At 38.5% G+C, this 140,456-nt stretch overlaps 12 protein-coding genes across 18 annotated transcripts in view; 7 read left to right on the forward strand and 5 right to left on the reverse strand.

Moving 5' to 3' along the window:
• The window catches only part of LOC110042475 (UTP--glucose-1-phosphate uridylyltransferase-like), an 11,429-nt gene extending 4,595 nt beyond the window's left edge, over positions 1-6,834 (forward strand). The window contains exons 5-14 of the mRNA XM_020747855.2: positions 223-431; positions 718-851; positions 1,236-1,324; positions 1,570-1,638; positions 2,112-2,143; positions 2,538-2,634; positions 3,138-3,216; positions 3,375-3,541; positions 4,872-4,976; positions 5,574-6,834. Of these exons, the coding sequence (XP_020603514.2) occupies positions 223-431; positions 718-851; positions 1,236-1,324; positions 1,570-1,638; positions 2,112-2,143; positions 2,538-2,634; positions 3,138-3,216; positions 3,375-3,541; positions 4,872-4,976; positions 5,574-5,681 (1,089 nt within the window). The 3' untranslated portion in view covers positions 5,682-6,834. The remainder of the gene's footprint in view (positions 1-222; positions 432-717; positions 852-1,235; positions 1,325-1,569; positions 1,639-2,111; positions 2,144-2,537; positions 2,635-3,137; positions 3,217-3,374; positions 3,542-4,871; positions 4,977-5,573) is intronic.
• Positions 6,835-9,980: 3,146 nt separating this feature from the next.
• On the forward strand, positions 9,981-22,014 carry LOC110042499 (BTB/POZ domain-containing protein KCTD3-like). 2 transcript variants are annotated; one of them, XM_089292656.1, is made up of 18 exons: positions 9,981-10,137; positions 10,822-10,875; positions 12,052-12,097; positions 12,604-12,677; positions 13,141-13,199; positions 14,038-14,118; positions 14,564-14,728; positions 15,264-15,348; positions 15,714-15,844; positions 16,022-16,090; positions 16,359-16,474; positions 16,897-16,984; positions 17,521-17,637; positions 18,526-18,852; positions 19,371-19,467; positions 19,798-19,930; positions 20,039-20,096; positions 20,536-22,014. In XM_089292656.1, exons 1-18 carry the CDS (start codon positions 10,094-10,096, stop codon positions 20,778-20,780), a joined length of 1,989 nt encoding a protein of 662 aa, XP_089148782.1. In that variant the 5' UTR covers positions 9,981-10,093; the 3' UTR covers positions 20,781-22,014. The 2 variants fall into 2 exon arrangements, with proteins under 2 accessions (XP_089148782.1, XP_089148783.1); XM_089292657.1 differs by having other exon boundaries at positions 16,022-16,069.
• Positions 22,015-23,382: 1,368 nt separating this feature from the next.
• Positions 23,383-49,377, reverse strand: LOC110042442 (tubulin polyglutamylase TTLL5-like). 2 transcript variants are annotated; one of them, XM_089292654.1, is made up of 34 exons: positions 49,314-49,377; positions 47,855-47,955; positions 46,729-46,811; positions 46,300-46,406; positions 45,418-45,481; positions 45,249-45,315; positions 45,083-45,165; positions 44,764-44,833; positions 44,308-44,392; positions 43,938-44,039; positions 43,442-43,533; positions 42,768-42,875; positions 42,152-42,233; positions 41,381-41,442; positions 35,386-35,465; positions 34,191-34,384; positions 33,642-33,704; positions 33,394-33,453; positions 33,222-33,282; positions 31,186-31,254; positions 30,868-30,922; positions 30,378-30,503; positions 29,958-30,168; positions 29,643-29,714; positions 29,314-29,368; positions 28,650-28,744; positions 28,160-28,211; positions 27,524-27,642; positions 27,266-27,430; positions 26,940-27,115; positions 26,165-26,272; positions 25,945-26,022; positions 24,047-24,728; positions 23,383-23,714 (listed from the first exon to the last, which is right to left on the reverse strand). In XM_089292654.1, exons 3-34 carry the CDS (start codon positions 46,783-46,785, stop codon positions 23,636-23,638), a joined length of 3,579 nt encoding a protein of 1,192 aa, XP_089148780.1. In that variant the 5' UTR covers positions 46,786-46,811; positions 47,855-47,955; positions 49,314-49,377; the 3' UTR covers positions 23,383-23,635. The 2 variants fall into 2 exon arrangements, with proteins under 2 accessions (XP_089148780.1, XP_020603473.2); XM_020747814.2 differs by lacking the exon at positions 49,314-49,377 and adding an exon at positions 48,126-48,846.
• On the forward strand, positions 48,840-50,360 carry LOC110042444 (uncharacterized). Its single transcript, XM_020747817.2, has one exon. The coding sequence runs from the start codon at positions 48,947-48,949 to the stop codon at positions 50,180-50,182; it is 1,236 nt and encodes a 411-aa protein (XP_020603476.1). The 5' UTR covers positions 48,840-48,946; the 3' UTR covers positions 50,183-50,360.
• A 1,541-nt stretch (positions 50,361-51,901) lies between these two features.
• LOC110042443 (uncharacterized) lies at positions 51,902-60,201 on the reverse strand. Of its 3 annotated transcripts, XM_020747815.2 has the most exons (8): positions 60,015-60,201; positions 58,968-59,637; positions 56,768-56,831; positions 56,365-56,504; positions 55,567-55,626; positions 54,179-54,257; positions 52,732-53,828; positions 51,902-52,240 (listed from the first exon to the last, which is right to left on the reverse strand). In XM_020747815.2, exons 2-8 carry the CDS (start codon positions 59,592-59,594, stop codon positions 52,112-52,114), a joined length of 2,196 nt encoding a protein of 731 aa, XP_020603474.1. In that variant the 5' UTR covers positions 59,595-59,637; positions 60,015-60,201; the 3' UTR covers positions 51,902-52,111. The 3 variants fall into 3 exon arrangements, with proteins under 3 accessions (XP_020603474.1, XP_020603475.1, XP_089148781.1); XM_020747816.2 differs by lacking the exon at positions 60,015-60,201 and having other exon boundaries at positions 52,732-53,825; positions 58,968-59,759; XM_089292655.1 differs by lacking the exon at positions 60,015-60,201 and having other exon boundaries at positions 58,968-59,759.
• Positions 60,202-62,126: 1,925 nt separating this feature from the next.
• LOC110042462 (uncharacterized) lies at positions 62,127-68,786 on the forward strand. Its single transcript, XM_020747840.2, has 5 exons — positions 62,127-62,809; positions 65,115-65,265; positions 65,597-65,762; positions 66,278-66,435; positions 67,012-68,786. Exons 1-5 carry the CDS (start codon positions 62,499-62,501, stop codon positions 67,573-67,575), a joined length of 1,350 nt encoding a protein of 449 aa, XP_020603499.1. The 5' UTR covers positions 62,127-62,498; the 3' UTR covers positions 67,576-68,786.
• A 1,834-nt stretch (positions 68,787-70,620) lies between these two features.
• Positions 70,621-72,335, forward strand: LOC110042464 (potassium voltage-gated channel subfamily A member 1-like). Its single transcript, XM_020747841.2, has one exon. The coding sequence runs from the start codon at positions 70,803-70,805 to the stop codon at positions 72,132-72,134; it is 1,332 nt and encodes a 443-aa protein (XP_020603500.1). The 5' UTR covers positions 70,621-70,802; the 3' UTR covers positions 72,135-72,335.
• A 2,934-nt stretch (positions 72,336-75,269) lies between these two features.
• On the forward strand, positions 75,270-80,421 carry LOC149109981 (uncharacterized). 2 transcript variants are annotated; one of them, XM_089291010.1, is made up of 5 exons: positions 75,270-75,440; positions 76,532-76,941; positions 77,571-77,669; position 78,274; positions 78,868-80,421. In XM_089291010.1, the coding sequence occupies exons 1-5, from the start codon at positions 75,362-75,364 to the stop codon at positions 79,053-79,055; spliced, it is 777 nt and encodes a 258-aa protein (XP_089147136.1). In that variant the 5' UTR covers positions 75,270-75,361; the 3' UTR covers positions 79,056-80,421. The 2 variants fall into 2 exon arrangements, with proteins under 2 accessions (XP_089147136.1, XP_089147135.1); XM_089291009.1 differs by lacking the exon at position 78,274 and having other exon boundaries at positions 75,271-75,440; positions 78,700-79,014.
• Positions 80,422-81,080: 659 nt separating this feature from the next.
• On the reverse strand, positions 81,081-87,172 carry LOC110042439 (N-acetylglucosamine-1-phosphotransferase subunits alpha/beta-like). Its single transcript, XM_020747810.2, has 3 exons — positions 84,607-87,172; positions 83,386-84,112; positions 81,081-82,715 (listed from the first exon to the last, which is right to left on the reverse strand). The coding sequence occupies exons 1-3, from the start codon at positions 87,079-87,081 to the stop codon at positions 82,015-82,017; spliced, it is 3,903 nt and encodes a 1,300-aa protein (XP_020603469.2). The 5' UTR covers positions 87,082-87,172; the 3' UTR covers positions 81,081-82,014.
• Positions 87,173-87,214: 42 nt separating this feature from the next.
• Positions 87,215-100,441, forward strand: LOC110042501 (protein sel-1 homolog 1-like). Of its 2 annotated transcripts, none has more exons than XM_089291007.1 (23): positions 87,215-87,485; positions 87,600-87,667; positions 88,236-89,091; positions 89,644-89,685; positions 90,566-90,635; positions 90,955-91,033; positions 91,295-91,381; positions 91,586-91,699; positions 92,141-92,222; positions 92,911-92,981; positions 93,501-93,581; positions 93,980-94,036; positions 94,163-94,231; positions 94,535-94,612; positions 94,684-94,746; positions 94,882-94,969; positions 95,877-95,942; positions 96,270-96,352; positions 97,262-97,427; positions 98,194-98,268; positions 98,774-98,946; positions 99,365-99,487; positions 100,034-100,441. In XM_089291007.1, the coding sequence occupies exons 1-23, from the start codon at positions 87,404-87,406 to the stop codon at positions 100,154-100,156; spliced, it is 2,796 nt and encodes a 931-aa protein (XP_089147133.1). In that variant the 5' UTR covers positions 87,215-87,403; the 3' UTR covers positions 100,157-100,441. The 2 variants fall into 2 exon arrangements, with proteins under 2 accessions (XP_089147133.1, XP_089147134.1); XM_089291008.1 differs by having other exon boundaries at positions 90,569-90,635.
• Positions 100,442-131,683: 31,242 nt separating this feature from the next.
• LOC110042504 (cation channel sperm-associated auxiliary subunit epsilon-like) lies at positions 131,684-139,180 on the reverse strand. Its single transcript, XM_089292128.1, has 14 exons — positions 138,582-139,180; positions 138,372-138,434; positions 138,158-138,205; positions 137,687-137,782; positions 137,456-137,514; positions 136,876-136,936; positions 135,583-135,635; positions 135,421-135,471; positions 134,861-134,909; positions 134,521-134,600; positions 133,919-134,018; positions 133,172-133,261; positions 132,533-132,690; positions 131,684-132,041 (listed from the first exon to the last, which is right to left on the reverse strand). The coding sequence occupies exons 1-14, from the start codon at positions 138,666-138,668 to the stop codon at positions 131,885-131,887; spliced, it is 1,152 nt and encodes a 383-aa protein (XP_089148254.1). The 5' UTR covers positions 138,669-139,180; the 3' UTR covers positions 131,684-131,884.
• A 112-nt stretch (positions 139,181-139,292) lies between these two features.
• LOC110042473 (uncharacterized) overlaps positions 139,293-140,456 on the reverse strand; it is a 5,332-nt gene continuing 4,168 nt past the window's right edge. The window contains exon 4 of the mRNA XM_020747853.2: positions 139,293-140,456. This exon is cut by the window's right edge and continues 797 nt beyond it. The gene's annotated coding sequence lies outside the window, so the exon portion shown is untranslated.

Below are 140,456 nucleotides of genomic sequence, written 5' to 3' on the forward strand. Positions count from 1 at the left end.
TGCTGATGAGATTAAAAAAAATTATTGGTTAGTGAAATGAGACATTGTGTCCTTTGCAACCCTTATTAGAGCTGTCGCTCAACACTTCACCCCAGTATCTTGTCTTAATGAAGACTTGCAAACATTAAATACCATTAAATTATAGACCGAGGAAATTACCTAACAGTTATTTCTTTTAAGTATCCTCCAACACTCTTATTTTTTTTACATTTTACCCCACAGCAACTGAATAAGAAGTATGGCTGTAAAGTTCCCCTCGTCCTGATGAACTCCTTCAATACACATGAGGAAACTATGAAGACACTGCGGAAATACAGTGCATATAATGTCGAGATAAAATGTTTCAATCAGAGTTGTCATCCACGTATTGTGAAAGAATCTTTGCTTCCTTTGCCCAGGGTTATGGGCATGAAGGAATTCAACGTTGAATGGTGAGTGATCAGTGAGACACTGAAGGGATGAAGGTAGAGAGGTTTCCTTCCTTCCTTCCTTCCTTCCTTCCTTCTTTTCTTCCTTCCTTCCTTCCTTCCTGCCTGCCTGCCAACCTTCTTTCCTAGCTTCCCTGCCTCCTTCTTTGCTTCATTTCTTCCTGCTTGTCTGTCAGACTGTCCACCTACTTTGAATCTCTTCATTCCTTAATTTGTGGTGATAGTATTAAATCTAGTGGGCTTTAAGTTATAGCTTTCAGTCGTAATATCCTTTTATTTTCTTGTTTAGTTTCAACCCACCAGGTCATGGTGATATTTATCGCTCATTCTACAGTTCTGGTCTTCTTCAAAAGTTCATTGATGAAGGCAAAGAGTATATGTTTGTCTCCAACATCGACAACCTGGGAGCCACTGTAGATGTAAATATCCTTTCAAAGCTGTCATTGGCAAAACAGTTATCTGTGCTGGGAATGTTAGGTCAATACCGGCAGGTTCGCTGCAGTGATGTAATACAACTGTGCTTTCATATAGCTTACTTGTTTTATATGTAGGTGCAGCAGTTTCTAATCTATGATGTTTACCACCATCCCCAGAAATGGATACAGTAAAAGTTACGTCATGCTTAAGTTTACAAAAGTTAAATTAACCTGGTGATCAGAAGTAGTTTAAGTTGAATTGTCTTTTATATGGAGCTTAAAATCCCTTGGTGTTAACAGTATGCTCAAAAAACAGAAAATTGATGGAAATAATTTACAAGTTGTGTAAAAACACATAATAACTCGCGATAGATTCCTTAACTAATTTCAGATATTCTGAATTACATGGAAAATCCTGCAAGATCCCCAGCACCAGAATTCCTGATGGAAGTCACTGATAAAACAAGGGCTGATGTCAAGGTACTACTGTGACACATTTATTTACATTGATGATTACTAGGGGATATGTAATGCCTCAGCCAATGGATCAAAAATGCAACAACTGCTTGCAAATGCCATTGTTGTGTCCCTGTTTGACTGGTCAGGCCTGCCTTCAAAAATTACATGTTGAGAGATATGATGCTACTTTATCTCATTGCAAACGTAAACTGAAATTCATTAGGCGAGAATAATAGTAAATGATTTAAATAATGAAACTCTTGCAGGGAGGAACACTTATAGAATATGAAGGAAAACAAAGACTGCTAGAAATTGCGCAAGTTCCTAAAGAACATGTAAGTACTGAAATGTGAAGAATTCAGGGCTTGAAAAAAACTTGAATTCCAGCTTGCCTTTGAGACAAGTAGCTCTCAAATTTTGCTTGCCCTGGACAAGTATTAGTTTGCTCTTTTAATGATTTAGTCTACAGATGATTTCCTTCATCCCTTGCCCACCTGGCAAGTGGGAATGAAAGGTTGCCTTCCCAGAAGGAAAATCTACTTGTCCGAGACAATGGGACAGCACTTTTTTTTCCGAGCCCTAAAGAAAACTTGATGTTAGCCATTTTCCTACTTTTCTGTGCTGCATCACATAATAAGCGTTTAGAAGAGCTTCTTTGTGATGACAGGTTGCACTCTTATGATTTTTTACTTATAATCACTTTATATTCTTATGGTAACTTATTTCATGTATTTCCACTGATGGACACACACAAAAAATGAAAATGTGGAAATCTGAACCCTTTGTAAACAATTCAACTATTTTGCAGGTTGATGAATTCAAGTCAGTTAGCAAGTTTAGGTAAGTTAAGACTGCAAGGTACTACTTTGGAATGGTTTTTTGGTACAGCTGTACTCATTAACTGCTATCTTGCATTCTTGTGCAAGACACTTCACCGTGACAGTTGTACTTCTCTCATATAATTTCAATCAAGGAGTTCGTTTGGGTGTGACAAGCTGTTTGGGGGTATGTGAGCAGGGCTTGGGGGTGGGGGGCTCAACAGAAAACGTGGAGGTAACTTTCAGTGGACTAACATTCTGTCTAAGCTACAGAGGCTGCCAGTACCATTAGTGGTGGCCTTGTGGACTCTGTTGCAGGTTCAGTGTAGTCTTGTCCTTTCACTCAATATGCACTTTGTGTAATATCTGTTATGATTATTCTGTACCATTTTATGTTAATCAATTTATGTTTATAGGATCTTCAACACAAATAACTTGTGGATGAAGTTGACTGCTATAAAAAGGCTACTGGAAGAGAAGAAAATGCACATGGAAGTTATTGTTAACAACAAGGTGAGGGACGATGTTTCAATTAGCAGCACATACGGTCCAAACTTATTTGTTCAACAGAAAGCTTGATTAAGTAATGTTATTTTGTGATTATTGACTTTGAAAACGTAGATTAATTTTGTTGCCTTTGAGAGGAAGAAAAATTTGTACAAGATACACCCTCTTCAGTGAAGATGCAGTGTTTCCCATTCTGATGTTACAATTTCCATTACAAGAGGATTTCCTATAGACTTGATAATAAATAACCTATATGAGTAATAACGAAGAGGCAAGATTTGCTGTTACTCCGAGTTTCGTGCTTACGCACTCATCAGACAGTATTTAAATACTGTCTGATGAGTGCGTAAGCACGAAACTCGGAGTAACAGCAAATCTTGCCTCTTCGTTATTACTCATATACTCAGCTCTACACTATATGTGTATTGAGCACTATTTTAATGGGATCTGCTACTTCCTCATATGGGTAATAAATAACCTAAAATATCTTATTTCTCTTTTTTTATTAGACCCTTGATAGTGGAATGCGCATCATTCAACTGGAGACAGCTGTAGGTGCTGCCATGAAGAACTTTGAAGGAGCGCATGGTAAGATCAAAATTAGAATTCTCCCTGCTGTTTTTCATACATTTCTTTTGTTTTCAGTGATAAAAATTTCTTGATACATCAAGAGTCACTATTTGCATTGTCACGCATGATCGCTAACAATTTCACAATCACGTTTCCTTTCCTCTTCACTCATGCAGGTATAAATGTGCCTCGGAGACGTTTCCTTCCGGTCAAAACTTGTTCAGATTTACTATTGGTCATGTCAAACCTGTATGACATGAATGATGGCCGACTTGATCTGAGTCCGCTGAGACAGTTTCCGTCTGTGCCCATAGTACAGCTCAGTGGTCCATTTTTTAAAAAGGTGCGTGTGTTTAACTCATAGTGTTTCTACATTAAAACTTTCAATTTATGTTTTTCGAAGTATTGTAATCCAGATATAACACATGTTGGTTGCTAATAAACTAAATTTATCCTTTCATTTTTGTAAGAATGTTACTCTAACACCCGGGGTCTAACGTTAGGACACCATATTTCAGATTGAAGACCCAAGGTAGCTAATCCATAGAGCAGTTTTCAGTTGAGTGTTGAAAGTAATCAGGCAATTACTTTGGTTTTGGTTTTGGTTTTGATTTCACTACGGTTTTAGATTGGCTGAGTAGTCTGAAGGATATTTTAATCAGTCTTCTAACACCAGAAGTTCCCTTACTTAAATATCTGTTACTTATAGGAAAAATTTATTTATGGGCGTGTAGAAGGAATAAAGAACTTCCAAGTATATGACGTTTTCAATCAAAAGTCAAATTAAAGTATGAGACTGAAAAATACATCTGTACAAAAAATAATAATTTAGATATGTTTAGGAAGAAGTGGGCAATATAAATACTAGAATTAGTTGAATAACTTAGAATATGTTAGGCTCAAATAGGTGTGACTTTGCTATGTAAACTTGTTCGTAGTGTGTGTACGTGAGTGAGTGTGAATTAGTGATGTTATACCGTAAGTCCTGTTTATTATGTATAGTAAAGTAGTAAAGTATTGTAATGAAAGTTGTGTAAATAGTTGTGTGCATTGCAATAATAATAATAAAAAAATAAAAATAATAAAAAAAAAGATTGGCTGAGTAGTCTAATTGGTAAGTTATTGGTTTGGTTTTGGTTTTACGACACTCAACTGAAAACCACTCTATAACTAGCTTAAAACCTGACAAACTTTTCACCTCCTGGTAAGGATTAGTTTTGTCAATAAGTCAGAATATCTCACGGTGTGGAAGGAACGGTGGTGGTAGTAGTAGATGTCAAGCTTAGTAGAGATATGAGAAAGTTTATTTTTTATCTAATATATGATTGCTTCTAGCCTGCTTGGCAGGCCGCAGAAGGGGAAGGAAAAGGTCAAAATGAGCGCGGGACTTCCCCTACCATCACGCGCTTTGCATGCTCGTTTTTTCCCCTTTCCCTCCCCTTCGGTCGCCTGCCACACAGGCTAGATTGCTTCAAGTACCCTGTGCAGCATTGTGTGATCAAGAAGAATAGAGACATGTTGTCAGATGAAAAATCAAAATCACTCAACTTCTCAGTGTTAATATTAACCACTGGTGTTACTGACTCTGGTTAACTTTAGTTATCTGTAAGACTACTGTGAGAAAATTGCTGTAAGCTTTATTTGACCATCTCTGTCATTTCATTGGTCAATAGGTGAAGGATTTCTTGAACCGTTTTGAGACCATCCCAGATGTGTTAGAACTGGACCATTTGACTGTGTCTGGTGACGTCACATTCGGCAAGGGTGTGTGTTTGAAGGTAGGTCTTATTTGTCTAGTTGGAGAACCGCTGACCAAGTTGTCTGTCGTGAGAAAATTGCAGGGCAACTGGCAATCGGAAGTACTTTTGCTTTACCGGAAGAAACTATTGTACACATAGGTAGTTGATAAGTTATTTTACATACTCAAGGTTTAATTTTATGGAAATGCGACTCCATCGATACTCAAACCCAGTACGATAGATTAGTCAGCAAGTACCATACCCAGTGGACCACAAAAAAGTATATAAAAAATAAATAAAATAACCTTTATTTATCCTCGGCAGTGTTTATAGCTCAAAGGCTAGTGGGGTCAACAAACAAGCATAAACAAACAATTCAAATTGAACATAACATTATTATGCATTGACTGGCCGGAGGCAAACCAGTTGACTATTTCCAAGCATGGCCGAGGGTTTGATCTCGGAGGTGTGGTCAGAGTGGAACTCGGACCCGGGACCGCTGGATTTCGAGTGCGACACGCTGACCACTCAGCCTCGCTGCCTCCACAAACTAAGAGAAAGGGCTTGTTAGCCGGTAAAAGGAAACAAAAGCGTACAGTTATTTATTTCTTTGATTTTATTTATCTTTCCTTACAGGGCACTGTCATTATAATTGCCAATCACGGTGATAGGATCGACATTCCTTCAGGAGCCGTTCTTGAAAACAAGATCGTGTCTGGAAATCTTAGAATCTTACAACATTAAAAGAAAGCCCCTGTTACCTCCAACATGAACAACTGTCTCTCTTTCACTCTTCCTCGTCTCTACAGCAACTGCATGACAGGGGGTTGTGCGTAACCAACTGTAGTGTTAGTAGGCTTGTGAAATGTAATCATTGTTTAGTTGTAGGTATTCCTTGTCTAATGTTAAATGGTACTGGCTATGTACCCTGCGAGCGGAGCACCCTTTGCATTGTAATCATCTCTGCTCCGAGTGAGGGGAAACGGCTTTACTTGCAGGTTATTAAAATAGTGAGTTTAGGTTTTAATAGGTGATGTGATTGCCATTAATCATATTCTTTGGATAGTCGGATTTTTCAATGTTGTTGCTTCTCTGATTAATTCGTAATTTCTTTACTTTTTTTTGCAAAATAGGTCAAAAAGTGAGTTATTGAGAATCAAGGTGTTGGTAATGTGAAGTGTAGAAAATTTGCCAGAATAACATCAGTAACATCTCTTTTTTCTTCGTCCTATTAAGAAATACTCAAGTTTGCTAGTCTCGAGAATTAACGAACTGATCAACAACGTGAAATTGTCTTGATATTTAACACATTTTCACAACTAATACAGTGAAAATGGATGGCGGTCAGTAGCGAGAATTGGGGCTTTTAAAAAGGGTTAACGAACTGGGGGCACATTTTATACTATGTCTCAGTTCTCATTCAATTATAGTTTCGTATAATTTTACAGATAATTAAAAGGTTGTTTCAAAAAGGAGCAATAGTCGACAAGGAAACAAGCTGAGAGAACTAAAAGAGACCATAATCTGCTTGTCAAACAAGCGAAACTCTCATTGATCGTTGTGAAAATTTTAGCAAGATCAAAACCGTGGAGAGTAGGTAACAAAGGACGAGAGTTTGATGTGTCCATGCTTCTTCTTGTTTCATGTGCCTTCACGTCTGTGCCTGATAGGGCTTGTATTGCACCCTGCAATATCGTTCATACCATAGTTGAAAAAACTTATAACCGAGGTTATACGTAGAAAGGAATCGTAACATAAAAGATGTCGATGAACTTATATATATCATGTCATTATTTATAGTGTAGTAGTGAGCCTGATGTTTTATTGTTAGAGAAAAAAATGAACATGCATTTTAGCTCGTGATTGCAAAATCACATAAAGTTCATATGGTTTTGTATTTATGTGCACAGTTTATTTTGTGTTTACAATTCTTAATTTCGCTAGTTTACATTCTAAAATGTTTATCTAAATTTCCTCTTATTACGATTCTTACACATGAGTTCTCCGCAAAGTCGCCAGAAGGAAGCCCATATCACTAGGGTGTTTTTCCGCGGACAACGGAGAAAGCGTTCAGCCTACATAAAAACACGCACCAATGTAAAATCTTCCATTGTACCTGAAGAAGGCTGGTTTGGCCAGCCGAAATATAGTACACCTTCAAAAAATCATTCTACGTTGTGTCGGTTTTTGCTTTTGTATTCTTCGTTCAGCCCAGGGCGTTTTGGCGGCACCAAAATAGTGACGAGAAGTGAAATATTGCAGGATTTTGTCATTGCGGGTCACTCTTCGATAGAGAATAAATGATAATCCGAGAATGCTCATTGCGTCGAAATTCCGACAATAATTGGCAAAACTAGAAGTTATATTTCGGTAAGAACTAATGAACTATAACATCATCAGACTGGAATATTTCGATACCCTTGCTACACAGGCCAGGGCTATTGCAACCTTGTTGATTGAATAACTCCGACGACATGTTCAATAATAGGGGCTGCCGTTACAAACAAAACATAAATTCAAATCTAGGTTAATAACGGTAGGGCAAAGAGGGGTATGCAGAATCGGACAGCACAGAACGCGCGCTTACAAGTGTGTGGGGCCCGATTGAGTAAAATAGAGACTGGGATTTAAATACTCTTTTTCTTTGGCCATCGTAGCTCAGTAAGAAATAGCATGGAAACTGCGGTGACAAACATGACAATGAAACGCATTTTGGAAAACAAAATTCATTAACTTGACTTTTAGTATGTTTCGACATACATCTTCAGAAGTGACCGTTTGGAATAGAAGTAACAACTAAATTTAAATTAAAGATAAGTAACTAATTAACAATAACAATGACAGAAGCTGAGAAAAATTTGCATATTAAAAGATGCAAACTAATAAAGATAAAGCTTTTCGCTGCTAACATTATCGTTTAGGGTAGGTTTCAATTCCCTAATTAGTAGAGTCTCCTTCAGTCTTGCAACGAGTATCTGACCGACCTTTTGCCAATATATCACAGTGGTACCATTTTAAGTTGTGGCCAGTTGACGTGACGTGGTCTGCGATAGCAGACGCATGACAGCTACTTGTGATCGCTTTAAAATGTTCAGTTTTTCTGTCATGCAATCTACGTTTTGTTTTTCCAATGTAGAAATCCTGGCAGTCCCAACAACTAGCCTTATACACAACTTTTGACATTTGGGAACGGTTGACCCTATCTTTATATCTTTATCATTTTGTTTTCCAAAATGCGTTTTATTGTCATGTTTGTCACCGCTGTTTGTATGTTATTTCTTATTAGGCTGGGATTTGCCCATTTTTCGCTGGGAAAGTGAGATTTGGGTCACTGGGTAAGAGAATCACAATTCACAAAGAAAAAACGGCAATTGAATGGGACTGGAATATGGGGGAAAATAGGTTGGAATATGGGATTTTGGTTGGGAATTGAGACTTATTCCGCCCCCACTTTCAAGACCCTCTTGTGTGGTTCCCTGTTGTTCCATCTTTAAAATGCCACGTGAACCAACATTTGAACGATTTGGATTTAATCATAACTCCATGAAAGAAATGCCAGTTTACAATTTCGCCATGGTAGCGTTGTCCTTCATATGTTGTCAAAATTTTAGAAAATCTCAGACTCGCCTGCTGTCTACACATGCACATAAAACAAGTCCCAAATGAAAAAAAATAATAACAATAATAATGATGATGATGATAATAATAATAATAATAATAATATACATGAGCAGTGTAGTTAAAGTGTAACATCAGTGCAAGATGTGTAACACCATTGCAAAAACTCGCCTGCTGTCTACACATGCACATAAAACAAGTCCCAAATGAAAAAAAAAATAATAATAACAATAATAATGATGATGATGATAAGCAGCAGTCCTGTCGGGAGACTCAGAATTTTTCTTTGTTCCACGCTCGTGTCATGTTGATTAATTCACCTTCACATTTCATTACCGAGCTTAAAATTCACCATCTTTATTAACTTATCACTACTCACGATGACTTCGATAGCGTTGATCCTAGCAGTATGCAGGACACCTGTCATACATGAACTCAGTTAAATGACCTTGCTCTCCATGAGTTCGCGTAGCTCAGTGGATAGAGCGCCCGCCCGGTGTTCGGGAGGTCATAGGTTCGATTCCTGTTGGGGACTCAGAATTTTTCTTTGTCCCACGCTCGTGTCATGTTGATTAATTCACCTTCACACCATTGCAAAAAGTGTAACACCAGTTCAAATTACACATCGTAATTCTGGATTGTGATTGGCTGAAAGACAATAGGAAATTTTCTAAGCAAATGATATCACGTAAAATGATGACGAATATTTTGTGGAAACTTTGAAAAACGTTTTCTCGAATGAGAAAAAAATGCCTTTAAGAAAGATCTTCCGTCACTTCCTCCACGCGAATTTTTTCATGTTTATATTATTAATGAGTAATCATACGGTTTTTCTCGTTCAGTTTGGAATTAATTTGCACTTGTTAGTTTTTCACAAAGCTGAAATTGCACTCGCCGAAGCGGCTCGTGCAATTTCAACTTTTTGAAAAACTCACTCGTGCAAATTAATTCCAAATTGAACTCAAAACCGTATGATTACCTATACTACTACTAATAATAAATAAAATGAAATAAAATAAAATAAAACAAAACAAAAAGTGCGCTTGGCTTGTCATCGGCAATTCACATGGGTGGAGCGGAAATGGTCTCGGGTCTTGCATCACGCAAGAATCGTGACAAAGCACGATTAAGCGCTCAGATCAGTAAATTCTTCCGACATAGTACATCATTAGAAATGTGCTATTTTTAACAATTGACTAGGGCCTGAGGTCAAAAACAACATACATTATCAAGAAAAAGGACCATATTGTCTGAACTGAAGAGAAATACCAGAACTAATGAACGAATCAGTGAACGAACCACTGAAAGACTTGGAAAGACTGGAAGAAAGGAGTGGGAATCTTGCCTTTATACGGACTGCCAGGAAAAAGACATTACGTCATTTTGTGGTCATGATAGCGAGGGCCACAAACTGACCAATGAAAATGCTCGTTCTATTACATGTAGCAAGACGCCATCTTGAAAATAATGTAGACAGGTGAAATCATGGCGAAATTTTGACAATTGCTGCAGATCCTCAAAAAAACATTAGATGGGAAATGAGCTTCGGAGAAATCATAACTCTGAATGTTGGTGGACGAAAGTAAGTGCCGTTCGCATAATCGTCTTTTGGGGGCCTTTTCTGTGGAGGAATTAGTAATTTTAAAAGTCCGTAAGGCGGTAAAATCTGGTAGAAAGTGTCTTTTGCTTGGTGCTGCTACACAGTCAAAGTAAAATTAAATTTAACTTTTGTTTACACTGAGATAGTAACGCTGCTCTTGTTCACATGAAAAGAAATCGTGACTTGCTTTCAGAGAAGTTCAAGATTAATTCCTTTCAATCGAAAACTGTTTCTGTAGTAGCTTTCCAAGATGCATTGAAATTGGAATAAACTACATGCATGCATGTGTAAGCTTGATTTACGTTTGATAACTTTAAAGTTTAACTGGGAACGAATAATTTATTGTTAGGATAAAATTTTGAGTCCTACCTCTATTATCTTAGATTTCTGGTACACACTTTGGACTTACTATTAATACGGCTGCAGCATACTGCTGACAGCTTCTACAGTACAAATTGTTAATTCCAAAACAAAGTGGATGTAGTGATCTAGCTGTTACAAGCACTTGGTGCTACGCAGTCTTTCAGCTCAAAATTTACCATATTTTTAAAAGGTTGATCAGTTGTACAGTTTTCAGTGTAAATTGTCAGAATGGTGGACATATCTAAAATTTGTAATAATTTTTCGTGGCCTTCATTTTTATTTTGGTTTGTTGAACATCTGCAGGTTTTCAACTTCCAAGCAGACTTTAACATGGATTCCAGACTCATTTTTTTCAAGGTACAGTAGGCATGGTTGTGATTTTTTTTTGCAGTGAGGGAAATATAGAATAATGCCATGACTGCAAATCTTGTGTTCTTAAATGTTCAACAGCAACATGGTGTTTTCAAAGATAGGATGTAATAATTATATTGTGAGATACCATCGAAGTTAAAGCAATTTCTCAACGCAAATTAAGAATATATATTGGACAACCATACTTTGAAAAGTCAAAAGGTCTTCCACAATGATTTGGGTCTAAGACCTGGTCAAAGGTCATACTGTTACTATGTTGTGTTCTTGGGTCAAATGCTTTACTCTTGCAGTACTAACCTCTCTTGAACCCAAGAGGACAACCTGTAATGTAAGAAATACAGGGGATAACCTATAATGGACTGAATCCCATCCAGAGGGAGTAGTGATAATTAGAGGGAATTAACAACTCCAAGAGTCTGGGCTCTCAGATCCTTTGGCATGGCACAGACATTACCTCTGTTGAAACAAGAACTATACATGTATCTGGGGCACATCCAGGGAGGTTCAGGTGGTTTGGTCAAACCCCCTAAATTAAAAAAAAAAAAGACATTATAACATGCCAACCTGGCCTCAGAATGTCCAAGGACCTCAATTTTAAAATTTTCCAGGGGAGGATACTCTGCAGACCCCTCTAAAGGGGACCACCTTTGCTGGCCTGTATCTCAAACCCCCTTCTCTAAAATTCTGCAACTGCCCCAGTACATGTATATGGGTTGAAACACTATTACAACTTGTTATCAACTAACCTAGATACAGAATTTATTTGAGGTCTTTGGCTATACTTGGATCTTTTACTTAAAATCATTTATTCCTTGGACCACATCAGATGAACGAAAGTAAACTATGGTTTTGTTTAAATGCTGTTTAATAACAGACTTTACTCACTTGGCTAAGTGCTGTACGAATATCATACTAGGATACATAATGAACTTAATTTGACCAAGAAAAGTATGTGCAGCTCCTTGAACATTCAGCTGGTGCTTTATATTTTGTGACTGTTTATATTTTGAGTACTTTAAAAAATGATAGGGCATTGGCATTGATAAACATGTATCGTTATACGTAATCATGTAGTTGAGAATACATTGTAGTCTTGTTTACAAGCTGTCTGTCATTAGTTCCATATGACTATACAATTATTGTTTAAATTCTTTCTCCCAGTTTACTAAGTGGAAGAATTTCGTCTCTAAGAGATGAGACAGGAGCGGTAAGAAAACCATGACACTGTAATATTATTGAAGTAGGTTGTTATCAAGGATAAAAAATAATAATATTATATGTTTTTTCATAAAGTGATATCAGAAATCTGTGGGTCTTATAGAATATGTTTCTTTAGTCTTGATCAATGATAGATTTGGATTTGTTTCTCTATCCATCAATCTCTTTATGTCATTTTGGAAGAGGCTTGATATTTAAGCTGAGCTTGTCTTCAAAGGCTACATTGAGACAGAATAAACTGGCTGTTTTAAAAATGTGGCTGTTGTAGAAGGGCTTGATAAGAGTCAAGTCTGTGGTTTGGTGCATGGTCAGTGCCCCCCCCCCCCCCCCCCAAAAAAATACATGTATGTGTAAAGTGTTAGCAGTTAGGGCTTCCACTGTAATTTAATTTGCTGGTTTCACTTTTTCACGTAATTTTTGTTAACGTAGTTTATTAGTTGAGTATTATAGACATTCACAATCACTTGATATTTTTATTGTTTTGTTTTGAAATAGATATTTATTGACAGAGATCCTGAAGCTTTTGTTCCCATATTGAATTTTCTTAGAACCAAAGAACTTGATGCAAGGTAGGGCTCCATGTGTGAAATTGTTATTTAATAGTTAAAATGCATTTATGCATATTATTTAAATAAAATTGCTTGGTCAGGTGTATAAGTCAGAAGCTTGCTATTTATGAATGATTGAACAAAAAAAAAACAGTAACAAAGTTAGTGTTAATTTGTATGTGTGTTTCTTGGTAATAAAAACTAATAAATGATTTTGAAGAGTTGCAAGTCACTCTTTCTAGATGACAACATCAGTGTGCTTTCCTCCTACACCAGCATGATATGTAAACATTTATCTAATATATAAGACTGTGAAAGAACTGAAACTGCAGCTGTTTGTTGTACATGTGTACCATATCATGCATCCATTTTATAATTGCGGTATGACTGATTGATAACTATAATTTACATATAAAATTTTGTGTGTTCCCATTAAAAGAAAGTTAGAATGTCATCTCTTATAAAAATGTATTTTATGTTGTAGAGGGTTGGACTTAAGGATTATCAAGCATGAAGCTGAGTATTATGGAATCACCCCTCTTGGTATGAAACTAAATGTAAAATTTTGGTGGTGCACTTGTTTAGTTGATAACGTAATCACTATTAATAAATTTTTGGGATAACAATATGGTTTTCAATAAAACCTGCTAGCAGATACATGTACATAAATGTGTACGCCAAGTTCCATGAAATGAGGTAGCTGGATATTATTAACCAGGGCTAGAGAAAAACTTGAAATCCATCTTGCCCTTTGGACAAGTTACTCTCAAATTTTGCTTGCCCTGGGCAAGTCTTAGTTGACAGATGAGGTTTCTGGGCCCTTGGCCATTGGGCAAGTGTGAATGAAAACTGACTTGCCCTGCAGGAAAATCTACTTGTCCTGGATGACTGGAGGGCACTTTTTTTGAGCCTTGAACCAAGAAATCTTTAGATGCTTATGGACTGAGATGCACTCAGGGTTCATAAACACAAAAATAGATGAAGGCCAATATCCAGTCATCTTGACCAAACACGCCTGGCTAACAAAGGTTTATTAAATGGCATTGATGCAATTGTACTGTATTACATTTTTCTTCCTGGATACATCAGGCAGCCCCGGGAAACATAGCCTCTCCAAGAGTAGCCAGTCACACCTGCAATTATTATTACAGTGGAATTCTTATTCGTCAAACCCACAGTTTTTCGAACCTCCTGATAACTCGAATCAAAAGTCTTTTTCCCTCCTCAGTCAAACGTTGTAATTTTATCCCCAATTTCTTGAACTATGCTTTTTTTTCAAACCAATTTTCGTTTCCCTTGGAGGTTAAAAGAAATCAGGATTCCACTGTATTGACAGAAGTACATAATTATTTACATGTGTTGATTTGCTTTGTCTTTGTAGCTAAGCGGCTAGCTTTGTGTGAAGAAGTCTCTCATTCCAAATGTGGTGATGTGCTGTTCCATGGATATCTTAACCCTCCAGGTAATGAATGTTGAAGAAACCCATGAGAAACTACTCTGATAATTTCCTAGGGTCTTTGTGAGGACCTTAATGAAGAAGTAGCTGGTGATTTATTAAATAGTGTAGACTGAACAAAACAGATTTCAGAGGGAAATGTATCACATTCTCAAAACGTTTTCTAAAATTTTAAGGTTATATATACTGAAAAAATACTCATTTGAGATAAGGCCAATAAAAACCTTATTAACAACCTTGGAAATCTTGATTTCTGGAGGGGTGTAACTGATAAGCAACAGTTGGTTATATGTGTTTGGTGGGGAGAGGGTGTTTGACAGGGGGGGGGGGGGACTTAAGAGGGAGAGGACAATATAACAGGTCAGCTCCACAATGAGTTAGAAGGGGAGATATAAAGGGTTTATGATGAGTTGAAGTAATTTTTTTATCCAAATGACTGATTTTCTTTCAGAGTTTCCACTTCCTTCCATGTCAAGACACTCTTCGTCATCTGCTCTCATGAGAAGAAGCTCTGCATCAACTGTAATAAGTGCATCACGGTATGAAACTAATGCCCCTTCTTACCGAGATTTTGGCATCAGAGAAGTGCCTGATGATGATGAGGTTGTAGCTGTGGGTGAGTACTTAAATGAAGCCAGACAAAAATAGAGTAAATTAATTTTTCATGTGTGTTGAACCAGGAGTGTCCAGTGCATTTTTATTATGTAATTCTTGTCACCTTTCTGTTCGTCTTATTATATTCTGGTTGCATGGGGTACGTATTAAGTTTTCTATTTATGCCTCATGACTTTGTATATATAGCATATACTTATCTCAAGTTTGGAGCATGAAGTGGCTACGAATCATTCTGTTTGGTCATGAGGCAATGTTCAGACAACCTGGCATATGTGCCAGTACACAACTAGCTTGAGTCTAATAAAACTGTCTTTCCCAAGTAAACAATGCATTTAACCTCAGGCTACTCTCATAGCCTGTGTGGATCTTGAGTCATGGTTTGCATCCATTATTAGTTTGTTTTCATGCTATGCTTCCATTAACATGCTCCTACTCACTTTGTCTGGATTAATCTACTGGAATCCATTGTGCTTATCATTAGCACCCACTAGGGTACTGTGATGTCAATTATCTGCAAATTTTGTTTTCTTCCACAGATGTAGATCCCAGAAGAGTGTTAATGGTGATCGGTCATCACAGCTTTGTAGCAGTGGCTTTTGCACATTGTGTGTTCTGCTACAGGTGAGAGTGAAGAATTCCTGCTGCAAATGTTCTGCATCTTAGCACTGATTTCTGCTGATGTTGCTACTGTTTGTTGGATAGCAGAGCTGGGGCAGTGGTGAGAGTGCTTGCCTCCCACCAATGTAGCCCGGGTTTGATTCTGGCCTGGTGCCACACTGTATGCGTGTTGAATTTGTTGTTGGTTCTCGCCTTGTTCCAGGGTTTTTTCCCGGGTACTCCAGTTTTCCTCCCTCCTGAAATACCAACATTTCCAAATTCCAACTCAATCAGGATGGAGGACCTGCATGAAAACTAGCTGAAGCTGCTGTGGCTTCCTCTCTAAATATTAATCAATTTATTATTTATTTATAACTCTTTGTCTGCAGATCTAAGGATTCTGTTGGTTGGGAGCTGATTTTTTCCACTCCTTATCTGGTGCACTGTGTAGAAAAAATGGCACTCAATGCCAAAGTGACGTCCAGTTCTCTTGGGGATAAAATGCTGGCAGTTTCATCTGGTGAGTTAAACCTAGTTCACACTAGCAACGTAATGACGTAATGACATAAACATAACAACATACTTGCAGTACTCGCAGTTAAAATTAAAATAAGTCCTGCTAAGATGTACTGTAGATGTAAATCTAAGTCACTCTGTAATTCAGGTGTTAATAGGAAATCATTCTTTTCTCTTTCAGTGGGTAAAATTCGTCTATGGAGCTTCACTACAACAGACCATATTCAAGGTGTTGTGAAATTTGAAATTGGTATGTTTTAGCTGATCACATGATGTTGCCTTGTAATTCCTTGTTTTTTAGAAATCAAGTGTTCTTTATTCAGGGCCCATAGCAAGTGCAGCTTGATTGCTTGAAAGGGTCCAACAAAATAATGTTTCAACTACAAAATGAAGGACACCTCTGCCAAAGTTAATTCCTTGGCTCACTGCCATCACCTCATCACTTTTCACTTATTATTTGAGAATTTGTTTTTCAATACTGAATTATGATTTTGTTGTTTCCTTTGATCTGGCTGCAGGAACATTTGATTTAACTGTTCCTGTAGATGCTCTGTTTTTCATTGGAAGCCAGCTTGTGGCTACAAGCCACACAGGCAAAATTGGTGTGTGGAATTCCATGACTCAGCATTGGCAGGTACAGTGTGTGTAGAGTGGCAGCTTGTCAGTATCAGCCCACTGAACTTCTGGCAGTCTGCTCCCAACTGTTGTTATTGTTTTGGGTTTTTTGGCACCAAGGGAAGGCATGCTTGTCTCCAGGGCCTGCAGTTGTTTTAGTCAACACTATGAGTATTGACCTCTGGGCAGGTATTTTGGCATTTGTCAGCCAATCAGGTTTGAAGGAAAGTCAGTGAATCATGAACTTTCCTGTCAGACCTGGCCTGAGGCCATTGGTCTTGGTTCTGACCATTTAGAATGGTGGACTCCTGGACACTTCCAGGTATCCACCTGGCTCAACAAGGCTGGAAGGCAAGTACTTGCCCAGCTGTGCCCTGCCTACTTGCTATAGGTGTTTCAAGGAGTAAATTGTAGATTATTAATTTTTCTCTCTTTGTCCAGATCCAGGATGTAATGCCTATCTCCAGCTATGACACTGCAGGTTCTTTCCTTCTTCTTGGATGTACAAATGGTTCTATTTATTACATTGGTATGTACGCAAGATTGTTGGGCTTTATAGGATATTTATTGAGGTAGTGTACTTTTGATAACTACCCAGCTCATCAGCATTTCACCACTTTATTGTCGTGATACTTCTAGTGTGCTCCCCTTTGCTTTTTAATTTCTCTTCCATCTTTAAAACTGAAGAGATCTGTACTCAATTTCCGAGCTCTCATCTCTGTAGCATGACACAAGTTGTAAGTATTGTTTCCCCCCCCCCCCCACCCCCGCTCCGACCAGGGGGGAATGCTAGTCCATCCCATGTCATCCCCTTTCCCTATGCCTTCCTCCCCCAGCATCCCCACTACCAATTTATACACCTTTGTGAATTGAAGCACTTTATAAGTTAGGTGTTTTGAACGGTTGATTCAATCTTTCTTACGTCCATACTCCCATTACGCCTCTAAAAGCCGCTGAAAATCAAAAGTGGACATCTACAACTTTATTCCGCCTGGATATGCTTGTCAGAAATCGAAATTTACTTGGTTCTTTGTGGCATCACACAGATAATTTCTTGTTTCGTAGATATGCAGAAGTTTCCACTGAGAATGAAGGATAATGATCTTCTGGTGACTGAACTTTATAAAGATCCCAATGAGGACATGGTGACGGCACTCAGCGTGTACTTGACACCTAAGACGTGTACGTGAATAATCTTTTTGCCAGGGGGGGGGGGACTACCATATAAAAAGGGCAGGGGTGCTTGTCGGAAATTTTGAAACGAACCCCTACATTGTAAGAGGTACCAAGATCCTGCTTTGTGGGCGTGGTTTGAAATTTTTTCGCTCCCGAGAGGTACCAATTCTAAAACAACACATTATCTCTTGTCGTATTTTTTTCGGCTCAATACCCTAAAAGGCACCAAAGCCGATTTCTTAACCCCTAAAAGGTAGGACGAGCACCCCCGTCCTTCTAATATGGGATTTCACCCTGGGTCTTTCCCAAGCTAAGTACACTGTAACGACGTTATATCCGCAATCGAGCTTAGTTTGGAGGGTAGCCATTTTCAAATGTGATACAAGGAACATAATACTTACACTTAAGAGCATAATTCGTCAACCTCTACCAAATGGTGTAGCCGAAGAAAGCGCGGGAAACTTGTTGCCGTTAGCGAACGCGGAAAACATTTAGTAACCACTGGTAAGCACGGGAAAGAATACAGCATCGTTGCTCAGATTGGTCTATACTGCACGCTGAATGTCGAGTTTTTAGAACCAGTCATTGAGAGTTTAAAAGCCTGCATGCTGTTTCTGCTATTTCCTTTGTTTCCAGAGGAAGTAGTGTAAGAGTTAAATAAAATCTGCAAAGGAATTTCCCCATCACCGCAGAACTAGAAGAGAAAATTAAAAAGAGAAAATTAACTTCAAACAAAGTAAACACAAATACAGTTCCAGGGGTAATTTGAGAACAACTCCAACACAGAAAACTTCTGATGCCTTTACGTTTCCATTTAGGATTCTGATTCTTAGTGAACGCATTTTTTTTACTGACATAATAAGCTTATTTGCACTGTTTTGTTTTTCTTGTCAGGTTTAAGTGGCAATTGGATTGAGATAGCATATGGTACAAGCTCAGGAACAGTGCGAGTGATTGTTCAACATCCAGAGACAGTAGGTCATGGACCTCAACTCTTCCAAACATTCATGGTTCATCGAAATCCCGTCGTGAAGGTCATGCTTAGCGAAAAGAATCTCGTCTCCATTTGCTCAGAATACAATCACGTGCGCTCGTGGAACGTGACACGCTTTCGCGGCATGATCTCCACGCAGCCCGGTTCCACGCCCCTGGCGTCTTTCAATGTTGTTTCTCTTGAGGCACAGGACGCACATCCTAGCTCATCAGCTGGCAGCGTCATCGGTGAGTAACATGTAAGCGTGAGGTCAAGATGGCTGGATATTGGCCAAGTTCTTTTTCTGATTGTGATGGAGTCGAGAACGAGGCCGGTATCCAGCCATCTTGACCGAACAAGCTTTGTCAATAAAGGTTTATTATACGGTTTTCGGGGAAATTTTTCTTGCGGGACACAGAGGGTAGATCCGAGAGGGCAAGATAGCGCCATCTTGGCCGCTCGGGTGACCAATCACAGCGCAAGATTTGGTTCATCTTGCCCGCTCACGGAGCTAGCCATTTAATAAGAGCCATTTATGTGTATTGTTCCTTATCGTTACTTAAATTAACTTAAATAAGCTGCTGATGTGGCGAGCGAATAAATTTTCTTGTGCCGAAAAGAAGCATTTTTGCCTGTCTCGAACATTCAATCAGAAAGCTGTTATATCAGCTGATGCAATCAGAGTACGTCGTGTTACTGGAAACCGCTGCTCCATTCTGTTGTGTTGACACGCCCAACTGACATACTTATCTATTGTCGGTCCCAGGTCCATTCGGCGAGCGTGACGATCAACAAGTGTTCATTCAGAAGCTTGTACCGGACACTGATCACGTGATCGTGCGGTTCTCTTCCACAGGGAAAAGGTAATAACTACGCGTTAATTTTACCTAACGCTATAATGCAATGCTGATCGCAGTAACGAAGCTTGTTTTAGCGGTTGCTGCATGGTAAGTTTTTGAATCAATTTATGGTCACAGCTTGAGATAATGAGAAGCTTCAGGGACTCAACCCAGGAGGTTAATTGACGTCGCAAAGCTGAGAAGTTAAAGAGATAAAAGATGGATTTATTAGTCCGGCATCCTAAACCATTCAGCCTAGCTGAGTCTTAAAATCTCTTGGGTAGAATCAAGAGTTCATTTCTCTTGACTGAATGCATTCGCGTCTGTTTAGAACGTTGGTATTATTTTTTTCAGGATCTGCACAATTCGCTCAGTGGACGGCAGTAATATCACTTCATATTGCGTGCACGAATGTGACGCCTCGAGCAGAATGGGTTCCAGACCCCGGCGATTCCTGATAACAGGCCATTCAAACGGATGTATTCAAGTAAGAACACAGAATCTTATCTTTCCAAAGCAACTGGTGTCTTCGCCTATAGTAGGCTCTTCGCTGAAAGTAAATTGATATATTTATTTTTGTGTGTGTGGTGTCTAGATGTGGGACCTGACAACAGCACTAGAGATTGCCTCCAAGCTGCCTGGCGAAAACACAGGTTAGAGAGATTCTGCTTCGATAAATTACTAAAATGATACCTGTCTGCGGTACAAATTCAATCTGTATTGTAAAGGAGAGTTGTTAGTCTTAGACTGTTGACTCTTACAACGAAGAGTCATTCGCGTTTCCAGTTTTTGTGTTGTGATGATCTGACCAAAGCCCATTTGCCAAGACTTTTTGAACCGCTTTGGTTAGGAGACGCAAAATCCCAGCCCAAATCGTTAAGGCAGAAAATTCTGATGGGTCGAAGGTTAAAAAAATGCTTTACATAACAGCGACGTCATAAACTGTAAGACAAAAAAATTCATATTCTGTTATACTTTCCAGCATTTATTCTCGAAAGTGCACACTGGATCACCAAGCGCACGGAATATTGTCGTTGTCGCTTTATGTTCCTTATGTAACGCCTTTTGTTACTCTTTTTTTTTTTTTCACAGAGCGTGACGATATTGGTAATGTCACACAAGGAGAACTGTTACGGACACTCGAACAATGTGACCTCAGTGCGTCACGCTGCACGACGCCCTCCATGTCGCCAGCCACGTCACTGCTGCACACAAATCTCACGGGCTCGCGCCTCAAACTCTCGTACTCATGCCCTAGCTTGGGCGAAGATGACCGCGAAGAGGCTGGTGCCAGCGGAGGAAAGTCCAAATATGGCATTCTCATCTCGCAGTGTTAGAGTCTAAAATATAGGAGCATACTATAGAGAACAGGCGGGAAATACAGTGAATTTATAGCCGTAGCCGGCTTTAAATATTTAAACCTAACCACGTTGGATTAGACAGTGAAACGCACAGGCTAGTGGAAAAGTTCAGTTCTCGTATGTTTCAATTTCTCGATGATTTGTGAAATCTATAAAATTGGGAAAACGCACTCGTTTTCATTATTGAATTGATTGTATTATCAGAAGGAGAGTCGTGCACAATGTTTGAGTTTGATATCGGTGTTTGCTGTCATTAGGACTCGAGAGATACGCCAAAAATGTTGAGAAAAACTGTACAAAGTTGCAAAAGCGAAATATTCCTAGTCTCGTGTGATTCCGCGTGAACTTGACCCTGGTTTGGACGATTGAAAAATGCTTTCCTCTTGTCACTCTCACAGCTGAACCAGGCTCCTAGTTATTTTTCAAAATGAAATTACCACGAAACGTTAACATGGGTGAGATATTATTTGAAATTTCTTATCAACGTCGAAGCAAAATTACAATTCGCGGGGCCAAATTTTCGTTTCTTGATGATGGCTTTGAAAAGCAATACAACGAAGGTCCAGCCCGAATTGGAGAATTATACAATTACATTGAAGGTTTCTACTGCATGAAAACTACTGCGAGGTGTCATGATATGAGCCCGCGATTTTCGCATTTTAAGTTTCTAAGCAACAAACGTGCCCCTATCGCGTCATGTCACCTAACAGCTATTGTAGTTCTGGTGTTTGTTTACGCTGTTTTTTGATTGGATGAGAGGAATCGGAAGCTCTTGAAGTCAGTCAACATGGAACTTAAAGGAGCTACGTCACGGTTGAAAAGTTAAGCCTGAATTATTTCAAGCTTGTTGTTTGTAATCCGTGTTAATCTTTTCCATCCTTAACCATCCTTGTTCCTTTATGGTTTATTAATATCTCTTCGGTGTTTTTCTATCTTTGTAAACTACTATTTTCAGGTTTCCTTAAGTTTAAAGGTAATTTTGTTCGTGGCCAAAATAACTCAAAATACCGTGACTGAGTTCCTTTAATTCTCAGAGTCATTGGGAAATGATCTTAAATGAAATTGGGAAATGACCTTGAAATGATCTCGAAAATAAGTGCGTTTGTGAGATACATTCTCTGTTACTTAAATGTACACAATTTTAATGGTTTGTTTCCCGTTGAGAACTTGTAAATTTATTTAAGAAGTGGAAATAAAGATTTTGGATGAATTTTTTGTTATCTTCAAGACAGTTGAAGTGATGCAGAGCCGGCAGTGTAAAATCGTTGAGGGCTTCCTGCTAGGTCCCAAACAAATAAAGTGATGCACAACGACCTTGCAAGGACAAAAGTCCCGACTAATCCAAGAAATCAAGACAGCCTGTAAGCTCATTCGCAGAGTTTGCATCAGGCAAAGAAGCCCTTACCGGTGGAGTTCATTCCAGTTTCTATTACATTAAGGCACCCTCCCTGGTCCCTTTCTCCCTAAACCCTCGAACCCAAGTCCGTCGCAGGGTTCCCCAAATTTAAATTCGCCGTTACCGTTAACATACTTTATGGAAGCAGGAACTGTTGGAGTTATGTGTCTTCCCCGAGAACACAACTCAGTGCTGACCATTTGGTCCCCGCGTCTCTTACAAATTTCACAGGGTTCAGTGCTTGTAGCATGAAGCAACCATGATCTTTTTCATTGGAAATATTTTTTCAGGTTGCCAGTTACCCATTCACACTCCTGAGTGAAAACCTGCTCTAGCTTGGGAGTGGGCTCTTCGCGGTGAAGGAGAATTCAAAATCGGACCAGAAGGAGCTCGGCGACACATCTGTTCCCTTTCGTCCGCTGAGACGAAAGGCTGCTTTCTTTTGGGAAGGTCCCGATCAAGATTTTAGCCCATGATGAATCTAGTCCTGGTGCATCAAGGGAAACCCATGTACTACGATTATAAGTTGAGTAAGGCGCGACGAAAGTTTGGTCATCGGGTTTTAACGTAAAAATCGTGTTGTTGTCACGGGCAACTGGTTCCGTTTCCAGCGGCAATTTGTCGGCTTTGATGTCATTAACAGCAAAGCGCGCGAAATTGTACGCGACGCCACAGGCGACGCACGGCTGTTAATATCAATGGAAACGAGGTAAGTTGCCCGTGACTGACACCGAAATTTTAAGTCCAAAACTTCGTCACCAAACTTCCGTCGTGCCTTACTCAACTGATAATCGTAGTATCTACTATGGACAAGGATTCATGGGTTCTTTTGATGCACCATCATCCGAATGATCAGGGAGAAATCATAAATCCTGTTACGAAAAGGAACACACCGCAATATTCACTTTCAAGCGCGCTTTGAGAGCCTCTGCGAAAGAGAGTCATCTGCATTGAATCGCGAGAGAGGTCTCAGATTCAATTCACCATTCGAAGAATTGTCTGCTTTGTCCTTTAGATTTTCTAGCGAGAAGCAAAACAACAGGCCATGCAAGTTTCCTCTACTGCTTCGGCGTTTTCCATTTACTAAGTTCGATATAGGAATAATATGACGCTGTTGTAGCTTACATGTCTTGAAGCAGTCTTATTGGTTTTCTTTCGCAAGAAGCAAACATTCACTCCAAGTAAAAGTGTCCAGTTTTAATTTTGTATAATTTTGTTTTGACATACAAAAATCACAGTAATTCGCTATCAAAACAGTTCTATGTGCGAAAATATCTCCTGTGCGAACAAATAAATAAAAAAAGAATGCATCCACTCTGCTTGGCTTCCTTCATGTTAAAAAATCTATTCTGTTTTAAGCAACTGATGACTTGTGACAACGTGGAAATACTGCAAACGATTTCGAAACAGAAGCGTCGGGTGAGGAATACCGCTGTCACAGAGAATCGTCGTTCGGTAGGTCTGTCATGCCAGTAATGACGTCAAAAACTGGCGGGGGATTGGACGCAGCCAACCTGTTTAGCATGAAATAAACAGGAAAAACCAGTCAAGAACTACGCTTTCAAACTCTAAAATCAGTATCAAAAAACCTGCCCGCTGTCAAGATTGTTCAACTGAGATTGAGAACAGGCGAATAAATGAGGGACGCCGGGTGTGAAAAAAACAACTCTTGATATTTGAAAATTCCACCAAACTGCACTAGCCACAAGGCTCGCGCAATTTTAAGAGAATTTTTAAAAATCACGGGTAGTCATTTGGGATTCCGGGAGTACAATTACCAATACTAACAAGGTAATGATTTCATAATTTTCAGCTTCTAAATATTCAACATGTTACCTTAAGTTACCTTATCATTCTATTATGGCTAACAACCTTTCTGGCGCCCGGGCTCGGCCGAGCAGGTGGTGGGCGTGGTAGGCGAGGATACTGCTGTAACTGCTTCTGCAGGCGAACCTTCTCTTCGGAAAGCTTCTGACTTATGAGTTTCATTTGTCTGTTGTACTCCTCCCTTGACACAGATGAACTTTTAGCAGTTTCTCCAACTGCTGTTTTCTCTTCTCCCGGCATTTCCTGTGCTCCACTGTATTCCTTTTTCAAATCAACGTGAATCGATTTCTCTTCAGACGAGCGAGCGCCCGCGGTAATAGAACGACCTTGGTCAGCGGTACTATCGAACCAGCCCACGTGACTATGACTGCTTACAGGGCGTTGATCGTGATTCACAAAAGTTTCAAACGTAGCGTTTGCGCTTGCGTGACGGTCACGTGATTTGTGAGCCGAGCGCGGAGCTTTTCCAACACCAAGCGACCAGGGATCCGTGAACTCGTCTCCGACGCTAATGAATTCGTCCTCGTTGTGAGTAACAGCAGCTTCCTTCTCCCGATTGAAATCCATTTTCTTAAACAGCTCATCCCAGTTTTGTCCCTGATGACCGCTGGTGTTGAAAGCAGAATACTGCCGCGCAGCCTGTCGTTTGGCTAACCGCTGAAGAGCAGCGGCGACTGCGTGTTCATCAGCCAAGCTGTGGCCTGTGGAATGAAATCATAGTTAACCCAAGGTTAATACTTACATATTAATGACATTTTGAAAATATTAGAGTTTATATCCAATTTAGAACTAAGACTTTCTGTCGATATATAACGTCGAAATCACGAAATGTGGTTCATGAAACTGCATCTGGAGCGAATTTTGATCAATGTATCCTACAATGTATTATTGAAAATCCACTAGCGTTCTATCATGAATGCCGTTCTCTTATTGGCCACGTTACTCACTACCTATTCTGTTGTAGATGGTAAGCAGTCTAGCAGTGTGTTTTTGTTAGCAAAATGGCGGCCGATTCTTTGCATTTTCGAAGTGTCTGTAGGTGTAGCAAATTACATGTCTGTGGTAACAAAAATAACGCACCCGTTCCTCGTTGGGTATTTTTTAAACCTCGTACCCAATGCTGACCGCGCACGTGACTATCTTGTGTCTCACGCATTCATGGCGGCAATTTCAAACTGGTATTTGATTTTTATGGAGTTGCTAATTCCCTACAGAAACAAGGTATGTGCAATTTTATTTTAGAAAAATATTGTTAAACTTTCTCCCCATAAAGACGACGAAGTGGAATGGCAGCAGAAGCCGTTTTTGTGCTAAAATTCGAGCGATTTGCAAACGCTGGAACCTCGTGTCGACTCGACCTCTTTCCTACCTTGCTTTATATTATATGTACATGATATGACATATTGACCAAAAATCGCTCCCAATTAGCTAGCCACACAACGTGGCGATAAAAAGCAACACCAGATACAGCTTCGTGAACTTTTTTCGTGATTTCGACATTATTTTATCGACACAAAGTCTCAGTTCTAAATTACATACAAACTCTTACATTTTAAAATATGGAAATATTATGCTTGGGTTACCTGTGCTTTTTTTTTGTGATGTTTTACAAATAACAGCCGCACAGTCAAGTAAAATCAATCACTTCATTATATAACCTAATGAGGGCTTAGTATCTCTGCATATTCTTACGAGTCTTACGAGCCGTGCTAAACCATGACGAACAGACAAATGACACAGGTTAAGCAACTTTAAGCTGCTTTATTTATATTCGCGGGTCTTTTCGAAAGGGTGTGTGAAAACGTGAACGGCAATCTGATTAGAACCAGACACGGAAACAGTAGATGTTTAATATTTTCCCATCTTTCGTCGGCTACAGTTTTGGTGAAATGATATTTCATCCATTACTTTACACACCTCTGAATTCACTGTCAGCGCCTCGGCTGTCGCGGCGGACTGGGGCCGATGAGATACGACTCAGGCGACCACTGTGAGCTATGAAAAGATTAAAATAAGTTAATTAAAAACTGAATTTTATAGTTATTGTTAAGTGAAAGAAACACTTCTGAAATGTTTACACCAAAGACCACGTGTAGAATTACAGTAAGAATCTTTGGCATGTCACGTGATCACTTACCGCCATCCATGCTCCGGGTGTCCCCGAGGTCATCAGCTGTTCTCGTCATATCACGTGAGTGAGGCTTCGCCGATACTGGGCGACCAACGCGGTGAATTCTATCAGTTCCTTAAAATAGATCATTAAATATTTTCACCAGTCAAGGTGCACATACTCTGATTAAGGTGGCTCAAAACAGTTTACAGCACTTAGATTTTGATGGGTCGTTATAACCACTCATTATCACTTGACGCTGCAATCATGGTATTAAGAAACTGCCCAATCATTGGTGAACAGTTTGCTATCATTTTTTGGGACCCAATAGGTTACTATTACTATAGCAACAGTATGACCTGCTAAAAACACCCTTAATTACAGTTTTAGGGGCTTATAATTCAAAAACGGCACGTTGAATTTTTTTATATTATCAAATTCTAATGGACATGATAAGACGCAACTTTTGGCAAAGTTTTTAAAAAAATCTGTACATAGGGTTCAGAGCCACCTTAAAGTTTTGAAAATGAGACTGGAGCCGAAAAAAGTAACTCCACAAAGATCCGTGTAGAGTCTGATACCCTGGTTGGCAACAACCGATCAGAGACCACAGATCTCTCTTGAGCTACGTCATCAGTGTGGATTTTTTCGGGTCCAGGCTCAAACGTCTACCAACCAGGGAACGCGTGTGGAGAAAGCTTTAGCAAACGGCAGCCAACTCTTTGCTCCAAGCCAACACTGATTTTTTTTTTTTTGGCGTGTATTCAACGGATGAAGACGCTAAATATCGCTTTCACCTCACCTTGTGAACTTGCTATCTTGGCTGACACCGGGCGTTGCCTGGTCTTGTTTAGAGCCACTGAGGCGCCATAGGCAGAGACAGCTGTCAGCGCCCTTGCATGTCGATCAATCACTGTAGGGCCTGTGCTACTAAGGTCTTCCGTGGGCTTCATTTCGTCATCAGGAATGGGGTTTGTGCTGACAAAACATGTAAATAAAGAAACGGTTACTTTAGGTGAACGCATCTTTGAGCATACATCAGCAGACAAGAAGGCGAAAATGGATCTACTTCTACTTCTCGACCGAGCTCCTAGTACTAGTCCAAGAATAGTAACTCGCCATATTTACCTCCGGGGGTGCCTGTCCCCTTCTTTTCTCCTAGACAGTACTGAGTCGTTTGGCACTTTGGTAGTGCTCTCCTCCGAGCTCCTTTCTGGTCGACCACCTAAGAACACGCTGGCGTTCTTGTTGAGCCTGGTGTACGTAGTTAAAAGATCTTCCAACTCTGTCTCGCTGTAAAATTCGAAGCAAAACATGGATTACTACAAAGACGAAATTCACAAGAGACAACCCATTGAAACAAATGGATCAGAATGAAGTGAGTACCTTGCAATGGCCATAAAAACCTTGAACTCCTCATCCGGGATTTCACCCATGAACGAGTTGCTCCTTGAAAGCCCGTATGTGCGGTTAATCTCCTGCCGCTTCTGAATTTGCATAGTTTCCTGTTGAACAAAAGATCGTGTACACAAAACTACTTGCTAAAGGCTGGTTTCCGTAAGAACGCTACGACCTCTGCATAAATAGTCCAGCTATTGTAACTGTTCTTACTGATTTAATCCTACACATTTTACAATGCGACTACTCCGACCAAGGCCACTATTAAGACAAATTCTTTGCAAATTGACCTCTGCTATTATAAAAGTTTTAAAATATTTACTACTCAAAATGACCACAAATCTGTTGCCTTTGTAATGTGCAGCTTGATTATATGGATAATTTGTTGGAAAACTATTGTTAACCTCCACGATTTTTATTCGTTAAATTTGTAGAAAATTTTGTCGGGCAGCCTTGGTTAGAGAGGTCGCACTGTAATGTTAGTTCTGATAATTTGGCGAAACATAAGACACTATCACCTAGTTTTGCTATTTTTTTTATTCTCATCGCCTGTATGCTTGAGGGTTTACTCAGGAGAAGTTATATGTCGATTCTTGAAAATTTATCAGTTTCCCTACATTTTACCTTTCCATAAACACGAACAAAGTCTCCCAGCTGTTTGGCAAGAATTCTTCGTCTGAAAAAGAAAAAGACAATAAATAAATGAAGATTCCTCCCTCGAACTCTTGCTACATAATTATTTTTTATTTTTTAATCCCCCTCCCCTCTTTTTGCTTTCAATGTCTGCAGTGATTGGCGTTTCTCTTTACAGGATTCCCCTATGTAGATGTGGGAACATTTCTGTTGGTTGCTAACAAACGTAAATGTTCTAGGAGAATTTAAAAGATCGTTCGTACCTAACCGTAACATCATTACAAAGGGTCACTTCAAACACGTCCTCATTTGGCAGGCTCTTTACGCCTTAGCTAACCAGTGTAAAAAATTCAGGGAAACGTCGGCTGACTGGTGGTACAGGAAATAATAACTTCATAATTATCTTTGTCTACTAAGTCACCTGCATTGTGAACTAACCAGCTACGATGTTCTACAATACGTTTCATTTCACATGTCTTACCTGTCGTGTAATGGCAGCTTATGGCTCGGTACAACCACCTTGAATGGCTGTTGTAAATTGCTCGCCGCTTTCTTCAGAAAACGAATCACCAAGTTCTGAACAAGGAAACAGCATATCACAAGAGATGTTAAAACTTCCAACTCTTTCTACGTGATCGAGAGGGACACACACCTTATTCTTAGCCGTTTGTGTCGTCACTAGGCTGTTAAAAATCTACATTACTTGCAAAAAATTTTGAACTATTTTAATTTCAGACAAAAATGTGTCCGAAAATGCAACCATCCGAAATTTTTAAGCGTCCGAAATTTTAAGCGTTCGAAATATTTACAGTACAGTACAACATTTTTAAGTAGATCCAAAGCCCTAAGTTTCCTTTTTGGTGCGAACTCTAGTTGACGCACTGCTTGAGATAGGTAACGACTTAGTATGATTGTGTTATTTTCTCGTTGGTATATCTCTAAAACCTTGACGCTGCAGTAAAACTGTCATTTTCACAAATGATGTTTCAGTCTAATCGCGTTTTGTAGGCGTAAATTTACTTTAGCTATGTTCCATCACAGTGTCCGAAATTTGTCCGAAATGAGATAAAAAGTGTCCGAGAATTAAACGTCCGCACTTTTTGGGACTGGTATTTTTATCAAGGGAAAATATAGTCATAACTTGCCATTTGATCGTCTTGTTTGGGGTCTGTGCTGTCTCGAGAATCCTCTGAATCATAACTGAAAGAAAAGGCAAGGAAAAATTTAACATAGACTAGTCATTCTCAGCGTAGAATGTTTGACATATCTTTGTCTTTTCAGCCAATCAAAGAAACACCCATAATGTCACGTGACTTCTTTGATGTCCCCGACCTCATGATTAACGTGGCATTTGATTTGTCCCAGGATGTCTAAAATACGTAATAAGCAACAATTGGTACGTTTGTGTCACCATGAAACAGTATGCTCCACAGTCGTTTTGAAGCAACAGCAGTTAAGAGGGATAAAGCCTTACCTGGTATCATGAACCAGTCTTTGCTGGACTCGCTGTAGATACATAGCGAATGCTTGCCTCGCTTGAAGTTTCCTGCAAGAAAAAATACAAACTTTATGAAGCACATCTCGACAATCATTAGTTTCAGGAGACGAACCTTTCGAACAAAACGACAAGCGATCAACAATTAGCACTTCAGAGCTAGGTTGGAATTGTCTTTTGGATAGGCTAACGTCTACAAAAGCCGCTTAATTCTCTTAATCCGCGTGCATAGTCCCCGCCGGAAGAAATTTTCGAGCAACCCTGGAGACAAGAATTGTGTTCTTGACTACTCACGTGAGTGTGCCGGCCTTTGCCATGATGTCATCCACTTTAATTGGCTGGTATCGTGGTTGCGCAGACAGCACACGCTTTGACACTGTTTCGCCGCTGATCGGCACAGGTGGCTTCTGCGCCCGTGTGGCTTCTTGGAGGGCCCTTGGATGGGGGCCAGCCGAGGATAATCGATATGGCGCCTGTGTTTCTGAATCCAATATGGGCTTTAGTCCTGAAGGAAATAACAAACCGCTAAGATGCTACGTTGGACTAAACAGTGCCAAAGTGTAACCCCGCCCCCGCCCCCGCCCCCGCCCCCGCCCCCTTCGTCATCATTATTTCATGCAAAATGCCTTTCAGGGGGTCCTCCTCATTCAAGATTTCAGCTGGCGGAGAATAAACTATACTGTAAGATTATTAAATCGCATGAGTCACACGAACCTTCGGGATGAGAGGCCGACTTCTCCTCCATGTGATTCGTCACCACTTGTCCATCGGGGCTCAATTGGGAAGAGATGGACTTGGCACGAGGTGCTTGCGATGTGTCTTGGCTTGCACTAGGGGTGCCTTGAAAAAGACAAGTGATACGCAGTCAGAACTGCACTAGGTATGACTAGGGTGAATTAAAAATCCACATTTTATGAACCACACGCAGCCCACCAAGAAAAAAGAATATCTCTCTCCTCGCGCCTAATTTATGCCCCACCCGAGAGACGTCTGAGACTGGACCCGAAAAATTCCATACTGATGACGTGCTCTACAGCGTTCCGCATTTCTGATTGGCTGTCAACTTGCGCGCGGAAATTTAAAACCCAGAATATCTAATCAGAGACGCTAGACGGATCTCCCCTTCACTCTCTCTTTCCCAACCTCGAGCACAGAGCTTGCTCGCAGGTTATCCTCATTTACGCTTAGAAACGTTTGCCACTACCTGCACTTGGAGTTGTGGTGCCCAGAGTTTTTTTCGTCCGAAGGAGAGAGGGACTCTGTCAATGAAAACGAAAGAAAATGTCAACGCTTAGCATGTAGAGAGGCCATTTTAAATCATATTCTGTAGAATAAACTGAGAATTTCTTTGGACAACTTTTCAAATGGAGTCACAAAATTGTAAACATCCTTAAACTGATGATAGATTCTGCAGTATCCGAGATATGTTTTCTAAACTCACACGTTGTGTCGTTGTTTACTGAGAACGACTGTTTAGCAAAACTTCCTCATGCGAGAGTGGAGTGCTAACTGTGTTACGTACCCAGCTGTCTAGTTTCCTCTCGTAGCAAACAATTCTCTCCTTGATTTCAACGCAGACAGTATCAGACATCTGACAAATAGTGAATGAAAAACAGAGGAATGATGTTATTTTTCAATCAAGTTAATTAGTCAACAATGATTTAGATAAACATATACAGGCAAAAACTAACGATAGATAAATCCGACGTTTCGGCGACATCTTGGCGCCATTGTCAAGGGAAACTAATTAAATATGCGATTTCAAGGGTAACTAAGAGTTCAGAGTTTCTAATTTGCATAAGTTAGACAAAGACTTTAGCGCGAACTGAGTCTGATTGTACATTTAAACACGGTCGTAATTGTTTAATGAGTAACATCTCATTAATGAGACAATCAAACTTGTTGTGGCATTTTTTCAACACGCTAAAACAATTGCGAAGGTCATCCGGAATCCTGCCTGCGTGTCTACTATCATAGTGATTGCGTACTGACGAGGTCTTGCTTCTATGTCCATCAACGCGTACGAACAGATGGCCACGGGTGTAACCGACATAACCAGCATCGCACTGGTCACACTTGAAGTTATACACAACGCATTGTTGATCAATGAGCTGAGGCTTAGGTTCGCTTGTCGGGAACTCCTGGGCAATCTTGCGGCTCGTAAACACCGGTTGAACACTGGTCTGCAGCTTCACACTGAGATCTTTCAACTGTGTCTTCACGATATTAGCAGACTCCTGGTCTTTAAAGGGTATGACAACCCGAGTAGTGTTTTCTGTCGTAGATCTGGACCGTAATGAGGGCTGGTCAGCGACCTTTAAATTTAGGAAGGTTTTGACAGTGGAGTCAACAAGGTGCTTGGGATATTTCAGTTTAGAGAAAACAGACATGAATGTCGTCTATTGAAGAGAAATTAGATGTTGACGGCAAACTGCCACCTTACTATCGTCGATATGTTGACGACACATTCACTGTGATGCCCGATTTGTCTACAGCTAGGGACTTTCTTAACACCCTCAACCACGCTCACCCCGCCATCAACTTTACTATGGAGGTCGAAAATGATGGAATGCTTCCCTTTCTCGGTACTCAACTCCTAAACAGAGCGCCTCGTATTGAAACTAAAGTGTTTGTGAAGCCAACAAACAGTGGTCTGCTTCTCCATTACCACAGTCATGTCGATAATAGGTACAAGCGCGGACTATTGACAACTATGCTCGATCGCGCACATCGCCTGTCTTCGTCATGGTCCTACTTCACTGAGGAGTGCGAACGACTGAAGTCTGTTTTCTCTAAACTGAAATATCCCAAGCACCTTGTTGACTCCACTGTCAAAACCTTCCTAAATTTAAAGGTCGCTGACCAGCCCTCATTACGGTCCAGATCTACGACAGAAAACACTACTCGGGTTGTCATACCCTTTAAAGACCAGGAGTCTGCTAATATCGTGAAGACACAGTTGAAAGATCTCAGTGTGAAGCTGCAGACCAGTGTTCAACCGGTGTTTACGAGCCGCAAGATTGCCCAGGAGTTCCCGACAAGCGAACCTAAGCCTCAGCTCATTGATCAACAATGCGTTGTGTATAACTTCAAGTGTGACCAGTGCGATGCTGGTTATGTCGGTTACACCCGTGGCCATCTGTTCGTACGCGTTGATGGACATAGAAGCAAGACCTCGTCAGTACGCAATCACTATGATAGTAGACACGCAGGCAGGATTTCGGATGACCTTCGCAATTGTTTTAGCGTGTTGAAAAAATGCCACAACAAGTTTGATTGTCTCATTAATGAGATGTTACTCATTAAACAATTACGACCGTGTTTAAATGTACAATCAGACTCAGTTCGCGCTAAAGTCTTTGTCTAACTTATGCAAATTAGAAACTCTGAACTCTTAGTTACCCTTGAAATCGCATATTTAATTAGTTTCCCTTGACAATGGCGCCAAGATGTCGCCGAAACGTCGGATTTATCTATCGTTAGTTTTTGCCTGTATAAGTTAATTAGTGCGGACGATAAGCTTGGAGTAAATAAAATAGAATCCAAATATCTTGTTACCTCTGCCGGTTCAACTACTAGATTAACTTTAGATTGCGATGCTCCGTAAGACGTAATACTCCTAGAAAAAAACCAGCGATTAGGAGAAGTAAATATTTAGTACAGCTCTTGAGAAATGCTCTTTAAGCAGCAAAAGTAGAATGAAAAACAATTATGTTTGACCGTAACGTACCTCGCTCGCGCGCCTGCTGACGAAAAGCTGGCCGTGCTTAGCCTTTGAAAAGAAGGTTTTCTGTGGAGTGATCCACACGAATTAATAACTAATTTATACAGCCTTAGATTAATTCTATGTACGCATTTTAGTATTTCAGCTTTTACGGTGAAGATTCCCCCACTATTGCACTCACCGAAGTTTCTCATTACTTTCTAGCAACGTACTTTCCACATTTAATCAGTTCCTAATATATGATTAACAATTACCTTCCAGGAAACAGTTTAGAGTGCAACATATGATTGTGAGTTGTTCGATGCTCCAGAAATGACCTAAACAGACACACCAAAAAAATCAAAAACGAACATTTAGCAATATAAATTCTTCTGAGAGTGAGCATGACACGATGAAGTCTCTTTTGAAGGACACTACCGATCTTCGCAATCATGAATTTCTTCCACAAAAGAGTTCATACATGTCCAGCAGACTAACTGCAGATTGTATACGAGACATTTAATAATTAAGGGAAAAGTTTCCGCATACTAAACCTAAACTTTTTTTTTGTCCAGTTTTAAAATCTTCAGCCTTCTCTAATTCTTGACTGTACAATGCCATAGAATTTCCTTTGAGTTGCTGAACATGATTCTAACGTTTCTTTCGATTTTTCCAAATAATATACGATAGAGATAAGAATAACGTAAAATCATCAACAAAAAGACACCTTTGTGTGCTGCTAAATTCTCAAAACTAAGACTAAAAGAAATATATGACAATCAGTGACGAGAAATTACATCTGAAACTTAGGACTAGTTGTTTACCCGTAGAGCTCCCAGGAGTCTGGGGAGGGAAAGACTCGTACAAACCCTCCCCTCCTTGAGAATTCATCTCTGGTGTGACGTAATATCCTAATCTCCTCTCCTGTCAAACCATCATCAGTCTTTTTCCTTGTCATTGAAGACAATGGTCTGGAGTTTGAAGTGACGATTCCACCGGCTGTGGCTGATCGCTGCCTCTGTGAAATAATAAATCGGCAGTTTTTAAGAACAAAAGCCACTTTCCACAAATGTACTTAATAGCAAAAAGTTAGGAAAATAAACGATGTTCTGTTTATGATATGAAATATTATTATATGGAGAAGAGTGTTTTACTGGGAACTAAACCACTCGTAGATTCCATACGCCACTTCATCCGGGACCCGAGTGGCGTATTTTCCGTATGTCACCTTTGTGAGTGTCGTATCGTTCAATGAAGTCACGATTCCCGCCTTTTGCTTTTGTTGAATTGGTTTCTCCATATAATAAAAAGAACATTACACGTTGGCTCGAAGATATGAATTTTATGTTCTCGTGGCAAGAACAATATCTCACGAGTGAGCGAAGCGAACGAGTGAGATATTGTTCTTGCCACTCGAACATAAAATTCATATCTTCTCGCCACCGTGTAATATCCTCTATATATGTATAGGTAATCGTACAAATACGAGTGAGGATTTACATTACGAGTGATATTTGAAAATTCTCTCAAAATTGCACGAGCCTATAGACGAGTGCAATTTGAAAGAATTTTCAAATATCACGAGTAGTGTAAATCCTTAATTGCTCGAGTTTTTAAACGATTACTTTTTTATTATATGACTGAGAAAAGTACGAAAGCGCGTGTGTTAATTTGCACTGCAGTGCAACTTAAGAATTAACGATAAATTGGTCTGCTTTCAGCCAATCACAATGAATTAATTTTCTCAGTCATATATAAAAAGCGTCTTTAAGCCCTGGCCAAACGGACTCGCAAGTAGACCCAAGTTTTCAACTTGCGTCTACTTGGGGGTCCGTTTGGCCAGGGCTTTACACCGAGGTCGTTTTCCCTCAACTGGACTCGGCGTCCGATTTTCTAAACCAAGCGGCGAAACTTCTTCTGCGGTTTTCGTTTCCGTGACTTTTAATTTCCCACACCTAGGAAAACAACAGCCAAACAAAAGACAGTTGCAAAGGAGGCCAAGTCCCATTACATTATTACCTGATATCGGTTCTTCTGTGGATAATCCACAAAACGTCGGGTAGGAAGCTTACGAACCATCGGATCATGAGCCACAAAACCTGCCAAGAAAGAGTCGTTCAAAAACAAGATAGTAGTTCCTATTTAATCATAGGTGCCTATGATACGTATTTTGAAAATATAAGGTATTTTTAATAGGTATTTTGAAAATGTAAGGCCCCGAAAACGATGTTTTCGCTCTGAAAACGCATCAAATGTTTTCCGTCCACACCACCCCGGAGAAATTTGAAAACGCAACAATCACCGATCATTGAGTTATTTTTTTGTAAAAAAAATACCTCTTAGTCGGCGCGTCGGGTATGTTATGGACGGGTCAATGGATGAGTGAGTGAGTGAGTGAGTGAGTGAGTGAGTGAGTGAGTGAGTGAGTGAGTGAGTGAGTGAGTGAGTGAGTGAGTGAGTGAGTGAGTGAGTGAGTGAGTGAGTGAGTGAGTGAGTGAGTGAGTGAGTGAGTGAGTGAGTGAGTGAGTGAGTGAGTGAGTGAGTGAGTGAGTGAGAGATGTATGTATGTCACACCAATCAGATTGGATCTACTATAAACAGCCAATCAAATTTCTTGTTGTAAAGGTAAATGGTATGTGAGAAGATTTGATCCCGATAGAGTTCAGAACGGCCATATTTATTCTTCTATAAAAGAGGAGGAAGTATTCATATATTGGGTTTACTTCGACATTTTTTGTGGGTTAGGCTGAGGATTTTAGTTAAATGAACGAGATGAGCCTTCAGGTTTGAAACAGTTCGTGAGTTAGTAGTATGCAAATGCAACGAGATATTTTTATTTTTAGTTACAAAGGTAACTTGATACTTTTGTTTTTCACAAGGAGTAAATTCAATTAGAGGTCACGAATCGTCGCTTCTAGTTCTTAGGACATGTTTTAGAGGGGACGAGACTGGATTTGAAACAGTTCTAACATTTACAATAGTAAGTGCGGGTAACGATTGTTTTGTTCTTGTTGCATGCAAATATAACGAGATATTTTTATTTTTTAGTTACAAAGTGTAATTTGACACTCTTGTTTTTCACAAGGGAGTAAATTGAATTAGAGCGGACGAATCGTCACCACTCTTTCCCACGAGATGTTTGCTATCTTTAGTAACAAATGGTAACTTAACACTTTTTTATATGGGAGTAAATTCAATTAGAGCTGACAAGTTATCGGCTATTGTTTCCAGGATATTAAACAAAAAAGAAGCTTTCATTTCTGGACAGTTTTTACGTCTCTGCAGTAGCAGCTTAATAGTTTTATTTGATGACATTCATTTCAGTGCGATATTTTTAAAGGTAAAAAGTATGAAAACTGTTCAAATGTTCTTTGAAGACTGCGCGGCACCAAGTTAAAGTGCAATTTAATTAAATCAGACTTTCAACGTGTCAGAGGTTTTTTCTCTTTCTTTCTATTTTCGGTGAAGTTGTGTCGTGTTGTGTTGTGTAAAAAGGTAAACTTAGGGACCGTTCATTTTTTATGAGGGAGGGGGGGCTGGTGGGATTTGGGAAGCACCATTTAAAAATCGCATGACCCCCCCTCAGCTTACCAATTTTTTCATATGGCCCCCCCTTATAGCGGTAATTTTTTGGGATGACCCCCCCCCAAAAAAAAATTGAACAAACAATATTTAGATTTCAACTTTTTTAATATTTCTCTATTATTCCCCTACTTCACGTTATTGTGCTCACTATGAAGACAAAATTAGAATCCCTATACTACAGAGAGCTGTTGTTTAAAAAACAAATCAAAAGAAAGAGAAGTCAATTTCGGATCTCCTAGTTATGGCTCGCCCTGAGCGTGTGGCATTTGGCCTCTCATTGGCATCTTCCTCATCTGAATTGATGAATGCAAGAATGACGTCACTTGAGTCATCTTCTCCCCCAGAGTCAATGGCATCACTGTCATACTCATCATTGTCACTTCCATCCGTTTCACTGCTGTCAGCACTTGCCCTGTTGTCATTTTGTGTCAATGTCCTGGCATTTCTCAGTGTTGGTTGGCCAGCTCTGAGAGGACTCTTCTGCTGCAAGCATGAATGTCTTACAATTGCCTTTACTTTCTGACTCTTGCTGCGTTTCAAATGCTGCTTCAGCCCGTGGTGGTTCAAGTACTTGTTTAGTTCTGGAACACGGAGCTTTTTAAGCTTGGTTAGATCTTCGCACAACTCAGTCCAAGGATAATCCTCATGTGATTTATCTTTTGCGTCCCTACTTAACTTTGCCTTTTCTCCTGCTCTCTTTTTCCTTTTTAATTCCAGCACTTCAAGATGCTGAAGATAATCCACCACAAACTTTGATTTGACAATAAACTTATCTGCAAACAGAGAAACGTTCTCTGAGTCAGATAAAACCAGCCTGCCACTTCCATGCTCTTTCTTCGCTTGGACCCTTAGCTGCCAGTCATCTGGATCACGCCCTTCTTTTGGGGTCTTCTGGTAGGAGAGGTAGTGGTATTCCGGTAGGCAGGAATGGTCAGGAACTGGTTTAGGGTATCTTTCTATGGGTGGTCCAGTCCATTCACAACAAAGAGAACAAATTTCTCCTTCCTTTTCTTGACAGGACAACTTTAGAAACTCCCTGTAGTTCTCCCCCTCCTGATAGTGCTCATTCATAAACTTCTCAATCTTACGGAAGTAACAGTGGCCTGGAACAGAGTCTTTCCTTGCTCCTGCATTGTGATACTGAACCAAGTACAAAGTGTTGTACTTGCTGTTGATGTGTTGTGTGAAACACATTGTTACATTTAATTTACAAATGTCTTTATTTGGAAGGTTTTTCCCTCTACTCTAGTGACAGGCATGTATAAATGTTGCCCTGTGCAGGTAGAACAAAAAGCTATGAGTGTTCTCAAATCTTGCAAATAGTGGATTACTTTTTATAAATTTTAGCATACTTGTTATGGTTTAAATTTATCTATGGTTTAAAATTTCTTAATTTTCAATGTCTCAAGTTCATTGTCATAATTCAGAACAAAGAGAAATGAAAATCCAATTGGTTTGAAAATTTTAGCCAAAACTAAATTTAAACCATAACATACCCATGAAGGGCTTTTCCAATCGGGAAAAGAGTGCATTACTACATGAGCATCATGAAAGAGGCTCATTCCAAAATGCGCAATAATGGCGAAAACAACGAGTCGTTTAAGAAAAGGTTTACAGCTGAACGATCCAGGCAGTTTGACATCTTACAAGCAAAAGAAGCAATCTCTCTAAGTGCGGATGGCTGTTCAGAAAGGGCGAGTGAGTTTTCCATGCCAGGGTACCAGTTGAAGCCCAGTGATGGACGAAAACTGAACTTCTCCATCAACGAGCACAGAGCAATGGTGGAAAAGTTGAATGTCATATTGAAAGATGTAAAGGAACACGATTCCACACTCTTTCAGTCCAATTGGCTTACTTTGAAGCAGGGCGAAGAATTTGCCCACAGTTTTAATGTAAAACAGATCAAATGTATAGAAGCTAAGTTGACGAAGGTCACGCAGGACATGGAAGCACTAGACAATAAGAAGAGCAATTATAACAGCATATTCAAGGGCATACTCAAACAGCACATCAACAAAAGGAGAAGGAAAAAAGAAAACCGCAGAAAGTCAAATGAAAGAAAGAGGAAGCGGACTGAAAACAACGTCCAACGAGTTTATGGAATCTGTGTTGGAAACCTGCTAGGAAATGATTTTCCAAAATGCCTTGTGTACCCTCCTAGAACGGCCGTCCCGGAAGAGTGTATTAAAGTTGTGGATGTTGCCACGTCGTTATTTAGAAGAGATGGGCCATACATCGCACAGCTCTTGGAAGGGAATTATTTCACCAATGCTGCAAGAAGCAGAATCACCACAAACCTTGAGCAGGAAGTCAGAGATTATGTTTACACCTTCATGTAGCCTGAAGAGTACACTCTGACGGAAAGCATTGCTGCTTCTTGCAGCATTGGTGAAAGAGACTCCCATAGCAGCACAAGCGGCAACGAAGAACTCGACGACAGCGAAGATGAAGATGAGTGCCAGTGAAAGTTGCATTCGAAAATAAGTGTTAAATACTTCTTTTCAGTAGCTACAAATGCTTTTTGTCGCCAAACGTTTTTTTAAAGCAGAAGGAGAGTTTGTAATAAATTTGTATCCTGCCTTCTATGTTTATTCTATAGCAATTTTTTTGATATTCAAACATTATGCCATTTTAAAGTTTTACTAAAATATTTCACATGACCCCCCCTTTTTCCCTTATTTTTTTGGGATGGCCCCCCCTCGAAAGCCATTTTTTTTCGCATGGCCCCCCCCCCAAATCCCACCAGCCCCCCCTACCTTATAAAAAATGAACGGTCCCTTACGACTCGTATAAAATGCCAAAAAGTCTCTAAATTAACTTGAGTATTTTTGAGCAAAAATTCCTCTTGGGGTTGGAGGGGTTATGTGATCGGTGAGTGATGGAGTTATGCATGTGCACGTGTCACACCAATCACAGTGCGGGTTGTATCAAAGAACGAATCAAATGGCCTGTTAGAAAATAAGATGGTATCTACATCAATCTGAAGACGTGTCAGATTACTGTAGTTTGTTCAGTCAAACATTTTATGGCTTGCTATTCAGCTATCTTACCATGACCGATGTAACATCGCAACCAAAAATACTTTTCAAATTAACCAAATCATTACTGTACCATGAATGCTCCAATCTCCGACACTTCACACAAAAAAATAACTCTTGCATGCCTTGCGTGCCTATGTTTTTGGATTTGCAGCTATTTGTGTTTGAGGAAATCTCGGTCAGGGAAATCACCTGACTATCGTGATGTCATTGTTCTCGAAAAGCTCCATTTCCAAAATGTTTTTCGTTCACACCTAAACACAAGGCCGGCGTTTTCAAATTCCTCCGGTTTGAAGAGCGTTTTCGTAAAGTTCCGTTTTCATGACGGATTAGTGTGGACGGTAGGCCTAACCGTAGAAATAAAGCTGCGCTTTCAAAGTTCTCCAGCGTACCCTGGACGGGGAGTATTAAGCACTTCATGACTGGCCCCTACGGAAACAGGGAGTTTTGTTCCCCCGATACCCTCAATGTTCCGCGAGGCGAAGCTGAGGGGAACATTGAGGTCGAGGGGAAACAAAACTCATTTTTTCGCGCGGAGCCAGTCATTAAGAGTTTGTTACACCTCCCTCAAAAATAGAAAAAACTGCGAAGGAATCGTTTGCTTGACGCCGGCTGGCGCACAAATTTGCCGCGGTTTCAAGGAGCCCGTCCTGATCACGTGTGAGCGGAAAGTTCAAGTTGTTGTTTCCCTAGCGAGTTAGTGAGTTTTATTCGCCCTAGGAAGTTTGTGAGTTTTTACCCACGACACGTGACACATTCTCCTCCAATCACGAAACGTATTTGAGTTGGGAGGTGTAACAAATCTTTTTAACCTCACACCAAATGCTGACCGCGACTGACCGCGACTGACCGCGAATGCTGACTGCTGATCTTGTGTCTCACGCATTCATGGCGGCAAGTTCAAAATGGTATTTGATTTTTATTGAGCTGCTAATTCCGTAAAAAATAAGGTATGTGCAATTTTATTTTACAGAAATTTTGTTAGACCCTTGTCCTTTAAGGACGACGAAGAAGAATGGCTGCGGAAGCCGTTTTGTGCTAAAACTCGAGCAATCTGCGAATGCTGGAACCTCGTGTCGACTCGCCGTCTTTCTTACCTTGATTCTTGTAATATATGGCAGCATATGCTGACCAAAAATCGCTCAGATTACCTTGAAACACGACGTAAGGATAGAAAGCAATACCGGATACGGTTTCGTGAACATATTTCGTGATTTCGACATTATTTATGGGAAAAAGTCTCAGTTCTAAATTCCATACAAACTGTTATATTACATATTATGCTTGGGTTACCTATTATTAAATTTCCGTGTCTACGTTACCCATACGAACAGATTGTGAGTACTTGAGATACCTTGAACTGTAAGAATGATACACCGAGCTTCACTCACCAATTAAATTAAACATGTCGGACACCAGATGAGATTTGATCTTCAGGTCCAAAGGAGAGTCACTAAACAAATACAGGGAAAGCAACTCAACACATTAAAAAGGCTAAATAGTGCGGTTTTCAGTTGAATATTAGAGAGTTTAAGCATAACGTTTACGGCAGACGGGAAACGACAAAGATTACCTCTGATTTTTTTAATCTTTTCTTGTAATCCTTAAATAAATCACACAAAAATAGAAAAACGTCTTCTACTATTCACCGCAAATATAAATATTTTCACTCTGCTGTACAGACAGCTGAAGATAGACGGCAAAAGTTTCATTTTTGCCGTTCGACGTTACGTCATGCTTAATCTCTCTAATATTGAATATCGTAAAACCAAAACTAAAGTAATCATTCTAGCCAATCACAAAGGACATAGACAATACAGTGAACCAATCAAAACTCAAAGAAATCACATGTCACTGACGCCAAGCGCGGGAAAGCGTGTGCGAGCGAGTCATGATTAGTTTTGATTAATTGGATGAAAAAGTGGCGCGAGTTTTTTAAGCAAATCGTGTTACGTAGTAGGTGCAAAACCAATCACTTTTTGACACTCAAATGAAAACCGCTCTATGGACAAAACAGAAAGTTTGTTATTGAATGGTGAAAACAAACAAGATATCCCAAACGTTCACTAAACCTTGGTGGAAGCCATGTAGTCCTTGTAACTACACTCAACAAACAGCAACAATAAAGAGTTAGCCACTGAAATACAATCATCTGAACTTACCAAGCAAGTGAGGGAGATAAGTTAACCTCCAACAACCAAGGACGCAGATTTTCATCGACTAGAATGTCAAAGCCGTATATTTCTGTGAAAATAGGAAAACCGAAACACCAACTGAGCTGGCCAGCCTTTGCTGCTACTTGAACGTCACGTATTGAGCTAAGTCTGAGTCAAGCCAGTTGCCCATACAGCTGGGGCTTATCCCTGTTTCTATAGCATGAAATGACTAGGAGTATTTCTACTCCCCCCTGGATGGGATGCTAGTCTATCACAGGGTTACCACCAGCATATTCGTTGGTACCTATTTATACACCTGGGTGAAGAGAGGCACTGTGAGAGTAAAGTGTCTTTCCTAAGAACATAACATAATGACCTCAGCCAGGGCTTGAACCTGGATCACTCAATCCAAGGACCACCACTGACACCTCCGGAACTTCACACATTAAATACCATTTATTTATTTTTTTTTTTTTTCAAATTGCCTGCTATGTTTATTCTACTGGCAGCTAACGGTTGGAGTTGCACTGTGTCAGTTTTTGGTGGCAAGAAGAAGGAGGGAGAATATACATAAGAATACAACACAGAGAGCTTACATGGAGCTAGAGAAAGCTTTGCTTACCAAAGCAGTTTCCTGAATAAGGCATAAACATTTTACAGGCAGATGCAATGTGTAACTCCCCAGCTAAAATTGTCTTTATCACTACATCTTCTATTCTCATCATCAGAGCTGCAAGAAAGTAATACATTTGAGCAAAAATTAGTTATCCTGAAGTCATACAAAACTTAAGCTTTAGAAAAGTTTGTTGTACCCCAAGCACAACATTGTTACAGCATTAGCAGGCATGGCAATCAAATCCAAGGTCACTTGACATATTTCATTCCAAGTCTTATATCAAGAAGCAGGGATGGCACAGTGTTGGGAGCACTGACATGCCAACAATGTGGCAAGGGTTCAAATCATACGTGGATTGAGTTCGTAGATGGTTCTTGTCCCACCTTCCTTGTCCTTCCTTTAAGGTTACCCCAAACCTTCACGGGGGCTACTTTTAATCCAGATTCTCTGGTTTTCCTCCTACCACAAAAACCAACACTTCTAAATTTAGTTAGACTACGAGTAATCCCTCTTTTGCTTAGTCAGTTGTGCATGATGCAAAAGAAAACTGTGAGAAATGAAAAGCCGTGCCAAATCCTGGGGGGGGGGGGGGGGGGGACAGTGATCTGGACACAAAGGCCTCTCTATGGGCTTTGTGACTATCAAGTCCTGTTTCATTTTATTTCTGCATGTAAGCTTACCTGTGGTGTCTTTTCCAAGTTGCTTGAGATATCTTAACATAGCACTCATGCTCCACTTGTTCCCAAAATCTTCAACTTCAGGGTCAGGACACCTGGAGTACACGGCCATACAGCTCAAATATGTTAAAAACCTGGCCCAGGTTGTTTAAATGGTAGATAACCCTATGCACTGGACAAATCACTATCCAGCAGATAGCAAGTTATCCAGTGGATGGAGTTATCCAGCCTTCAAACAACTGGGGCCTGCTGTTTCCTTTACTAATGTGTATTCCTGTTTGTTTATTTGTTTATGAACTAAAAATACTGCTGGAGAGCATCAAAAGAATTCAGGGTCACTCTGGCCCACCTTGTTTACATTAAGGTTCGCACTAGTTTAAAAACTACCAACCTTAAAAACGTCACAGAATGAGACATAAAACAATAGCTACTTCACAGTTTCACAGCAACCAATTATTAATTCAGTGAGGTGAGCAAAACAATATGAAACTTCACATACCTAACAAAGTCAGAATTTTTCTTGTTGACGCTATAGTTTGTCAAATGCATACAAACATTCTTGATGTTTTTACCAGTTCTGTCGTATTTAACGGTGGCAAATCTACAAAATAATAGTAATGATCCTGTTCAAGAAAACGACATACAAAAAACGATAATTCGATATTACAAATGTACACATCTTTTCCACAGACAAACAACCCTGAGGCCATGCTGAGGAGTAACATTCTGTGGTTGCATTCATGATAATCAAACTACCTTGCATGTATGCAGATTCATGTTTTTGCACTTTGATTCTGAATGGCAAAAGGCAAACTTAGGCAAAAGTGTTTTCTTGTCCTTCACTGCATTTCAGCTGAATACCAACCCACCTTGTTAAACCCTCTTCATAGAGGTAAACTCTGACAGGATCAAAACATGTCACACCAACGTACAACCTGAGGTCAAACTTGAATCCTGTGATTAAAACAACATCTCAGATATATCATAAAATTTAAGATCATCAAGTAAATTAGAACTAAAATTCTAGACCTTGATCTTGTACATGGAACATTGAAGTTAACTTTCCCGGCTGATAGCAATCCCCTGTAACTTGTAGGGATAGGGGTAGCCTCCATAAAATTTTTAGCAAAAAACCTGGAAGCTTGATTTGTTTGTGGTAACTGATTTACAAATTAATGTTCTCCAGAGGTTGAGTTTAAAGTTTTGACAACTTTTTAATTCTTGTCTCGTACACTGCAAAGTCTGTCTGGTGAAATGTTTGAACTACAAATGCATTCTTTTTGAAAATGTATGTTGTTCTCCAAAGAGATGTTTAATGAACATACCATCAACAAGCAGTGGGTTACTGATGTACTTGCAAACTAAAAGATTGTCATCAAGAGGTACTTGACTAGGCTGCAAAAAGATTTCAAGAGCAACTGATCATATAAATTATCAATCAAGATGTACAAATCCTCTTTACAGCCTTAATATAATCATGTTGAGCAAGCAGGTGAGGAAAATGTAAAAAATCATCAACCAGGAAGAACTGTCTCATCAGTTTGGCTAACAGAGATAACCTGGAGATTTTGATTTCTCTCGTTAGCAGATCTGATTATCGCCAAGTGAGAATGACAAGCATACAGCCCACATATCAGTACTCACATGATTGACAAGATAAATTCCTCGACCTCGTGATGAAGCAACAGGTTTTACAATCCATGGTTTTCTATCCTTCAGGAATGCCGCTAAATAGTACAACATGCAGAATATGAACATTCGAACAACAAAACCAAGCCAATGTATGCATGTTGAATGTCAAAACACTTACCATTAAACTCATTAAACTCCTCTGGTATGATGTAGCTTTCAGGAATAAAATCAAAATGTTTCACACCCTGAAAAAAAGAAAGAATATAAATTTGTAGTTTAAAAATTGTTGTTCTGACTGGCTCACCAGCCATAATTACCCCAAACCCAAAGAAGAGTACATATTATACCTTGGAGTGTTGCATTCGTTGGATATTCTTGTATAATTTGTCCTTCCTGGTTAGTTCATATGATCTGTTTGAAAGAAAAATTAAGTAGTAAAATTATATACAGTAGATGACTGTTAAAAATGCACTCAAACTATTTCTCGAGACTACAGGATTACAATATGCCATTTTATATTTATGTTGTAACTAAAATATAACTTGGTGTTCTGAACACTCCATTGAATATTAAAACAAACATCTAAAGTGTTTATAAATGTCTTAACATCCTGTAAATACCTATGGCCAGCATCCCCATAAAATGTTTTCTTTTCATCACCCTCTTTTTTGCAAGTGTGAGCCAGTTGCAACAGTTCAGGTCCATATGATTACTCACTTTGTTCAAATATAATGTCTCTGTACTTAGGTAAGATAATCAATGGGTTAAAATGAAAGACCACTGTGACAGTAGTATCGAAAGGTTTTTCACATACTGGCAGTGTAATGGTTGGTGTACTCAATGTAAAAAATTTAACTTTACCCGTAAGGAAATGAGAAGTCTCTTATGCAAAAATATCTTTGCTATTGTTTGGGAACCTATAGATGTCATGGTTTGAAACTGTTGCTTAGTTTAATATTTTTATGAACTAGTTGATTTCTCTTTCCTTTGTCTGATACATGTATTCATAGTCATAACTTGAAGAGAAGTACCCAACTCTTTGGAATCTAGGGTTAATAGAACTTCCCACATTGCACTTCAGTACGTACGAACAATGGTATGGGGATGGGGTGAATACTTTCATACATTTCCTGTATTTTTGTCCACCCTGACCTTGACTTGGCACCATTGTTTGTTAGAATGTGGGAAAGGTCTGTTCCATGAGCCTGTAAGGTGTGCTTACACTCTACCTTGGGAAATGATTTATCTTTTGAAAGTCTTGAAGGCCTCTCAGAGTATGAGGCTTGACATGTGACCCCGTCCACATCAAATTAAAGTTTGAACTGTTAGGATGAACCTATAGAAAAAAAAAAGGTTTTCCACCTTGTTGTTAATGAACAATAATATTTGAAAACAAACTAACCAATCTGTAGAACTACAATATGATTATTCTTTTTTTTATTTTAATTTGCATTCATAACAAGTACTTGCAAATATTTTGTAAATTTCTAGTATAAAGGAACAAAATGATTAATGTTTGTGAGAATGAGGAATCAAAGCTGTAGAAACATAAGCCACTGGTGAAGGGGTTCAATCCATAGTTGCTGTACAGCTGTTTTCAACTAAATTAGTATTCTGCTTTCTTTTTGAGCATGTCAGCTAGAATCAAACTTGTTCACCTCTCTAAAGCAGTGGACACTCAGGATGCTTCGTACAAGTTTACATTCAGTCTTCATAAACTTGTATGTCAAATGGTACTTTTCTGTCAAGAGAACATATGCAAAATTTGTATCTAGACCTCTTTTGATAAACTGCACAGGTAAAGCATTGTTACATTAATGCTACACACAAAAAATACTAGTGTGGAGGTCACTTCTCGCATAGCACTTATCCCCAACCAAAAGTATGTAAAGATAACAACGGACAAATAAAATAAGGGTGATTTGAGAACAATGTTGGGACCCAACAGGGAGCGGGCAGGGGAGAAGCCTACTGTGGACATCAAGTCATGGGTTAGTAACAGCCTCTTGGACTATAAGGCTGTAAAACTCCCTTTTATTTCTTTGACATCATCCACACAAAGTGGACTTGTAAACATTAGCAGTTCTATGATGCAATAAAAAGGTAGCACCTTGTTATAAAAGAACCTTTAGTGCTGATGCAGCCAGGTCATTAGTCCTACAAATTGTCCAATTTTCAGATTAACACTAGAAACATATTATCTGTAAAAATCAGAGAGCATGTTTGCTATTTATTTTCCTTAGCTTAAATTATTACATGACTATGACAGCCAACAGGGCCATTATAACTCAGAATACTTTATTGATGGTTAATATTTTCTAAGTGTTGGACCTGGTAAAGTTTCTGCACGTCTTTTTCAATCATTATCAGGGCTCAAAAAACTTTTAATTCAAGCTTGCCTTCGGACCAGCATGTCTCAAATTTTCCTGACCCTGGGCAGGTAAATGACTTGCCAAGGCCCCTACCCATCGGCTAAATGAGAATGAAAAGTTACTCGCCCAGCAGGAGAATCTACCTGTCCCAGATGATTGAACGGCACTTTTTTCAATCCGTTATCATGTCATGCAGTACATCTAAACACCTTGCATGGAACCAGATTGGAAGAATATCAGCACTTTGTAATATTATTCTTGTATGGACCTCACTGCACTTAGAAGACCTGTACTTTCAAGACAATGGGTTCAAAACCTAAAGCTGATATTCTCCCAGCAGAATCCTTATGCTCAGTTGTAAGATAAGTATGATCATAATTTTGGAGTTTTTATTTAGTGCTTTGTTTCCTACCTGCTTCAGATTTTGATTCTGGGGGCAAGGCCAGCAAAAGCACATGAGGAGAAAAATGGATCAGGGGAAATTTCTTATTAGGACCACTCCACTTGATGATGCTGAAAAAGAAGATTATGGGATGAGCCAATATTTACAAAACGTTGTTTCACAAGCTTAAAAGCTTAATATATCAGCTTCCATGTTGCTATATGTCATTGTTAATGGTGTGAACTTAGCTTTAAAGAAACGTTTTAGCAATATGGGATAATTTATATAGGAATAGTGCTACCTGGTTTTGCCATCTGACTCTTCACAAGGTTCCTCTACATGGGATGTTATAGGAATTTCATTTTCTTCTCCACATTCATCGTTTTCTGTCACTGCAGAGTCTGTGTCAGAATATTTTTCGCGAGTCTGTGGTTTGGGCATTCTGGTCTGACAATCAACTAACGTCAACCTCGGACGTTGTCTAATTCTTCACAGTTTTTTAATTGCAAAGTCTTAGTGACAAACCAATAAAAGAAACTCAGAGATTCGTAAAGGCAACCATAAGCTTACGATGTTATGTTTTGTTGTAACCATCACAATTCCTGCAGTTGTTTACTTTAGAACAGTCAATAAATTAATCAGTCAATAAATTAATCAATCCAATTGGTTATAAATCCTTCACGGCAGCTTAGTCTTTTCTTCAGCTTCACTGCCCGCAGTGGTGAAGAATCCAGAGATGCAAATGCTTGAACAACAGAAATTCCGGTGATTACTGGAGCGAGCTGGCCTTGATTTGAAATGACCCACTTTTTCCTGGAGTTATCACAACAATTAACAGAGAACCTTGATGCCAGTCAAGCTCAACTTTTGATCAGATAACCTGTTCTCTGCGTGCTTTTCTTAACTATAATCCAGTAACAAGAAAACTCTGAACATCACGTTGAAATTGAAAATGAGCTTTCCCACCGGTTCAAAGTATCCGCCATTTTACTTACATTTCGTCGTTGCCATCCAGGCAAGCAAGGATTTATGGGAAGATAATGATACCGTGCGACGGGCCCATCGCGTGACTAGCAGTGAAACGATCGATCAAAACCAGAAATTGAAATCGCTTTTTTTGTGATGGAGGCAGAAACAGGAAAGAACGAAGAGTTTGTTGATTTAATCTCCTCGGGGAGACCAATTGATAATTTCTTGACCCGCAGCATTTCTTCCAGAGACCCATGCAGATATTTGTTCGAGAGGACAAAACGCCTGTTTTCTTCCGGTGTGTTTTTGAAGGCCTCTGCATACGCTGTCGGATTCTGGAACCCCAGCAAAGGATTCCGCGGTATAATGGCAGCGATCGTATTATTACTGGATGTATATTACCTCTTTGAAGCCGTTTATTATGCTTTCGTGTGTGGCCATTTTGACACACCCCTCGACCCTTGGATGTGTGTGAACGTCTCCACTACAAACTCATCAGGTACAAGTAAGGCAACTTTACCTGAACTTCTACACGGAGTTGAGCTGATCAACATTTTATATCTGGTCTCCTGCTTTGCTGTGCTCATGTCCAATGCAGCATTCGTTTGGTGTATGTGGAATCTGAAACGACGATCGGATCATTGCGTGACACTAGATCAGTCCTATTCCGCAGCCGGACGCTCGCTCTGGGTCACGCTAAACCTCACCATGCTTATTTTTGGCTCCTGCCTTGTGATTAAGGTTTTATGGTTCAACTTGACCATCAATGCGCCGCTCGTTAATTACGTGTCAGTTTCTCTGAGCATCATTCCACGCTGGAGTATCCTTACAAGTTGCTGGATGTTTTCAGTCATCACCAACGCAATGAAAGACTGCGTGACATCATGTCACGCGGAAATCCGAATCACCACCAACAGCAGCTTAAATGACGTCATACGCATTCATAAGCGCCTTTGTAAACAGATTTCTTGTACTTCCGAGTCTCTGAAACCATGGTTTGTAATTCACTGGTTTGTTTTGGCGATAACGACCGTCATTTATATTGCAGATATGGTGGATTTTTTTCAACAAAATGCCAGCGAGTGGTACGATTTGTATCAGGACGCCCTTGTAAGTGTGGTATACCTGTATGCGTTTGTCTACCCAAGCTACTGTGCCGCTTCAGTGACTGCTCGCTGCAATCAAATGCTTAAGGAACTAAATATGACTTCTGACGAGGATTGGGACACAGGACACCCATTCCACAGCCGGGCCCAGCTGGCGCTCTTCATCCAGTGTGCACAGTACACTGAATGTGGCTTCCAAGCTGGTGGAGTCACATTTGGCTCCAACTTGGCGTGGTTTTCAACCCTCGTTGCAATGTGTGGCTTGGGTGTGAAAGTGCTCTGAGGAAGAAACACTCAATGCAGTCTTCACAAGAATGAATGCTAGCAGTTGTTACGTTGTTAGGAAGTGCTTTTCAGCCTACCTAAGGACCACTTCTAAAACTTTCCTGATCATGTCTTCCATCATGATCACATGACAGATGATAAGCTTGCGTGATTCTTGAATTAAATATGGTCAAATACGCGATTTTGTAAGGCTATTTTGGAGGAGATGGGCGAGATAATCAGTTTAAGTATGGTTTCACACGCTAACGCATTTATTACGTTATGGGTAGTTTTCTTTCTGTACTCAGCAACAGACGTAATATACTACGATTATTAGTCGAGATTAGATTAGTTAAGGTTACAGTATACCTTCAGGGGTGTCTCGCGCGCAAGCGATGTAGCACGTGCAGTTTAAGCTGTAGATACCTAAACCCCTATATCAAATTAAAGCTTATGGAGCTGGCTATCAAACTATACCAAGAATTTTGAAAAAAAATGAATTGTCGAATTTTTCACGACCACTAAATACGAGCGCCCGAATCACCTTTCGAAAGCTACAAGTCAAAGCGAATTTCGTTTTTCGCCAATTTAATTTTTTCCTCGGTTTCAGGGCCCAAAGCGCTTAAAAAACGTGTCTGCGTTTTGGCATATTCAATTGCAGTAAAAGGTTACAGAACATTTTCGAAATAGGATTTAAAAAATGTGGAGTGATCGTACAAAAATCGCTCTCGAAGAAAAAGTATTTCGAAATTAACAATTCCCAGATACGCTTTTGTAGTTTATATGTTAAACTAGCCACTGTCCAAATTTAAGAGCAATTGAACAAATTCCCTTTGAGTTATAACTTTTTAAAGTGTCTGCTTCAAGTGAAAAAATTTATTCGAGAAAACAGCGCTAAGAAAAATTTTCTGCTTCGCAAACAAACTCCGCGCACAAACGCCTTCAACTGGGTTCTCAAATAACTAAGCCAATCAGTGCAGGGAAAGTTTAGTACCGTTAACCTCCTGGTGAAATTTACGCGCGAATCTCTAAAAAACTCTTGTGTTTCGCAATGCGCTCAAGGAACCGAAGGCAGAGAGATAATTTTTCTGTAGCTCGGTTTTTCTTGAAGCTGGTCTGGCAAAATGGGGGAGACTAAAAAGGATACGAACGCTAGAGTGGCTGAGCGAAGGAAGCAAACAAAAGAAAGCGCGGAGAGCAGCTGTGTGTGGGCAACTGTGCATGGATAATATTTCAAATGGTCTCAATGAGTCCGACGATTCGTCGATATCGGACTCATCAGAAGAGTCTCTGTCAGCATCCCTGTTATTGCTGTCAAGTTCCGAAATTTTTACAGAACCTTTCTTTTCTCTTACCACGAATATTTACCCGCCTTATACGACAACTATAGCTTCATCCGCGTGGCGAACTTTCGCTTCTTCACTCATTGATGTATTTTCATTCGTTCTTCGCTGTTTTCGCTTTTTCGAACTGGTCCATGGTTTAAACGTTTTCAGAAATTAGAGATTATTCTTCGACCACTATTTTGACCCAAAAATCCAAATTTGAAGAAAATTGCCGACCCGAAGGTATACTGTAACCTTAAGCCGCGAGAAAAAAATGGCGGCGCGAAATCCTAGGGGCGAGAAGCTTTGTCTGTCTGGTCCCTCCCTTCGTGCGCTTCTCGCTCCCAGAATTTTGCGGGATCACGGGTTTTTCAGAGAACATTTCCCCAGTGGGATAAACAGAAGCAACTTGATTGACGCACATTTCTTTAATAATCAATATATAATAATCATGAATCATACAAAATATATAAAATAAATAGCACGTAACGACGTCAGCGACATCAAGATGACGGAAGGTGTGTTTCCGACACATGTATAAAGAAATGCTTTGTATGAAGTGAGTAATTATTTACCAATACAACTAGCAAAATATGTGCTTCGCTTGGAAAATGCAACAAAGCTTAAAGTGACAGTGCTGCTCTCAGATTTACGATATGATTATAGAGTTTTACAGCAGGTCCAAGCTTCAAGTTCATTCCTTTCATTAATATCTCTGGGGATAGTGAAAGCAGAGCTTTGCCGTCAATTTCCTGCAAAACAAGAGAAAAATAGAAGGTTTTCATTACACTTCTAAGGTTATTCTAATACCAAGTTATGACCCATTGCGTCCTCGAATTGACGAACAAATTCTCCTTACTAGTCACGGTACAACTGTTTCAGGATAAGCTGGGATAATCTGACTTTAAATCTAATGTTAATTCGCTGGCGTATTGAAAAGACTTCTCCCCAAACGCTTAATTCTTTCTCAGCTTGAGACTGGGCATGAAAATTCCCTACGGATGACTTAACCCTACGGAGATCCAAGCAGTGTCTCTAATTGGTTGTTTCTCGGTTTTGAATTTTCGCGCGTAAGAAATAACCAATCAGAGACATTGTTCTCTGTAGAACTATGGCTGGTGGCATAATCGGTTAAGCGTGATACACTAGTAAAGCAAGAAAATTAACAAAAAATTTGCTTAATTTATGAAATTATTTGTAGACGCTAGCTGATGACTAGAGGATTTGATCATTTGGTACAAACCTCTTCCAGAAACAGTTCCGCCTTATCCCTACAGTCAGTTGCTGCGATAAAATCCGCCACGTTTTTGGCGTCCCATTTAGTCAACTCTTTATCGCATATCGCATCAGTCTTTATGTACTCCACGAGTGGGGGACTGGGTTCTGTCGCGTGATTTACCGACACTACCTCCCTGGGAACCAATCTCGGCCTAACATACAAGGCCATCGGGTTGAAAATGCCTTCTTGAGTGTTTGGCGCTGGGTTTGGTACAACTTCTGGTGTGCGACAAACGGCTGGATAATGAAGTTTATCTGATGGCGCGATTGAGTTTTTGTCATCTTGAGGCAGCGGTGAGCCAGTTACATCCTCTCTTGAAATTCGCGGGTTACCAACGTAAATGGTTGCTTTAGGATGTTGCCCATGTGTGTGCGGTATATTAACCACGTGATTATTTCCACTACCTCCTCTTAAGTCGCCATTAATATTACCTGAATCAGGTCGTGAAGGATTTGCTGACGTGACACTCACACCCGCGCTTGATTCATAACCAGAATGTACTCTTGCATTCTGTGGCGTGTTGTCTTTGTATGAAGTGGACTGAGGTTGGGAGTGTAGAACAAACTTCGCTTTGTCAAGATGGCTAGCAATACTTGTCTCTTTTGAACCTTTTGTCGAATGAGGACGCGGATGAGAGTGCGTGCTCGTACTTGCAACTGTTGTACAGCTGTCATTTTTGCGTTGTAACGCACGTGTTTCCAAGCCCGCTTTGTCCCCCACTCGATTGGGAAGCTGGGCACCAGCTGGCAAAAATGCATAAGCAGCTTCTCTAGTGTCCGGTTTATAAACAGGCAAGAGATAGCCAGCCCGAGGAGGGAGACTGGCGCCAGGAGAGGGAGTTTGCGCCGCCGATTTTGATATGTAAACAATACAGCCAGGATCCACCGTTACTGACGGTAGCCCTTTAGAGGAAGGCGTGGTTGTCATAGTTACTGGTGATGTCATGGTAACGGCAAGTGGCGTGGATTTGCTTTGTGACTTTTTTGCAAACGAGACGTCATCTTCTCGACTGTCATGCAAGGAGTAGCATTGTTTTATCCGCGGCATGCTTTCATCTCCTGCTGACAAGAAACAGCATCAATTCAAATGAGTCATGTAACTCTTTGGAAAAAGTCTATTTAATAAGTTCACATTTGCCACAAGCTAAGTAAAACGTCATAAATTTATAAGGTAGAACTAACAACCAAATCAAAAAGACAGCTTTGCATAACTACTTGTGTTATTGGAGCTTCGCGAAAGCAGTGAATTCCAAAATTGTTGAAAATGGGTAAAATTATTCTTTGAAGTCTCTACTTTTTTTTATTGTGTCACTTAAAATCAACCCCTCTCTCCCATCGAGGGTCTCTTGATATCCATCGCTATTTTGATATGGGAGGAGAGGGACGGGAAAGTGCTGCCGATGTTTACATACCTCGTACGCTCTGATCCAGTCCTCCGCGGCTGTGTCTCATCATTGTAGAGGGATTGTTCACGGAATTTGATGAAGTAACCTGCCAGAAAATATTGATAAAAAGCGAAAATACTTTATCAAACTAAGAATTATTTAAGACTCCTGACAAGCCAAGACGTACAGGACATCAAAGGTCAAAGGAGGGACGAGGAGTGACGTCTATCTTGCCCAATTCCTGTACGGCTTTCTTCCAGGCCTTCACGGTCAATCGATGTCGGTGACGTCACACTTTTCGCCTTGGACCACATGACCTGAGAACGACTGACCGAGGCGACATATCAAAGCCTAGCTAGGAACTAGGCAAACTTCTATTAATTACCTCAATGTCGCTGGAAAAAACACTGAAGCGAGAGGTTGCAAATTTGATGGGAAACTTCTCACGATATGGCACGCACACAGCATCATCGAAAAATTAAAATTCTTTTCGGAAACGAAGTTTATAGTGCTAGAAGTGTGCACTTAGTCATAGAGTCGTCATAGTTACTAGAGGGAAGTGGTCAGTGAAGTCAAGAAAGCTCCGTTTGTTCTATGATTTTTTGTTCGCTTTTTTGCCCTCAGACGCGAAAGCCGAGCTCGGAAAACGAGCGACAACCAGCTACAACCTACAACCGTGTACAAAACACGACGTGCGGTTACATCTCTCTGAACAACTTGACAATAAAAACGTTTCGGTTACGTAATTAATGCACAGTGTATAAACTCAAGTAAAATGTTAATTAAATTAGAATATCCCAAAGCAGAATTCTAAATAAAGGTATATTAAATCGACTCACTAAATTTGTGTGTTGGAAAGTTTCTTATTGTGTTCTCTGCATATTAACAGCGTGAAACAAGGAAATTCTGGGTTTTATGTTACTAGTGGGATCTAGTAGCTATCGCAATTCCTGATAAAATGGGAATAAATTTTAATTTTAAAATGTTGGTATTCCCAAATCGAAGACGTATTTTGAAGTTGTTGGCATTCTGTCAGACCCATCAAAAAAAGTCGTCAAAACTACATATTGTTTCGTTTTGTTTTTGTTTTTGTTTTTATTTTTTACGAGAACTTTCCAAACTTTAAAATCCAATTTAATTCAGCGACACTTAGACTGGTTTCACCTTTCTTCCTGAAAAGGGAAGTGAAAACGATTCTTGATCATGACACCGATGAAAGAAGCGGGCGGAAAAGAATTAAAAACCCTCAAAATGTTGCCGCCAGAATGAATTAGATTACCTTGGAGAATTCATGTTAACGTAACAATGTTAAGTTTATAAATAGAGGACGTTCTAGCTGGGAAAAAAAAACTTTTTTAATAATCACAGTCTAATGAAAGAGCAAAAGTATTGCATTATTTGCAAGTTTTACTTACCCCATTTGCTCTTTCAAGAGTCTCTAAAGTTGTCGGTTTATCAACGCACATGAGTTTAGGCTAAAGCAATAGAAAATAATAACATAATATGAAATGTTATAATGCGTGTTTGATTGACTAGAAGTGTTTTTATTCATAAACGTTTCAGTTACTTTCAAATGAAAACGGTTAGCCATTTTGTCTCTTTCATTTTTACTTACCGGTAATTAAATACTTCAATGCTAATCTGAAAACAGAGAGCCTTCAGATCAAGTCAAATCATTCTTTTGCCTTGAAACGTCCTTCGATACGCAAAAACGGAATTTGAAAATGGGTTTTGTAAGAGGATAGTTCTTGAAATGCGTCTGTTTCGTATTTTAGTGATAGGCCAGTAATTCAAATCCACACAGTGGCTTGCAATTAAAGTATCTAGAGCCGGAGTATTTCCCGTGAAAAAGACACTAGTCCATCATAACATCTTTGCTGCTCTCCTGCATTTGTACTTAGTGGAGAGAGGGCCACGAGAAAGGTAGAGGACATCGAGGACCATCGAGACCCAGGCATCTATAGTGTATTACCACAGACCTTAACACCTGAACGCTGACCAGAATTCAATGTTAGCGTTGCACTCGAAAGGAATTTTCTGATCGCTATATTTAGATATTCAAAATTAGCGCGTGCAGTTCCAACTCTTTGGTTCATTTCAATACCAATTGTCACTTTTGTGTGTGTACATGTACATAGAACACGCAAAATATGGTGCAACCAATTACGAGTCCATTCAAAATTGAACAAATGGACTTAGAGAAAGCAACTCACCGTCGGCCTCGTATCGTCTTCGACTAGTACCGCATCCAATTTTCGCTTCCTGTCTTTTCTTAACCCCTCAGTTGTCGACATATTTTGTGGAGATCCACATCCGTGCCCCTCTCCTCTCGGGCTGCGGGTAGCTTTCCCTTCTGCATATTTAAATAAAAGCTGTTTAATGTAGTACCTCATATCAGAACACTTTACCCGACGGAAGACTAGCATTTTTTTTTTCAGGGCATCGACATTTACTCCGTTCATAAAAGGGTTCTCTTGGTTGTGATAGTTACATGAATAAGAATTGACAGCATGCGTTAAAGCGCACATGGGTTTTGTCTTGTTGATAAAGCAACGAAACGACCATTCAGGAATGAAGTTTTTTAATAAGGCTGACAAATGATTATGAGAAATGTACCTTTATCCGCAGACGGTTTGCTTTCATACTGCTGTCGCTCGTGTTTGTCTTGCCTTGTTGGAGACTGTAAGAATAACCCAAAGTTAAAAGTGCGACTTTTATCTCCAAATTAGCATTGGCAATTATATTTACTTAAACAAATTTGCAGATACACCCACTGCGACTGTGCAATTACTTTTTCCAGTGTGGCAAATCCGGGAGGAATACGTTAAATATTGAGCGAAATATTCAGTTTTGAGAAACCTTAAATTAAACACGTTTTGTCGTAAGTAGTAAAATGTTATGTCCGAGATTTATTTCCATCGGGCAAATTCCTAACTACGAGTCATAAACACAGAAGACAGCAAAATTACAGACTTTCCGAGACTAAAATTAAAATTGAAAGGAAAGAAAAACCCAAGATTACAGACTAAGGATAATTCATCTGCGTGCATAGAATCAACTCGATGATTTAACACACCACCCGTAGTATACGACTTTTTCTCTGTATTGGTTTTTATTTATGTTCGTTTTTTGCGCGTGTACTAATGCTCTGACTTAAGAATACAGATTGGCGATGAACTTTCGCTCAAATTTTGTAGTTCAAAAAGAATTCAGCATAATAAATTTGCATCTAAAGCAGTTGATATATACAAATTCACCGCGCTGTCAAAATATCCACGTGTACAATTATTTTTAAACCATCAGATAAGGTGTATGGATTTTATCATTTCTTAAGATCAACTAATTCGCAAAGAGATATAAATTCAAATTTCCATTTAAAGATCAATTCTCAGAAAATCGAGAAAAAAGTTCGAGTTTGTACAACTGCACTCAAAAAACAAATAAACCCAACTTGCAGGAAAGGAAGACTGATCATTAATATACCAACAGCGAAAATTAGAATAGATTAAGATAAAATGGCCAAACTTGACAACAATTTACCCCGCGGGAGGAATTCTTCACCGTGTGGATTTTTTACTTAGATCACAGCGTGGCCTTTTTTCTTCCAAAATCTGAGTATTTGCCATTGTCTTCGCATTTGAATCTCTGTGCTCGACTAAGATGACTAAAGTTATCAATTCTCAAGTCTCAGTGGCGAGCTCTTTCAGATCTGTTTTAATGAAATTCCTAATTTAAGTTCAAATGGGTATCATGACTGAGGTGTTTATTGTCAGAAGATAATAATAACAATAATAATGATATTAATAATAATCATAAAATCGATTAAACACCAGAATATTTGTCTCTACGGAAATATTCCACTTGCGCATCGCTTGGAAATATCAGTTTACTTTTCATGATTTCAGAATCAATGTTTTGTGTAACTCAGTCACATGATGTCCGATGTTTTTTCCTTGGAGAAATTAACTAAAAGCATCGTACTTTCTCACTAAAATATTAATTTCAATCTGCAAAACATTCTGAAAATTCGACATGAAACACGACAAAATTCATAGTTACAACATTAACGTACAAATACTAAACATCGTCGAAAGTAAAGGGGAGTATAATTTTTTTAATTATGAATTTCTTTTTGTTTCGAAAATATTCTGATTCTAGCAAAATATTGTCTTACGCTGCGTTATAACACGTGTTTCGCAAAACTATAAAAGGAAATAAAAATATCTCTATATACAATAGCTATTGTGGCATAAGCTAATAGTAATACGTCGGCTATACCTCGGAGATCTTGGCCTTCCTTAGGCTTTGGGGACATGGCAAGAGAAACGATTGAATCATCACTACAAATGCATTATCTTAGCGGTGATCTGGTCTGATCAATTTATTTTTATATGTATAGTAAAGGCTTCACGGTTATAAGTCGAATTTTCAGTTTCCTCCGAAATTTCAAACTAAATAAAACGTACCAACTGAAAAGAAAAACAGACAACCTTTATCTCTTTTGTTCGCGAGAACCAAAAGCAACGACGAAATACCTCAAACTCAAAAGGTTTATCGTTTTTTAAGTCTTTGAGCTGAAATGAAATTAATTCATCCGCAGAAATACAGCTGTCTTGTAATCTGAAAAATCAAAACTTCTCATTAGGTACGGATTGAAAGTCGGCTTTTTACGCATAATTTTTAACTGTGTTATGTTTTGGCAACAAGGAACTGGTATGCAAATATTAACCAGCTTGTATTGATCATTGTGTCTACAAGCAGCACGCATGTGTAAATAGGCCTTCTGAAACTTGAAGGAAATTTAAAACTACCTTACCTTTGACGAGCTGTTAAAAGTTGTGATCGAAACTTGTCCAGTGATTTGTGTCGCGGCGACATTTGATGATTGTAGTGTGTTGATGTTGTACTGTAAGGGCTGTTTCATTGTTCTCTGCTGTTCAGTTTTGATAAACTGAATCTCGTCAGATAAATGGCTTTTCTGGTTTGGACTGTACGTTTCTTGAATGAGCTCAGATAAACGCGAGCACTTGAAGCGAAATGGATCGCTTTCGGCAGGCGGTACTGCGACAGTTTGTTTCACTTTTACCTTTACTTTCTCGTCATTTGTCATGCCATCTTGACTACCCTCATTTGAATTTTTGGTATGTTCCTTCTTGTTTACATGTTCATTGTCAGTTCCCCGCAAAATCTCTTTTTCGTTCGCTTGGACTCTAAGGTTACCAACTCGCTGCCAGATAGGTAACTTCTGGTTTCTTCGCTCTTCCACCCACTTCTGGCGATCCAAGCGTCTCTGCTGCCTCCTTAAATCCCATTCTTGTGACATTTTCAATATATGCAGTTCATTCTTATGTTTTTTGGAACGAATCTCGACGTCCTTGCCTCCTCGTCCTTTTGCCGAGCTTTTCACAAGAACTTTTGGGTTCTTTTCCGAAGACTTGTTCATAGTTGAGTGGTTTTCTTCGCGAGCGCAAACTTTTCCTTCGAATCTGTCCCGATAGAATGAAAAGTTAGCAAGAGAAGAATAAATAATCGGACCAGGAATAATACTGTTACTCTTCACGATTCATTTTTTTTTCTAAAATATGCGCATATCAACTAGGTTACGGAAGAGAATTTTGAATAATTTTCGCATCAAATGACGCCTTGAGCGAACGCACTCTCAATAAGTAATATATTCTTCTCCCTAAAATATTCGCGCTAGTAATGATCTTACAGTATGGACGCGGCAAAGCGCAAGTTGAATTGCACCAAATTATAATGTGCGTGGCCTGCAGCGGATGTTTCCATGCCTCGTGGCAGTAAATTCAGTTAAAAAATTCGCCTTCCAATATTCCTTTTTCAGCGAGATCAAGAAAATACTTACAATGATTTATGGTGCTGGAGTTTTACAATTGGCGCAACTTGTCAGAATGAAGCTTTTTCTGTGCCAAACGTTGAATAATCTCGGTTATGAAAGAGCCTTTGTAAATTTGATTTCTCCGTTTCCAATGCAATAACAAAACGCAAAATGCAAATCAGAAATTACTTTGAAGTGTTGAAATACGAATGACACAATGGCAAGCAGCTGCTTCATATATGCTAATTTGATTCGCTGTCACGTTTGGCACCTGCCCAGGTTTATAACCAAATTATAATTCATGGAAAGAAAAGACTTTCAGTGCTCAATGTTTACACAAAAAACAACGTCGCATTTCGAATATTCAAACAATCCAGAGCCAAGTCTATGAAATGAGACTGATCTATAGAAAACATACAATGAAAATTAGTCCAAATATAAATAATTTTATTGGATGTTTTCTAGTTTGTTGATTTAAATCAAGATCTTCTCTCCAATCACTTCCACGCAATTTGCTTCAAGCGCTTATTATCTGAAACAACAATGAAACAAAATTACGACGCCCCCATATCACCTAATATGCATCTTGGATATGTTTTTCTTTTTCAAGTCTGCGCGTAAAATAAAGTGTTAGAAAATAGATCTAGGGGCAGCTTGTTCTAAAACGCGTCTTAGCGATCTGCAAATCTGCAGTGAGACAATTCTAGCAAATAATTTTACTCACAAAAAAATCGCATTATGGTTATTTTAGCCATATTTATTCACGGAATATATGATTGAAACCTTCGCGCATTTACATTTGAATTCAGTGACCTGTATCAATATGAATTTTAGTGAACCCCGTCCGCTCTCTCCTATCTCCTTTTTTCGACTGACATTTTTAAAAGGTTGCTAACCATTCTGGAATAGAAGCAAACGGCATCTAAATTTATCGATTTGGTTTTACCTAAATTTAGCGACTATTTCTAGATTCTGATTTTTGTCACTACAGTAGTTTTTTCTCGGCTGGCATGTGTTGGATTCTTGATTTTAATCAATAGCAGTAAATGGGTCACTAAAATTCGCTACTTTTTATCTGATCAATAACGAAAACCGATAAACATGGATTAGCAATCTCTCTAACCTGTGAACAGGCTCCGGCCAATAGGGTCTGACCGCGGCTGGACGGGCCGAGAAGAAACTGGTGGAGAGTGTGGCTACAATCGCTAAGAGACTCAGCCACTTGTTCCCAGGATCTTGTTCGGCCTATAGGCTCGTTGAAAGAGAGGTCGCCACTGAGGGACTCTAAAGTTAGATGGTATCTATGTAATTTCAAAAAGCTCTGGTAGAAGAAATAAAATCTTTCCTGTAGCACAACCCCTATAGTTAGTTGATTCCTCGTCGAACTGACACAGATACCTGTTCTGGACTTTTTTTTGGTCCTCAATCATTGGTGACTTTTATCGGTAAACTTATTAGAAATTGCAGTTTAAATTAATATTTTGTTCTCTTCACTCTGCCTCTCCTTTTCTGCTACCAGTACCTTCACATTGTAAATGTGATCAAATTAAAAGTGACTCGGACTGGCCACAGTAAGACCAGCTTGTAACGCCAGCCGACCCCCGACTAGTCTGCGTAGATGGTGGGATTCGCGAGGGACTGATTTTTGGTGGCAGAGCCACGGCTTTGCAGGCAAAACAAAAGCACTCGCGCGCGATTTCCCGCCAGCTACGCAGGCTAACTTCCGACTTACGAGGATCATTGCGAGCTCACAGATGTCTCGGGAAAAAAGAAAACTTATAACTGCACTCATCCACTAGATCAAAACAAACAAGAGCAAATAAAAGCTGAAACTTTGTGAACTGAGATCACCATCAGCACTGGGCACAATAAACAAACTTTATAAACTTTATAAAGCTGCATAGCTGATCTGGCCTGCCACAGTAAGCCCTCGGTACAGTTTTTCAGAGGCGCTCATCTGTCTTTGCTGATCAAACAGCGGAGAATTGCATTTAACCCAATATTTCGGTTTGATAGACAAAGTTGACCTCCGTACGTTAGTTCGTGAGAGGTGCGCAGGCTCCTTTCATGGACAGTGGCTGGTATTCAAAGCGGAAAACCCGCCTTGTGTGACGTCATTTGCTCAACTGACGTCAATACGAACCGAGTCATTTTGGGCAATTATTTTAAAACACACATCCAGACACTTTATTAAGACCAGAGAGAAGTAAAAATTGTTGGCTGGAGCATAACGAAAACGTAGACATTCTGCTTGAAGCAAAGTAAATGAGCATGTATGGAAATTAGAAAAAAAGTGGTCACACGAAGTCTTCGATTGTTACGTGTCAAGATTACGCAGCGAAACTAATTATAAAATCTCTTACTCAAAAGGGGACTGAGGAATGCAATGGACATATCGGAACTTGTCTTCAAAGGAATGTAGAATTATTTCTTTTTTGTTCCGCGTGTCAACAAAGAATGAATACCGACAGGCATGTCAATCAAAGACGGGTGTGACATACAAAGCTATTAATGTCGAAACCATGGAGTCACAAACATCAACATGTAAATCACGCGAGATCACTCACGCATCGCTACATACCGAAGGATCGTGTTTCTAAGGAAGTCATCTTGTCTGGTGTTAGTTTCGCCATGGTTTTCTTTACGTTCTTCAGCGGGATTTTTACCAGGGTCATATTCCTTGTTCACGGAGGAATAAGCGTATATCTTGTGGTTCAATACAAGAACGATCCGGTCTACTGGTGGCTATGTACGGGATTGTTCTTTCTACTCGTTGAATCGTTTTACACAATCGTCATTCGGAAAGGGCAAGAGTATAAATAGTAAGTACATCTGTGCTGTTTTTGTTTATGTTCTCTCAGGCTTCGGAGCGTTTTCCCCCAAATAAGCAGTCGCAATGCGGTGTGTTTGTCCTTGTTCGGAAAACAAGCCAAACTAAATCTCTAGCAAACTTGGACAGACATACACTGTTGTTTGCATTCACTCAACATGCTTGATGGCAAATGAATTTGAATATTTATTAACTCGCAGAAAGCTTAACTTGGTTTTGGATGAAATCCTTCAACGGATCATTCCAACTTCAGGAAACCTCGTCTAATTAGATTCCAACATTCCTTCCTAGGATTAACTCTATATTTTGAACTGTTTTACCGCGATCAATTCTTAGGAAATATTAGCTTGAATGGCTCCCTACGGATCACAAGGTCATTATCTGAATGATATTCATTACCCTGTGGTTGTGAAAGCAGCAAATAGAGTGTTACACAATAATTAGCAGTCAGTCAAAACACCAGGGTTCTTTTCCTAACCTTATGAAAAGTTTTTATACCGAAATTGAGCATGTTTTTGAACGGTTTTAAATGGTTCAGAAAAGTTCTGTGAATCTCAGTTTCGCCATGGTTTTCTTTACGTTTATCGGCAGAATTTTTATGGCAAATTTGATGAGATTTTATAAATACAAGTGAGCTTTAGTGGTCGTAAAACACACCACCGTATAAAACTTATGACATTGGACGTCTAAAAAAGTCAAGTGTGTGATGGTGGCGCCGTTTACCGCTGAGAGAACTAACTTAAAAATGCTTTCGGTCAAATGAATTTATAACAGCAAAAAAAGCACGAGGAAATTATATTTAGTCAGAAACACTTGTGCAATATATAACTAAAAAAGCTTTTCTGATTTAAGGCGATAACCAAAAATGTTTATAGATCGCTCTTTATTTTTGTAGTTTAGCTGCATAACTTCTGATCTCGACATTTTAGACATTTTACACTGCTCAGTGAACTTAGTGGAATTGCCATTTCTTGACTTTGACGAACAAGTGTTTGAATTGATACTGACTTCGTCATTAGGAACAATAAACATATCATTATGCAAAGTCCTCTAATATGATAACATAATATCGGGAAACAAAATGGACAGATTGAAATATTAAGTCAAGCTAGAACGCAGCGTCAATACCTGAACCGAACAAATCCGCGTTCTCAATGTCTGATGATCACAACTGCTGCTTAACATTGTCTATCATACACTGATCGGAACAGTTTTAATTTTTGTGTGCCAAGGTTGTGAGGAAATTTATGGTGGTCATACTTGAGTGGCGTGTTAACCAATATTTTAACTAAAGCCAGTTTAGTGCAGTGAACCAACTAAAAACTAGAGAACGACATGTTGCGATTGCAAAGCACGCCAAAAACTTTACAAGCCTGGGTTTAATTTTGCACTTGACTGGCTACAGAGACAAAATCTTTGCCAGCTCACATGTTCCAATTCTCGCTGTGGAAGCTTTTTTTTTACCATTTAGAACAAGATGTTAACATGATGCGGATTAGTGTAATAGGGCGTTTGTATGTAACGTGATAAACAGACAGAGAAAAAAAGATAATAAAAATTGAAAGTTATACTTACAATTGAAATAGTTTTCGAAAATTCAAAATAAGAGAAGTATTGCTACCGTTGAATGGGCTGCTAGTTTACCGCAAATTTCCTCCCAGATTCTGCCAAGTGTCCATAACAGTTCATCATTGATTCACCACGACATTTATACTTCTGCACGGAAAGGACTTGGATAGAGACTGCGTGAAAAGTACCTGGCTTCTGATCTACAATCTTGGTTAGAATAAAATACCCCTATCCTCCCCCCGGATCAATGAGGAACTGCACTAAACCCAAAACGCGCCATATTTTCCATCACTAAAATGAGGGGAGGGGGGGGGGGGGGTTGTGGTCTTAATTTTTCATTGAAACTGTCCAAGATTGTAGAGTACAATACAATGACCCCGGTCCAACTCCTGGACGGACAGAACGTTGACTCGCCTGACCACTCCATCCGGCCGGTTTACAACGGCGCCTTAGAAGGTTTTAGAACTGTTTTTCTCACACTTGCCCAAAACATCCTTTCGTAATTGCCCTCGGTCTAAGAGACAAATGCATAAATTGAGGCTCTCTTTCTTAGACCTTGTCGTGAAATTTGGTTCTAGGTTTTATATCTCTATATGTTTTATATCTCTATTGAGGGCAGTGGTAAAATTTGGAATTTGTAAAACGAAAAGTCTGTCTCAAAATAATTTGAATGGCATTGTGCTTCTTTTGTACTTATAATCTTCCTCTCTGCTTGTGTCCTATTTTAGTATCTGGCCCGGCAGTTTATTGTACATGACAACAGTGTTACCTGCTATTTGGGTTGCCGAGTTAGCCATCTTGGAAGAAAAGACCGCTTCTGGTGTGGATAATTGTGAACTAATTGCTGCAAAAAGTGATTTCACTATTGGCAGAGGTTTGGTACGTTAACATTTGTTCTTCAAAATATACTAGTTTCTATTACACATGACCCTCATAGCTCTAGAGAGCAAAAAAGATCGCGATTCAATCTGAAATCCCCCGATGGTTTTGGCATAAACTGAATCAAAACATCAATTTTATGACGTTAATGGAAAATTCATAGATAGCACGTAGCCACCCTCAATTTTCCTCGCTTTCGCTTCTCGCTGCAGAAATACTAAGATCAACGTAGCTGAAGACAAAGATCGACTGCTCGATCTGCTGACCCTCTTCCAAATCAATTTAATGGTGGTACAATACTCGCTGAACTGTACTTCATCTTCTTTATTAGATAACTATCAGAACAGATTCTGGACAGTTGGCACAGAAGTGGTCCAAGCTTGGCCTTATCCTACTGATCATCGTAGGTCGATGGCTGCTTCCGAGAGGAGAACTAACACGTGATCAACTATCCTCTTTACTTCTAGTGTATGTGGCGAATGCCGCTGACATTATGGGTAAGTTATCAACAGACACATGTGTCACGTGTACACTGAGCACTCGGTGGAAAAAAACGCTGGAGAATAAGGCGTCTTCCCTAAAACTGATGACGCAAGAGCTCTATCGAGGCACAACATTTTGACTTTTTGGTTCTAAGAAATCTAGATGTCGATGTGATTACGGTCTACTAAGACCCTGAGAAACAAGGAGAAACATGCGTTGTTTTGTCATGTTTATTATTTCTGTTAACAAGGTTTCCTAGAGAAAGGGTGTGCTTGCAGATCGTACAACAACAGTTAAAGTGTTCTTATGTTACGCGTTGAAAGGCAGAAAGTTTTTCCCTCATACTTATATTATCAGAAGGATCTATTGCTTAATGACTGGTAGTGGTTATATGATGACTGGGGTAATTGCAGAACATTTAAGCGTATGCCGGCGGTTGTGTTTTAAGCTTCTTGGAGATGGTCCATTTTCTGTGTAGATATTCTCGGAAGGTTGCTCCTGGTACTGATTCTTTGCACTTCTATTTCAGAACTCTTTGAGGTGTTCGATCAGGAACCTGCACTGTGGTGTGTAAAGGGAGTGGCTTTAGCGGTACTCGCGACATACACCTGGTCCTTTATGCAGTTCACTCTTGTGTTCACTGCCACAGCAGAAACTGTCCCGGACGACAAAAAACTGGAGACAAAGGTATGTAATAAAGTCACGCACTGACATCCGCCTGAATATAAAGTTGAACCCCGCTATTTCAAACCAGCAGGGTAAGCAAAAAATCGTTCGAAATAGAGGGAGTTAGAAAAAGCGATAGTAAATGACTAAAGGGGGAATCCAAGGGAACAGATTTGAGTATGAAATAACAGGGAATTCGAAATAACCGAGTTCCAATTAACGGGTTCCAACCGTACTGTAAACTGGCCATTCTTCCTCTGCTCCAAAAAAAGCCTGAGGCTGGACTCGAAAATTCCATGAGACTGCATGGACCCTAAATATTCCATGCTGAAGACGTAGCTGTACAGAGATAACTTTAGTGTCTCTTATTGGTCCTTTCTTATGCGGGAAAATTCAAACCTGAGGAACAATCAATCAGAGACTAGGTGTGACCCTGTTAGAGCTACGTCATCAGTATGGAATTTTTTCCAGGGCTAATCCCAGTACTTCTCGAGCGGGGAACTGATTGAGCGCACGGAGAGTGTTAGATATTTACTACACCTATGTTTGCCAGTCAGCTTGTGTAAACGACCGTTTCGTTTCTACTTTAATTTGTAGTCGCCATTTGCAGAGGAAAACAAAACAGAGAAATCAAGAAGTGGCGGTCAGACCAAGTTACCAAAGTATATTAAAAAGCTCATTAGACAGAAGCAGAAAGACGAGCTGGACAAGATTGAAAAAAACACTGATTTACGTGCTGCGGTCAATCAAATGAAACAGCTCAAGCAACTCAAGGCTTACAAAGATCGCGGACGACAAGCAAGATTCTCTATCCATGATACAGCGTTAGAAGTTGTACAGGTACAAAGAGAAGTCAGACGAGAGGAAGAAATCCTTGAAAATCACATCAAGCAAAAACAGAAACTTAAACTTCACGGTGACTTATACTCAATACTGACTTTAATGTTGATGCAAGACGGGCCGTTTCTGATCGTGCGCCTGGTGTTAATCATTGTGTACGATGTTAAAGCTACATTGCATATCTTCTTCACTGGCAAGAACGCTATGGCGTTGTCCTTACTTATTTACAGATTGGTGATTTTGCTCAAAGAGTCCTACGAGGACGAAGACGAAGCTGAGAAGGACGGTGAATTTTATGAGATGGCGAACGCGCCAGTGTAGAGCGTCATTCGGCTTCATTCATCTGACGAACATCCTAGGTGTAATCTATGGTTGTGAATCCGTGAGCCATACGCATCGCATAAAACAGGAGAAATAGGGAAATTAAAGGAAACCACGACGGCAACGCTAATATAGAATGTCACAGAACAAAAGGCCTAAGGGATGGACCATTTCACTTTTGAGGGGCGGAAGTGGGTCTTTTTAAAACAAATATCCTGCAGCCATACTTGTACCAAAAAATTCATGCACACGATCACTGCCGAAAAAAATTTACGCACGTTAAGTTAGCCGAAAGAAAGCGCATGTTAAACGGAGAAAAAAATATCATACATACACACGTCTCGTCCCTGTACTAACTAACCCACACACCACTTAAAGGTCAAATCGTCCACCTCTAATGAGCAGTAACACGTGCGTTTTGATTCTTGTTACATTTCTTAGCCGTTATCCGCTAAACAAACTTGAAATAACAAAGTTATGCGTATTTTAAAGCAGGTGAACCGCCACGCCTAATTTGTCGTATTTTCTTTTGCAACTGAACTCTGTCATTACATAAGTAAACTGAGCAAATTTTTAGACTGATAGACGAACTGAACAGATCTTCACAATTGAATTATTCAAAGGTCATTTTTTTTGACTTGGCGTTGTCCCCAGCGTCACCGTCGTCACTGCTTTAATTCTTAATTTCGACTTCTTTGCGTGGTACTGAACTTCTCAAGTGAGGCGTGGGGAAGAGGGATGATTTCGTACCAGCTGTGAGTTTACCCAAGTTGAGACGATGAAACAAACACTGGCATTTTCGGACATTACCCCCAGAATTAAGATGCGTTTGTTCTCCGGCACAGCCGGAGAATAAACTGCACTACGATATTTATTTTAATTGTCTTTTGCTTGTACTTTTTACTTTGAAAGTATACCTATGTCGATGGTACTGAAACCCTCAAAATAATCAAGTTTTACCCGAACGTTCGAGTTTTAATTCGAAAACTCGATATTTATTTACCTAATTTATAGATTTTAGAGAGCTTGAAATATTGAAGCAATGGACTTGTAGTAAAGTTTAGACTTTTTAATTTATTATTACGACTGTAAATAATCTTGTTTATCATTTAACCCCACTTTCGCTGCATGCGTGTAAAGTGTAGTTCAATATTCAGTACACGGTGATCGAAAATCAGTCATACCTGTAAAATAAACTTACTGTGAAAGGACTGGTTGCAAGTATTCACAAATGGTGTCTTTAGAATCCACTCACTGTCATTGAACAAGGGGTTTGGGCAAACTTTACCGATTATGACTTCACCGATAACGTCGTTGACGAGCAGAAAGTATAGCAAATCGAAGACTTTGACTTGGCGGGAAACGCAATTTGGTTAATTTCACAACTGACTTTGCCAAACTACAACGTAAACTGACTGAACAAATGTGCAAAGAATCAAGGAGGACGGAAACCGCGACGGGGGATTTTTCTAATTTGTTAGTTCCTTATTGTAATTTTTTGTCATTCCAGGCTATCTACATAGAATAGTTCTGCATCACGGAGCAAAATGAGTGGAGGAGATTTTCTGACGAATCATCTGCATACAGTTTACCGAGCAAAGAGTGCGCAAGAGTTAACATTGTCTACGTTCCGAGCACATGTCTGAAAACTTCTTTCACTTTGTTGAGCATCATCCTGAAAAAAATTCATTAAGATGGCACCTGATATAACTGTGATCAGCTTTCGGATATTTCTTTCCCTCAAGTGAATTAAATGTCCGTACACAATCGAGAGGAGGCCTGGGTTTGACAGAAATGAGGACTTCCCATCAGAATATGCGGTAAACTAGGTGATTGCGCGCCAAAATTACACGAATCCTGCTCTTTGGTCCCATGACCAGAGGAACAATGAATTAATTCTTCATTAAATTGCAATCAGTGCACAAATTGGGAAAGCATCACAATTTTTCTCCTTTTTCCGGGTAATAGAGCTAAATATTCTAGTGTAAGCCAGCTAACAGGTCAGTACGGCTTTCTCCCGTGACAGGTTCGGAGGTTAGTCGAGTTTGTGACAATTTAACATAACCAATATCTACACCGGCTTTTAAAAACATCTGCCTATCAAAAATCGAGTTTATGAGACATTACCGAGGTTCTCATGCGGCGATAATATTTAAAAAAACAACGGTGAAAACTAGTCAAATCTTGGATAACACGTAAAAACAACACAAAACCAGAGATAAATCGCTTTATTGTTCCGAATCCAGCGCAATTGTCCACGACAGAGTCAGTTTATGAAAAACGAATATATTGTAATTTATTATGAATATAATGATTTTTTTCCAACATATGCATGCACCTGTTTGTAAATTGCAATAACATAAAACGTTATACCCAAGTCAATACAACATTTTCTTCAGTTATTTCTGTGTATTCTTCCAAAGCTTTAATTACTACTTCGGTGCAAAACGGTAAATGTTCAAAAGAATACAGTAATCAAGTTTTAATATTACAAAAACCCATAGTTTAATCCTAATTTGTTTTTTCGCTGGATTTTGGAAACTTAACACCTTGCAACTGCAATGGAAACAGATCGAAAGGCTTTTTAAGAATATAGTGAAAAGTGGATCTAAATACGGAAATACTAATTAAAAGGGAGTGTTTGCATTGCCTCTTACGAAGAACTTGTCTTCATCTTGTTAAAAATTCTGCTGTCGACACTTCTGTTTTCACTGGTGTTTCTTTCATTGTTTCCTTTCACTTCAGCATCATAACAACAGAATGCGTTAATATGTCTTTACACCAAGATATTATTGTTTTTAATCGCTTCAGTGAGATACAACTGTTTCCAAGAAACTGCTACAATTAATCGGTCATTTTCAGTGTATATATTTTTCTCAAAGTCAACTCACATAGCGTTTTCGCGTTATCGTCTCTGTGTCATATTAGTCAAGGACAACGCGGGCGACTTTATTTTGGATTCTAAAAATGCTAAATACAAACAACACAATAAATAATTCACAGCGTTGAGGAAATATGGTACAGAATTGAAATCATTAATGAGAGCGGATCAGTTGTCAGATCACTTCAGCGGAACCGCACGTCTTTATGGTGGGAGGCGGAGCGCTTTTAAAGATTTTATCCCAAACGACGCCATCCGTGAATTTCTCGCGAATTTAAAAGCGTTGTTTGGTGTAACTGTTCAGAAATCGAGATGTGGCTTTAGATAGTAAGTCTGCGCTACTGATATGCTAACATATATAAACAAGCTCACCGCGACATCGGAGCCCTACTCTAGAGATATGAAATCTGCCCTCCGAGCTACGAATGAATTGAAGGTAGGACCCAAGTTATACACTAAAAACTACAACCGCCGCGCCAGTTGTCCTGAAGTTGGGCTAAGCTCTCTGCGAGTAACTCAACATCCAGAGGAGAGAAGACTACTTAGCGCTCGGGTGAAGATCAACATAAGTGGGAAAATGTACGAAACACTGTACTCCACATTAGCGCGGTTTCCAAACACCCTTCTAGGAAATCCCGCAAAAAGGAAGAAGTACTTCGACAATGAGCGACAGGAATATTTCTTTAATCGGAATCGAAATGCGTTTGACGCAATTCTTTTTTATTATCAATCGAATGGTCTCCTCACCAGACCAAACAACGTCAGGTTGCAAGAATTCTGCGATGAACTGAAATTTTTTCAAATTGAGGAAGAAACTCTCACCGAATTCAAGAGAGACGAGGGTGCCATTGAAGACGATGACGACGAACCAGTTGTTCTGCCAACAAACGTGGTTTTAGCGAAAATCTGGCTTTGGTTCGAATACCCCAAGTGTTCAAAAGTTGCCAAAGTTGTTGCGACTTTTTCTGTCACTTTTATCGCCATTTCAATCTACGTCCTGTGTGCTGAGACAATAGATCACGACAAAACTGCCGCAGATTCCGAAACCAGTCAATACGGAGACGACGGACTGGCTCAATTTAACAACGTACTGGAGTTAATTTGTGTTGCTTGGTTCACCTTAGAATTCTTCCTGCGGTTAGTTTCGTGTCCGAACAAGCTAAAATTCATGCTTGACATCCTCAACTTGATTGACCTGGCCGCTATTGTGCCGTATTATTTCGAACTGGCCCTAGACCGCGACTTTGACGCGAAAGAAATCGTTGACGGGTTTCGATTGTTGAGAGTTTCTAGACTGTTCAAACTGGCCAGACACCTTGATGAACTCAAAGTCCTCGTCAAAACCGTTCGTTCGACGTGGCGAGAGCTCTGTATGATTCTATTTTTCATTCTTATAACCACTGCAATCTTTTCTGGGTGGACCTTTTACGTTGAATACGAAGCTCAGAAGGATTCATTTTCGAGTATTCCTGCCTCAGCTTGGTTTGTTATAGTATCGTTAACAAATGTCGGTTATGGAGACATGGTTCCTGTTACCATAATGGGAAAGGTTTTAGGAGCTCTCAGCACTTTAGCAGGTGTTTTAGTGATTGCATTACCAAGTCCTGTTATCGTGACGAAATTTCGTTTATATTATGAAAAGAAAAAAAGGAAAAACCTTTCAAATTATAAATTTTAGTCACGTATACGCTTTATGACGTTGTAATTTCACACTACTCATGCTCGGTTTATGCGTTTGCTTTCCAAACGATTTATATCAAGAGATGGAAACAAGAATAATTATGAATAAAACGTCATATAAATATTAAGTATTACTAAAGATGATCAATGCAAAGATTGTAATTAGACCAAAAAGCAATTAAAATTCTGCACTCTGAAATGCGATTCTATAGTCTAATTTTCGCGGGCAACTAACATTTATAATTAGCAAGTTGAATAAACGAAAAAAGCTTTTGGTCATCAAAATATCATGGGATGACGTTTCCCCATGAGTACTAACAATGAATTCTCTCTCGTTCTGTTTTTTTTTTTTTTTTTTTTTTTTGGCATAAAATAATTTTCTACCTGCCCTACTCGCTTTTTTAATCGTTATTCAATTCAGCGTCAAAAAAAATTAGCGTCATATTTGTGGCCTAACACCTGTAAAATAGCGTTTTGTTTCAGGGTCTGTCCGTGTCATGCTGTTTCATAAGACTAACTAAGCAAGCAAGAACGTTATGCCTTACTCTGCGTTTACAAATGGTGTAGACAGCGCGTATTTTTATGCAATTTTTTCGGTTTCCAACCGTTAGGCCTTTGTTTGACTCAATCGTTTGGCTCTGAAATGTTCGGCTGGCCTTTAGCAGCAGGAGGACTGCTGCTAATCAGTAATAATAGGAACAATAAAGGATAGTTCTATTGTATTTTAGAAAGCCTTTACACAGGTTTGTATGAGAAAGAAAAAAAATGCTAGACACTTTTGATAAGGGACGCAGTTTTTAAATGCAACATGACTTGGACATAAACATCACATCATCAATTAATGTTTATACATTTTCATTGGCCGAAAGCCCACCACGTGACCTGCGAATGACTGCCTACAAATAATGGCCCGCTCATGCGTAGTACCCTCTAAATGTGTTTTTGCTGCAAATAATATTCTGCTCATTCGCAATTGTAACCGCGCTCTTGTGTGAAAAATAGACCTCTTTAGCTTGGGCGGTTTGTTTTCCCATTGTAGACCACGTGATATTTTCTAGAGAATTTTCCTTTTATGCATCTTAAAATTATTCAACACATGCGACTATTTAAAAATTTGAAAGCAAGAATTCTCAAGAACATCATCATGTGGTCTGCAATGGGAAAAAAACCCGCCCAAGCTAAAGGGGTCTATTGCAGATCACTTCCTTGAGTTGTCAGAGATTGATTTAAATATGAAAACAAACTTGGTGATTGAATGATAAAACAATTAACGAACTCGGTCATCGCAAAATATCGGCAAGTAATTGATCTGCCCGCCATTGACAACCTCGTCCAATATTTGTTTATTGTTTGTATGGAAACCTCCCTTCTGCTCCGCAAAAACATATATAAGTATTTACCAAAGCGGCGCATATCCTGTTACTTCAGCTCGATCATTTCATCTCTCATCGTCAACTTTTTCAGTCACCTCTTAGATTAATTGTAAGTATTTCCTCTTTCCCCTTAGTATAGCAGTCGTTCTTGGGTACTGTGGGGGTAATCTCGGCAGATATGATCTATGCACTTGTGATGTAAAGCGCGCAGGTAAAGTGTCTGCGTCAGGTTTGGGGTGGTCGCTGACTAATTACTGAAGTGATCCACCACTTTCATCGTGAATAATTGCTTTAGTATTTACCACATGAGCTGAATAACTAGAGGATCGGACCAAGCATTTACTGTATTTCTGACAATAAACAGACAAATGGTCAGAATTTAATAGTACTTTAATCACCGGGTAATCACCGCTGAGTTAACTTAACAAAACGTACTATTCACTTGTGTGGGATGTAGTAATGAGTTTACAAGACCTTACTACCATCCAACTCTGAAAACGAAGACTACACTTTCCTAGAAACAAAACACAAACCGCGGTGATAAACATGGAACCAAAACGCATGTTAAACAAAGTTAATTTTCTTGACGTTTCGTATGTACAACATACATCTTCAGAAGTGACCGTTAACTAGATTACAATTTAAGGCCCTTGCTAAAAGCGGTCACACCTCAGCCATTGCGGATCACGTTACTTCCACGGGTCATAATATTAAATGGGACAATTTTGATATCTTAGCAACTGGTAGGTCAGATATACATTGTAAAATTAAGGAAACATTGTTAATTCGTGATTTAAAGCCAGCCTTGAATGAAAACGTTGGCAGTGAAAAACTTTTTCTTTACTAGCATTTTGTATTGTTATTATTATTATGGTAATTTTCTCTCTCTCTCTCTCTCTCTCTCTCTCTCTCTCTCTCTCTCTCTCTCTCTCTCTCTCTCTCTCTCTCTCTCTCTCTCTCTCTCTCTCTCTCTCTCTCTCTCTCTCTCTCTCTCTCTCTCTCTCTCTCTCTCTCTCTCTCTCTCTCCCGCAGACTCATCTGTTTGTTATTTAACAATTATTCCATGAAACCGCGTTGGATATGAAGTGATAAATAACCAACGAGCGCGTAGCGCGAGTTGGTTATGATCACTTCATATCCAACAAGGTCGAATGGAATAATTGTTTTAGTATATTCTTAATCGGGTTTTTGCCGCCGATTTTTATTTCAACAATTTTACAGAGCGGAAAATTTTTAAACTTGGCGCACTGTTTTCCATATAAGGTAAAACTCCGACTAATGGCTCATAGTCGGAGTTTTTGAGCCAATCAGAGAGCTAGAAATGCAATAGTCGGAGCTGAGAATATACTAATAACTATTAGTCTTGTTACATATTATTAGATACCAGTCTTTTTCTTTTTCTTCGCGTTTAATTTCGATTGTAATCTAGTTAACGGTCACTTCTGAAGATGTATGTTGTACATACGAAACGTCAAGAAAATTAACTTTGTTTAACATGCGTTTTGGTTCCATGTTTATCACCGCGGTTTGTGTTTTGTTTCTTCTAGAGCTACGATGGCCAAGGAAAAAGAGTTTCTACACTTTCCTTCAAAGAGGGATGCATGCTACAGAAGGAATTAAAGCTGCAAAACAGAAAACTGAGACAAACTGACAGAGGTAGTTTCAGAATTATTTCAGAATAGGATATCCACAGTTTTCAATGCAATTTCCGAAGTTTTTGTTACTTTGAGCTCCGTCTCTTGGGAGGCGAGGTTACCATTTTCATCCATCCCGTCGTTCTTTGCAATATTCAACACCCTTGTTTGTCGTGCAGTGTAGTTCAGGGGGCAATGTTAAAAGTGGATTCTGAAAAATGCGGGGAATAAAGACATTCATTTTGCTTCTGGTCTTACTCTTTGGACCATTCATATCCTTAGGAAAATATATAGAAGGTAAGTGAAACGCAACTGACGACACGGGGTTACTCACGAGCTCTGTTGTTGGGTGTCCGCTAGTTTTCCAGCAGCTGTGAACAGATATTTGTAAACTGCAGTCTAGATTTCGACGTAACCAACTTAGGGATGAAAACTGACGAGAAAGTTGGGAGAAAGAATCACTTCTTCCTCATTTGTTGTTGACAATAGTCTCCCACCAATTTTAGATGAGTCGAGGTTGTAACTTTACAGAATCTGTTTAAAGATTTTCCATATTTTTGAAAACCAGAGGTGCAAACAAGCTTAAGGAGAAGAGCTCCCCAAAATACCTCCATTACTATTACCTCAATACCTACCGTATTTTAATCATGTAACAAAAAATAGTAGTATTGCATCGGCATTTGTATTCTTGTTCGTGAAGGGTAAAGTTTAACTTACCTAGTCAAAAGAGGAACCTGGAAAGGAGAAGGGGAGTTGATATAAAATATACTGGCCCACAGAAATATACCAAAATGACAAATGGTACTAAATATAAGCAGGGTTGCTGCTTTCATTTGCTTCTCTCATTGAATGCAATGCTTGTCCAGCATTTTGCCTCTCAAATGCTGTGAGCATTTTTTTTAGGGGGCATATCTACATGAAATGGCGAAATGTCAAAATGGCACCATGTAGAGGTAAGAGTCGGTGTGAGATACAGGTGTCTGTAAGGGTTAACTATTGAGAGCTGACCACTGTAGAGTTAGTGATACTCTACTTAGGCTAACTGGGGTGCTACTTAGGCTAACCATTGTGCCATTTTGTCATTTCATGTGTTAAACACAATCTTGTCAGGGTATTCGCTAGAATGGTGTTTCCCATATCATGGTCCTGGTTGGAGATAGAACTGTGAGAGTGAAGTGTCCTGACAAGAACATAACATAATGACACTGGCCAGGGCTTGAAGCTGATCTTCATTTCCTAAAGTCCAATTAATTCAAATGTCAGAAATTAAAACTACAAGCTTTCCTTTCCCTCACCTGCATATCGCATGTATGATGAATGAAGTACTGGCCTATTACAATGTTCCCTACAAAGTTAATGTTTCCATCCATTATGATGTTAATTGATAGAAACTAGTGAGAAGGAAGCAAACAGGGATGAAGCTGAGGTGACTGATGATAGAAGAGAAATGGAAGATGAAGGAGAAGAGAAAGAAGAAGAGGAATATGATAGAGATGAACGAGAAGAAGAAGAAGAGGAATATAGTAGAGATGAAGACAGAGAAGAAGATGAGCAAGAAGAAAGAGATGCAAGAGAAGAAGTAGTCCACAATCCTGAACAATCATCAGAGGATCCATCACAAGAGGAGGCTGATGATGATGATGAGGACAACCCCAGAGACGAATTTGATGAAGAAGAAGAAGAGGTTGATAATTTGCAAGACGATAGAATGATGGATCGAGATGAAGGCGGAATGTCGCTTGCTGGTCAAACAGAGCAGGATGTGCCTGATCAAACAGGATTTGAGGGCTTCAAAAGAGTAAGTTGATGTAACTCAGGAAAAGAAGCAATTGTTTTTTTGTATAGAGATGTAAAATATAAATCATATTTGACATGGTCAAATTTTACAACATGAGCTATAAGTTGTGGTCAACCACCCACAGGAACATGTACGGGGTGGAAATTTTAATCTTGCAAAATGCTTTGAAAATGAAATCACTTCTCAATACATTAATACTTTGTGAAGTTTAAACAAAGCAAATCATTACCATGATGGTGTTTGCGTGTTACCTGTTAACCTCCTCATGCCTTGTGACACAAAGGGCCTTTGCAGAGGTCCTCCACTTTTCTTAGTCTGCTGCGATTGTCTTCGTTTCCTCCCATGAGCTCCACCCTGCCTCCACCTTTGCATATCTGACCTTAATTGCATAGATTTTCATGATGTTTTGAAAGGTGTGGAGACTTGATGGTTAGTTTTAAAATTGGAATCTGGATCTAGTGGTTTGGGTTTAAGCCCTGGCTGGGAACATTGTGTTGTGTTCTTTGGCAAGACACTTTACTACCGTAGTGCCTCTCTCGATCCAGAGTATAAATTGGTGGCGGCAAACTTAATGATGGGGGTAGCCTAGTAACCTTTGGCTTGAAACGTTATTTTCTCTGTTTCTTCAGAAAGTAGAGGAGATTAACAAAGCAAATGAAGAAATGCAAGCAGAGATAAATAAGTTGAAAATGGAATTTGATGAAGCTCTTTCTTCAGACAGTAATAATGTAAGTCTTTAATAAATCATATAAACTGTACTACAGTCAACCATCCTAATAGGGACGTCGAAGGAATGGGACCTAACACTGTCTGTATTTTTTATGGAGTGACAGATGTGATCCTAATTTTATTTTAAAACTTATTCCTGGGAAATGACTTAGATCAAGTACAAAGACTTGTTAGTACTGTAGACTGTTTGTACTTGTCAAACAAATTATCTTTCAGCCCCTACATGTAATTGTTGCACCTTGCCTAAATTTAATTGAACAGATGAAACTCTCCATACTCTCCACTTCTTGAGTGTTTTGATCTTGGGTTCTGTTCCATGTTTGTAAGAACCATGTGCTATTAAAAATTACACCTCTAATAGCTAAACAATGATTCCTAAACAAAAGAAATGCATGTACAATCATGTTTATGTCCCTTGTTTGCCTAAGTTACGCTTGGACAGAGCCTAGATCTGGGAAAGAATTATAATATTGAGATCAGGACAATTTTTTTGCAGTGATCACTTTCTAAATTCCCTGGAGTGTTTCTCTTGATTATGTATTGATGATGTGAGGAGAAATTTTTTGCTGATCACTCTATAGGGGCTTCATTTACACTTGTAAGGGTTGTAACAGTTAAAGATGATTTCCAGTCCATACTGCGCAGTCTCAGCACCCTAATGTTTATGTGTCTCACTCGATGGAATGCTACTGATGTCATTCATTACAAACCACATACCTTATCTTGGAGGCCTTTCAAATTCTTTTTCCAACAGCTTCATTGATTTTTACAGCCGCAAAGTTGCTAAGAGAAAGAACGAAGCATAAAGCTTCGCATCCATAATGGTGGTTGACATGAAACTTTGAATTTACTTCATATAAGTAGTTGCAAAATGTTACATTTTGTGGTGTCTTACATGAAACAAAACAAGAAACATAAGTAAACTCTTGAGAGTACACAGTACAGACTGGAAATCATCTTTAAGTTGTGATTTATAATGTTATTTGTCCAACATAATGTTTAATTCTAAGCAATGTTTATTGATTGCAGGATGAGGGGAGATCAGCTCCAATCCCTTATCACGGGACGTTCATATCTGATTCACGGAAGAACGTCCAGATCTGATTTCTGATCAGCAATAAATACTAGCACAGCTGCACTTTGTGAATTTTACCATGTTCTTTCTACAAGTTTTCCTCTCTGTCACTGGGATACAAGGTGCTCCAGATATCTTAGTAGATATGCAGCATGTCAAAAGCAGCAGTGTCATCAAGGTCAGGGAAGATACTGCTGAGGATACTAAGAGCACTGGAGTACAACAAAGAACATACAATGAAGGTGGTCTCATCAGACAGTATTCAGAAATGGGAGAAGATGCTAATATAACCCCGGATGAGGATTATTAAGTCACCAACAGACTCAGAAGAAGTGTGTGGTGGTGATTCTTTAATCAAACCTTAAAAACGAAAACTTAATCTGTTTTCTGAGAAGTTGAGATTTTTTCATTGTTTTGTTTTCAAGAAAAATGTTAAGTTAAATTTGCATTCCATTTTCCTCAGAAAATGAGTCAACGTTGGGTTTGGTTTCTTTTGTTTTCTCAGGAAATGAAAAGCCAAATTTTGTGGTCAGCCCAGTTTATATACTGACAATTTCCATCATTTCTTTTCATGTAAATGTTTATATGTTTAGATATATGCAAAAACCCTTCAACTGCTTAGCCAGTGAAATTATGAAATAAGCTTTAATAAACATGAATAGATAACTTCTGAGTGGCAAAAATGTAAGAACCTGGAATATGTGTTTCAATGTTAGTTTTTCATATAGTGTGATCGTCCGGGTGAGTGTAGTTCTGAAAAGAACTGTTGTTGGTGACTGACGTTTCGACAACCTGAGCGGAAGTCATCTTCAGAGTCAAGGTCACTTGACTCTGAAGATGACTTCCGCTCAGGTTGTCAAAACGTCAGTCACCAACAACAGTTCTTTTCAGAACTACACTCACCCGGACGATCACACTATACGAACTACTGATACTCCTGGGTTCAAACCATTTACAATGTTAGTTTTATTAGTTCATATTTAAGGTTTTTTATTTGCCTGTTTCTTGTTTGATGGTGAAGACTTGTTTTCTCCTACAACATTCTCAAAAATTATTTACTGTTGTAAAAAGCAGGCAGTCTATTTAAGTGAAGTCTATTATTTTATGGTATTAATAGCTGGTTATTAGGATGCATTGAGAAAGTTCAAGAATCTGTCTAACTTGCAAAATTTATTGCTCTTCTCTGGATTAAATCAATAGGTTTAGTCTCAGAGTTACTAAGCTGCGGACCATGCCATGATGGTGTGACTTCTAGAGTAATCTTGATTTCTTGTGGTGGTCTTTGATAATTTTCATAATGAAAACTGGATACGTTACAAATGTCAACAAAGATTTACTAGTTACGGCAGCACTTTGCTGCCAGATAGTATCATTCCTTGTTGTAAGACTTTTTGTGCTTATGAAGAGATTAGAGAAATGCTGATGTAAACAAAGATTGTTAATACATGTATTTTTATCTGCAACACAAAATTCAATATGTTTTTTTGATTATCTACACTGTACTTATGTGCAATATTTTAATGCACAGTTCGTTCTTGTTTGTTAAGGGAATTTAGTGTTCTAATTTAGCTGTACAGTGTGAACGTTTCTTCAAGGAAAACTGTAATATAATGTGGGAGAGGTTTTACTTTGTCTTGGTGTTATTTAGAAATAAAAGTTTTTAATAACATTTTTAATCTGTTATTTTGTTAGTTTATTTGCTTGTTTCTTGACAGCTGTTTGCAGTGTCCGGTAAACAGTGTGCGTTAGCCTGGCCTTAGTTGTTCAGTAATGATCTGCACTGGATAAGTCACTTTCCAGTAGATGGCATAGCATTTTTTTGTTAACACTTCACTGGCCACTGGATAATAATTTATTTGGTGGATTGCATTATCCACTCTGAAAACCTGGGCCATGATGGGTACATATTATCATCTTGCATCCCTGTGCACAGTCAAGTATTTATAGAATATCAAAGGGTTTGCCATCTTTATAGATTGGTACAAAGCTGTAGCTGTATATAAAATATGTAAAATATAAAATATGTAACAGGCCGAAAACTTCTGGCAATATTAACAGAGTGGCCGTAAGGCAGGGGTTGTCCAGGCCAGAATAAAGTGGCCGTAGTAATGAGGTGGCTGCACTAACAGGGTGGTTGAAAGGTGGGTTTCCACTGTACTATCGTGGGTCTGCAATCTGCGCATGGAGCTAGCAAGAGATGGGTAGTACTGAGTAACTGGTTGTTACTTGCACACAGAGATTCAAGTCTGGGTAATAAGCCAACAGACAACTTGTATGTCTTCAGTGAGGATTTCTGACCCAGGAATGATTGCATGAAAAGCAAAATAACATAATGTTTAATTTTAATTGTTTATTGCGCTAATTTTTTCTTGAGCTAAAATTTGGCAAAATCTAACAAAAATATCATCTTATTAGGTGCACAATAAAAGTTTTCTTGTCTGAATACATTCAGGATAAATAATTACAACTGCTCAGTATCTGGCCTAACTAAAGAATTCATTTAATTACAGTCTTTTTATCCTGGAAATAATTAAAGTCTGATTTCAGACTGCAAATCATTCACTCCATGAGCTCAGTTGTAGTTTGTTTCAGTAAATTAAAATAACTATAAATAGAATAATATCAGCAAAAATGGTCAGAGAAACTTAGACTTTTGACTGGAACATTCATCCACTCTATGGTATCATTTTGTGTCATTTTAAACATTACTTCAATGTAGGATCCTTGCTCAACCGAGTATCACTTTGCATAATTTGGTGGTCATTTCAGTGCACTAGCTTGAAACTAGACTCTTGTGAAGATGAATTCATCACATCTACCACGCCAAATTTTTCAGTTTTCTCCTCTTACTATTCTTTAAAGGTCATCTATTGTCACTTCGAAATCATAACTTGAATGTTCGATTGATCTCACAAAACTTTGCACTAGCAACTCTCATGTTGTCTAGTAACACATAGATATCCCCAAAATATAACGACAGCAAAGTTATGCAAAGCAAAGAGGTTGAGAGGATCTTTATATAATAATTAACTATTTTGAGTGGTAAGGGGGTGGGGGTGGGGTGGGGGTGGGGTGGGGGTGGCAAGCATTTTATTTGTTAGTGTGATGGAAAAAATTGAAGTACAGTGCACATATTTGATGCATACTAGCTGTCACCGGGTCCAAAGTCTGTAACTGACACTTCACACAAGCCAAACACAATTACTAGCTATAGTCCCTAACTCAATGAAAGAGCTCTGAGTTTTATTTCTGTAAACAATTTGTACATCCTAGACAGTCATGAGACGTGAGGTAGATGAACTATTTTTTTGAACTAAAGAGAAAAGTCTCCTTAAAGGACATAACAGTTGGATCAGATAGAATAGAAAACCTGGGAAAATTGAAAAAACTGCAACTAAAATTAAAATCGCCAATAAAATGTTAGTCCAAAATTTTATGACCTCTCTTTCCTTCAAAAATTCATTCAGCTTGCTGACATAAAGAAATTTGTTTCTGTATTCTTGAGGCAGTTCAAACTGAGATGGAATAGGAAATAGAGACTGGTAAAAATCCACCAGGAGGGCTTTGATAAGTTCTGCATCCTTCTTGCTATGGTCTATGTTATCATTCAAGCAGACAAACTTTTTCTTCTTTCCTCTTATAGCATCTAACTGTTGTAGAACAGCAGATGCGTTGTCGCGAATCATGTGAAATGCGACATCTTCATCTCCAAGAGTTTCAAACTTGTTCTTTGTAACACCCTTGAAAGAATCATTCAGCATTTTTAACAAGGGATCACATCTCTGGAGAAATTCCAACGACACCTGTGGCAGTATCGGGTGATGATTTGGGTTAGATTCATTAGCTTCAGGTATGGTTCTGTTGTCGCACTTCAACAGGGTTTGCTCAAGAGAATTCAGGTCATTTAGGTCTAAAGGCAAGGTGTACAGCCGTGTTGCCAGAGTACGCAATTCTCGATCTGACAGTATTCCTGAACGGAAAATAAATAATATTGCAAATTGCACTATCAGAATCAATGCCTCACTTTTAATTTACCTCAGGGCAAAATTAAATTCTGGCTAACAGAAATCCGTAGAAATTAAGGTACATGCAGGGAGGTCAATAAGGGCCGTAACCCGTAACACCTGTTATGGCTGAATATGTTTGATGGACCCTTGATGTTACAGGTGAACTGGCCTGTAGTTGATACAATTCACCCATAAAGTAAAAAGTTTGCTACGGGTGTGAAGATCAAGGCTACAGGTGAATTAAAACTTAATGACAGCCCTGACATGTAGGTGAAGATTACGTCTGCATCAGGCCAAGTGACCCATAGAGCAAGAGCAAAACCTATAAAAAAGAGAGATGTAGAAAGGATCCCAAGAAACAGATGTACTCTAAATGTACACGCAGAAACTAACAAGAGCTAAAATGAAATATTAATACAGCCATCTTTGGGACAAGTAGTTGCAGTTGTATTATGCTGGTTGTATTAATTAAAAGTAGTAATCATATTTAATGGGTAGTTAAAAAAAAGAAAATGGCTGACTAAGCATGTTTTCTTCGCATCAAAAAAAGGTAGCTGTACTGAAAAGATGATCAAATTAACTGGGTGGTCAGGGATTCCAATGTACATACTGTATTCAAAAACTCATCCAAACCTGAATGATCGGCATCCACCTCTGCAAAGAACTCTGTGACATTTGCACATCTCTTCTGTCCAATCACAAAGTAGTAATAGGAGAATGCAAACTGCATGTCATCTGAACTTCGAAGCTTATGTGAAGATGTTTTGTCAAACTCTTCAGGTAAAAGAGCTTGTAGCTCTTCCATGATCTTCAAATCAATCATGTGAGGCATATGGGCAGGAACTTTTCGTCCCATGTACCCAAACTTGCGATTATAGATTCTGTGTACATGAAGCAGTGAATCTGCAAATGTGTCCATTAACTTTCGGCCAGGAGCATGATAATTTGTGAATTCCTGTGAATGTTTCCATCTTTCACTGTATTTTTGAAGCTGACTAAATGTTCCACGTCTTTCCCAAGGGAGAGAACTTGCCACACTTTGCAGTATTTGAGGCGAAGAGTGACCATAGCGATTTGCCCATTTCCTGTTACTCTCCTCCTGGTCATTTTCAAATGACAAGTGTTTTTGTTTAGTATTTGCAATCCAGTCTGCTAAAAAGAAGTCATCCTCTGACGGTTGCTGTTCTAAATTCTCATGGTGATCTTGATGGTCCTGCTTGCCAATGTTATCATAAACAGCTGCTATTTCTGACATCTCAAATGATAACAGCTTCCTTTGATGAGATCGTGATTCCACTTTGTGATTTCCCACAGGCTCAGAAGTCTTCATGTACTCAGCTTCTTTGCCACTCTTTCTTTCCTAAGGGTTAAAAAAAGTGCACTGTAATTCATGAAAAGACACAAAATTGTACACAACCATGTAATGCACAAACATGATAGCATTTTTTGTGGTTGTGTAGATGGGGTTAGACAGAAATTAATGTCTATTCAACCACTGTTTCAATCCAGATTTTTGTTCCCTCCAAGGGGAACAGAAATTGGTTTGAAAAATTGAGTAGTTTGAGAAATCAGGGGTAAGACTTCAGCCATCTTCGTTGGTTTTCATGTGGGTCCTCAAAATGGAGATGATGGTTTTTGAGGAGGTAGGAAAACCCTTGGAGCAAGGCAAGAACCAACAACAAACTCAACCCATGTATGGCACCTGGCTGGAATCGAACCTGGACCACACTGGTGGGAGTGGAGAGCTCTAACCACTGTGCCATCCCTGCTCTCCCGTAATAATAATTAGCACTCAAGACAATCTCTCTCACTTTACACATTGATTAGAGTCTTAGACTGCACTTATCTACTAACCTGTTGTTCTAACTTGGTAGGAACTGTTACCTTTACTTCTGTCTCAGGTAAAGGTGATGTTAACATGGCAACTGGTACATGTGCTGGTTCAGTTGGAACTATGGTTAAAAAGTCATGTAAAATCTTGCTCTTCTTTCTTGCATAGCCTTTCTCTGTCAAGTCCCCATCCTTGAAACTTTTCTCAACATCTGCCAATGCATTTTGAACATGTTGTGGTAAAACTGTGTCATTTGAAAGCTGAGGTATCTCGTAGTCTTGGTTTGTTAAGGGTGGCCACGTTGGTCTGTGAACAGACTCATTAGCAAGCACCCAGTAATTGAAAGGTTGGTTAGCATTCTGAATTCTGATTGGATAAATAGTTCTTGGAGGTTTTGGTACGTTTGATGATGGAGTTTTGAGTGCCCTTGTCGTTGTTAATTTGCTTGGTTTAGGAGTTGTAATTGGAACTGCCTTGATCTCTTGTGCTGCTGTTGTATCTATTGTTGCATTAAAGTGAATGACTGCCTTTTTTGTTTCATTCTTATCCCTATATCCTTCAATCTTGAAGCTGACAGATGCTGAAGTACAGTTTACTCGGAGAGTCAGAGTAAACACTTTATATTTTTGAGCCACTGTAGCTGATCGTACACACTGGGTTTCAGAATACTCTCCAGAAGTTACTTTCCCTTCATTAAAAGCTTTTGAAATGTTGAAATACAAAACTGTTATGCCTTGAGGTATGTCAACTGTGTGTGTGTTTTGATCGACATCTACGTGATGCAATTCACTGAACTGTGCAACTCCACAGTCACCGGCATCAAACCCACACTGCGCAACATTGCAAGTTACGTCGCAGTAACGATCTCCTACCCAGGTATCTGCACATCCTGGAGAGCAATACTGTATGCGAAAACTTGAGTGCTGGCTCTGCCACCCCTGATAATTCCACTGAGTCTTACGCTTGACACCAAGACAGTCACCACCATCCCAGTCGCACTCTGAAACATTGCAAGCTTTGTCACAATACTTGTCATTCACCCATGAGGAAGGACAGCCCTCGTTACAGTTTGGGACAGGCCATGTTAAATAAATCTTTTGTCCATTAGCATGGGTATAGAAGTCATCTGGCCATACATTGTCAGCAAACATGACATCATCATTGAGATATATGAACTTTGGTGACAACCCTGGGATTCGATGAAGATGAGCTTCTATAGCTGGAGAACTAAAGGTTGGAAGATGACTTTTATTGAGGAAAAGCTCTTCATGAGTGACTAGTTTAAGTCGCGGATTGTCTAAGTTGAGCCACGATGGTATTTGGCCATTTGTAACAATAAAAATGTTTCTAACCCATGGCGCATGCTTTTCAACTGAACGGAGAGAATATTTTAACTCCTCATTGTCTGCAAAACGACTTGCAGAGATATCAGCATCTTCTTTTTTGTCATCATTTGTGCCCTGCTTCAAAAAAAATGAGGCCCAAATCAAAAAGGCTGGGGCTAAATTCAGAGATTTTCCATTAAAAGTCAAACTTAATTTTAATGCAGAAGAGGCTGACACCTTGTCTGAGAAGTATGCAACAATAACAAGTTTATCAGCATGAAAAATCACATTCTTTAGTTTACTTCCAAAACGGTCTTTTAAATCTTTCTTGACTTTTTCCACTTCATTTGCTCCTTTCAAGTTCATAATCATCACTTCAGTGTCACTCCTCACTGCAGTGGGTCTAGTAGCATCACTTGTGTAATAACCTTCTTTGCTGCGATAACTCTTATCTTGCCATCTGATCTTAACTTTCAACGCGTCATCAGTCTCACTTTTTCCGGGAAATTGAATTACACTCACATGTTCCTTACTTGCATCTGGCGTGGTGACGTTAAAACACCTGGTAGCTTTCGCGAACGAGAAATCGATCCCGCGTAGTTGCGACAGTTGCAAATCACCCAGGAGACCATTTTCCACAATGACACTGAAAGCTGGAACACAATTTTCAAAAGGGCAGCGCGAATCGCCTATTTTATCGCCATTTTTCTCCGCTGCTCCTTTTCCTTTCTTTTCCTTCTTAGAATTCAACGCTTTCTCCGAAAATAGCTTAGCAATTTCTTCGTCTGTAGCATTTGTTTCGCTCCTCAACTTCGCTATTTCTTTCAATGTGGTTCTATTTTGTTCCAACTCCATTTCTAGCTTAAGTTTCTCCAAATCAGCGAGTAACTTTGGATCGCTTCCATTGACCCAGGTGTAGACGACATCAATCGGTAATGGAAGGCAAAGTCTGTTCTGATATGAATTTCCAAGAAGGTTATCGTGAAAGGCATTGAACCTTACGGCATACTTTTGCATACTCCATTCAACAACGACTTCTCCAAACTGAAAAGCTGAGATTAAAGTCAGCAACAGGCCCCCGATACACAACCATATCCCATACCGAGACGACAAGCAAGTGTACGTCTGCCTCTGGAGAAGCTTCCAAAGCGTCTGACATAATGCTCTTTTCATTTCGAGAGCTTTGTGGAAGTTTGTGCAATAATAATTCTCCGATTCGAGATGCACCGGCTATCCGCCATGTTCGCCTGTCATATGATTACCAGGGGAATGACCACTGAACAGCACGTGATTTCCACCGCTGCTTCAAGGACATGCGCAGTGGCGTCCTTACGTGGCATCGTCTGGTTCACTGTTCTTGTATGCAGCAACGAAATGACTAAAACACACGTAGTTAGCTAGAATTTTGCGGCGTCTGCAGGTTGAAATATGCCTGGCTAATTTTTACTGTACTTTGGATTGTATTTATTGCTTTTAACTGGCAGAAAAAGCCATTATGCGTGTTATACATTCACGAAGTGCATTTTGGACTACCCTGGCATTTTATAGCGTTGTAATTTTGACAGAGAAAGGCTTTGGTGAGTATAAAGCTTAAGCGTACGTCAAAACATCCACATTTCAATGTTTGGTGATGTTAAATAGATTAAGCTCTCTCCTTTAATTACAAAAGAAAATTCATCTGATTCTTGTAGGTGACGAATTTCCTGAAAAAGGCATCGATAATAATCCAGAGAACAGTATACCCATCCCACCAAATGAGGTAAACAAAACTATGTTCTGCGCTTTCGAAATCTACTAGAATAGTATGCGCTTAGTTTTAGCTTGTGTTGCATTGTGAAACATGCTGATCTGAAGACCATGATGGAAGAAAAATGTGAAAGTTGTTAAAAGAATGTTGCCATGAGCAGTCTAGATGTCTCTGCTCTATATCTGCATGTATGCACTTTGATAGTTGTGTTAATGTTGTTGATGATGATGATGATGACAATGATGATAATGATCATGATGACAACAACAATGACAGCGATGATGATGATGATGATGATGAGAACGACTTTATATGATACAGTTTGCATTCTGTGCGTGTTCTGATCTGCTAGAAACATTTAGCACAGTACAAAAAACACGAAGGCGCAAACAAAACCATGGTGTGCAAAAATTGGAGTTTAGGCCAACTTTTTGCCACTGAGTTAGAAAGGTCTTTTTTCTTGATGATTGTCAGGAGAAGAAAGTAATGCTAGTGGACTAATACATGTAGGAAGTTTTAGGTTTGATTGAATTTATGTTGCTAACCAACTGGTATTGATGAGTTGGTTCTTGTCTTTTAGGAGACTAAGGTTAAAGAGGTAGTTCAAGTTAATGAACCAACCGATCAAGGAACTTTAAGTGAACAAACTGATAATTCAAACTTATGGACTGAAGAACTAAAAAAAGAGGTTCAAAATCTTGAAACACAGTCAGAGAAATATGCTGCTAAACAAGACAGTCACGAAGCTAATCAAAACAAGGTTCATACCAAAAATGGACAGGAGACAACTAGTGGAGAAAATGTAAATGATGTTACTCAAAGTGATTCTCCTGAGAAAACTAAGGATGAAAATAGTCAGGAAAATTTACATGTGCACTCAAGTGATGAACACTTAAAAGAAGAAAATATTAAATCTGTTGAACAATTGGGTTTGAGTGAGACTAGTGAGCAGAAAACAGAAACACAGGGCAAGAACTATCAGTCTGAGGACTCAACTAATCAAGAAACTAAAGATGATGGGTCTGGTTCTGAAGCTTCTCAGCATTTAGAAGACAATGAAGTGGAAATGAAAATGAAATCACAGCAAAGTAAGAAAAAGAAAACAAAATTAAAGAAAGGGCGGGTTAAGAAAAAAACAACTGAGCATGAGGAAATGGATGAATGGGCTGATGACGATTATTATGGTGATGATGATGATGAACCATATGACGAGGACATGGATGAAGACCTGGATGATGATGAACCTTTAGAAGGGTCAGAGGTTTCTGATGACTTTGCTACTGGAAAAGATTATAGCGAAGAAGAGACAGATAGCATTGACTCATGGCAAATGACAGAAAAGCCTTTGGATGAATCAGAAGATTTCATCGATGAAGAAGATGATCGTAAAATCAAAGAACAAGAGGAGTTACAAGAAGAGATCAAGCAACTTAAAGGTGAATGGTGTATGTCGCATAACAACTAGCCTGTGTACAAACAAATTCTATGCCTCAGCCCGAGTCAACTATCGCACATAGAAATTGAGAGTGAATAATCTAATTGTTTTAGTATAAATCTACTGGTTGTTCAAAACTTTATCTAAATCCTCCTCACAGACACTTTGAAAATGCCAAGAAGTGGCCTTCATTTTGATAACAAGGGTACACTGCTACGCTACTCACTATCTATTCTGTGATAGATAGTGTGTGACATAGCCAATCAGAGAACTGCATTTGTGGTAGAACACTAGTAGATTTATACTAAAGCTCGACAGAAGCACATTGAACATGTTCTTTATTTCTTTTAAAAAATTCTGCCATGCAAAAAAATAAAACTTGTTTACTTTCATTGATCATAAAAATGTAAATTTTCTTTATTCGTGCCATCATTGAGTCATCAGCTCGTACTAGTTCTGTGTTCCTATCAAGTTATAGAAAAATGATTTTTAATTAATCAGTGCACGTATTTTCTTCGGGCTATTTTCTAAATTTTAATGTTTCATTTATCAGAAGAAAATGAAGAAATTAAGAAAGAAAATGAAGATCTGAAAGGTTAGTTTTTGTACACCTAATTTGTACCAAGTTACGGTATAATTTTTACACATATAATGTACTGTACAATGTAAAGGGGTTTTTCTCACATTTAAAATAATGTGCATTGTCTATTACACCCACTCCCTCAGTTGTTGACCCTACCCTACCCTGCCCAGATCCCATGTAAGGCCTCCTGATCCTAACCTTAACTCCAACCCCCTTGATAATCAGATCTTTATATTTTACTTTAAATTTTTGCAAATTTGCTCATGCTTGTTGGTGTAATAAGTTACTCTTCCCTTTGACACTAATTAACTAAGGTTGAAATCGTCATGAGCTAAAGAGCAAATCGGCAGACAACATAAACATTATTGTAATTTGACCTAAAAGAAATCAAACTGGTATATAAAGTGGCAGAGTAAGGTTCATTTGCAACCAAAAAACAAAGTGACTTCTGGAGTAATTTCACATCATTAGTAGGTACAACTCAGTTAATCCAGCCATCGTTGAGCCAGTGACTGAAATGACGCTACATTTGTGTTATTGGTTGTTGCATTTATATGATAATGAGCCATGGTTCAGATAGAAAAAGTGATCACTATCAAGAGGGGTTGTCGTTAACAAGGTGATCGTAAGACGGGATTCCATTGGTTTCACTGCTGTCATTAAGTGCCATAAACATTAAGTCCACTTAACATCTGTTATGGTGGAGTAGCTAAATGGGCTCTTGATTTCATGGGATGGTGGACTTGCCTGTTGTTGATGCAATTCACCCACAAAGTGCAGTAACAACTTGGTTATGGGTGTTAATATCAAGGTAACAGGTGACTCAAAACTCGATGACAACCTTGGTAGTGGTGTTTAAACAATTTTAATCTTTTCTGGTGTGCTTGTTTAGAAGAAGTTGGCCAATTGCTTTATCAAGATGCCGCAGTTCTGCTGAATCAAACAAAGCCTAATTATAAGAAGTATGTAATAAATGTTTATGTTTCTTTGTTTGTAAACACTGCCTAGAAATTATGATGTAAATTTATCATGTTGACTTCATGTACAGTTTGTACAGTGAAACCTAATGTATTAAGCAGACATTCATGGGACCTTGTAAGTGTCAACTTAATAGAGGTTTCAGTAAATTACAGGTTCATTTAGAACAGAGAAAATATAGGGAGAAGAGTTTATTACCCCACTGCCCCAGAATCCAAACTATCAAGCTCTTGGCTACTACTTGTACATTCATGTGTGTGGCTTTTACTATTCTTTGCTCACACAAGAAATTATTGTTCCCAGAGCATACAGTTTACTGGAAGAAGCTGCCTTTACACATAACTACACTAAAGCTCAAGAACTTGTAGCTTTATCGTATTTGGTAAGTTTCTAACAGTGCCTTGTTTGTTTCTTAGTGCAGGGCATTGGACATTTAGGAGTACATTTTGTACTTTGTTGGTTGTTTTTGTTGGTTATTGGCCATTGAAGATAGACTGTTTAAATTTGATAGCAGTCAGCGTTGAACATACATATTCTGTGTCTTTACCCCATTCTGAATTCATCTTACAGCTCTGGATTTAGTTGCCAGATTCTGCACATTTTGGAAATAAAGACTTTTTTTCTGTTTTATTTTCCTGGACAGTTTGGTGATCATCTTCCTCGTAACATTTCCAAAGCTGTGGAAATTTTGAATGAACTTGCTAGCAAAGGTTCCTCAGTGGGTCAGCAGGTAATAACTATTTACAACATCCCAGCCTTAAATTTGTTATAATTATGTTATTGCTTACAGTATGTTTGAAGTTTTTCTTTCCATGATTATTATAAGTCAAATATGTTACATTTGCACATTGTATAACTACAGTAATAATTAAATTTTGCTTCATAGTTTATACAGAATGATGACATATTTAATAACTTCTATCATTTATTTTAGACTCTGGGATTCCTGTATGCAACTGGTATTGGTGTGAATTCCAGTCAGGCTAAAGCTCTGGTTTATTACATGTTTGCTGCCTTAGGAGGCGACATTAAGGCACTAATGGCTTTGGTAAGAAGTGCCCCTAAAATGTTTTAAAAGCAATATGAATTATATATTTGTCTATGTTACAAGTATTGAGCAGTCTATATATTTTTCTTTCTGGTTTCATTGGTGGGAGGAATGGTGGCCTCATGATCAGAATGTTGTAACATGGATCAAGCAGTCCAGGTGCAAGCCCTAGCCAGGGTCACTGTGGTCTGTTGTTTGGAAGGGCTCTTAACTCTCACTCTGCCTCTCTCCACCTGGGAGTATAAATGAGTACTGACAAATTTAACATAAGGGGTAACCTTGTGATGGACTATCATCCCATCCAGGGGGGAGTAAAATTACTTCTAGTCACCAAATGCTATTAATAGAAACCAGGATAAACTTTGGCAGCATGGCCCCCTTGTCAGGTCCGTAAGTGGTACCAAAAAACCAACTCTTTTTCTCTTTGCATTGTTTGACCAGGGTTATCGCTACTATGCAGGAATAGGAGTAGCTTCTAACTGTGAGTCAGCACTGACCTATTATCGCAGAGTGTCCAACAAAGGTATGTTATAGACAGGAAAGTAATGCTATGGAGCTCAGGGAGAAATCAATCTCCATTTGCCAACAACTAGAAGGTACACTCTACTGTCCTGATGTTAACCAAATTGCATTGCCACCAAATTCACCATTATAACAGGCATCATTCAAGTCCTAACCACTGATAACTGCACAGCAAAACTGACCAATAATTAGTCTGGACTGGAGACCTGTAACACCATTGGCTGTCAGATACCTTTTTGCTTGACTCTGAAGATTACTTCTACTCAAGTTGTCAAAGCGGACAACAGTCATGTTTGGGACTACTGTACCTATACCAGGATGATCACAGTTTAACAAAGAGATATCCATGTTGTGGTGCATCTGCTCAGTAATAGATCACAGATGATATCAAAAATGTGATAAGGTGAATCTGTCACTGATGTTTTTATCACATTTTGATGTCCTCTGTGATCTATTACTGAACAGAAGCATGGCAACACGGAATCTACTTGTTTTGCATTAAAGAAACAAAAACGCATGCTACTGACATCATCAGTGTGTCTGTCCTCCAATAGATCATAAGCAAGAACCAATCAAAATGTGAAAATAGTGTGACATGCATGTACTACATAAAGATGAACAACATGTAGTACTAAGATTGCAAGGTGGACACTGTTGTTGTTGCTTTTTTTTTCTTTTGGTCTTTGTAGTTGCAGAAGATGTGTCCCTGACTGGTGGAGCTGCTTCTCAAAGAATACGATTGATAGATGAGGAAGAACAGGTTTGTCTGCACTGTTTGGCTGCTTACATGTGTGTAAAAGCTTTAAGCTTCTCATTTTAATTGATATGCGCAGCAAATGGAAAATTTGAAGTATGCTTTCATTGACATTATGCTGCTTGTTCACAGAGAAGAATTCTTTCTCCCTTTTTTGCCTGGTGAGCTAATAATTTGTATACTATCATTACCCCTCAGTTCTACAGACTGTCAGAAGTGTCATGTCACAACTGACTGAATTGTTTTTAGCTGCTACAGCTTTGCACATACATGCATGAAGAACTCTGCACTTACTTTCATTACCTTAAAGCAGCCTGATTTCACAAACAGCTATTAAAAACAATGACGGTGAAGAACGAGACTGTGGCATTGAAACACTGTTGTCATGTTATCTTACATGTAGCACTGATTAACTCAAATCATTCGGGGCTGTAGTTTTTGTCGTAGAGAAATTTATCACACCAGTGTGTATTCACCTGTTGTGAAATCTTTCATGTGTAAATATATCTCACTCAATGTCCTTAGGGAGGCAGTAGTGCTGTATTAGATGAAGATCTTATTCAGTATTATCAGTTCCTTGCTGATAAGGGAGATGTCCAAGCCCAGGTGTGTATGGCATAAGTAACAAGTAATGTTAAATCCATTTTTCCGTGAACCGAAAGAATTTGCTATGGCCTGCTCTATGTGAGGTTCAATCCAGACATTGTGGAGGTAATACTGGGAGAAAAATTAGACAAGTACTTAGCTAGGGAGACTTGATCCTTCTGGTTGACTCAGGGTTGTACATTTATAGGTGCACATTTTTGTAAGCTGAACCAACTACGTGTACTTAAATTAATTGATAATTGTACATGTATGTTGCTTGTACAAATTTCATTTAGGAAAATTCATGGATTAAGTTATCTTTTATTAGTACCCATATTAATGAGTAATTAATAACTGATTGAAGTACCTGTGTTATGTTATGTGAAATCACTCATGCAACAGAAACAAATTCTTTGTAGGTTGGCCTTGGTCAGTTACATTACCAAGGAGGACGTGGAGTTGACATGGACCATGCAGTAAGCTATCTATGTATTTTTATTTCTGTTTTGGTTTGTTTGTAATTTTGTCAGTTATGCTGAATTGACAGTGCTAAATATTATTTTTACGTTGGTGTGATTATGATACATGCTATTCATTTTCAGCGAGCATTCAGATACCTCCAGCAAGCTGCTGATGCAGGAAATTCAAATGCCATGGCTTACCTAGGAAAGGTATGTTAAAGTGCTCTGTAACATTTCATGTATTTGTACAATCCCTATTGCTCAAAGCCGGTAATCATTTTGACCAGCTGAATTCTTGTTTCCTATCATTGTGTTGACACTAACAGGAGCTGAAGTACGCAAATAATGCTGTAGCAAGAAGTTGTCTACATGTGAGAGGACTGTGTACTGCTAGTGTTGTACAAGGACACCCCATCAGATTAACTAGATGTAGCAATATTATGTACTGGTTGTATGAGTCACTGGGCTTGACAAATCACTAATTCTGACAAATCACTTCTGCTTCTTCAACAGATGTATTCAGAGGGGAGTACTGCAGTAAAACAGGACAACAAGACAGCATTCGAGTGGTTCAAGAAAGCTGCAGATGCTGTAAGTTAAGAGTGATATTCTTTAACATCAGTGAAGCAGATATTTGATTCTTGTTTTACTTGTGCCTGCAGGGAAATGCGATTGGTCAAAGTGGCCTTGGCTTGATGTACATGTTCGGCAAAGGAGTTGAGAAGGCAAGAAACCTTAAATATTAGCATTCTTTTGTTTTGCATTTACACGTAGTTGTGATCTGAGTTAACAGATGTCTTTCTTCTGAGATTTGATCCAAATTTATTTTTCTGACAGTGTCTTGCTTTTGAAACCCGTAGAATTATGAGAAAGCCTTCCAGTACTTCAAGATGGCTGCTGAACAAGGTTGGGTAGATGGACACCTTCAGATGGGAACCTTGTATTACCGTGAGTTCATGTCTAATCTTGTGTAAATATAGCTTAGATCATTGTGATGCAGATTACTATGATTGTGAGTGTGTTATCAATCAATCAATCAATCAATCAATCAATCAATCAATCAATCAATCAATCAATCAATTTGTTAATGTGTCTAAGGTAAAACAGCTGAGGGTGAAACCCTCTACTAACTGGGGACACCTAACAGTTAAGATTAAGGAACTATTTACAGCATTAAAATCCTTATAATATCTGGTGCATTTCATTGTGTAGGCATATTTTATTTCAGGTAGTTAATTCTTCTGTTTCATTGTTGCTTTGTTTGCTGGAGAATCTCACTTAGATACTTAAAAAAAATTTCGTGAGTTTTTGTTAGAAATTTACAGGGTAAGGTCAGATTTCAAAAAGTAAATTGCTGTGAAAATGAAAATTTTGGGGGAAGTTGTATTTGCCAACATTGCCTTTTCCCAACTATAGTACTTTGCAAACTGATATGTTGAAAAGATGTTAATGGGCTTCCAATTACGAACCCCTTGTGAGGTTCTGGTGTGCTACTTATACCAGCCCTGATTGTACCTTTTCCCTATGCTTTGGCATCATATCAGGGGAGTTTAGTCAAGTCATGGCTCGTATTTTGGTGAGAAGCAGTCAAGCCAAAATACCCATGGCCAACCAAATGAGCCTGATATTTATGCCTCTGAAGTGTACCACAAAGGTGTGATAGGTATTTACCACACCCAAATTCAGCCAAGTGGTCAGGATTTTGTTGCCCTATCAAGTCAGTGACTTGATAGACTTGATATCGCAGCATATCAGGAAAGTAGACATGGCTTCTTATTGGCTAATTGCGATTTGCACATGGTAAAGTGATGAATGTACATTTCAGATTTGAATTTTTATTTTCTTGTTGTTACAGATGGTCTTGGTGTTAGACGTGACTACAAGATGGCCATCAAGTTCTTCAATTTAGCATCACAGACTGGTACATAATAAATGGCATCATAGATTGTACAACACACAAATTAATTCAAGTTTTAAAAAAAAACAACAACAACAACAGTTGTTTGTAAATGTCCGAAAAATTTCAGGATTCAGTATTCCAGACTGCAAGATGCTTGAGAAAAATTAAATTGCAAAACAGATGAATGACAACAGGAAAAAAATAGTGACTAAGGACTAGTGTTTTGATGTACTGCAACATTCTGGAAACTAACGTGAAAGAAATACTAAACAATCAATAAGGAGAATGTATATTTCAATTAATTTTGTATAAATTCAGTGTAGCTTTATTGTGTCATTATTGTTTTAGGTCATGTGCTGGCATTTTACAATCTGGCCGTCATGCACGCATCAGGGACTGGAGTCTTGAGATCTTGTAACATGGCTACAGATGTATGTTGGATAATTTTCTTGTTAGGCTTTGTTTTGAATTATAATGTATGTTCATGTAATAGCAGAAAGTATGGCAAGAATTGGAGATCAAAGTACATGTAAACATTTGGACAGGTCATCTCCATTGTAATGCCATCCTGAGATTGAGTTCAATGCATTTATTACAGTTGTCATTGTGCCCAAATACTCCTCTAGTACTAGTACTTTGAAGCTTTCAGTTCAAATCTACAATTCTTAAAATTTATTTTAGTTATGTTAGTGAAGCTGCTGAAAATTTAAGAAAGTGCGATATCAGGGCATGTCGTTGAGATGAACAAGTGTACAAAGACTGTTTTAACTGAACTACAAGACCCATGGCTTACTCTGACCATGGCTGATGTTGTTCTTTCCCTTTGGTAGTCCTAGCCAACTTGTCTGCCTCCTGCCAGCTTGGTTTTTTTTAAAATCATGTTATGTCCTTCTATTGGCCCCGAGAAACCCCATTGAGGGAGTGGTCAATTTAACAAATTGAGGTCAGTTTTTCATGCATCTCTCCTGTTATTGATCATGAATTTCGTCATAACATTGTCAAAGTAGCTGTGGATCCACAAGGCAATAGCTGAGTGGATCCACAGACTACTTTGACAATGTTATGACGAAATTCATTGTCAATAACAGGACAGACGCATTAAAAACTGACATCAATTTGTTTTTTATGATAACAAATTGTCAAATTGCCCGCTCTGGCTATTTGACACATTGCATAAATTATAAATTGACATGTCTGTCCGCTTATTGACGGTAAAAATTAGTCAATGAGTGTACAAGAATTTCTGCAGTTATCGTAAAATAAGATATTTTTTTATTTAAAGTAATTTTTTTTATTGAGTACCAGTTTTTTTGACCACAAATTTCTTTTTTTCAAACCAGCTTTTCAAGAATGTTGCTGAACGTGGACGGATAGCTCAGATGTTGATGGAGGCCCATGAAGCATACCGTGCTGGAAACATAGACACTGCTCTGCTGAAATATGCAATGCTGGCTGAACTGGGCTATGAAGTTGCACAAAGCAATGTAGCTTTTATTCTTGATCATGGTAAATTTGTTTCTCTCTACCCATAACAACATATTAGACATATTAGCAGTGGCCTGTCTTTCGAGAAGTAAAAAGTTGAAGGCTGCATATAAGCCAAGTGGCCTATCAGGCCGGTGCTTATCTTTGGTTTCCATGTAGCATGAAGTCATTAAGAGTAGTTCTCTTCCTCACCCTCCCCCCTTCCCCGAATGGGATACTAGTGCATCACAGTGTTACATGTACCTCCCAGCACTAAATTTGCCAGTACCCATTTATACACCTGGGTGGAGAGAGGAAATGGCTTGCCTGAGGACACAACTTAATGTCCCTGGCCAGGGCTTGAACATAAAAGGCTTGATCCAAAGTTGAGCGATCTAACCTTGAGGCCATTGTGCCTCCCAGAGTCACTTGAAAAGCTTAGGCTGTATTAATTGTCACTTGTATTAATTATTTTTAGGTCTTTTATCTTCTCCCCCCCCCCCCCCTCTTTTTACTTTCAATGTCTTGCAGTGGTGGGTGTCTTCCTTTGTTGGGCGCCCCTATGTAGATGTACATTGTATAGCTGTAGATGTAGACACTTACATCTACATTGAACCTCTCTCTACTAGCATCATAAACCAGTATTCTAGTTGTACTGTTAGTATTTTGATTTTAACGCTGGCAATTTTATCACAGTCAGTAGAAATAAGTGGAGTAGTTCAAAAAGAACTGGAAATTATGTTTTGGAAAATAATGTAAGTCCAATGTTTTGAATAAACTTTAATGTCTGCTTTGACCAATGTTGCAGGTCTGACCTCTGTGATATTGGAGAATGAGACATTTCCCCGTGCCCTGCTGTACTGGACAAGAGCTGCATCACAAGGTTTGTCACATTCTCTTGTTATCGAGCAATATGATAGATTATGGAATGTCCAGACTTGCTGTTAGCCAATCAGAAGCCTTATATCTAGCTATATCGCATCACCTGATATGGCCAGCTTTATGGCCAAATGTGGGTATAGTAATTTTACCTGTTTGACACACTTCAGTTTCATATCAGGTTCATTTGGTCTCAATGTGGGTACATGTAATGAAAGTGTACATAATTATATTTTAGTTCAACAAAACTCTCCTTATTTAAGTCCAAAGTGGAGTAAAAAGGTTTGACTGGGTGTAAGAATTGGCATGAATACAGTCAGACTCAAGTTCTGTTGGTATTTGTGTGTGCAGACCACAAATATTCATAGAGAAGTGCGTCATATTTGAAGATACCTCTGACACAAGGTGCCACCAACACTGCATACAAAATGAAGTTTTTGCTAGTCTGGTCTTGAAGCTAACAAGTTAGTTTTTATCCTAAAAAAATATTTTATTTCTTTCATTCCAAGGAAACACAGCAGCAAGAGTTAAAGTTGGTGATTACCATTACTATGGGTATGGAACAGAGGTTGATTATGAAACAGCAGCATTCCACTACAGGCGAGCTTCTGAAGAACAGCACAGTGCACAAGCTATGTTCAATCTGGGCTACATGCATGAGAGAGGACTGGGCATGAGACAGGTAACAGTCTCTCGTTTGCCTTATAAGGCTATAGCTGACTTATTTGACCCCAAGGCTGATTTGTTTGAAAGCCGGTTAATGCTAACCCAGGATTAAAAGTTAATGTAGTATTAATTTTTCTTGTATGAAAATGTTTTTCACTGCTTATGTTTTGTGTAGTTTAAGATTATTTAAACTCAAAACTGAGTGACAAACAATCTGAACAGAAAACGTCACCGAGAAGTTACAAAACTGAAATTAAAATTCTTTGCTAATCCTGGGTTAGCTTAATTGGACTTTGAACAACTCGGCACCAGAGTTTCACTTAACAAAAAAAATGGCTAAAGTACAGCTTGTAAAGACCTCATGTTTTCCACACAAAAAACTTCCAATTGTCTGCTACATTGTACTCATACTTTCTTTGTTTTTGTTTTGTCAGGACATTCATCTTGCTAAACGGTTCTACGATATGGCAGCCCAAACAAATGCTGATGCCCAGGCCCCTGTCTCCCTGGCTCTGTTCAAACTTGGTATCTTTTTCACGTGGGAGTGGATTCAAGAGGTACTTAAACATTCTGCATTCATTGATGTCACGAAACCTGAGGCTGATTGAACTTGTTTGAATTTTTCTAACCTGGAAGGGTGGACCATTTGACTTTTGAGGTTGCGGGGGGTGGGGAGGGGGGAGGGGGTGATTTTGGAAAAAAAAACATCCTGCAAGGATACTTATACCGAAAAAAAAAAAACATTTATGCACACAACCACTGCTAAGAAAAAATTCTCACACATTTAGTTGGCCAGAAAAAAGCATGTTACACACAGAAAGAATATCATAAATACACATATCCCGAGAAAAAACAAATTTCTTCTGCATGAAAGGGTTAAAAAAAAATTCATACTTCTATCAAATTACCCACCCCAGCCCCCCTCAAAAGTGAAATGGTTCACCCCTAAAAGGTAGAAACACGTCTTTTTGTAGCGTAATACCACTCTTAAAAAATTTACCCAATAACGCTTTGTTTTTTAATTGGTGTTGGCTTTCAGCCAATCACATCCCACGCTTTCCCCGGGCTATTTTCTAATAATAGTTGTTTTTATTGTTTTGCAGAATTATGGATCACTAAACTTGTCCAAATTCACCAATTTTGTTGGTGACGATTGGGATATTTATGTAATGACTGGACTCGCTCTCTTGCTGGGAATTCTTCTATTGCTTCGGAGGAGACAATAGATCTTTTTTTGTAGATTTTGTACAGCAATCTTATCCAGTATAGACCCTTTTCATAAATGGCTACCAATTACAAATTCTTTTGTAAGTATTAAAATTAGCCTGACTAACCTCGTTCTTGTGTTGATAATTCAAAAGAATTTTTACTCCCAAACGAGTTTAGTGAGACTAATTTAAATGCATACAACAGAATTTTAAATTGGCAGCCATTTATGAAAAGGGTCTATAGCAGTGGCAATTTCTTGGTTTTAAATATAATAATAAAAACAAACTAAGTTCTTTATAAAATGTCGTCATTTGTTTCTTGTGGCTGTGTTAGAAAATACGCCATATTAATGTAATTTTCTATTAATTTATCACCATCACAGTAAAAGATCATCGATTATGTGAGCACTAGTCGGTCATGTTTTCAGTGAAATCAGCATATACCCTTAGGCTATCGATTTTCTTCATCCGTGAATTTTTAAGTGAAACGATCTGACTCTCTTTTTTTTTTTGGAAAAATCTGACTGTACAGGGTCGGATGGTTCTAAGTCAGACCGTTCCACTCTCCACACTCTCCATGATAAAAGCTCGTGCACGCTTTACGTGCCTATCGTCAATAACCGAAAGTTAATCAAGGCTGAAATAGGTTAAAAAAGCAGTTAAATTGCTGTAACAAAAACTTCTCAGGGTCCAAATTGCAGTTTTTCCTTTTATAATCCAACTTTCAGTGGGGGAACAAGTGTCGGTTAAAGCTGGGTCTCCTTAAGTGGACTTAACCTGAAGTTTTTAGGCAACTGATTGCGCCCTGGAATTGTTTTACTTTTCCAAGAAGTGTTCGCGCTATTTATGCCCTTTTCAATGTTTAAAAAGCTGTAGAGGGTAGCCTGGGCACCAGTAAGCTGTCTTCTCTTTACAAATTTGCTTTGTTGAAATGGCCCGCAGAGTGAGAATGACAAACAGTTAAAAGGCATGATTTCACAAATTTATCGGCCTGCTGCGTACTTTTACTCGTTAGTTGTATTCAACCTCGATCCAATGCTCTCTCTCCTTTGCCTCTCGCTCTCGCCTCAACGACACGGGAAGTAAAGAAGAGAGAGCCAGGGATCGAGGTTGATTTGAATTTTGACTCGCACAGTACTCGCCAAAACACCGCATACTTTCATATGCGGCGTGAATTAATGCGCGTAAATAATTCCTGGATAACAAATTAAAGAGAACGTATCGACGTCTGCGGAAATTGTTTTACAGGAATTAGCCATTCATACATTTTCTACATCTATTTTCTGACTTAAAATTACCCGTCAGTCGAAATCCAAAGAAATGTTCCATTTAAAAAGCCGTCAACATTCATCACAAGTCAGGAAGCTATGGTAACCAAGAATTTGTTATCACAATCTCTTCTCCCAATTGCCAACAATCGTAAAACAATTCGGTGTGAGCGAAGACTTTCTCACAGTTGATGTGAATTTTAATTGCCTATTTAACGACGTCTCAAGGGACAATACATGTGGGGTAACAAGGTGAACCTGTATCTTTCATCGATCGAGTCACTTCAGGTAAATCCATGGTTTCTAGTTATATCTCTCTTCTCTTAACTGTTTATTCGTCACTGATTTACTGCAGTTTAGCCGTCGTTTTAATTTTTGCCCGTTTAATGGTTTAGCTGATAATCACTGCGGTTGTGAAGGTTTCAGCCGCGGTGTTCATCAGTGACGCCCAAGAGACGCCATAATGAAAGCGCTGTTCAATAGGTAAGTTGATGAAATACTGATTTAATAATAAATAACCTTTCTCGCTCGTAAGCAATCCAAAAAGATTCTGTCCAGTTAAAGCGTTTCTTACGAATATTCAATGTTGAGCTTGTTTCAACTGCAAGTTATGCCTTTTCGCTCGTAATTTTGTAACCCTTCCGTTCCCGGTTCGGAGCGCTACGGTGTATATATTCTCCCTTGCCAGCTCCCTAATTTATGTCCAATATATTTTTAAAGTTTTAAAATGACGCCATAAACTTCCATAGCTATTACGATGGTTATTCTTCAGGCTTAAAGAAAGTTGTTGTTTAGAAACTGTTGCAACAAATTCATTTATTTTGCGGACCAAACTTTATAAAAAGCAAAGACTGAATAGTGTCTGCGATGAATGACCTTTGAAATTTAGCCAGGGAAGCGAAATTGCCTCACCTCAAGTTTGCGCTTTGTTAAGAAACGAAAGGTGCCTATGATAAATCAGTTTCGGTATGACTACCTGACTTCTTACCCACCGACAAACATACTTCAAGGCTATCATAATTATTGACGTTTTTCTTGTTCTCAGTTCCTATGGCAAGAAATCAAGAGATATGTCCAAAGAAATTGCATTATTTTCGAGAGGTGTTCAGTGCAAATGTGGTCAACGTTGTTAGGCCATCCTAGCCGGCCTTCGTAATGGAAACAACTTCATTTTTCAGATAAGTTTATCACAGAATTTCACAGATTTGTCGTTTTTGTCGATATTAGTGCTCGAGTCTAGCTTGTTGATAAACTTCCAATTTACAAAATCGTTGATTGCATTACTGCTAACCTTGAATGAATGAACAGCTTACACTAAATTCAATGAATTCAATGACACTTTGAAAGTTGATTTACAGGACAAAATTCAAAAACATCTATGGTTTATATTACAAGCTGTAAAATTCTACCGTTAATTCTAATGGGTACATTCTTCTTACAAAGTTTTGCTCAATTTAAGTCGAAAGACAAAATCCCTCAGCTTTCACTTGAGCTGTTGCTTTAGAAATAAGAGAAAGTCACTGCAACTTGTTTCTATTAGTTTCTGAACATCGGCACATCATAACTGAAAATGCGGCTGAGTTTCATGATAAAAAATAATTTGATAGTTTATTGATGTTTCTTCTTTTTTTCCCAGGTTAGACATCCTTTAAAAAGAAGGTACCGCCATCTTGGATTGCAGTGCGTAGCTCTTGGAATCTGGCGTATATTAGTCGACTATTGGAAACATCTCTTTTCAGATAAGTACTTCTCATTCCATTTACAATTCCACTATTTCTGGCAGCGAGTGATCAAATTGTTATGTCTTCTTGCAACATCGTAATATCAGGTCTATTTACATAACACCGAGTAATAGAAGAGAATGGTTAGGAGGCCCGGCAAACTTTAGTTGCGAAGAAACGAACAAAGATGCCAAGATTTATGTTCGAAGCTCTAAGACTGTACTCAAACAATTAGTTTTGGGCTCATATAGTAATCATGAATTAGGTTCATTGTACGCATATGACAACTAATTTATTACCTTCTGACACCTAAGTTATCAACATTTTTCTTGTTTTTATTCGCAAGATAACAATTTCAACAAAATTGCAGTCTTTCAAAGAGCTGATTATGTTCAGCTTTGGAGCCAGTCACCAGTTAGCAAGTGTTTTCCGACGTTGTTATTCCATCCTAGCCGGCCTCTTCGTGAGGAGCTGTGAAGGGTACAGCTTCATTTTCAGATAAGTTAATCACAGTATTTGCAGATTTTTTAAATTTGTCGATTTTGGTGCACGAGCACTTGCTGACAAGTGAATGAGTCTGAAACTGCTCATTACTGCTGAACTGTTGACAAATGCCTAGCTTACTCTAAGTTAAATGGCACCTTGAAAGTGGATCAGAACCAAACCTTTTCGTAAAAAGTCGACAAAACAAAGAAAGGCATGTTGAAAAGAATGCTTACATTTGAGGGACGCTTTTGGATTGCACTGTGTTGCTTTTGGACGCAAGCACAAGTTGACACTAGAAACATCTCATTTCAGATAAGGTCACCATCAGTTTCTATAATATGGTGTTTGGGTATGAAGTCAAAGCCAAACTGGCAGATGTTTTTCTTATTTTTATCGAAAATATATATATTATTGCGCTGTTTCCATCACGTATTGACACAGTACTGAAACCAGAGCTAAAATTGTTCGTAAAAGCTTGATTTGAGAGATCGATAAATAGTTAAACTAAGCTCGGTGAGGTCTCTTTTCCTTCCTGCAAATTGAATACAGATATTTTGAAAGAACGTGCAGCCATTATGGATTGCAGTGTGCAGCCTTTGGACCCTGGCGATTGGCATTTTTGGAAGCACGTCATTTCAGATAAGTCTATCATATTTTAGTTCCTTTTTCTTTCGTCGTTTACACAAACAGGTTTCAGTCCAAGTGATGAAAATATTAAATCTCCTTACCATATACACTGTCAACCAGCGAAATTTTATGATTTAAAATAAATGAAATAATTTTTTTACAGCCAATCTCTCAGCTATCAATCAATGAATTTTCCAGATCGCAGACCTCAGTTATCACTTTCACAAACTCGTCATTTTGGGCTGACAGTTATTTCAACCAATCCTCGGGTATGAGTTAAATTTTTTATTAAAATCTCATCCTTTCCATCGGTAAACCAGATGCTTACTTGATCGTAAAACTCTGTAGAATACAATTTTTTGCGAGAAGAATTTTACAAACAAGAGAACAAGCCATGCAAACGATGCAATGGAGAAACCAACTTGTCACTACTTGCATTGACGAGAAGTCAATGCTAACAAAAGAGAACACGCCGTTTCAAACCAATTTGCATGAGAGAACTGTAAAAAAAACAGGAATTGCAGTGAAGTGCAGGTAAACAATAGGGAGTTTACGAAACCACGACAGCAACGGCAACGGGAACGTCACTGAACAAAAGAATTAATGAGCAGACAATGGCTGTGCACGTGCTTTATAATCCTTGGTACTTTTCTTTGCCGTTCTCTGCAAGACAACAACGTGAAATGACAAAATTTGGGGTTGTCTAGAGAACGTGAACCACTACGGCTAATGTTTTAAATTTTTATTTCAAATTTATCGCTGTGTTCCGGAGTTAGTTTTGCGGTAGTTTTAACAATGATAAACAAAGCAAATGACTTTAGAGTATCGCGAGATTCGTATAATATAAATTCATTTTTTAATCGACGTTGTCCTCGGCGTCGCCGTCGTGGTTTCGTAAACTCCCTAATATGGATCGATAACGCAGCTTTAAGTAACACAAGCTGTGAAACAAAAGAAAAATTTGAGAGATTTCACTGACATAATAATAACTGTACCTATAACGGTTCGTTTTCCGCTGATCTAGAAGCAAATTGAGATGAAAAATGATTAATTTGTTTTCAATTCATAAGTTAGATGTAAAATATTATTCAAAAACAAGCCACAAGAATACAGAAAACCATCAATTAGGGGATATTTGCCGTTAAATTTCCTGACCTGGCAGTTTGTAGATTTTAACAATGAAATAGTCTGGAGTCAGTTAGTATTGACGGTTGATACTGAAAGATAATCCAGCGTGGTTAGTTTTATTCTGTTTTATGACAATGCGTGATGAACACAGTTCAACCAAACTGTAACTTTTTTCATATAACGAAAACAGCTTTCCAAAATTGCCCAACCAGTAGCTTGTTTCAATAAATTTTATTTTGGACATAAGAAACCTTCAGAAGGATAGTACATTTTCCCTATTTTATTTTATTTTATTCGAAAAAAAAAGAACCCTTGAGAAACTTTCCTTCATTAGGAACACTTTATTACAACAAAGCAACGTGAGTGGAAATCTGAAGGTAAATAAAAGAACATTAACAATCTCGATATACATGTATACATTTTTACAACTTCTTACTACACTGGCTAAGTTGTTGTTTCTAATGGCCATCTGACAATAAATGTTTCACTTTTCCTCTTTGAAGTACATAGAAGATCAAAATTCTCAAACCATAGCTTACTTAGGACATTTTCAATTCCATTCTGTTTGGAGTCTTTGCTTCTTCTGTCGTTTACTTGGTAAACGGTTTCAGTTTCAACCCTGTTTGATCATAATCTGATCTCTCCACATTCATAAAATGTGCCATCAAAATCCAAGAAATAACATGCATGAAAGAGGTTTGTTTGGCAACAAATTTTGTTAACGGAAAAAAAAATCACCCTAACAAAAATGCATGACTCTATTTATTTAAGGTGGTATTATACGAGCTGATTTTTAACGCACATTTTTAATCTAAGTTACACGAGCCAACTTTTGACGCAACTTTGTTGCGGCAACGGTATGTTACACGAGACGATTTTTAACGCAACATGAAAAATTCGGGAAACAATGTTGCAGGTTTTTGAATCGCTTTCAAAAACTTGCAACATGTTACCGCAACGAGATATTACGTTTGAGGTCGCCCTGCGCGCCATGTTACACTTCACCGATTTTTAACACAGCATTGTTATGTTAAAAATAGGCTCGTCCAAGTTACCTTTACGGTTGGTGAATATACTATGCACGAAAATTGCAGAAAGACATAAAATGTAATCAACAATGATTTAGATAAACGTATACAGCAAAAACTAACGATAGACAAATCCGACGTTTCGGCGACATCTTGGCGCCATTGTCAAGGGAAACTAATTAATGAGATGTTACTCATTAAACAATTACGACCGTGTTTAGATGTACAATCAGACTCAGTTCGCGCTAAGGTCTTTGCCAAGATGTCGCCGAAACGTCGGATTTGTCTATCGTTAGTTTTTGCCTGTATATGACATAAAATGTGACTAAAAAATTAAAAAGCTGGAAGATCGTTTAGTTGAATGAAAGATTAATAACTTTATTTATTGAGATTTTGTTTCTTTTTTTCTCAAAGGTTGAACACAGACGGAAGTATTGAATGAGAGGGCAGACATTTTGAACTGTATTGTTTATTTTTGTCCGTGGTCTCTATGCAGGCGGACGAGATTGGAAACATCTTTTAGTCAGATAAGTTCACCGTAATCTTATTTCTTCTGTTGTATACCGTTTAGAGTGTCAGTCCAGGAGAGATCAGAATATAATGTTTCTTTGCTGTGTGGAGTACGTGGTGAAGAAAATCAGGAAGTGAATTATCCCAGTCATGAAGGAAGAAATCTATTTTACAGCTTTGTGAGGTCCCGTGCAGAAAATAGCGAAAGCAATAATAAATTCTTCTGGTACAAGGTTTTTGTCCACTAAAAACTGAAATTGCTCGATTTCCTATCAAATTTCGTCTTAAATACTTTAATTGTCTCCACAAAATGGCTGATTCTGTATTGCTTTTGGGCGTGTTTCGAGCCTTAGGCGAAATTAAGTCAACATATTAACATTTCCTCTTTTCTTTTTCAGGTCTTTAAAAATTCATGTAGAGAGAAGTGCGGCCATTTTTTATTGCAGCGCGTGGCTCTTGTACTCTTTCCCAAGTTAAGTACTGCAAACGTCTTTGTTAACATAGGACATGAATTCATCGCAGTTTTCTGATCGTTAACTAATCAAGGGATATTGTCTCGATGTACCACTAAACTCTCTGAACTGACACGTTTATAAGAGAGGTTTTGTCGATTAAGAACTTTGTTCACAAAATATTTCGCACGAGTGGTATCAAGCGTGGCTGAAAATTTTATGACAAAAAAACATTTGTGTATTTGAAATTTGCCGGCTAATGATAATTTCTTAGTAAAGCAAAATTCCGCCAACTTAAGAGAGTGACACTGCAGAATTAATTGATGCTTGTAACTTAATATTTGCCAGTTAAAGAGACATAACCTTATTATTTCATTGATTCTTGCTCTTTATTTGCCAGGTTGAAAACACGAAGGTATCGGAAAGATAAGGCAGCCATTTTAATTTGATTGCAGCGTGTAGCTTTTGGATTCTGCTGTAACTTGACATTGGAAACATCTTATTTGAGATAAGTTAATTATTTTCTCATTTTACCTGAATCTGTTGCTGTCAACTTAACGGTTTCTCAAGTATCCTGTTCAGAAAATGGCAATAATGAAGAAATGTGAAAAATGAAATGTCCAGTATGACGGGAGCCTGGGACAGAGAAACATCTGAATACCCGACTCACTCGAACACAGGACTTCCCGGTCGGGCAATCAGGAATTGTTCTGATGTATTACCAAATTCTCAAAAGTAACAAGATTGGACAAGATGTTCTTCAAGCATTACCTCAGAAAATCGGTAGATTGTCTTTAGGGACGGACGATTACTTTTTGGACGAGGAAGGAGTGGTTGATCAATTTTCTGGGGCTTGAATTTTTTCTCTTTTTCTTCTTTAGGTTGTGCATGACTTCTTTTTTTTTGGTGGGCAAAAGCTTGTTAAAAAACTTCTTGCAGAAGCTTTTGCCCGCCAAAAGAAATACCTGCACAGCAAAACGGCTGAAAAAAAATCGTGCAAGGTATATTTTTGGAATTGCCCAAACCCCCCTCCCCCTTATTATTTAGGGGTGGATATCAGAAATAAACACGATTAGAAAGTTGATAATAATCGATTGGTTTTAGCTATTTTTACCGCCAGGTTGAAAGCAGACATCTTTCAAAATAATTAACTTGTGGCCATTTGAATCGCAGTGTGTTAGTCCTGAATTCTCGCGCTAGTTTACTGTCATTGGAAACACCCTCTTACAGATAAGTCGTTTTCTTGTTTTTCTAGTCGTATGCCATTTAACGGTTTTAGTGCAAGAGTGATCAAAATCTAATCTCATCTTACCATGTCTACATACACGTTATCATGTGTTACAAAGACCCTGTTGATCAGGATGCGCGTATTGTCTTGATGTACTACCAAATTCTCAGGACTAACAACAAAAGAAATGTATGGCAATCGTTACGGAGAATTAACATTTTGAGCTTGAGACTGAAAGGTTTAACGTTGCAGTTTGTTTATATTTCGGGAGACAGCTTGAAACTGTCGAATATTCTCCGCAATGCAAACTTGAAGTCCTATTCCATGACATTATGAAGTCAAAAGTTAATAGGATATTTACTAGTATGCAAAATGAATTTTTTATGAACACTGTTAAAAGCAAAGATTTACGAGAACCTTTCCAGCTTACGAATATAAGGATAATCAGTGGTGTGAGCACAAATGTACTTTCAATTGACGCGATTTTTTTGGTGGGAGAAAAAACAGTATATAGAGAGAAGTACTCAAAATAAGATGCCTCTTATAACAGCATTGACAGGGTTAAAAAGAGCAGATTGCATGATTTTATCGACATGTCAGGTGGCACCGTGGTAAACACGTGCTTATTTTACGTAACTTGTGTTCCCAAGGCTTGACCACAATCTAAACCGGCATCATAAAATTTATCTCGATGCAATGATAAGCTTAAATATTAGACGATAGAAATGAAAAATACATAATTATACATATCATCGAAATGTTTGGCGATCAGAAGGGGAATAAATATTTTGAGAGGTTTCATATCGCAGTTTGTTAATATTTGGGGGGACAACTTGAAATTTAAGTCTTTAACCATGACAATTTGAAGTCAAAGTTAATAGAATAAAAACGTGGCAGTGTTACTAGTGATTTTTATATAAACATTTGAAAGACTGAAAAGATTGAAGAGAACCATTCTTAAATGTTCATATCGATTTTATTAAGGGATAATTACCCAAACGTTTATTGACAATGTTATATTTGGCTCAGAAAATTGTGCATCGACCTTTTGAGCTCGATGTTTTTGTTAAGCTGAGATTTTCGACCTTATTTCTTGAGCACGGAAGTCTGTTGTTTTTGTGCTTATGTGAAACAGGCTTAATACTTTATAAAACGGTAAATTAAGTTGCTCGTTTCAAAGGAAAATTGCTAATTTAAGCATTGCAAAAAAATGATAGCCTTGTAAAATCGGTTTGCTGGCAGGTTCCCATAAAGCAAATAGGAGGACTCAATTTGACCAAATGTTTTTTCTCTACACGTGTTGCTAATTACTTGCAAATTATCAACTTGGTCAGCTTTTTCAGGCTACCTGATCATTATTCAGGTTTTCACGTTGGAACTTTTGAGAAACCTCTCGAATTATAATCAATCGATAGTAAGAATTTTGACTGAAAGAATTTTGGTTTTACTTTAGTGATAAAATATGTAATGGCCTTAGGATATTTTGTATTTTTCTTGATACCAAGACACTGGAAAGCACATTGACTTCAAATTTTCTTTTGAGACGCACTGAATAAGAAAGTACTGAAGCACAATGTATTTGCACGAATACAATTTTTTCGCAAGGATATGCTTGATTTGATCAATTGAAAGCTTAACTACTGATATCTCTGCTATTCTATACAGGTATTGTGACCAGAACCTCTAAGAAACCGAGAATCAATCAAGTGTCAGAGAGAAACGTATATGGCAGTTTCGGTTGTAATTCTTAACAACTTCTTGTGTAGTTACATCGTAAAGTTATTTCAAATAAGTTATTTCAAATCACTTCCGTTGAAGGCTGTGTTCTAATCCACATTTTAAAGACTATTTCGGAGCTCTTTTGTACCTTTTGGTCTGTAAAAACAAGAATGTTTAGCATTGTAACCAAACCAGGGCTGTCGACCTTCAAACTGAAGTGCGCTAAGTTTTTGCTAGTTTAATAAAGGACTTTTTAGTAATCAATGAAAACACACGTAAATTTTCGAATCGTGAAATACCAGCTCACTGGAGGTGATCTAATAAGCTATGACTGATATTGATCTAAGAAGAAACGCAAGGCTAATTAAACGGATGGCGAACATTATCAATTTCAGTATTTAGAAAAGCTGAAGGAGACTGACGCGCAATGCTCAGTAACCTTATTGAAGCTTTCTTTATTATTTTTCTGTTTTGCGTTTTTCGATTACGGGCATAAATCAGTGGCACCATGTGAGAAATCAAGAACAGGAAAAACGTGAAAACCGGCTACAACACGAAATGCGTTTTGCATATATTGGCGGTCACCCAATTGAGTACTAACAAAGCCGAGTAGGGCATAACTTTTGTATCACACGATTTCTTTGAAGAGGGATTTTGCGATTTTTCACGACCCAGCCCATGGCTGCCAATACGACTAGTGTAAACAGGGTAAAAGAAAATGCTAGTTAACTTTGCTTAGGTTTGTTTTTAAGTCCACAAAATATAAACAGAAACTTTAAATGTAAACTCTTGCCACTTGTTCAGATCGGGGCAGAGCGTGTTGCTGATCGTTAACAAAGAAAAAGATCAGTCTAAAATTCAGCGAGATGAAGTAGGGTTCAATTTTTTTGAAGGTAATGTTTTCTACAGAAAATCGGTAGTTTACTTAATGATTTCAGAGTTGTTGCTTTTAGCCTTTTGAAAAATCTTAGATTTTGAATCCCCCTCGGGTATGTAAAGATTAATAAGAAAAAGTTATCATACTTCACAACCATACAGTTATGTGCTTATTATTGGCGGAATTCTGTTGGTATACTAATGCAAATGGCGAATTTTTATAGGCTGAAATACTATAATACACCATCAACCATTAATGTTTTTGTATCCTTATCCCGAAAATCTGAAGCCAAAAGATAGCTGCTGTAGCTTGCTAATTTATAATCATACAAACGAGCAAGTTAACTTGAAAACAAAATGTAAAAACAAGGACAGTATAGCAACACAGCAGAGCTCGCCCCATATATGTTGAATTGATTCTTGATGAGAGATTTTAATGTACTGTTAATATTCGATTCTATCAACAGGTAGGTTGAGGAATGGTAAAGAAAATGAACAATGGCCACAGCACCACAGAGAAGAATTGGCTGCAAGACAAATGCAGAAAAAACTTTGAAAATAAACTCATTTTTATGTAGATCTTTTGATCCTCCTACGTGGAGTGGGACACGATAAAATAGTTAATTAACAAATGAAGCGAGGAACGTGTTATGTCTAAATGATATCAAAATCCCTGTAGAGAAGAGAAAAGATTAATGCAATCAACGAAAATAAACTTCATTAATGTAAAGAAGGTGCTAAGAGCAAATTAAAGAGTAGACTCCAATAAGCTCTTAAACCTTCCTATAATTAAAGATAACTAAGCAACTAACTAATGAAAAACAAATATGCCGCAGACCCTATAAGGTAAAAGCGGTTAAACCTGTGTCGTTGTCCTTTTCTTGACATTTAAATTTAGTTTACTCCTGTGAACATTACTCATTCCCAAAGCAGAGGGTAACGCCAGAACAAAAGCGCCAGAGGAAGTTTAACACCACTGCAAGATCCATTGTACACAACGATCAACTCTCGTTTAAAATCTTACACATTCCCGCACGCGAAGATTGCTCGAACACTTCTAATTTCTATCCCTCAACCCTCCACTCCCCTGAATGAGAAAATCGTGGGGGAGGATTAAATCGCATCCGTAATACTTTACCTTGGTAGGGAGAAGATTTGGAGAGTAAGTTTAACTCTTACCCATAATCTTTCACGTGTCCCTCTATGCTCAAAAGGGTTATAATATGAGTGAAACTTCCTCCCAAAATAATTTTCTTTTCGAGGGTAAAGGTTTAAGAACTGGCTTTAAGACAAGACTTAACTAAAGGAATAAATGTGTTGTCTAGTCTTACCGCCAGCTCTTAACCCTTAACCCTGCAAGAAAAAATTATTATGGGAGGAGATTTTAGTAATATTACCAACCTAAGGCCGAAAAAGTAGATTTCGAGAGAGGTTTCACTCGTATTCATAACATTTCATTCGGCCTTACGTTGGTAATATTACTAAAATCTCCTCCTATAAAACTTTTTCCTTACAGGGTTAAGGATTAGGAACTCGCAGTAAGACTAGACAACACATTTCTTTTCTGTAGTCTAGTCTTAACGCCTGTTCTTAAGCACTGACCCTCTCAAAGAAAATTATTTTGGGAGGAGGTTTTACTCATATTATAACCCTTTTTGAGCGTTGAAAGGCGCATGAACGATTATCATTAAGGGGTTAGCTTCCTCTCCAAATAATATCACTAAACAGGTAGAGCATTATGTATCAGATTAAATCCTCCACCACCACTCTTTCATTCACGAGAGTCCAGAGTTTAGGACAGGAGTTAAAGGCTCTCCAAATACTCTAAGCAAACAGAAATCTCCCAGGTAACATGCTCTGCTATACACGTGAAAAATTTTTACACAGGAGTACACTAAATTAAAATGCGCAAGAAAAACGCTAAATTTAAGAAAACAATAAACAGACTTCAATTAAAACTGCCACGTTTTCCTTTCCTCGACAAAACTTTCTACTTTTTTCTCCTTAAGTTAAAGGAATATATGAATAAATTATCCTAGGGAGGGTGGGTGGAAGAGTAATCTTACTCCCTCCAACCTCCTTCCTGCGGAGAGGAGGAGGGTGGGTGGAAGAGTAATCTTACTCCCTCCAACCTCCTTCCTGCGGAGAGGAGGAGGGTGGGTGGAAGAGTAATCTTACTCCCTCCAACCTCCTTCCTGCGGAGAGGAGGAGGGTGGGTGGAAGAGTAATCTTACTCCCTCCAACCTCCTTCCTGCGGAGAGGAGGAGGGTGGGTGGAAGAGTAATCTTACTCCCTCCAACCTCCTTCCTGCGGAGAGGAGGAGGGTGGGTGGAAGAGTAATCTTACTCCCTCCAACCTCCTTCCTGCGGAGAGGAGGAGGGTGGGTGGAAGAGTAATCTTACTCCCTCCAACCTCCTTCCTGCGGAGAGGAGGAGGGTGGGTGGAAGAGTAATCTTACTCCCTCCAACCTCCTTCCTGCGGAGAGGAGGAGGGTGGGTGGAAGAGTAATCTTACTCCCTCCAACCTCCTTCCTGCGGAGAGGAGGAGGGTGGGTGGAAGAGTAATCTTACTCCCTCCAACCTCCTTCCTTAAATTTGTATACTGTTTTCAATCATTTTAAAGTGTTTTTGGAGGACCTTTTAAAGTTTTAGAGCACAATATACAAATGAGAGGAATGATATTGGAGGGAGGAAGATAATTCTCCCTCCCAAAACTTACTCTATCTAAATTTAAAGTAATGGACCAGGACACAGGTTTTTGGCTGCGCAGTCTGGCTTTGCAGCTTTTTTGATAGCTTATTTTTGAGTAGTTTATCTATTGAATATTATAGTTGGTTGCAAGAGCTCGTTTTCATTACTTCTTTAATTAGCTCTTTCACCTTCTTCACAATAGGAAGTTTTTGCAAATTTTTTCTAAGTATTGTACTTGGAGGCATGGTCTTAGCGGAAACCTTACCATTTTAATAACAGAGTGAACATTGGCTTCCTGATAAGATGGCATTATATTTATTAATGTGTTCAACACATGTCGGTAAGTTTATACCGATAACTTCATTTCAATCAAGTTAAAACTGTTATGATTAAGTTCTGTAGCCTATTTTCTTTTTGCTTGCCTGTTGACAAGATAAACCTATTATTTAAAAGGCAATAATTTTAGCTATACGAAAATGTTGGTAAGTATTGAAAGTTCGAGTACTTCGCAGTTTTCTGCTAATTTAACCGCCGTACTGGTTTAACAAAGAACGAGTGTATTATTTTCAAAACTTTGTCAAATATTCTTCTTTTCCTGACGGCCTTCACATACTCACGCTAGTTTTGTTTTTCAAGTTTGATGCATGGCCATGAAGACAGTGACCAAACTCCTTGCGTAAAAATGTTTCGACTCAAACAGCGTTCACCCATCGATGTTAGGAAAAAATACAAATGTAACGCCTATTTCTTAAAACCGAACAAACAATAAAATTCATTGAAGCCTATTTGAAATCTTTCCGTGCTAAACAAGAAACTGGAAAAAACGTTGGGAAAAACTGGCTAGCTGTACTACTCACATTAAATTTTTAGAAGCTGATTATGCAGGGGGGAAGATGACTGTTAAATCCTAGAAGTGGCCATGAGAAGGTGTTGTTAATGTCCGGATGGAACACAGCAGATGAGTCTTTCACGCTATGAGCTCATCGTGAGTGCCTCAGCAGCAAGCCCTCGTGATGCTTCAGGACTCCTTAGGTCTGCAAAATAAACAAACAAAATGTAATTCATGCTTTGTAAATTCTCGTTTACAATTCTTATGAACAAAGTGTATTGGTTTACTCTGGTTCTCACCCTCTGAAACTCTCCCCAGCTTTTCTTGTATAAGTCGTGTAATATTCCCTGTGAGGTCTTCTCCAGGTTGCCAACCCATATTCTTTCCCCGAATCTTAGAGACAAAATATTTCTGAAATGCCTTTCCACATCCTTTCTATTGGGAACTTAATTAATTCTTTTTATGACAAACAAAGAAAAATCAAATCTTCATATGAAATGAAAACTAAACATAATGATTATGCTCACTTTTGTACCTAAGTGAAAATCTGAACACGGATTATTGCGACTTAACTCTCCTGTCTACATATACTGCATAATCATAAAAGTTGTGATATTTTTCAATCGAGTGTGATCAATTTGTAGCCGTCGCTTGAAATCAAAATTTTTTTAGATATTACTTTCTATCGCAAGAAATGAGAACATCAAGACATAAATGAATTTCTTTTCTTCTCATCATCTGATCGATTAAGTTCGAAGAAGAAATTAGCTGTTGATCCCTAGTTCTTCGAAGTTAAAAAGTTCATTTCCATTATTCACACACTATGTTAGAAACAAACGACTTGTATACTTAAATTTCGTTTCATTTTCTATCCACTCGACCAAATTAATTAAAGTTGTTAGAGTCTACCAAATTTGGTTTAGTAAGGTACAATTGGTTAAATGACTCGAAAACTAAAAAGTTATTGCAAGTTTATTTTTCATAAGTTGGTCATTTAATTATAATAGTAAGTGACAACATACATTTTAGTTTGCAACTCTAAGTCACTCTGTGTAAGGTATTATATGGCCCAAGGAATTGTGAATACTCCCAAGTAAAATTGACATAAATGTGAATTGCAGTGGAACTAACGCAAGAAGTTCACATCCAAGTTTACACCTTAATCGCAGATATCTTTCACTTGAATTCGTAAGTAATCAATTCCTGAATCACACTTGTTCAATTTCAGACTTTTCTTAAGCAAATCATCCTTTAAGAACTTCAGCAACTTTTTCCGCCGTATAAAAATTGACTCTTCTTTGTGCGTGATGTTTAAACCAACAATCGAGTTTCCATGAATCGTTGTTTACGTGACCTTAGCCTAGAAGAAATTTTGCCTTGGCATTGCTCTGGAATTTGTTTCAGATCTTGTCATTGAACATCTTAATCGAGCTGTCCCAAATCTGAGAACACTTGGGGTTTTACCTTAACAAAACACCGTATTGACACGAGATCTACAGAATATGCCAAAAGAACCTGTAGGTTATTTATTAACAAAGCTTGAGTTCCTAAGTTAAAAGTAATGGGTACAATTCCAAGTTTGGAGCATTGATAACACACCTTGCCTGTGCACTCGGCATAACTTTTGGTGTCAAACGTGAAGTATTACAAAGTTTCCAACATCATATTCTTTTCTTAAGAAAAACGTCTGACAGAGAACGCTAGAGAACTCCCTTTAGGGACTGTAACAATGAATGCAGTCAGCTTTTTTCATATAACAAGCAACTCAGTGAAAATAACAATCTATATAGTGCTGGTGTTTTGTGGCGCCATTTTGGCCAACAATCCAAACAACTGCGCGAAAAAAACCTTCCTTTGATATCTCTTTTTAAAACTTATAAGTATCAAATTTTCAACATTAATTTCCTAAATTGCTTGTCACCATTTCTATGTGCTAAACTCCACATTTGACAATATTGGCAAATTTGGACATTATTCCTTAGCTGCGTAGTTTTTTTGTTCTCATTAACTGACTGTTTGATAAAGTAGTGATAAGGTGAGGAAAAATCGTATGTCGATCAGAAGTTTTTGAGCATTGAATAATTTATTACTAATAAGCCCTTATTATGTAAGTGAAGAAAACATTGTTCATTTTATCATCAACTGTCATTTTCTGTAAGACGCTCAATTACTATTTTGCGCTGCCTTGATACAGAAAGGAGAAGTCATAAGTTGATCCCAAGGTCTTGACAATTTAGGGTTCATTTCTGATTAGCCCCTACTTCGCTAGTGACAACACGTGCCTCATTCTTGCATCGGCTGTCGAACTTATAACCTTTTTATTTGTAAGACGAAGTGTTTACATTGGCTCAATTACTATTTAATAAAATGCCCACGAAATAAGTTTTCGACCCAAGATCAAGTCATTTATTTCGTACAACTAAAATCGCTTTAAATCTTTGCAATTGAAGGATGAAGAAACATAATTTTTTAACCTTCATTAAGTCGGAAAAACATTTCTATTTGCAAAAACTGTCCTCGCTTTTTCTGAGCCATATCTTAAAATATGTGAAATATTTAACTTTCTAATTGTACAGGTTTTGAAGTGCCAATGTCTAAATGTCTTCTGAAATCCAAAACCTGTTGATGCCATAAATCCGAATTTCCACATCAGTTGCGAGATTCAAAACATTTAACATGAAAAATTTCTTAGATAACCAATAATTTTGACAATACTGACAAACAATGGTCAAAAATAATTCTAAAGGAACTCAACTTTGTGTTTAAGTCCAGTGAATCCCCTGGAGTGAATCATGAAATTTGTTTCGCGGCCTCCTTTATAAACTGAACGTCAAGTTGGTCAGCTACATCTATTTGATCCGAGTTGTGATTGTTTCACTGGATTGTTTGAATGTGTTCTTTGTGATTTGCGAGACTGATTACTTAGGTTTGGTTTTGTTTCGTAGAAAGCTACCATGCTTAATATCCAGTGTTGCAATTGATATAATATGTTCTCGTCAGTTAATAATAAAAACTGAACAACAAGCCTGATTATCTAGCCAGCTGGTGCTTTCAAACTGAATTTTTCTCGAAATGGCTAAACGAAAACTGTCGCTTTAAGATTCAAACAGCCCTTGTTCATTGTTTACTTGAAAAAAGGAAAGAACAGAATTTTCCCTGAGTTTTTCTAGCAAATTAGCTTTTAGTTTTACGTTGAGATCCATCCATAGTGTTACGTCGAACAAATTGAACTCGTTCCTAAAGCTATAACATGTGCATGAAGTTAAAAACGTTCAACTGAGATTCCTTACAATATATGCTAAACATACTCCTCAAATTGTACAGGATGTATAACAAAACAACTGCAATAAGTCTTCTTGGACTTGACGCGAATACCAACATTCACGAGCTGATTTCGGTTTCATTGACAAACCGTCGGTTTGCTTTAATCTGATCTATCTGTTGTCTATCATTTAGGTTTTTCTTGCAAGAAAGGACCATTGCTTTGAACTCTTTAAGAAAAATATTGTTTATTGTCGGCAAATTTTTCCAAAAACATTTGGTTCTGGCTGTTGATCAATTTGTCATACGCCTTACGGAAAAGGAATTAAGGTCTGAAACGAAATTCAAAAGGAACAGTATTCGACAGTTTCGGGTTGATCTCCAAGATAAGGGACTGAGTGGTAACTATTACGGTTCATTCTGGCATGTCCAAAATGTTAATTCTCATTACTGGTTTCCTCATATTCTTTTTAATGTTGATTCTGAGATTTAGTTCCTCATCAAGACAATACCTTCAGTTACTGACTTTCTTAGATTGAAAACTGTTAACTCAGTTTAAGGGGAATATGAAAAATGTACTTATCTGAAATTAGGTGTTTCCAATTGTCCATGTGCACCAGAGTCCAAGGGTTCAATGCAATCCAAGAGGGCGGTACTTTCTTTCAATACTGATCTCTTTCCAACCTGGAGAAGGAAAGGAGCAACTGTAATAAGGAACAAATGTAATAATGTAAATACTCGCTTTGCATCAAGATCTACTTTCTATCTTCCAAAAATTCGAACAAATTATGGCAAATTTAATATTCGATTTAATGGACCTAAATTATGGAATGAACTCGATGAAAGATTCAAGTTTTGTACTTCTAATCAATTTAAAAAAGAACTAACTGCGCATTTCATTAGTCTCTATTAATCTTTACTGATATTTTGATGGTTTATATCTATTTATTTTGTTTTGTTTTGTATATTTAATCTTGTACCAAGTTTGTGATACTCATGTGTACCAATGTATTTGTTGTGCCTCTTTCCTGACTCTTACATTTTTAATTATTATAATTACGGTCACCCAACTAGTTTAGCTTTTTAGTTATTTTGGGTGTCCCACTACTGTATGTACTGTACTGTTTATTTATATATTTATAATTACAATCTTGTAAATTCTTTTAGTTGTTTACAGTAGTAGAAATAAACTGTTGTTGTTGTTGTTGTTGAACAATGTTTTAATTCAGTCATTCGACTGATAAATTTGAAGTCGTGTTAGAAACATTTAATAATTTCAGAAAACGGTAATGATTTGCTGTGGTTTCACATTTGCTTAGGAGGTCTTGAAAGAAAGTGAATATTCCATATGGTATCTACCCTCCATCCACCCCGTCTCTCTCTTGTACCTTAACTGAATGTCATCTGATTTTAAATTCGAATATTAGTCAGGCCCTCTCTTTTTACATGCAAACATTCTTTTGATGATAGGCTTCCTCCCTCCGTCAGTGACGTACGAAATCTTAAGTTTGTTGATGTCCAAATAATGGCTTAATTATCAACAGAGTGTTTGCTTTTACGCACTCAATTGAAAAAGAAAAGAAAAGTTAATAGAATTTTCCCCGAGTTTTTCTAGCCAATGTATTTTTAGTTTTATATTGAGACCCATCCATAGTGATACGTTGTATTACTAGAGCACTTTCGTAAAGCCACAACCGTTTGAGCTGAGATACTTCACAAGAGAAGGAAGTACTTTTTGAAACGAAATTCACAAGATACAATATTAGACAGTTTCAGGCCGACTCCCAAGATAAGAACTGATTGGTAACTATTCAGGTTGAACCCTGCCACACCCACACCTGGTTTTCTCGTTTTTTTTTTTTAATGTTGATTCAGAGAATCTCGTTCTTTATCTTAATGTTTTAATTCAGTCAGTCTGTAACTGTTAAATGGTTAACAAGAGTAGAAATAATTTACTCATCTGTTGTTTCCAATAGTCTGTGTACATCAGTGTCCAAGAGCACACTGCAATTCAAGATAGCTGTACTTTCTTTCAATACTGATCTGTTTCCAACCTGGAGAATATATATAATATTAATAATGTTTTAATTCAGTCAGTCAACTGATAAATTTGTAGTCGTGTTAGATACATTTGATAATTTCATAAATGTTCAAACAGAACCGTAATAGTTTGCTGTGGTTTTACATCTACTTAAGAGATCTTGAAGAAAAGTGAATATTCCTTATGGTATCTACCCTCCATCCACTCCTCTCATGTGCCTTAACTGACGACAGGAACCATAATCGGGGATGGTCCCTGATTATGGCTCCTGCTGACGAAAATTAATCACACCCTCTGAAAACACGCCCACCCTTTTCAGATGCAAAAATCATTTTAATAATTAACTCCCTCCCTCCTTCATTGACGTGTGAAATCTTAAATTGATAATGTCCAAATATTTCCTAAATTCTCAAAATGTAGTATGGGACTTGCTGATGGAAACCATCTTGTAAGAACCGCCTACGATTCAGATCCTTTCAAAGAATCATAGCTGTAACTGCCCTCTTTGTTGTTAAAGATCCTTACTGATGACTAATGTTTCTTTAGGTAGAAAGAGCTCTATGGATATAGAAAGATATTTTTATTATTTTGAAAACTGAAGAAGGATAACTGGATTTTGCCGTCACTTAAGGATACAAATAACTTTAGAGGTGAACACAGCAATACTAGAGGCATTTTGAATTTCAGTGCTGAGAGAATTAAGTAATTTGAGGCCTTGAAAGCGGAGAGAATTTCTTTACATTGTCCTACAGTAGGGCAAACAGAAAAATTCGTAGTTCTAGTATTTATTGATGTACTTCACAAATTAGTGAAAACATCTCATTGAAACTTTTAGGAAGGCGATGAAGTTTAATAATGTTTTCAAGTTTTAGGATTTTTGACAATTCTTTGACAATTCTCTGACAATTCTCTGACAATTCTTTGGCAATTCTTTGACAATTCTTCGTCAATTCGTCGTCAATTCGTCGTCAATTCGTCGTCAATTCGTCGTCAATTCGTCGTCAATTCGTCGTCAATTCCTTGATAACTCTTTGACAATTCTCTATCAGTCTTCTATCAGTTCTAAGACATTTCTTTAGGCATTTTTAGAAATTTCTTAAATAACCTCTAGCAAGTTCTTTGACAATTCCTGGAAAATTCTTTGACAAAACGTTGAGAATTCTTTGACAATTCCTTGACAAGCCTTTTCCAATATTTGACGATTCTTAGACAATTTTTAGTCAATTCTTAGGCAATTCTTAGACCATTCTTAGTCAATTCTTAGACCATTCTTAGTCAATTCTTAGACAATTCTTAGACCATTCTTAAACCATTCTTACACAATTCTTACAAAATTCTTACACTGTTCTTAGACAATTCTTGGTAAATCCTTTGTCAGTTCTTAGTCAATTCTTAGTCAGTTCTTAGTCAATTCTTAGTCAATTCTTAGTCAATTCTTAGACAATTCTTAGACAATTCTTAGACAATTCTTAGACAATTCTTAGACAATTCTTGGAAAATCCTTCGTCAAGTCTCAGTCAAGTCTTAGACAATTTTTGTCAATTCTTAGACAATTCTCGGACAATTCTTGTCAATTCTTAGACAATTCTTAGCCAATTCTTAGACCATTCTTACACATTTCTTACAAAATTCTTAGACTGTTCTTAAACAATTCTTACACAAATCTTAGACTGTTCTGAGACAATTCTTGGTAAATCCTTCGCTAACTCTTCGTCAATTCTTTGACATTTCTTAGACAATTCTTACACAATTCTTACACAATTCTTGGTAAATCCTTCGTTAAGTCTTAGTCAATTCTTAGGCAATTCTTAGACAATTCTTTCAAAGTTCTTAGACAATTCTTAGTGAATCCTTCGTCAATTCTTGTTAAATTCTTAGATAATTCTTAGACAATTCTTAGACAATTCTTAGACCATTCTTACACAATTCTTGGTAAATCCCTCGTCAGGTCTTAGTCAATTCTTAGACAATTCTTAAGCAATTCTTTGACAATTCTTGGTAAATCCTTCGTCAATTCGTAGTCAATTCTTAGACAATTCTTGGTTTGTTAGTCAATTCTTGGACTATTCCGAGACAATTCTTGGACAATTCTTGACAATTCTTAGACCATTCTTAGGCAATTTTTAAACAATTCTTAGACCATTACAATTCTTAGACTGTTCTTAGAAAAGTCTTAGACTATTCTTAGACCATTCCTAGTCAATTCTTAGGCAATTCTTAGACTATTCTCAGACAATTCTTAGACAATACTTAGTCAATTCCTAGACACTTGCTGGTTTTCAGTGTCACGCCATTCAAAATAGATCAAAATAAAAATCAGTACCGCCCAATAGATTAAGCCCAGAATCTGGGAAATGAAAGAAGGTGAATATGCAAAGACTCTCGCCAAGATTCTGGTCACAACAATTTTTCTTATGCAAGGTAGGCGGAAAAATGTTTTACCCAAATTTATAGAGATATGTATGGAGACGCCATGCTGGTGCCCATCGGTATGGGCACCAACATGGCGGCCGGAAACCAACAGAAACATCTGTCACTGAGTTTTGCTACAAAAGCGTGAATTTATCCCTCGAGGAACTCTAAAACATTAAAATAATACTTTTTCTAAGACATGAACTGTTCAGATAGCCAAATTCCCAGAAATAAGTCTCTTTTTTAACTATCATGACAGCTCTCTAGGCCGTCATGTAATGCCGCGTCACGTAAGAGCTTAGAAATTCAAGCGCAGTGTACCACAAAACCAAGAACCCATTCGGAGCGAAAATTTGTCTCAATTTTAGTTTTTCAACTGCTCTTATACATCATTAAAGTAAAATCTCAGGAAGATCAATAGTTTTGTAGCTTGAATTTTAGAGACGTCATGTGAAGACCAGCTATTCTTAGACAATTCTTTTGCAATTCTTGGACCATTCTTACACAATTCTTGGTAAATCCTTCGTTAAGTCTCAGTCAATACTTAAACAATTCTTAAACAATTCTTAGGCAATTCTTTGACAATTCCAGTAAGGCAATTCTTGGTGAATCCTTCGTCAATTCGTAGTCAATTCTTAGGCAATTTAAAGGCTATTCCTAGACAATTCTTAGACAATTTTTAGACAATTCTTAGACAATTCTTAGACTGCTTTTAAAACAGACAATTCTTAGACCATTCTAAGGCAATTCTTAGACCATTCCAACTTTTAGAATATTCTCAGGCAATTTTTAGACAATTCTTGGTAAATCCTTCGTCAAATCTTAGTCAATTCTTAGACATTGCTTGTCAATTCTTAGTCAATTCCTAGAGGCATGTACTAAAACCCAGACGGTGGATTCTGGACGATAGACGATAGACGATGGACGATTGACGATGGAAGATGTCTCTGACACTCATTTAATTGTCGCATTCATTTATTTGTCATTTAAATTGTCACACAATCTTGTCACGCGATGTTAAAGTATTGAACAGCGAAAATTCGTGCCTTCCACCCTCCCCTCCCCCGAGCAAAAATATAACTTATTTGGACTGGACAAATTATCACGAAGTTCTGATCGCGGATTTTTCTCCAATTTTTGGGTCTCTGCGTTTTCCCAAACTTCAGATATTCGTCGAAATGTTTTGCGCAAATTTACAGAGACTAGTATGGAGCCGCCATGTTGGTGGAGCTCTGTGCTCCACCAACATGGCGGCCGGAAAATAGTGCAAACATCTGGAACTTACTTTGGCTATCTAGGTGACTGATTATCTGAACTGAGCCAACAAACATTTACACAAGCACTTTTCCTAACACTTTAACTCCTAAAAAGGCTAAAAATCATTAGATAAGTGTATATTTCTCCACAAACGCGATCGGAGTGGTATGTCACGCACTGACATAACTCTGAACTTCAAACGGCACTGGTTTCTAAACCAAGCACACTATTGAGCTTAAAAGTTGTAAACAGATTCAAGTTTAGATCCCCTTATGCCTTATGAGGATAAAAATTTTCGTGGCTCTTTAGTTTTGGATTTTGGAATTTGATGACGTCACGTGAAAACGATCTATACATGTATAAATTTTGCACACAACCTTTTGCTTTTGTCACGCGATGTCACCATGGAGTTTTGAAATATTGAACAGCAAAAATTCGTGCCCTCCCCCTCCCCCAGCAAAAATCTAACTTTAAGGGAATGGACAAATTATCACGATTCCCATTTTCGGGTTCGCTTGGTGTAAAAGTTCATGCTTCGAAAAAAAATCTTCTGGCCTTTTGGCAAGTGTAAGCGCTGGTATTTTGCAATAAAAACTTTCAGAGCTGACGAAAATGAAATTGAAACACGTAAGGAAAGGAAGGGAAAACTGGTAATGGCAAGCACCGATAATCCTGGCAGACCGCTTGTGGAAAGGTTCACCAAAACAGCTTAAAAACTAAGGTGAGGCTGCTTATTTACCCCCCCCCCCCCACCCCACCCCACGACAACTCATGCAAAAACATATCACGTGCTTGCCGTATGGGCTACGATTCTCCTGCGTCATTTCTGCGTGCAGTCTGGAATAATTCATGTGAAAAAGCAATTGATTGCGGGACAAAAGAAACCGATTGTGTAACACATTTATACTTTGTTGTCAGAATTTAATAAATGAATAACTGACATTGTGTGACATAGAATCCACGGTCAAAATTTGTCCAGTCAAAATAAGTTTGTTTTTTTTTCTTTCTTGCTGGGGAGCGGGGAGGGCACGAATTTTCGCTGTGCACTATTTCAAAATTCCATGGTGACATCGCGTGATAAAAGAAGGAATGCGTGAAATTGCGTGACGAACAATTCGCGATCATAACTTTGTCCAGTTCAAATAAGTTAGATTTTTTTCTCGGGGGAGCGGGGAGGGCAAGTCAATAGCCCTTTTCACGGTTACCTTTTGCCAGTTGCATTACAATAAAATCTAGCATGTAGGTGAGGCAATTTCGGGCTATTTTGTAGTTTTAGCCCGAAATTGCCTCGCATCCACGTTGGACTACATTGTAATGCAAATGAGAAAAATTAACCGTGAAAAGGGCTATTCTTAGTCAATTCTTAGGCAATTGCCAGGCAATTCTTAGACCATTCTTAGACCATTTTTACATTTTTCTTACGCAATTCTTGGTCAATTCTTGGACAATTCGTAGGCAGTTGTTAGGCAATTCTTAGACAATTGCTGGTTTTCAGTGTCACGCAATTCGAAAAAGATCAAAATAAAAATACAAAACCGGTCAATAGACAAAGTCCAGAATCTGGGAAATAAAAGAAGGTAAATATGCAAAGAACTCTCGCCAAAATTCTGATCACAGCAATTTTTCTTATGCGAGATATGCGGAGAAATTTTTTACCCAAATTTACAGAGATTTGTATGGAGACGCCATGTTGGTGCCCATCCGTATGGGCACCAACATGGCGGCCCGAAACCAACAGAAACATCTGTTACTGAGTTTTGCTACAAAAGCGTGAATTTATCCCTGGAGAAACTCTAAAACATTAAAATAATACTTTTCCTAAGACATGAACTGTTCAGATAGCCAAGTTCCCCGAAATGAGTCACTTTTTTAACCATGATGACAGCTCTCTAGGCCGTCATGTAAATGCCGCGTCACGCAAAAGCTTAGAAATTCAAGCGTAGTGTATCACAAAACCAAGAACCCATTCGGAGCGAAAATTTGTACGAATATTAGTTTTCAGCTGCTCTTATACATCATTTAAGTAAAATCTCAGGAAGATCAATAGTTGTTTGAATTTTAGTGACGTCATGTGAAAACCAGCTATTGTTAGGCAATTCTTAGACAATTCTTAGTGAATTCTTAGTCAATTTTTGGGCAATTCTTAGTCAACTTTTAGGCAATTCTTAGAATTTCTTAGACAATTCTTAAACAATTCTTAAACAATTCTTAGACAATTCTTACAAAATTTTTCGGAAAATTCTTTGACAGTTCCTTGAAAACTCCTTGACATTTCTTTCACCTTTCTTTGGCAGTTCTTTGACAATTCTTAGACATTTTTTGGAAATCTGTGAAACAAGTCCTTGAAAATTCTTAGACAATTCTTTGACATTTCTTTGACAATTCTTCGACACTTCTTTGAAAATTCTAAGAAAATTCTTTGACGAAACATTGACATTTAGTTAGAATTCCTTGACAATTCTTTGACAGTTTTTGACAATTCTTTGCCAGTTTTTAACAATTCTTTGACAACTGTTTGACTATTGTTTGATAATTCTGTGAAAATTCCTTGGAAATTCTTTTACAATTTACTTGAAAATTGGCCTATGAAGGCAAAATCCCTTAGGGTATTATTTCTTCAAGATAAGTGACCATATAGTTCGATCAAAACTTCAGATACTTCGTGTATATGAAGTGAGTTTTCAAGTGTACAACGTGTAAGAAACAAATGACTTAGTGAAGAGTCTTCATGAAATTCTTCTTGAAATGACACCAGTTGTGATTATCCAGGGTCTAAACTACAATTTGGTCATAGAATATATTTCGTTTCGGCACAAGTTTTTGTTACGTGCAGATATTTTACCTTCAGTTTGCATTTGCAGTATTTTTCTAGCCATTTTTATCAATGCCCTAAATAATCTATTTATTACATATCAGTATTTAACGTTTAGTTTGTTTCAGGGTCTCCTTGAAAAGATTTTTTGATAAGTGCAGTATGCAGTTGTTGAATCATTTGAGGCTTAAACGTTATTCCGTTAATTCAATAAAACAAAGTTTCGCGGTTTCTTGCTGACCACGAACATAACAAAATGAAGAGAATATCTTAATTTCCTTGGGTCTTCTTTTAGGTTGATTCTGATAATTTGGCAATAAATCAACGTCGTATAGTTAATGAAATTCTTTGTGCATCTGACTCTCGATAATGAATACATTTGAACCGGAACATTTCATTTTTATTACTTTTTTGCGACAAACCATGAAGTGGTAATTATAAATGACAGAAGGACCAAAAACAATTAGTAGAATTCCACTTGGGCACTAATACAAATACTGCAATCTGTTAGGTTTAACTATCGTAATAATTAGCCATTGGAGGTCGTCTACAAAATGGCGACGTTTTTCTTGTTTTCCTCGCTTTAGGTAAAAACGAAAAGAAGAACATTCGTTGTTATTCGACCTTAGAAACTGTAAATTGCGGTCAAAAGCGGACAAGTGCGTGAACTCAGTTCCTAGCAACAATTCAATCTTCCTGATTTTGTTAAAGAATGAAAACCTATCACCTCATAGAAACCTCGAGCTCATAAGATGGACTTATCTTAATATGTTTCCAATATTGAGCTTGCATCTGAGTCCAAGAGCTGCACATGCCATCACGTCCATCCAAAGGGTTGCACCTAGTAGCCTTTGCCCTTTTATTTAGTAAATCTCTTTTCGACCTAGAGAAAAACAAAGGAAACTTCAATATAACCTAAGCCTATTTTGCGGGAATGTAAATCAGAAATAATTTCAAATTCCTAAAATTTTGAGGTAGGGTCATACTCTTAGCTTCAATTTATCTTATTACGTCAGCATAAAACAGCTCCGCCTTTAGTTCATCGTGTAGTCTGTCAAGATTATTAACTCTAAAAACCCAGATTTTCGTTCTTTGTAAAATTTTAGGTTAGTTAAATTTTATGGCAGGTCCACACCAGCCCTAAGGCAATTAGGCAATTAGGCAATTTGGTAGTACATTAAGACCATCTTTCATTCCCTGGTTAATGGTTTTCTTCGCAAGTAGCTGACGAATTTTTATTTTACCGTGGATAAATAACTGAAGATTATCTAATATCTTAACAGTGCATTGTGATGGTAAAGAGACATCAGGTTGAAACAGTTTCACGGTACATGACAACAGAAATAAGATAACTACTACTCACCTACCTGAAATAATAAGATGTTTAAAATGGCTTTCCGAGACGTCATGCTGCACACTTAGATCCAAAAACTGATGGTTGCACTCCGCACTCAGGAAGAGTCCTTAAACTTTGATACACTGAGTAAAACAATACACCACGGCTCAACCTGGAAAATAGGAAAACACCAGTAAACAATCCAAATCCTTAATCATCCTTGCTGTACTTTTCACAACAGAAGTACTTCCGAGAACTCCTTAGAAAACACAGCTGTGACTTTGGATCGCGCGAACAAAAGCCTGCTTTTTCAAAGTCTTTAAAGTGCTTCGACCCTGCTTACAAATAAAAACTCACCTTAATGGAATGGAGATGCCATTCACCAAACAGAACCACTGCTTCAGTTGAGCTCCCAAGTGGCTGGACAGCATCTCAAAGGATAAAAACTGTAAGAAAAACAGCGAAAGATAACCTGTTACCATTGTTTCTTTCAACGGTAAAGCAATTTTCACATCAGGTCAAATCATTACAAATTTACCAAATCTGGAATTATAGCAAAGTAATGAAAATATCCTAATACTGCCTCCAGGACCGGTTCAGGCTGTTATACAATACCATGAAATTGGGCTTATCAACACTACAGGAGTTAAAAAATATAAAAAAAACGCAATTAACTTATCTGAATTCAGAAATTGAAGTAGTGGCTTGTATCACTAAGAAGCTGGCCTGCAGGACTAGCTTGTCAGTTTGATTTGCGGCAACTGGCTGAAGGAGACTGCTCCAACGCAATTTCTTGGGACACGTCTCTGCTATGCTGTTCCGTCGGATTGTGAAAACAACAATAAAAAACTACTTTAGGCTATCTATATTTAAAGAATCGCAAAACACTGTTGTTAGCCGTTAATTTGACTTTTTTTTCACTGTTATTATTGATCATCTGTGCAGGCTCTGAACACACCATGCTGCCAGTGGTCATGGTCGAGCTTGCGCTTGTGTGTTATTTTTAGTTTTTGAATGGATCTTGCATAACTTAGTTTAAAACAGCATAGAAGAAATTATTTGCCATCATAAGGACACAAACACTGTATTTGGTGCCATGTTTTCACCTGAATCAAAATTTCAGATTAAAGCGGGAACAAGCAAAAGCCTGGCAAAGCCTGGAGTTTGATAAGAGTGTCTGACTGTGAAATCTCGGTTAGCTTAGCAAATACCTGAAAACTACCTGAAATACGCTCCTCCTTAAAGTCTGCATGGTTTGAAACACATTTTCCAATCGTTCTTGTCAGGACGAACGGCTGAAGTGACAGCGCGGTAAATTCAGAAACTGCCAGTGCAAGAGTGACACGAAAAGCTAAACTAAAGAAGAACGAAAAAAACATACATAAGCTTAAAACTGCAATACCTACTCAATAAAAGTGTAATTTTTAAACGACTGCAAGCAAGCCGAAACTGGAAAGAGTTTGAAAATTTGCGGTCTGACAGTCAAAGTTTCGTTTGATTTGTACAAGAATGAAAATGCACATGAATTAAAGGGTCATTTGAACCGACTGGTCTGCATTTGGCCGAAAAACAAGCTGAGTCATGCAATGATTAACTTCGAGCAAAAATTATTTGCGAACCCTGTTCACTCAAACAACCTGCAACACGACGATTCCCGCGGAGCGACCGAAGGACAACTCGCACTGAACATCACGCTGTGGTCACAAGTCCGTTTACTGGCCAAAATTGGAAGGCTAACGAAATTTAGAAATAAAGCTAAAGCTGTATAACAATTAAATGAAAAGAAATGATACAAAAAAGGTAGAAAAGATGAACTTACCTGAAGGAATCACATGAAAAAAGATGTCCGCTGCTTCGCTTCACAGTACAACGATGAACAACGTCTAAACTAAGGGTGTGTCATTTGAACACCTCTTTATATATGTGATTAAAATTCATACCACGCAACTACACGAAAAAATGCTTGAATTAAACAGAATGCATTATAAGGCGTCTTCAGAATTTTTTCGTCAAGATTTTTGAGCCTTAAATCACTTCAACAACAATGCCTTGAGAAAAGCACGCACTTCGATTATATCATCAATGCGGAATGTTGCTTTTGTTTCAATAAGCGCGTCGCTGACTTTTTGTTTGCAAGCTTTTACCATCGGGGTATATTTAGAATTCTTCCATTAGATGGATTCTTATTTAATTTTTTTTCAGGGAAAGCAAACGAATGAATATTACTGTAACATGATTTAATAGATGCAAAACTTCTGAGCGTTGAACACTTTGTTTTATGGTACTCGGCTAACTTCAGTACTTGAAACGGTTTCAGTATTCAGAGCGGAAAAAGTACTGCGCAGCTTTCTGCGCGGTACGCGAGGATGTCGCTTGGTTGATTTTTGTATATCTGCCAAGCATGAATTTTTTTCCGGCATTTCACTGTTAAGAAAACAAAGTCCCCTGCCTGCTCAGAGGTTCTCTTGCTTATCTATTCAGTGGTGTGCTTATGTGAATGCAATATGCAAAGAGAGTTTGTGGGAAAAAAAGTGTCATTCTTGTATACCGCGGGGAAATAAAGGGTTCGGAAAACTTCTTTAGGTTAATTTTTTCCGAAAAAAAATTGATTCCCACGAAAATAATACACCAGCTTTCCATTAGTGACGTGAAAATGTTGCAGTTTACCGAGAAAATGGGAAAGCATATAAATTTCGTAATTGTTTTTGGTTTGCATGATCGACGAAATTTCCGCCACTTTGTCAAACTTGGAGCCTGGCGTCTAAGACTGGCGCACGCTTATTATGTTTTTTTTCCGCTCTGAATGTGCAACTGTTATAAGCTTACCTTGCCTAGTTCCTAGGCCTCAATATTTCGCCGCGGTCAATCGCACTGAAAATCGATTGACCGTGAAGGCCAGGGATAAAGCCGTACGGGAACTAGGCAATAGCTTAACCAACAGCACCTACCTACAGTGACTTGATATCACTGGATATTTAGAAAACAGTCCTAGGAAAATACGCGCGCTGATTGGTTAAAAGCCATGTTTCTATAACTCGATAGAAACATAGAACTTGCACGAGCTGTTGACGTGATGATGGCGCGAGGAAAGAGAATTTTCATTTTGATAATCAAAGTTAACAAGTTGTTTTCCTTTTTTTCGTCGCGGAGTTTTCTAAAAGAAATAGAAACCTTGTTCTCCGTGTTTCTATCGAGTTATAGAACCACTCATGAAAGTTTGGGAGAACTCGAAAAAGCTGTGGAAACAATCGCCCGCGGCTCGTGTTCCCACAGCATTTCTCGTTCTCCCAAACTTCCACTCGTGTTTCTATAACTCGATAGAAACACGGTACATGTTTTCTATTTCTTAAATAAAGTATTCTTTCAATTTAATATGATTTATTCTTTACTATTCTGTAGCATATCTCAAAACTACAACATTAAAAAATTGGCGGTACCGTAAACACGCGCTAAAACGAGGCGCACATAATTATTGACGGCGGGAACCGAAGCGTATGCATTACAGACATTAAGAGAGTAGACAAGGCATCTGAGTTTGAGTACCGTGTGAACTTGCATGTCGACACTGTTGTCATCTGCACAATGGCTATCACGGAACATAGGAGAAGCCTTCCGTTATGATATACATTGCAATGCGCAAATGTACTCCAATTAACGGTTTCTATCATAATATGAAACCGTGACGAGAAGTTGAAGATATTACCGTAAGACAGTTTAAATGAATTTGGAACCCTGTCCTGTATCCACCCCTGTTCTGGGTTGCTATTCTCCCGGCGGATAGCGTTATTAACCCTTTGAACAACTACGGCTTCAGGATAATAAAATAACAAAAACAAACATGTTATCAAATGCTAAAATTTTAATAGCAACAAAGATAACCGCAGGGCAACGATTCTTTTAAATCTGCTCTCAAGAGTATTGAGTTCAACTCCGTCAAGAGTGTCCTCCGGGGGTGCGTGGTTAATGCGGCGTTTAAAACGTCTTTCAACAATAAAGTCCTCTGACTCTTAAAGAGTTTTTGAAATAAAGCTTATTTCAAAACAAGTTATCAACTGAAGGACATGGTTAGTCTGAACAAAGCACAGCCGTGTAGTAACCGGAAAAAAGCAGGATTACGGTGGCCAGACAAGAAGAACCAAGGACAACAAAAGTAGGAATCTCTTCCATGGCGCTCCCTGCGCCGTACACTTGAACACCAAACTCCATCGTCAGGTTACAGAAGCTGTGATGGAAAAAATGACAGACACACAAAGATTAAGACACCTGGCTGTAGACGTCAATCACAGGCTAGATTTAACGTGGTTGATTCAGGGCCCGGTTTGAACTAGAGATAAGGTGTTGTTTTAGAAATGGCACCTCTTAGGGGTGAAAAAAAAGTCAAGCCACGCCCACAATACAGGAACTTGGCTCCTTGGTACTTATTAGAGGTTCTTTGTAGAATTTCTTGCGAGCACCGCCGGTTCAAAACTCAAAACGATTCTTGAAGTTTTGGAAAAGAAATACCGCTGGTAGGCTGGAATCACGCTCTTGTTTTGTTATATCTACATCTACATTTATTAAGTCAGCAGAAGCTATATCTTGAGTTTGAAGAGCCTGTAGCTGTTCATAGAGACGCGAATACAATACAACTGTGTACAAATACGATATGGGCCATGGAACGATTTTGGGTGCCACAATCATCTTTGATCATGTTTACTTATTTCTTGTTAATACCTGAAGTCAGGATCGATAACTTTCAGCGTGAAGACAAACGTGCCGACATCACTCCACACAATATGCGAGGAGGCTTCAGAGCTGTTAAGGATTTCATATGGCTGATCAAGATTAGCTACAGACAAGGGAGAATTCTGTTGAAAACAGCTCTGGTAATTCTGTTGAATTAAGTGGAGAAGAAGATTGGTTCTATTATAATTGGAACGTTTACAAGCTGTATTAAATTACCCATGACCAACTCCCGTCTGGTTTGTAACTCAATCGGTGAAAATCCCACCGGGGACAAAGAATTTCACGTTTCTTTTCTAAGGATTCCGTACAATTCCAGTGTTACTACCTTAACTCTTTGCTTACTTACTACTTTTACAAGTGCTACGTGGCGCAACGTTACAATCTCATTTGCAGCTTTTTATTTGAATGCTGGTCACACTCTAAGGTTTCAAGGGCCATGTTATTAAGGGCAACCAGCTGCACCATGTATGAATGTTATGCTCCTGTACATACCTTTCTTTTGAACGGTGCACATTAATCAAGTAAGAACCAGAATAACTGAGTTGAGGTTTTTTCGCTCATTGCGTTATTTTCTTTAAATAACACTTCTCGGCTTGGCACCAGTCGAAACTTGCATAGTAGCCATACCTCTTTAGACCACGCTGATTCCATGGTTTCTTCCTGAGTAGACCCGCGTATCATCTTTTCCCAACTCTGCGCCTCACTAATACACCCAGCCTGATGCGTAGAAATGAAAATAGCGCTTTCGTAAGCCTTCACTGACTTTCAAGTCTTTCAACAACAAAGCACTTTTATTTTCATTATACTGATGTAAACTTAAACAAAAACGGCACTTCGGCTCCGTGATCATTAAAAAACTTCCAAAACAAATCAATCAGGGAGATGTGTTGTGTTTGGCCAATCAAATATAAATAAGAATTGCCCTACCCGACTATTCTCGCGTTTTTCGTCCGTTACACGGTTTCCCGTGCTCTCTGCCTCATGATTTCCCGCGCTTGCCATCGGTTACATGTTTTGCCGATCTTTCGTCCGGTTACGCGTCTTCCCACACTTTTCTCTGGTTGTACGTTTTTCAAAGTCTGGCCGAAGTATAAGTGGCTTTTTATAAGAAATAAATTTTAGAATCAGGTAGTTTTAGAGCATTGGAATCCAAGATTAAAAAAAAGCAAATAAATTTACGGTGGGATCACGTCGGCGTACTAGTAGCTTCGCTTTGCTCTTTCTTTCCAGGATTCCAAAGCTGTAAAACCACCTTATTGTAATATATATATATAAAAGTATCTCACCTACATTATAACTACCAACGCTAACACTTCAGATCTAAAAGCAGACACTTAAGTTGCCTATAGCTACTCGCTTGCCCCAGTGACACACCTCTTTCATTGTTGCACTGTACTTGTAGCCTGCTCGTCCGTGCTGTTCCCACATGATATAGTTCACATCTACTTCTTTTACAAAAGTTTCTCCGTCATATCTGAAAAAATCATCTATGTATCTTACTGGATGATTTCGTTAAAGGGTATGCCTTAAAGTTAAAACTGGGTTTACGCGGTATTTTTACGCTGACATGTGACTTTATGTTGTTGTTTGCTTATAATTTTGTATCACGCGGTTGCCACGTTTTCCACATTTTGGGTAGTTTGAAAGATATTGTGGTTATATTGGGAAGTTTTTGAAGGGACTGAAGATTACTTGTACTGATCCCTTAAGCACTCTAGGTAACGACGGATTCTACATATTAATGTACTTTATAATCCATCAAATATTCTCGCTCGCGCGCGATTGGTCTAAACGCATCACGTGAATGAATATGCCCGAGCTAAAACTGGGGAATATTTGAGTGATATTCCCCAAAATACAAAACTGCCCGAGCTATGCTCTTTGAAAACTGTTCGCTTCTCGGAACAGATAATGTCCAGGACAAATATCCGACCACACTTTCGCCCCAAATGGAGGCTGTTGTTTATATAACTTACAAGTGAATGACTGGTTTGAATGGTTCATTATTCTGTACTGTAAATGGACATCCTAGCTTGACGAGGTCATATTCAATAGTCTAAACAAAAACAAAAGGTCGGTTAATATAAAATTGCGTCCAAAACTAAATGATCACAGAGACTAGAACAACGAAAAGGTAACTGGTTACGACGTCATCAGACATGTTCGCGCGCCAACGTGCGAAATTCGTCTTGGCCAGCTACACAGTAATGTACCTTTAAACATGTTTGAAGTTTTCAGCCTGAATACGTTTTTATTACTACACGGTTTACACCTTTGATACACTTAAATTGTGCAGAAACGAGGGAAAAGTTTTACCTTATCTGAAACTTGACGATTTGCAAATGAATAACGTTTCTGTTGATAACTGCAAAAGAGAGGCGATGCCTAACATGAATGCGCCTTTATAAGATAGTTAGAAAGCGATTAAAAACGACTAAACTTCAACTGCTCCAAAGTTACAAATACACTATGTTCACACTTGGTCAGGCCGAGAAGGGTGCCTGAGTTCAAATCTCGCTGAGTACTAATGTGAACACACCTTTTCTCCAAGTACACACACCAAGTACACACACCAGCATTCGGGCAGTTTGCTTGCTAAATGGTACCTGAGTACTTGGAGTACCCAGTGTCTGAATGCAACACTATCTTGTGCCAGTGCCCAGTCACCAGTGCTCGGGTACCAAGTGTGAATACAGCCTAAGTTAGAATATCTTTCACGACTTAATTCAACAATTGTTCAGTATGCTGATGACATGTGTACAAAATTGCTTCAGTAAAGCACCCTGTACTTTGTTCAATCCTCTACTCAAAGCAGAAATGCTTTATCGGTTATGTATTTCGAACTAATTTGTATTAAACTTTTTCAGCTCTCTTACCTTTGCACTAGATAGGAGTAGTTTCGAAAGCCATCACAGCTGGTAGGTTTCCTGGTGAAAAATTACACCAATCATACAGTACAACCTCAATAATGTCTATGAAGAGCAGAATTGTGAGAAATAACATACATCCTATAATGTGGCAAATGCCGCCCTACTCACGCCTGGGGAATAATATGTCGGCTAAGTGGACATCCCATAGTTACATTTGTTTCCTGTAAGTATATTGAAAATAATTATAAATTGATATACAAAGCTCAGTACATTCTCAGTACACACTAGCAAGTAAGCTATTCACTCTGTTGGAGAGGGAGAGCAAATAAAATGGGTGTGACCTTGTATGGCACACAGAACAAAGAGCAGAGAGGATCAGTTTCAGGCCCACCCAACAAAACCTTTGTGGAGTTTGGTAGCTCACCAAATGCAGATTCCAACCCCACCTACTCAGTTTAATGAGGATAAGCTTTCAGTGTTTCTCCTGAATTTACAATTGTTTAAACATGAAAAGGTCAGGAATGCTCATCATCTTGCTTGGGGGTTAGTGTGTTCAGGATCAAACACCACTAATTTTAGCTGTCGAAGTATCTTTTAGGGTGCACTCAAAGAAATAATGTGCAGTTCCAGAGAATATCCATACCTCCCCTATCAAAGGGATTTTTTCCAAGACCCCCCTACCCTCCCCTCTGGAAATTTCAATTAAACTTGATACATTTCTTTAAATTTTTTGGTCTTAGAGAACCCCCCACCCCCAAGGAAATTCCAATCCCTTCTGTGGGGGGAGTATGGATATTTTCTGGTGCTGCACAATAATAAAAAAACGCTCTCATGTCTGTTTTTAGGTTTGATTTTTGCCACTCATCGGCTGGTCAAATTAAACCTGAGCCACGCCCACATTGGTCTTGTTTAGAGGCTGAATTCAAATTTTCCAATGAGCATCCCCAATCTTTTCACATGGGGGTCTCCCCCCACCAGGCTTCCCTGTTACATTGCTACTTACAGCTTTTAATGTAATACAAGACCGATCTTCAGAAAAAGCCTCAATCCTAAACACAACATCCCTAAAAGAACCACAATATTGCTATGTTAACTGATCTGGAATTGCTTAAGATTGATTTTACACTGCTAAAATCTATGATTGGTTTAACCAACTCAAACAATCAGAGATAGAACAAAAAACAGTTGTGACATCGCCACGGCACAACCTCAAGCTTGGTGGTGGTGAATTTGTGTTTGCTCTAAGTTTTAGGAGCTTTTATTACTTTATTCTTTTGTTTATCAGTTTGTTGTGATTGAGATATAATAGGCCATTTCCAAGTTACCATTTGCCTCTGTGTCAAAATGAGTCTTCCTATTGGTCTCGTTTAGAGGCTTAATTCAAATTTTCCAATGAGCATCCCCAATCTTTTCACATGGGGGTCTCCCCCCACCAGGCTTCCCTGTTACATTGCTACTTACAGCTTTTAATGTAACACAAGACCGATCTTCAGAAAAAGCCTCAATCCTAAACACAACATCCCTAAAAGAACCACAATATTGCTATGTTAACTGATCTGGAATTGCTTAAGATTGATTTTACACTGCTAAAATCTATGATTGGTTTAACCAACTCAAACAATCAGAGATAGAGCAAAAAACAGTTGTGACATCGCCACGGCACAACCTCAAGCTTGGTGGTGGTTAATTTGTATTTGCTCTAAGTTTTAGGAGCTTTTATTACTTTATTCTTTTGTTTATCAGTTTGTTGTGATTGAGATATAATAGGCCATTTCCAAGTTACCATTTGCCTCTGTGCCAAAACGAGTCTTCCTATGAAACCAATCATATGAAAATGTATTCCACCTACATGTTAATTTTCATGCAAATCAAACTCATTTTCACATGAAAGGTTTTGCATGAAGACTTATTTTGAAACACAGGCACAAGGTAACTTGGAAATGGCCTATTGCTTTCAGAAATCACTTTTACAACAATAAAGCGAAAACATGTTATCCACAGTCATCAATAACTAAATTTGTTGTTTTAAAAAGAATGTTACCTAGAGTAGTTGTAACCCTGGTTTCTTCTTTGTTTATCCTTTTCTCCAATGGAAACTGTCTTATTAAAGCAAAATACAACAGAAAGTTTAAACAATGGCAGTGAGGTAAGACTTCACACATTTGACCTGTGGAGTCCCTATTCTATATAAATAAACTTCTCCTGAGCTATTAAACCAGATACCTGAATTACAAATACCAAAACAAATTGGCCATTGTCTAGCAATACTTACAACATTTCTGGATATAACTCCTATAGCTTGCCGTTCTGCAGATATTTCTGAGCTTGTTAAATTAAATGTCAAGTGCTCTGTATTTGAGAGGCTTCCCTGGAATAAATACTACAATATGTCAAAACTCTGATTTCACATAAACCATTTAGCAACAGACTGAAAGACTGATTTTTGAGCGGCATTTACACTAGATTATAAAAAGTGAGATTCCCTTTCTTTTTTTCTTTTGCTTCATCAGTCACACAAAGAAAAAAAATCTGTCTACAAGTTAATCTTGCCAACAATTGAGTACATCTCTCAGAATCGTTCTTTAGTAAGACAAACCAACAAGCCTATTTTTAGATCATTGCAAGTTCAGATTGGAAAACGCGCTTTGCTGCTTTGCTAGTTCTTTCCAGTTTCTCATTAAGCAAGAATATTATAATCGTGTTTCTACATCTTTGGATTCTCTGTAAGTAAAATATTACTCACAATCATTCGATTATCTCCCCAAGGTTCAGGAATGAGTTTAGCCCACGCCTGCAATGGAAAGAAAACGGCAAAGAAACAGATTATGTCCACAAGCTTCGCAGGCCATCAAGGTTTCAGCATTATGCCTGTACACGAGCGCAACTTGCTTCCCGATATTCAGTGTTCCAAGTTAAATGTTTGCAGAAATTCAATCGACGTAAATGAGATTCCCTACCTCCAGTTTTTCTCCCTTGTCTAGGAAGTACCTTGACTTGAGGTTGTGGAGCAAAACTTCGTGCTAAAATAAACACACATGTCAGCTGACTGAGCATGCAATGTTGATTGTCGTAAACATTTCATGGAGTGTCGATGACAAGTTAATTTCAGATTACCCACATAAACGGTTTCATTATAATCAAGAATGTGTTCCACATATTCCACTGACCTTTGGACATATTCCCCATACCGGATGAAGATTTAACAGAATGAGAACAAAACTCAACAGAGTGGAAGGGTGTCTCAGAGCTGACATGTTGTCGACGCGACAAGGGGATTATCAGGAAGTCCAGGTTAGGGGAGGGGAGGGGAGGTTGTTGACGCTTAGTACCTCGCTAAGACCTTCACACGACTATGGGCTACTACTACTGTAGTGGTAAAAATGCTAAGGTGCCTGAAAGTCTGTCCCTGAGGTTGTGGATTTGCCCTGGTGTTGGGTGTGGCTTATGGGTCGGAATGACCTGGAGGGGTAACAGGAAAGGAATGGCATTCTTGAAATGTGACCAAGTAGCAGTAGGCACGTTTTGTACCCAAATGTTTCAGTATTAGAAATTTAAAAAGAACTCCTGGTCGTTAGGGGATTACGGAAAGGAATCAAAGTTGCAAAGGGAGAGCCAAGTTGAGGGTGGATGGGGGTGGAAGCGAAGGCTTAAGTGACAATTCTATGATGTAGTGGGACTACAACCTATCAGAGAGGCAGGGGGTGGGGGAGGGGGTAACTTCGTGCAGTTTGCTTCACTGAGGGTATGAGTTTGAACCTCATTCAAGATCAAGCTGTCTTTGATCAAAACAGTTCAATTAAAGCAAAGCAAATAATTGTTGAAAAGAATTACAAACTTCACCCAAATAAGGCAATTCGACAGAGATATTTGAACATACATTTACAAATTTTCCAAGTATTTTATTACACATACAAATGCATTACATGTTATCAATCTCACTAACCTACACTGCACTTTTGGACAAATCATGCTACATTCCTTATAATGCATACACGAATGTATTCCATTAAAATAATTCAATTTTTGCAAAAGATCAATCAGCTTATGAGAAACATGTGTCTAACGTGCCAACTCACTAATTCCCAAATGATCAGAAGAGCGTACAAGAAGTGGGAGGTGCAAAGAAACTGCTACAGTTTGTGTGTGATTTTTGGATAATTAAAAATAATTTTTAAGCCTTTGTCTGGAAGCATTGAATAATTCACAGTTATTTTGACACCAACACGAGGATCAAAAATTGGATCAACCTCAGAAGATGGCTGAGAATCTAAAGCAGCCAAGTTAGACTGCAAAAAAAGAACAAAACCAAAAAAGCAGACTGTGAGAGACACTTTATACTGGACAGCATCTAATGACTGATTTCTACAAATTGCAGGAGGGCAGACACAAACACTCGTCTATTGGATTACGTGCAATTCACTGTTGCAATCCCAGTAATTTTTGATCAAGATCACACAATTTTAGGGAAAAGAGCTGGACAGAGTTTCATGTTCTATGTCTGCAAATGAATGCAGTTTTTTATGATTGCATAATTTAACCCAGGATTGACCAGTTAAGCAAAATCACATCCCCAAGCCTTCTCAAATTTAGTCGATTAAATTCACCTGTTATTTTAGCTTCAAATTTATCCTCACATTCCAGGCTTCATACATCTAGCACTACATCTTGAACTGAGATAATATTTATTGTTTCACTTTCATTCATTTTCAGTCTTCATCAACTTAACTATCTTAACAAAACCTACATTTTTGCTGAGTGAATAATAGTCAGCAAAGAGGAACTGTTGAGTTCACCAGTTCAATCTTGAGAGTTAAACACTATGTTGACCAGCCTCAATTCTTTTAAGTACAAATTTGTTGTGGTTTATTACTGCAGACATGCAAGTGATAACATAAAATGACCGCAAAGTGCTACTATTAAAAAGACTGGTTATCAATTACTCTTTCAAAATTAGTAGCTGCTGAACTATCAAATTGGTTAACAAATCTTGTGTAATGTGTGTTCACGAATTTTATACATCACTTTGAACACAGTCATGCTGT

Source organism: Orbicella faveolata, unplaced genomic scaffold (assembly GCF_042242905.1).
Source record: "Orbicella faveolata isolate gen_17 unplaced genomic scaffold, um_ofav_v1 contig_24, whole genome shotgun sequence".
Taxonomy (NCBI): Eukaryota; Metazoa; Cnidaria; class Anthozoa; order Scleractinia; family Merulinidae; genus Orbicella; species Orbicella faveolata.

What these genes read in the sequence shown, in the direction of transcription:
- LOC110042499 (XM_089292656.1), top strand. Translation starts at nt 10,094, where the DNA reads ATGAGCTTCGGAGAAATCATAACTCTGAATGTTGGTGGACGAAA. An exon ending in AATGCTGGCAGTTTCATCTG is followed by an intron (nt 15,845 to 16,021) that starts GTGAGTTAAACC and finishes TTTCTCTTTCAG; the next exon opens with TGGGTAAAATTCGTCTATGG. An exon ending in TGTTGTGAAATTTGAAATTG is followed by an intron (nt 16,091 to 16,358) that starts GTATGTTTTAGC and finishes ATCTGGCTGCAG; the next exon opens with GAACATTTGATTTAACTGTT.
- LOC110042442 (XM_020747814.2), bottom strand. Translation starts at nt 48,265, where the DNA reads ATGCCCAAACCACAGACTCGCGAAAAATATTCTGACACAGACTCTGCA. An exon ending in AGAATCAAAATCTGAAGCAG is followed by an intron (nt 46,812 to 47,854) that starts GTAGGAAACAAA and finishes TTCTCTTGACAG; the next exon opens with AAAAGTACCATTTGACATAC. An exon ending in GAATTTATCTTGTCAATCAT is followed by an intron (nt 44,834 to 45,082) that starts GTGAGTACTGAT and finishes ATCTTTTTGCAG; the next exon opens with CCTAGTCAAGTACCTCTTGA.
- LOC110042444 (XM_020747817.2), top strand. Translation starts at nt 48,947, where the DNA reads ATGGAGGCAGAAACAGGAAAGAACGAAGAGTTTGTTGATTTAATCTCC.
- LOC110042443 (XM_020747815.2), bottom strand. Translation starts at nt 59,594, where the DNA reads ATGAACAAGTCTTCGGAAAAGAACCCAAAAGTTCTTGTGAAAAGCTCG. An exon ending in CAAACCGTCTGCGGATAAAG is followed by an intron (nt 56,505 to 56,767) that starts GTACATTTCTCA and finishes TTAAATATGCAG; the next exon opens with AAGGGAAAGCTACCCGCAGC. An exon ending in CGGAACTGTTTCTGGAAGAG is followed by an intron (nt 52,241 to 52,731) that starts GTTTGTACCAAA and finishes CTTGTTTTGCAG; the next exon opens with GAAATTGACGGCAAAGCTCT.
- LOC110042462 (XM_020747840.2), top strand. Translation starts at nt 62,499, where the DNA reads ATGTCGAAACCATGGAGTCACAAACATCAACATGTAAATCACGCGAGA. An exon ending in TCACTATTGGCAGAGGTTTG is followed by an intron (nt 65,266 to 65,596) that starts GTACGTTAACAT and finishes CTTCTTTATTAG; the next exon opens with ATAACTATCAGAACAGATTC. An exon ending in ACAAAAAACTGGAGACAAAG is followed by an intron (nt 66,436 to 67,011) that starts GTATGTAATAAA and finishes TTTAATTTGTAG; the next exon opens with TCGCCATTTGCAGAGGAAAA.
- LOC110042464 (XM_020747841.2), top strand. Translation starts at nt 70,803, where the DNA reads ATGCTAACATATATAAACAAGCTCACCGCGACATCGGAGCCCTACTCT.
- LOC149109981 (XM_089291010.1), top strand. Translation starts at nt 75,362, where the DNA reads ATGCGGGGAATAAAGACATTCATTTTGCTTCTGGTCTTACTCTTTGGA. An exon ending in CTTAGGAAAATATATAGAAG is followed by an intron (nt 75,441 to 76,531) that starts GTAAGTGAAACG and finishes GTTAATTGATAG; the next exon opens with AAACTAGTGAGAAGGAAGCA. An exon ending in GATTTGAGGGCTTCAAAAGA is followed by an intron (nt 76,942 to 77,570) that starts GTAAGTTGATGT and finishes CTGTTTCTTCAG; the next exon opens with AAAGTAGAGGAGATTAACAA.
- LOC110042439 (XM_020747810.2), bottom strand. Translation starts at nt 87,081, where the DNA reads ATGAAAAGAGCATTATGTCAGACGCTTTGGAAGCTTCTCCAGAGGCAG. An exon ending in CTACCAAGTTAGAACAACAG is followed by an intron (nt 84,113 to 84,606) that starts GTTAGTAGATAA and finishes TTTAACCCTTAG; the next exon opens with GAAAGAAAGAGTGGCAAAGA. An exon ending in GGTGGATGCCGATCATTCAG is followed by an intron (nt 82,716 to 83,385) that starts GTTTGGATGAGT and finishes TTTTCCGTTCAG; the next exon opens with GAATACTGTCAGATCGAGAA.
- LOC110042501 (XM_089291007.1), top strand. Translation starts at nt 87,404, where the DNA reads ATGCGTGTTATACATTCACGAAGTGCATTTTGGACTACCCTGGCATTT. An exon ending in GTTCCTCAGTGGGTCAGCAG is followed by an intron (nt 91,382 to 91,585) that starts GTAATAACTATT and finishes CATTTATTTTAG; the next exon opens with ACTCTGGGATTCCTGTATGC. An exon ending in GATGGGAACCTTGTATTACC is followed by an intron (nt 94,970 to 95,876) that starts GTGAGTTCATGT and finishes TTGTTGTTACAG; the next exon opens with ATGGTCTTGGTGTTAGACGT.
- LOC110042504 (XM_089292128.1), bottom strand. Translation starts at nt 138,668, where the DNA reads ATGTCAGCTCTGAGACACCCTTCCACTCTGTTGAGTTTTGTTCTCATT. An exon ending in GGGGAGATAATCGAATGATT is followed by an intron (nt 137,783 to 138,157) that starts GTGAGTAATATT and finishes TATTTATTCCAG; the next exon opens with GGAAGCCTCTCAAATACAGA. An exon ending in TTCAAACCAGTCATTCACTT is followed by an intron (nt 134,019 to 134,520) that starts GTAAGTTATATA and finishes TGATTTTTTCAG; the next exon opens with ATATGACGGAGAAACTTTTG.